General features: G+C 42.9%; 1 protein-coding gene across 3 annotated transcripts; it reads right to left on the reverse strand.

Annotated features, from left to right (window-relative positions):
* Window positions 1-11,813: 11,813 nt before the first annotated feature.
* Window positions 11,814-121,552, reverse strand: SCARB2 (scavenger receptor class B member 2). Of its 3 annotated transcripts, none has more exons than XM_040327839.1 (13): window positions 121,441-121,552; window positions 121,007-121,186; window positions 98,318-98,475; window positions 84,498-84,645; window positions 77,906-78,106; window positions 68,987-69,078; window positions 64,285-64,404; window positions 59,964-60,142; window positions 50,668-50,786; window positions 31,437-31,510; window positions 30,769-30,823; window positions 15,043-15,201; window positions 11,814-12,207 (listed from the first exon to the last, which is right to left on the reverse strand). In XM_040327839.1, the coding sequence occupies exons 2-13, from the start codon at window positions 121,121-121,123 to the stop codon at window positions 12,169-12,171; spliced, it is 1,461 nt and encodes a 486-aa protein (XP_040183773.1). In that variant the 5' UTR covers window positions 121,124-121,186; window positions 121,441-121,552; the 3' UTR covers window positions 11,814-12,168. The 3 variants fall into 3 exon arrangements, with proteins under 3 accessions (XP_040183773.1, XP_040183762.1, XP_040183778.1); XM_040327828.1 differs by having other exon boundaries at window positions 121,007-121,223; window positions 121,441-121,551; XM_040327844.1 differs by lacking the exon at window positions 121,441-121,552 and having other exon boundaries at window positions 30,769-30,820; window positions 121,007-121,416.
* Window positions 121,553-124,016: the final 2,464 nt, after the last annotated feature.

Consider the following 124,016-nt stretch of genomic DNA (forward strand, 5'->3'; position numbering starts at 1 on the left):
TTTGCCCCTGATGTAGGCCTTGTGCGCTTCCCATATTGTTGCAGTGCTAACGTCAGGTGTTTTGTTTGTCAGGAAGTATTGCTCCATCTCCTTTTCTACTACCCTACTCACTTTCATATCGTCTATTAGTTCTTCATTCAGTTTCCACGTCCCTTTTCTTTGTTCTATCTCGTTGAACCGTATTTTCACTATGACAATCGTGTGGTCAGATATTGATATTATTCCTATTGAGGTTTTAATTACATATTCCAATACCCCATAGTCTACCATCATATAGTCCAGTCTTGAGTACGTACCGTGCACTGATGAGTGATATGTATAATCTTTTTTATTTGGATGTGTAATTCTCAATGGGTCTATTAATTGCTGGTTAAACTTTTTTTTTTTTTTTTTAATAATCAAAGTTGTTTGGAATCTCGCATCTGTGCACCGGACGTACTGTCAAGATGATGTTCCATTGAAAAAGTAAAATCTCCTGCTAGGATTACATATCCTTGTTTAAAGTCCATTAGGGCATTTAGGATCCCCTAAGATATTTTTGGGGGTTTCTGTTGGGGCAATATATGTTTGCAAGCGTGTATTTTTTCCCCTTGAAGGGCCCCTCTTAAAAACAGATAGCGACCCTCTGGGTCTACTTTCCTTTCTTCTACCTTAAAGCAGATGTTTTTTCCTATCCCTATGGCGACCCCCTTTGCTCTTTTCTGTGGGGAGTCTCCATAATACCAGGTTGGGACTGCCCGAGAATGGAGTCTAACATTAGAGTCCAGTGTTATATGTGTCTCCTGTAGGAAGACTATTTCTGCAGAATACCTTTCAATCTCTTTTAAAACCATGTGTCTTTTTTCTGGGGAACTGAGGCCTCTCACATTATATGTAATAAAATTTATGTTCGACATATCTTTCTCTCTCTTTTTTTTTTTTAACAGGCATTTGCCTTTTGTTATGCAATATACAGATCCTGATACCTTACCCACCCCTCCCTCCTCCCTCGTGACCTCCCCACCCCCCCTTCCATGGTTAAACCTTAATCCTATGCTCTTAATATAGGGCATTTTTTCTTGCGCCTCTCTTGGCGCCCTTATGTTCTAAGGTGGAATTCTAAATGACACTCTCCCTTCTCCCCTATTACTAGGGCGTTAGCGACAGAACACTCCCCGGGTCCCCTGTCTCCATATCCCACTCCTCCGTTTTGATCCCCCATAAACCCTCCCAACCTCCCCCCTCCATCCCCTCCCCCACCGGACCAAAATCTCTTGACTATTTGGTATTGAAATGTCAAATTTTTGGCAGAATTCTGGTATTTCCTCCATAAATCTTAATCTTGCCGTGACCCCATTTTTCCTCCCAATCAAACACGCTGGGAAACCCCAGTTGTACTGGATTTCTTGCTCCTGCAAAACTCTTAATAATGGTTTTAAATGTCTTCTTCTCAACGTCTCTTGAGACAGATCTTGGTATATTTGAATATTATGCTCTTCGAATTTTATTGGCGACTTTCCTCTCAGATTTTGCATAATTGATTTTTCTCCTCCCAACATTTAAATCGCACAATAATGTCTCTGGGGTTATCTTGTGATATTTCTCTTGGTCTTCTTATCCTGTGTGCCTGTTCTATTCTTAGTGGGGAGGTTATCTCTCTATCTAGTAATGGGTTGCAGATTTTCCTTATTATTTCTGGTAGATTTTCAGATTGCGATGAATCTGGCACTCCGCGTATTCTGATATTTTTCCTTCTGTCTCCGTTTTCTTGATCTTCTAATTTATACGCTTGTTCCTGTTGGTCCCTTTTTAGAGATTTAATCTCTGCCTCTAATTTTCTGATGGTGATTGCATTGCAGTCTGTTTTTTTTTTCTACTTCTTCCAGTATATGCCCCATGTTTCTCTCCATTTGTGATTTAAGTGATTTTTCTAGCACGGCAAACATGCCTTGTATTTCAATTTTTGTTGGTAGTAGCGTCATGTCTTGCTGTTCCTTCTCCATTATTGGTTCAGGATCTATTTCAACCTCCTGGTCTAATCTAGACTCAGAGGGCCAGATTCATGAACAATGGTGCAGATTTGCACCGGCGTGGCGCATCATTTTTAGACTACACCGGTCCAGCGTGGAGAGGCAGTTAGGTGATTCAAGAAACTTTTTTTGTCTACGATGCCCCAGCGGGGCGGATTTTAGACGGCGTAAGTCGGGGTAAGGCCAACTGGGAGTCACCCTATGCTAATGAAGTGCCGACCGTGGCGCATCTTAGATCGCACATGCTCAGTGACATCCAGGGGTAAATGCCCCAATCTGCACATGCTCAGAACTGCGCCCCGGCGTGATCCCTGAGCTACGCAGACCCACTACCAAAGCCCAGTCCATGAATCAGCCCAGACTTCTGCCCTGCAGGTGCAAATGTACTGAAGCTTTTTTTTTTCCAAGCTAGGTCGTTTGCATTGTGGTGGGGCAGTTATGGCTGATGAGGAATCCTCAGGTGGGCGGATGACCAATTTCAGCCCAGAGGAGAGGGCTGTAATTATTGAGGGCCTCTCCCAACATGGGGACCGCCTCTATGTGTTGTCGTTCAGTTCGTTTGTAACGCTGCTGCTTTAGCTGCTCTCCAGCTGACCTCTGCAAGTTTGGTGCAGTTACCCCTGCTTTTATGAGGTGTAACTTTGCACCGGAAATTTCAGCTCCGCTCACCGGGAGTAGCCTGCGCCGGTCAAGCTTAAGTTGATGAATCGGCCCAAAAACCTCATTTGCATATTTAAAACACAAAAACCATGGCCGCGCCAGATCCGACCAGCGTAAATCTGCGCCAACGCCGCGCCGGCGTGGAAAGGTTACACCGAGGCGATGAAGTCTATTTGGAGGCGTAATCTGGTTCTCTGGGTACGGCGCAGCGATCCGCCGGCGCAAATCTGCACTTACGCCGCGCATCTCCCAAAAAAACGGTGTAAGTGCTACATGAATCTGCCCCAGAGAGTGTATCCTGTTCTGCAGGGTTTTTAGGAGCAGTTTTTTTTTCTTTTTCTTATTCTTTTTCTGTCTAAATGCCTTTAACCCCTTGCAGTTTTACTGCTGCCAGTTTGTCCCCGTTTCCCTTATAGATCACAAATTTATTCAGCGGGCCTGGGCTTAATTATTATTATTTTTTTTTTTGCAATTGAACCCCCCCCATTTCTCTTGTAGTCATTTTTGGGGCTTATAACTCACTCGCCTTTACACTGCTAAATTACTCTATAGTCAGGGTATCGGGAAACTCCTGCTTCTAAGGACCTTGAGTGAGGGGGTATAGATACGGATATCAAAGATAGCTGTACTGGAGGGGCTGATCTTGCAAAACCCCCCCCCCCCCCCTTAAGCATCACGTTTGCCGTATTTTACTTTCAATCTACATTTCTCCTGCTGGATAAAGAAATGCTGGGTCTCTGAGGGGAAAAAGGAAAAGAGCACCCCGGTAACTTCAATAAGAACAACCAGGATCCATAGGAGGGCACAGTCACCAGAAAACTATTTATGCTGTTCATGAAGACCTAATTTCCCGTGTTGTCTCCCCTGCTCTGGCGGAACCATTTATCTAGTCTGTAATGTTTTATATTATATTATAAGATCACAACCAGTTCGCAATTCATGACTCATCATCATACCCTTTTATTTCTATTAATCACATAGGCCATAACATATCCTGGAAACATCTCTTTCTTCAAGTTTAACCTTTAGTTTGTTGTCCATTGGCACATTATCCCCTCCCCATATAGTATTGAAATTGCTTTACAGGAAAAAGAAAGACTGCTATTTAAACTGCTTTAGTAGTAGGCTCACACACTAATATCCTTCTCTAATGCCAAGTTCAGTACTAAATTCCTGTTTGCAAAAGCTCCCAGAGAAAAAAAAGGGCAGTCGAAAAAAAAAAAAAAAAGGCTAAGTTCCACATTTCAGTTCAATTTGTTTTTGCTGTATTAAAGAAGCAAAAAGAGAGCGTCCCTGATAGTTTAAGCTAAGATGTTTGTGATCATCCAGACAGTTTTCCGTTCAACTAGTATGGTACAACCGCTTTGTTGACTCTACGGAGGGAAATTCATTCTGACAAGCTGGAAAAAGGACTGAAATTGTATGTGCTTGTGAGAGGGGGGGGTGCGAGGAGTGAGGGATACTACCAGTTACAGACAGCTACCACTCACACATCCCTTGCAGGTCTCACCGCTGCTGTACCGTCTTCCCAGCGGGCGCTCCGTACACAGAGCTACGGTCTCTATTCTGAGACTCCCCGCTCTCGTCGCCCGCGCCTCCACTAACACCTCACCTCCAACGCCAGCTGCGCTGATGTGCGTCATATTCTCGGGTTGCCCGGGACCCCCCACTCGCCTTCCGTGTGAAATAAATCATCCGTTTGTAGCACTGTGAAACCTGAGAGCCGGGGAGCCGCTCGTTTCTCCCATCCAGGTATGCTGCTTCTCCGGGACTTGAATCTGCAGGATCCGCGGGTTCAGACCGGAGGAAGAAAAGAGGACAGCGGGGGATGAGGGAGGGGGCTCAGGTGCAGGGCAGGCAGGCCGAGGAGATCATTCCCTGGAGCTAGGGTGGAGACCAAGAGCTCCCATCTAGCTGTTCCGGCGCACAGACCGCGCCATTACCAGACTCCTCCCTCCCCTGTAGTGGTGTACACCTTTGCATCTAATCCCCTTGGGGAGGCTTTTCTATGTGTGGATGGATATTTTATGGTTACACAACCTGGTCACATTGCTATAATATTTTTATATAGACTATCAACCGAAGGACCTATGAATAAATGGTTGCGGAACAAATCATTTGAGTTTCCATTATTTATTATGGGGAAATTCGCTTTGATATACAAAGTGCTTCGGATTACAAGCATGTTTCTGGAACAAATTATGCTCGCAATCCAAGGTTTTACTGTAAATGTTTTATTATCTGATTTTTTTTTTTTCAATAACCATAAACCACAAATCCTTTATTCAAATTAAACATGGCGTATTCACATTTATTTTTGTTATGATTTTGTATTAACATTATCAAGAAAAATAGTAAACTTAGCAATGTTAAAGCTGTCACATAAAGAGGATATTTAAAAAAATATATGCTTATGCTGAAAGCAGACAGTTTGTGTACACAGATTATACTTTTTTGAAGGGCAATGAAACCTCATGAAATGTGAATTTACTATGCACTACTGTACAGTGTCAATATTTTGGTAAAAATTTCGAATTTTATTTTTCAGTCAAGTTTAAAAAAAAATGTCCCTCACACTCTATAATGTAATATGAACATCGATTTGTAGTATTAAAACATGTAGCAGCAATGTAATTTGGACCCATTAATATATAGTACCACACTTTGGAACAAAAGTCAGCCAGTACCAAGGCATTGGTAATCTGCATGAATTAAAAAGGTTGGGAAAGGCTGTGTGAACATGAAGGAACCCTTGCAGTAACTTTCCGGTCTCAAGGGACCCCTGCTAATAATTATCTACAGTTTATTGTAAAATTATTGTCATGGTCACTCAGAAACCTGCCCATTACCCTTGTGGTCATTGGGAAGAATCCCCCTCAGTGGTGTCAATGGGAACTTATATGAGAGGTAGAAATTGCTCAGGGAAACCCTAGGGTTCCACAAAACCCTGAACTTGAAAGGGATTCTACACCTCAGCGAGACATAAGCCCATGTCCACCCTAACCTAGAACCCTCGTCCCTGCTGAATAATAGCAATACCAAGACCCCGCAAAAAGAAGTTACCGCTCCAGGTGGGTATGCTGGACAATTAGTAGCTTCTCAGGAGACCAGGAGTCCCGGCAATGCACAAGGCAAATAGTAAAGGCTAGAAGAATGGACAGCCGCACTTCCACTTACTACTCGTTTCACACTGGTCAGTGCTTAATCATGATTAAGCACTGACCGCAGTGTGAAACGCGTAGGATGCTATCTCCACTGTTTTTCTGTACTTTGTAGTGCATTTGCCATTTTTTTAAAATAAAGACAACCCAAGGGTTTTTTGGAAGTGTGGCTGTCCATTCTTCTAGCCTTTACTAATACCAAGACCCTATTTGCTTTGCTTAGTGTACAGAGATGTCCACATTGCTTTAAAAATTTGTATGGTGGCTGTCAACTTTGACTGATGCTCTTGGGTGAAATTTCTAATCAAATAATCTGTACCTGGTAAAGCCAAACTGCTGATGACTCATGTCAATTGTAAAATAGATGAGCCACAAGCAAGAAAAGACATTTCCATTTTTAACTAGAAATCGAATTTAAAGTACACCTGTCAGAGATTTACAGGAGCTAATCAGCTGTCTTTCTGATCCACTGGCGGCAACACTTTCAGTGTCGCTGTCATACTGTTGTTCACTGACCCAGAACAATGTGGCAGAAGTCAAAGTCTTGAAATATTTAAACTGGGGGGGGTAAATATGTCAGCTGGCAATTATCGTTTTTAGGCGCTCAGCTCTTGCAACAGACAAGTTTCCTTTAAACGTAAGGCCTTTTAGTATGTTAGTTCTAGCTAATCAGGACCATGACTAACATTTTTATTACGATTACAGATTTTCAGTCCTCTATGTGTATCTGAAAAAGGGTCATATTATTATGTACAAGTATTTAACCACTTCCGTCCCAGAAGGATTTACCCACTTCCTGATCAGGCCATTTTTTGCGATACGGCACTGCTTTGCTTTAACCGACAATTGCGCAGTTGTGCGACACTGTACCCAAACAAAATTGATGTCGTCCCCCCCGAGCTGTCTTTTGGGGGTATTTGATCACCTCTGCTTTTTTTATTTTTTGTGCTTTAAACAAAACAAAAAAAGACCGACAATTTTGAAAAAAAATAAAATAAAACACACCCAAAAAAAAAAAAAAAAGGATCAAATTTCTTCATCAATTTAGGCCAATTTGTATTCTGCTACATATTTTTGGTACAAAAAAAAAAAAGAGAAACAATAAGCGTATATTGATTGCTTTGCACAAAAGTTATAGCGTCTACAAAATAGGGGATATATTTATGGCATTTTTATTATTATTTTTTTATTAGTAATGGCGGGACTGTGACATTAGCGGGACTGTGACATTGCGGCAGGCAGATCGGACACCTGACATTTTTTTTACCCCTTTTTGGGAACCGGTGACATTATTACAGTGATCACTGCTAAAGATATGCACTGACATTATACCAATGGCACTGGCAGGGAAGCTGTTATCAGGGGCAATCAAGGGGTTAAATGTGTTTCCTCTGTGTGTTCCCACAGATCGGCGTGTACGAGCGCGACATACACCTACAGCGATTTGCGCAGCCGAGCCAACCTGCCACAGTATAACTGCGGCGGCTGGTCATCAAGTGGTTAATGTACCATTTTCATTCACTATGAAAGTAACTGTTTGGGAGTCATTTATTGAAATCGCAAGGGGCAAATTACAAATCTATGTGTACCAAATAGGTGAACCAACAGTTATACAGTTACAGAGAATTTCATACTCTGTTGTATTAACAGGATGTGTACTACGAAACTCATTTATAAAAAGGAAGATAAAGTGCAAAGTAAACTAAACGTTCTACACCCAGTCATGTATTTTTTTTATCATGCAATATAAAAATGACAGTCAACATATGATTGGCTTTTAAGGTAGGGTGACCAGACAGCCCTGGTTTCCAGGGATAGTCCCCGGATTGAGGACACTGGACCAAGTCTGTCCCTGGTTTTGTCCCCGGATTGGATCTGAACAGGGGCTGGGGAAATGTCAGACAGTGCAGAATAATAATAATAAAAAAAAAAAAAAAATCAGAATTGCACACCCCCTGCTCCGCCACTTTTACTAGCTTGGGTACATAAATATGTCCCCGGATTTCATTTTAAAAATACGGTCACCTTATTCTAAGGGTGAAACCTCTGTTGTAATCTATTGATTTGTAAGTGAGTCTTTATGCAGGCATTGGCCATTTAGCCGTTCTATACAGTACATAGGGCAACAGTCACAAGGTAAGCATCATAAATGGAAATCCTCCATGTGGCTGTAGCCTGGTGTCTGAGCCCCTGAATTTTTTTACCTAGCGATTCAATTACAGCCTTTACCCACAGTGCCACCTGTTGTAGAAATCCGATATTGCAAAGCAACAATGCAAAGGAGATGCTGATAAATGAGCCTCAATCTACATACTAAAACCAGTTCAACCAGTCATGCCTTCCCTGGGGGACTGGGCTGTGGAAGTGGACCGCATAAGGGACCTTGAGCGTCTGTTGGCGGAGGAGGGTGGTAGGAGTGAGCAGTTTTCTCTCACCTGGACTTCGTGGTCCATGTTCCGATACTCTTCTGAGTTTATATCTTGGGCCGAGCGTGGCATGGACGATGTGACCCTGAAGCCATGATGGAGTGACCCTTATCTCTTGATTCCTGTCCCCGATTTCTTTGCCACCCCTTTTTATCTGCCCCTGCCTCTTGTCCTTTTCTTGATCTCCAAATACTTCCCTAAGACCTCATAGAGCTAACGTATCGTGGCCCCGACCCGCCCATGGCTATCTACCCGTTGTAAGATCCCATGGGTCTTATTTTACTTCCAGATCCGTGTATAATCTCTCCCAATATACCGCGTGAGATGCAACGTTGAACCCCTCACTAAAGTGAGGTTGGTAGACACAACTACTTATTACTCCATATACCGGGAGAATGCTTAATCATGCGGTCATATAATAGTCTACACACACATGCTCCTATTCCCTTTTTTTTTTTTTCTCTTTCCCCTTTTATCACATAACTTAGACATGTTTTCACTACGTCAAACACGATGCTTACGGTTGATGTATTTGTTTTTACTGTATGTAACGTTTGAGACGATATTTGTCTTTCTTTTTTTCTTTTTTCTGAATAAAATAAGATTGAATTAAAACCAGTTCAACCAGCAATAAAAATAAATGGTAGAATAGTTGTACTGGTGTTGCATAATGGTAGGTCTGGGGGAACGATAGCCCCTTAGTATTGTTATGGTAAAGACAAGGAACTTAGGAAGTTGAAAAATTACATTAAAAAGTAGATCTGAACCCATTTTGGATAACCTTTAATATATCAACATGCTTTGTGTCAAACAATTGCTATTTAACTTTTTTCATTAAACATATTATCTTGCGTCAGCATCTGCTGAAGGCCACTGCTCTACAATGGTTTACTATGTGACAACAGTAGATCATGCCTGTATAATGTGTGTTGCCAGGGATGCTTGTAATCTTTGGGAGGATCGAATGTGACAATATGGACAATGCCTAGAGCACAAGTGAGAGACAGTTGTCACTCAATTCCATACGCCTTGACACGGACCTTCGTAGGATTACAGAGTATGGCTTTAAAGGGGTTGTAAAGGTTCATTTTTTATTTTATAAATAGGTTCCTTTAAGCTAGTGCATTGTTGGTTCACTTACCTTTTCCTTCGATTTCCCTTCAAATTTTTTTTTTTCTTTGTCTGAATTTCTCACTTCATGTTCCTCCTCAGTAAGCTGTTCTGGCTGACTAACCCCCAGCCAGAACGGCTCGGGTGATGGTGGAAAGCTTACTGAGGAGGAACAGGAAGTGAGAAATTCAGACAAAGAAAAAAAACATTTAGAAGGGAAATGGAAGGAAAAGGTAAGTGAACCAACAATGCACTAGTGACTAGCTTAAAGGGTCACTAAAGGAAAAAAAATTTTTTGCTGAAATGACTGTTTATTGGGTATAGAGACATACAAGTTAACTGATTCCTTTTAAAAAGGATTACAAATTGAATTTAATCTATCATATAATGTGCTTCTAGTTTCACTTTCGGTTTTAAAGGTACATACATGAAGTTCCGGGTGAGAGGTGAGTCGGGAAGACACACAGAACAAAAACAAACAAATCCAGGGCAGTGTTTTGTTTTTAAAATGAATCTGATTGGTTCTGAGGAGTTTTAGACACACAGTAATGACAGCTTAGACCCCCGTGAGAAAGCTCCCAGTACGATGATTATAAGGAAACAGGCAACCAGGAAGTGTGGAGATCACAGCAGAATTACAGCTACTTCAAAGCAAAAACGAACAATGAGGACATGAAACCAGGACTGCAGTAAGGTAAAGGAAGCTATTTAGCTAAAAAAAAAAATTCCTTTAGCGACCCTTTAAAGGAACCTATTTAGAAAATAAACGAACCTTTACAACCCCTTTAATAAACGCTGCCCATTTACCACAATTGAAAAAAGATTTTAACTTGCATAAACAAGTTGTTAGTGTTTAGATCTGAGAACCCCATTTAAAATGTCATTACTGCACCGAGGTATCCTAACATTTCTACCTACAGATGGCCTTTTATGTAAGAAACTGCTACGATGCTGCAACCCTTCAAGAGCTCATTAGTACCACCTGCAAATTAAAAAAAAAAAGTTGCTATGGTAATTTTTCCAGAACACATAGCTGACAGTTGAAACGTGCCAAGGGGAGCAGCATCAGCTCAAGTGAAAAGCTACATCACCTGCTTACATATATAAAACTCTCCTATGTATCCCACAATCTACCCGGTGCACCAAAAGATCAAAAACAATGGGCTGGATTCAAGTAGATTTGCGCTTTTTTTACGGAGGCGCAGGGCAAAGTTTTTGCCCTGCGCCCCCGCAAATTTACTGCGCTGCCCTTGATTCACGGAGCAGTAGCTCCGTAAATTGCGTGGGCGCGCCGGCAAAATGCCCGGCGTAAGCGCGCGCAATTTAAATGATCCCGTAGGGGGCGGGAATCATTTAAGTTAGGCGTGTTCCCACGCCGATCGTAGAGCGCATGCTCCGTTGGGAAACTTTCCCGACGTGCATTGCGGCAAATGACATCGCAAGGACGTCATTTGCTTTAAAGTGAACATGAATGGCGTCCAGCGCCATTCACGAATCACTTACGCAAACTACGTAAAATTCAAATTTCGCGACGCGGGAACGACGTGTATACGTAACATTGGCTGCCCCTGCTAATAGCAGGGGCAGCCTTACGCAAAAACCGCCGTACGGAAACGACGAAAATTGCGTACGCAGGGCTCGCACAATGTTGTGAATCGGTGTTGGCATGCAATTTGCATACTATACGCTGAGCACAACGGGAACGCCACCTAGCGGCCATCGCAAGAATGCAGTCTAAGATATGCGGGCATAAGAGCCTTATGCCACGCATATCTTAGGCTGCAGTCGGCGTAACGAGGTTCCTGAATCAGGAGCATTCGTTACGCCGGGGCAAGTAAGCAATTGCGCTGTGTAACTATGGTTACACAGGCGCAATTTGCTTCTTGAATCCAGCCCAATGTGCTTATGGGAGTAACAAGTGCTAACTGACAAGTGTTAAAGGTCTTGCCTTATACATCTGAAGACCAAAGATCAATATCATTTCACAATTTACCAGAAAAGATGAATAGAACATAATTAGACTATTTTGATAAGGCAATGCAAAGTGCAGAGAAGTTATATAAAGGACACTAACCCACAAAAACACAAGATTTCATTTTACTGTAGTTCTAATAAAAAAATTTTTTTTTTTTTTGATTGGCTATAATGAATTAAATTAGACACACTCATCGCTCATATCGTATTAGTCTCTTGGAAATACCACTACAGCAAAACCTTGGTTTGAGAGCGTTTTGCAAGACTAGCAAAATGTTCTAATAAATGTTGCCTTGATATACAAGCGATGTCTTGATATAAGAGTAGCGTCATGTCACAACCAAGTATAAAAAAAGAAGAGAGGAGCCTCTAAGTGTACAATATGGTTACATTTAATGAAGGTACAACATTTAGCAACGTATTGCTACACTTAGAGGTTCCTCTCTTCTCTTTTATACCCTGTAAAAAATGCTTTGATATACAAGTGCTTTGGATTACAAGCATGTTTCTGGAACGAATTATGTTCACAAACCAAGGTTTTACTGTATTAACTGCATCAGTAATGTCATTACACTAATTGGACATAAACATTAGCAAATTAAATAGTCCATAATGGCAAACCACAGAGCTGAATTAAGTAAAATGTGCTTGTTATTTCACCTTAATGGTAAAACAATATCATCGTAACGGTGCTGGTTCATGTCTACCGCACAGCATATTCTGGCTCGTCTTTGCTCTGCTCCTTTCAAAATGTCTCCAATTCACAATCTGAGCAATCCGTAACCATTTTGCATAGTTTCTTTTTTGTATATGAAAAACCTTCTTGAATTAGGTTCTGATAAGATTTGCCGTTTCCTCTTCTGTCCCCTAAGCAAACAAAGGCAGATATGTTAAAACAAATCCATTACATTACAGCAATTTGGGGATATATGGTGATCAAATGTGTGTGTGTTAGAAAATGTTTATAATCAGATGTTATCTTTACAGAAACGATAGATAGGGAGAATGACATTATAAAGAATTTAAAAAGAGACCCCCCCCCAAATAATTTAGCTGCTGCCTTTTAATATAAGGACGCTTATCTGTCCAGGGATCCAGCAATGTCCTCACCCGAGCCAATTCTTCAATCGGCTTTGGGTGCAGATGCTAGCATTTTAGGCAAGAAAACCTGGCCGTGAAGGCTTCCAGCTTCACATCCGATCTCCTACTTCGCATGCTCAAGCCCCGCTGCACTTTGTGAATGGGGGTGGGGGTGCGCATAAGCAGAACTTCCCCTATTGGGGAAAGTTCCGCTTTAAAGCTGAACTCCAGTAGAAGCAAGCATCGTATAAATACAAAAGGCATGTGTATTACTTTAATCCTGGTGTGGTTCATGTATTTCTTCCAGATATGTGCACTAATACAATGTGAAACTTTACCTCTGTGCAGGAGCTTTCAACTGTATTAAAAGGAGTACTGCCAAAGCTATTTTTTGTTCATACTGCTCATGTGGGTCACAGACGTGCACTTATTTCTGCAATCCTGTGACCCAGATTTAACAACAGCTCACTGTTGGCTGACGTCACAGAGCCATACTGACCACGTTTTCAGGATTTATCCAGATGCCTGACCGGCATCTAGCTCAGCCTCTCAGCACGCCACTGAGAGCGTGATCCAGCCACTTCCATTCTCTCCACAGTCCGGTGATCTCTGCTCAGTGATGAACAAGAATTAGAGCTGGTGGGGGACAGCTACAGCATCGGACCAATGTTGCAGCCATATAGGTGAGGATGTAGGTTTTTTATTTTTTTTATCCCTGCACTTCTCAAGGAGAGAGCAGCTGTAACTTTAAAGAGAAGGATAACTAGTCTTGTATCCACCCTCCTGGAGTTGGTTGACCTGATGTGCCCCTCCCACATCGCAAACAAAGTGCATTAACGTTTTGGTTATTAAAGTGTTACTAAACCCACAACAGTAAAATCAGTCTGTATATGCAGTAAAACATGTGGTTATATTCACTGTGGAACCTAAGGGGTTAATCCCCTGATTTGTGTATAAAGGCTGTGTGATCCTGTCTCTGATCCTCCTCTTCCTCCACTGTTCCCTAATTATTTCCTGATAATACAGAGCCCAGGCACATGCTCAGTTTGGTGTGTATTGCTAGAGAGTTTTCTTTTTTTTTTTTTTTTCTTGGGAGAGTTCATGTGATCAGCACAGGGCCAATGAGCACTGCCCACTGACAGAGGGCCAGAGGAAAATGAAAACTCCTCCTACAAGCTTTACTAGGAACTGATACAAGACTGCTATATACTGCTGATGAGAAAAGGTATTTAGCAGTTTATTTTTAATAAAACAATTGCATTTCCATGTTCTGTGTACTGTGGGAGACCAGATATAGTGAATGCAGGGTCCTGGGTTTAGTAACACTATTTTTCACAACCTTGTTTTTGACAATTGTTTTGACATGTTTTAAATAAAACAACTGCAACGGGAAAATTTCAATCAGCATTATGTAGAAAAGTGATATGACAAACTGGGCATTTATAATGCAATAAGCCAAGCCAGGATGGCAAATCAATCAATCAATTTTTTTTGTAGTGGCTCAGGCTTTAGATTTTCATTGATTTCCTATCTGGTAAATCTGTTATCACTGTTACAGTAACTTGACAGGCACTTTTCCCTCCTTCCTGCCCAGGACAATTTTTAGCTTTCAGCGCTGTAGCATTTTGAAAGACAATTGCGCGGTCATGCAACACTGTACCCAAACTACTGACAGGCGTTACTGAGTGGCACTTTGATAGGGCACTGACAGGTATTACTGATGGGGCGCTGATTGGCATTTTTTTGGGCACTGATATCCATTATGGGGACAGGCTGGCAGGTGTTGCTCACAGATTGGCAGCTGATGGGCACCTTTTGATGGGGGCTGTGCCGATTATCAGCACAGACCCCCCCCCCGATTGTCTCCCGAGGAGATACGTTTACCGGCACTTCCTGGTTCACGCAATGATCAGCTGCGATTGGTCACAGCTGATCACGTAGTAAAAAGCCTCTGTCAGAGGCTCCATACCACGATCGGAGTTGCGGTGTGTGTCAGGCTGACACACAGCACCTCCGATCGCTGCGCTGCGGCACTGTTATCCCGATCATGCAATATGATGTCCGATCAGGGATAACACAACCACTTTGCCGCCGTCATTCTGCTATATGGCGGGTGGCAAGTGGTTAAAGTGTTTGTTACCCCAACATTTTATATTCCTGTTATGTGCCTGCTGTACCATGTACTTGTATTGTGTCCTCTTTATATTGCTTCCCTTGTGTGAAATCCCTGGTGTTTGTCAGTCCCTCTGCTTTCCTATTAAAAACTGACCACACTAGGCAGAAGAGCACATCTATGGTCAGTCCAATGAGGAGACTCGTCCTGACCCGCCCCTCCTGCACAGCCTTTTACTGGGAAGCTCAGTGTTCTGTTGCTTCCCCTCCCCCAGCCCTTATGCAGCGAAGAACAGAGGAAACAGAGAGAAGGTTATCACTTTTTTTTTTTTATATATCTAAACACAAATGTTTTGGCTTTCATTTCTATTTTAAACTGAATAGGTATGTTGTACAAGGTGATCTTTACCATTTTTAATTCCATAACATTTGTATTAAAAAATGGGTAATAAAATGGAATTCATAAGAATGAAATGTAAAAATACACAGTATACTTCCCACTTTACATACCTGTTCCCTTGTTCTATGTGGACGGCATACCAGAATAACGAATATTATACCAAAAAAAATGCCTAGACCCATAATGATGAAGGGAACATTGGCTACCACTCTGGCCTTCCACAGTATGGTCTTCAGTTTTGCAGAAGAGTCGTCATCAATGATAACCGCCTGTAACAGAATTACACACAGATGTAATTACAGCAAAAATAAATTAAAATGTAATTTTTGAAGGCCAACACCGAATTGCAAAAGACGGGAACTATAGAAATATATGTACACCAATGGGGGTTCATGTAAAGGAGTAAAAAAAAAAATTGTGCAAATCTACATGGCCTTTGATATTATTAGTGAACAGCCTGTTGGAAAAAGCTTCTTTGTTACAGCTACATGGGAGATTTTCAATCATACTACCAAATTGAATAGCATGTAATTTATAAGAGTAGCATAACTTGTTACTTTTTCCATCTAGCTAATAAGCAATTATTGGTGAAAAACATAATTTGAACACACAGTGCATCAATTGTGTGTGCCACTATAGAATACACGTGAAGCTTACACCATTGGCTGCAATCTGTTCCATTAATGATGGCTGCTGGTGGCAACTACCGTATTTATCGGCGTATAACGTGCGCCGGCGTATAACGCGTGCCCCAATTTCAGAGGGAAGTTTCAGGAATTTTTTTTTAATTTTGTGGTCAGTGTCCATCTGCAGCCTCAATGCAGCCTATGTGCCCCATCTCCAGCCTAAATGCAGCCTATGTGCCCCATCTCCAGCCTAAATGCAGCCTATGTGCCCCATCTCCAGCCTAAATGCAGCCTATGTGCCCCATCTCCAGCTTAAATGCAGCCTATGTGCCCCATCTCCAGCCTAAATGCAGCCTATGTGCCCCATCTCCAGCCTAAATGCAGCCTATGTGCCCCATCTCCAGCTTAAATGCCTCTCCATTCCTGTCACACAATTCAGCTCCCCTGTGTCATCCAGTGGCGACTGCAGGGGAAAGGAGGGAGAGGCGACAACAGGCCATAGGAGCCTATGGGTTATGTGACTGCTCAGGCATTGTCGGCCATTGTCGAGTACTCTCGACATCCTATGCCCTAGTACGGAACTTCCTTCATATGTATGTAAATGAGAACCTTGATGTGATAATTGGGGTATCAAAAAACTGCGCCCGACTGATAACCCACTACTGCGCCAGATGGAAAGAAGTTGAAGCGCCTAGCTGCTGCTTAAATAAATAGTATGTGAAATAAGGGAATATATTTTGTACATAAAGTGTCAATATAAAACCACAGCGCTATGAGAATAAATTAATATTCAAATCTAAATATGCAAACACAAGTGTACAATGTGATATCACAATGTTAAGTAAATAACTTATAAACTTGTAAACATGCAAAGTAAGTGAAAAAAAGTGAGAAAAAGTTCGTGACGCTACAGAATACGTAACGTATTCAAAAAAGAAGAAAATTCATGTGACTTCAAGAGTAGTTGATCCACTTTCCAGGACTTCCACCACACCTCAGTGTTCAGTGCTCCAATCCCCCTCACAGTGGACACTCACCACAATCATATGCCTCCCACTCTCGTGTTTGGCTAACGAGCTTGTAATAAGAGTATCTCCAGGGTATCACCAATATACATCCAAATGTTAATTCCGAGAAGTTTCCAAAGTGATAATGCAAAACAAGAGAAAAAATGCACAATAGTGTAAAAACGTAAGACCAGTTTATTAAAACACTCAAATGAACCTTCAAAAGTTGCACTCACAAATCAGAATCACAAAAACAGCTTTGTGTGATAGCAGATCACTGCACACTTCAAACTCCTTAACTGTAGATAATAGTGGTCACGGCGGACCCTCGATTAACCGAATGATCTCACCGCAATCCTTGGCACAGCACACCACCTCAAATGATAACTCCTTCACTCGATAACACAAAAACAGCTGAAAGATGGCTGCAAACACTCCTAGATGTAACTTGGAACTTCTTTTCTCTCTTTCCTTTCAAACATGGATTAGGCCACGCCCCGACATGTTTCGACTTCCTGTCTTATTCATGGGTATGGCCAAATCCCCACTTCCCTCTTTTATATATACCTGGGGTTATATAGCAGCGAATCAGAGCAGAGAGTGACGGAACGCCATCCTCTGCTTGTGTGTATCGCTCTATCTGGCAGCGAATACATCACCGGATCACGTGCAATGGCGCGTCCAATAGGGTGAAAGCATCGCCGTATCTATGGGCGGGAGCTGTGTATGACGTCTCACTCGTCAGTCCAGCAGCACTGAGCGCAGCCAATCATGCTGCGTATCTCTTGTGACACGTTGCCTTGCCGGAAATGACGAGTGAGTGTTGTCTATCGTCAAGGTGCCGCGTTGTCCTAGCAACGGGGGACGCGACCAACTGGTCACATGCACGTCGCAGCCAATAAACAATTGATCGCAGCAAAAACCCAGACGGAAGTGCAATGTACATATGGCACATTGACATATCACACAGCGGTTTACTAATTGTTAAAGAAGGACCATACTAGCAGATCAGTATTAGAATTATTAATTAATTTTTTGTGTGAGTGTAACAGTAATTTTTCAAAAACTGGGGGAATTTGATCATAAATCAGGGGACGGTCTCTCGAGAGTCCCCATGACCACCAATCCCCAGTTATTACACACTAAATAAAAAATATAAAATACAATCAATATTTAAAATCAAATATAAAATTAGCACTATAACTTCGATCTGATATACAAATACTACTACTAGCATTATCTTTAATGAACTAATCTAGACTAAATCAATTCATCAAACACAATGTATACATATACTCACTATTATAAGAGTATTGGGCATCATGCATATGCATAAGTACACAAACTAACTGCATACAAATTAAAAATACTACTTAATTTGATCAAGGAATGAATGGTTAATGGTGACTATTGATCACAAATGATCCAATAATTTATGGGTGGAACATTTCTGACATCACAATAGTAAGACCAATTAAATAAACATTTGAATAAACGTACAAAATGTATGAAAATATAAACTAGATGTCTGACCACATACTGACAATTGCAGAGACAAGGGTTTAACTGGTATCACCCATGCTACTTAGCTGATAGTCCTGCATACCAGTAATCTGGTACAGTCCAGATACGAACTATACGACACATTGTATATTGAGGTCAGTGTTCACCTATAGCATATATCAATAACACAGTTATACAATAAGAACAAAAAAGGAAAAGAAAAAATTGGAGAAATTAAATCTGTCAAGAGTTGTTAATAAAACAATTGAGGTCAACCTCTATGTTTAAACCCCTAGGCTGAAGACATCTAAGCAGGTATATCCACTGGGTTTCGCGTTGTGAGAGGTCCCTAATCCTATTTGAACCCCTCCACCCGAAATATACCACATCAATACCACAGAATTGAATCAGAGATGGATCCTGCTTGTGTCTTCTCTTAAAATGCATTGAGACGCTATGATATTCAAAGCCCTTTTTAATGTTCGCCAAGTGTTCCGCGATTCGCACCCTAAGCAATCTCTTTGTCCTCCCCACATAAAGTAGACCACATGGACACCATAATAGATACACCACGTAAGAGGAGTTACATGTGCTAAATTCTTTGATCTCAAACGGACTACCATCGCTTCCTCTTACTTGACATATCCCCCTGTTGTGTATTTTGACTGTTCGACAACATATACATCTTTCACAGGGAAAAAAACCTTTCAAGTCAATTTTAATGGAGGGAGTTGGGGGGTCCAGAATTTTCCGGACAACTTTATCTCCGAAATTTGGTGCCTTTCGGTAGATAAACCGAGGATGATCCGGTATTATAGTACCCAAATGTGTGTCTCTGGCTAGGATGTGCCAATGTTTACGAAAAATCGTTTCAACATCCTTGTATTGGGAATGAAAGCCTGTTAAAAAACCCCATTGATGCTGGCTGTTAGACTCAACAGATGCCCTCTTCCTCAAACATTGTTCCCTCGGTACTTCTGCTACATCTCTTATGATGTTATTCAATTTCGCTTCATTGTACCCCTTCTGTACAAATCTCTGTTTCAACATAGTTGCTTGTTCTAAATAGTCTGATTCCTCAGTACAGTTTCTCCTTACTCTTAGGAACTGTCCTTTCGGGATATTGCTTATCCACGCCGGATGATGTCCACTCCGGATCGACAAGTAGCTGTTACGATCGGTTGTTTTGAAATGTACTTTCGTCTTCAATTTCCCATTTAGATGTTCAATGTTGACATCAAGAAAATCTACTGAATTCATACTAATATTATATTCAAGCTTGATGTTGTTCTTGTTGTTGTTGAGATCTGTCAGGAACAATCTGAGATCCACCTCCGATCCCTCCCAGATTAGTAAGAGATCGTCGATGAATCTGCGATAGAAGATGAGCTGTTGTCTCTGATTGCAGAAGATGTATCTATCCTCCCACTCCGCCATAAACAGGTTGGCGAGGCTGGGGGCAAACTTAGCCCCCATAGCCACGCCAACCTGTTGCGAGAAGAAAAAGCCATTGAACCAAAAATAGTTGTGCGCCATGCAGAACTCCAGAGCTTGGCCCAAAAATTTCTTTTGGACATGAGGGATGTCATCCCTCCTACTCAGTGCCCAGTTTAATGCCAGCGCAGCGTCCTCATGCTGGATTATAGTATAGAGGGACGCTACGTCCGCTGTTACCAATATGATGTTGGACCCAGGGTTGATATTTAATAACTCTAAAGATGTTAATAAATCCGTGGTATCTTTCAGGAACGCCCTAGTATTACGAACACTCGGCTGGAGAAACTTATCTAAGTACTCTCCCAACCTAGCAGTCACAGATCCAATCCCATTTACAATGGGTCGGGCTGGTGGGACTGTTGGGTGTTTATGAATCTTAGGTAACGTGTATATCACTGGAGTCCTGCATACAGAGGGGGCTAAATAAGCCTTTTCTTTGGCATTAAGAGCCTGCGTGCGGAATCCCCAACAAACTAGAGCATCCAATTGCGATTTGTAGTCCTCAGTAGGGTCTGAACCCAATCTTCTGTAGGTCACAGGGTCGCTTAACAGTGTAGTCAATTGATTCAGATAAAACTCTTTATCCATAACGACCACTCCGCCTCCCTTATCTGCAGGGCGGATGATAATCTCCTTGTTGCTTTCAAGGCTTTTTATTCCTTCTTTTATAAATTCAGGGTTCACCTTCTTCTTTTGCGGTAGTTCATCAATATCCTTCAACACCAAATGCTTGAAGACCTCGATGTAATGATTATTCGGGTTCTGGGGATTAAATAGGGATCTATTTTTTAGGCCGCTATCTATATGTGCTGGGGCGGCAGTACTCTTAAAAGATGATTCTGCCGGATGACTCAAGAAGTATTTTTTCATATTAAGAGTCCTTATAAATTTATGAGTGTCAATGTACAAATTGAACTTGTTCATGACTCTCCTTGGTGCACATTTTAGACCAGTATTAAGTATGTTCAATTCTTTCAAATTCAACTCTACTTTGCTTAAATTAAAGATCCCTGTACTTAGGTTTTCCTCGGTCTTTTCTTTGGATTGCTTTCTCCGTCCGGCCCTACAGCCCCTTCTTCTCTTTGGGGGTAGTCTCCATTCTTGGGGTGAGGATATGGATGACCATTCCTGTCCCCCCCCTTGTTGTGACCATTGTGAGGGGGTCTCTTCGGGGTTGCTCCTCTCCCCCTCCCCCTCTGCCCTAAAAAAGGCTGCGGTGGATGATGATAATAATTGGGTGCTGGGTGTGCATACCATTGTTGATATTCTTGTTGAGGATAATACTGACAATGGTTCTGTTCACCCTGTGTGTAATAAGGGCGAGGTGATTGATGACCATGACCATATTGATAATCATCTCTCTCTCGTCTAGGTGCTGCAGGTGATTCGAATTGTGGGCCATACTGTCCACTCCCAGAAGCCTGTGAGTCAGAATTCCGTCTCTGATTAGGCAGTAGATGTTCATTTTTCCTCAGTATGGCTTTACTGGTAGTATGTTTAATCGATTCCTTTTTCTGGCTAACGGTATTTAGTTTTTGTGTAGGCTTCACTTCCTCATTACCGTTTTCAGCTCTGGCAGCAATTTGCCAAGCATAAATCTTGTCATTTTTAAAATCCTCGGAGTCTCGGTTATATTTCTTAACCTTTCTCTTCTGTGTCTCCCTATCAGTCTTCTCCAATTTTTTCTTCATGTTCGTATTGAATTCTTTAATCATAGCAGAGTCATTAATTGGTGCTAATTTATCTTGTATGATTTTAATTTTTTCATTGATCAAACTTAATTTTATCTGTTTCCTTTTCAGGACCAGCACCTGTAATTCCATCCCCACTTTGTTAAAGAATTTCTTCCATTCATCCATATATTTAGTCTCATAGAGACCATCCTGGGGAGTCACCTCCCACCTTAAACTCCTAAAAATAAGTCCCTCCTTATTATAGTGCTCGAATGTAAACACATCCCACCAGGCTTTAATTTGTTTTTCTAATAAAATTTCCAGGGTATATATAAAAGAGGGAAGTGGGGATTTGGCCATACCCATGAATAAGACAGGAAGTCGAAACATGTCGGGGCGTGGCCTAATCCATGTTTGAAAGGAAAGAGAGAAAAGAAGTTCCAAGTTACATCTAGGAGTGTTTGCAGCCATCTTTCAGCTGTTTTTGTGTTATCGAGTGAAGGAGTTATCATTTGAGGTGGTGTGCTGTGCCAAGGATTGCGGTGAGATCATTCGGTTAATCGAGGGTCCGCCGTGACCACTATTATCTACAGTTAAGGAGTTTGAAGTGTGCAGTGATCTGCTATCACACAAAGCTGTTTTTGTGATTCTGATTTGTGAGTGCAACTTTTGAAGGTTCATTTGAGTGTTTTAATAAACTGGTCTTACGTTTTTACACTATTGTGCATTTTTTCTCTTGTTTTGCATTATCACTTTGGAAACTTCTCGGAATTAACATTTGGATGTATATTGGTGATACCCTGGAGATACTCTTATTACAAGCTCGTTAGCCAAACACGAGAGTGGGAGGCATATGATTGTGGTGAGTGTCCACTGTGAGGGGGATTGGAGCACTGAACACTGAGGTGTGGTGGAAGTCCTGGAAAGTGGATCAACTACTCTTGAAGTCACATGAATTTTCTTCTTTTTTGAATACGTTACGTATTCTGTAGCGTCACGAACTTTTTCTCACTTTTTTTCACTTACTTTGCATGTTTACAAGTTTATAAGTTATTTACTTAACATTGTGATATCACATTGTACACTTGTGTTTGCATATTTAGATTTGAATATTAATTTATTCTCATAGCGCTGTGGTTTTATATTGACACTTTATGTACAAAATATATTCCCTTATTTCACATACTATTTATTTAAGCAGCAGCTAGGCGCTTCAACTTCTTTCCATCTGGCGCAGTAGTGGGTTATCAGTCGGGCGCAGTTTTTTGATACCCCAATTATCACATTTCTATACTTTTTAACTATTAGCAGCCATGGAATCTATCAATTTTTTGATGAATAGGCAATTGAGTGCTGACACGATCTTCTCCACCAGTCAGGAAATGACAGACTGTGAGGAGGATTATCCAGGGATTTTAAAAACCCTGGAAATTTTATTAGAAAAACAAATTAAAGCCTGGTGGGATGTGTTTACATTCGAGCACTATAATAAGGAGGGACTTATTTTTAGGAGTTTAAGGTGGGAGGTGACTCCCCAGGATGGTCTCTATGAGACTAAATATATGGATGAATGGAAGAAATTCTTTAACAAAGTGGGGATGGAATTACAGGTGCTGGTCCTGAAAAGGAAACAGATAAAATTAAGTTTGATCAATGAAAAAATTAAAATCATACAAGATAAATTAGCACCAATTAATGACTCTGCTATGATTAAAGAATTCAATACGAACATGAAGAAAAAATTGGAGAAGACTGATAGGGAGACACAGAAGAGAAAGGTTAAGAAATATAACCGAGACTCCGAGGATTTTAAAAATGACAAGATTTATGCTTGGCAAATTGCTGCCAGAGCTGAAAACGGTAATGAGGAAGTGAAGCCTACACAAAAACTAAATACCGTTAGCCAGAAAAAGGAATCGATTAAACATACTACCAGTAAAGCCATACTGAGGAAAAATGAACATCTACTGCCTAATCAGAGACGGAATTCTGACTCACAGGCTTCTGGGAGTGGACAGTATGGCCCACAATTCGAATCACCTGCAGCACCTAGACGAGAGAGAGATGATTATCAATATGGTCATGGTCATCAATCACCTCGCCCTTATTACACACAGGGTGAACAGAACCATTGTCAGTATTATCCTCAACAAGAATATCAACAATGGTATGCACACCCAGCACCCAATTATTATCATCATCCACCGCAGCCTTTTTTAGGGCAGAGGGGGAGGGGGAGAGGAGCAACCCCGAAGAGACCCCCTCACAATGGTCACAACAAGGGGGGGGACAGGAATGGTCATCCATATCCTCACCCCAAGAATGGAGACTACCCCCAAAGAGAAGAAGGGGCTGTAGGGCCGGACGGAGAAAGCAATCCAAAGAAAAGACCGAGGAAAACCTAAGTACAGGGATCTTTAATTTAAGCAAAGTAGAGTTGAATTTGAAAGAATTGAACATACTTAATACTGGTCTAAAATGTGCACCAAGGAGAGTCATGAACAAGTTCAATTTGTACATTGACACTCATAAATTTATAAGGACTCTTAATATGAAAAAATACTTCTTGAGTCATCCGGCAGAATCATCTTTTAAGAGTACTGCCGCCCCAGCACATATAGATAGCGGCCTAAAAAATAGATCCCTATTTAATCCCCAGAACCCGAATAATCATTACATCGAGGTCTTCAAGCATTTGGTGTTGAAGGATATTGATGAACTACCGCAAAAGAAGAAGGTGAACCCTGAATTTATAAAAGAAGGAATAAAAAGCCTTGAAAGCAACAAGGAGATTATCATCCGCCCTGCAGATAAGGGAGGCGGAGTGGTCGTTATGGATAAAGAGTTTTATCTGAATCAATTGACTACACTGTTAAGCGACCCTGTGACCTACAGAAGATTGGGTTCAGACCCTACTGAGGACTACAAATCGCAATTGGATGCTCTAGTTTGTTGGGGATTCCGCACGCAGGCTCTTAATGCCAAAGAAAAGGCTTATTTAGCCCCCTCTGTATGCAGGACTCCAGTGATATACACGTTACCTAAGATTCATAAACACCCAACAGTCCCACCAGCCCGACCCATTGTAAATGGGATTGGATCTGTGACTGCTAGGTTGGGAGAGTACTTAGATAAGTTTCTCCAGCCGAGTGTTCGTAATACTAGGGCGTTCCTGAAAGATACCACGGATTTATTAACATCTTTAGAGTTATTAAATATCAACCCTGGGTCCAACATCATATTGGTAACAGCGGACGTAGCGTCCCTCTATACTATAATCCAGCATGAGGACGCTGCGCTGGCATTAAACTGGGCACTGAGTAGGAGGGATGACATCCCTCATGTCCAAAAGAAATTTTTGGGCCAAGCTCTGGAGTTCTGCATGGCGCACAACTATTTTTGGTTCAATGGCTTTTTCTTCTCGCAACAGGTTGGCGTGGCTATGGGGGCTAAGTTTGCCCCCAGCCTCGCCAACCTGTTTATGGCGGAGTGGGAGGATAGATACATCTTCTGCAATCAGAGACAACAGCTCATCTTCTATCGCAGATTCATCGACGATCTCTTACTAATCTGGGAGGGATCGGAGGTGGATCTCAGATTGTTCCTGACAGATCTCAACAACAACAAGAACAACATCAAGCTTGAATATAATATTAGTATGAATTCAGTAGATTTTCTTGATGTCAACATTGAACATCTAAATGGGAAATTGAAGACGAAAGTACATTTCAAAACAACCGATCGTAACAGCTACTTGTCGATCCGGAGTGGACATCATCCGGCGTGGATAAGCAATATCCCGAAAGGACAGTTCCTAAGAGTAAGGAGAAACTGTACTGAGGAATCAGACTATTTAGAACAAGCAACTATGTTGAAACAGAGATTTGTACAGAAGGGGTACAATGAAGCGAAATTGAATAACATCATAAGAGATGTAGCAGAAGTACCGAGGGAACAATGTTTGAGGAAGAGGGCATCTGTTGAGTCTAACAGCCAGCATCAATGGGGTTTTTTAACAGGCTTTCATTCCCAATACAAGGATGTTGAAACGATTTTTCGTAAACATTGGCACATCCTAGCCAGAGACACACATTTGGGTACTATAATACCGGATCATCCTCGGTTTATCTACCGAAAGGCACCAAATTTCGGAGATAAAGTTGTCCGGAAAATTCTGGACCCCCCAACTCCCTCCATTAAAATTGACTTGAAAGGTTTTTTTCCCTGTGGAAGATGTATATGTTGTCGAACAGTCAAAATACACAACAGGGGGATATGTCAAGTAAGAGGAAGCGATGGTAGTCCGTTTGAGATCAAAGAATTTAGCACATGTAACTCCTCTTACGTGGTGTATCTATTATGGTGTCCATGTGGTCTACTTTATGTGGGGAGGACAAAGAGATTGCTTAGGGTGCGAATCGCGGAACACTTGGCGAACATTAAAAAGGGCTTTGAATATCATAGCGTCTCAATGCATTTTAAGAGAAGACACAAGCAGGATCCATCTCTGATTCAATTCTGTGGTATTGATGTGGTATATTTCGGGTGGAGGGGTTCAAATAGGATTAGGGACCTCTCACAACGCGAAACCCAGTGGATATACCTGCTTAGATGTCTTCAGCCTAGGGGTTTAAACATAGAGGTTGACCTCAATTGTTTTATTAACAACTCTTGACAGATTTAATTTCTCCAATTTTTTCTTTTCCTTTTTTGTTCTTATTGTATAACTGTGTTATTGATATATGCTATAGGTGAACACTGACCTCAATATACAATGTGTCGTATAGTTCGTATCTGGACTGTACCAGATTACTGGTATGCAGGACTATCAGCTAAGTAGCATGGGTGATACCAGTTAAACCCTTGTCTCTGCAATTGTCAGTATGTGGTCAGACATCTAGTTTATATTTTCATACATTTTGTACGTTTATTCAAATGTTTATTTAATTGGTCTTACTATTGTGATGTCAGAAATGTTCCACCCATAAATTATTGGATCATTTGTGATCAATAGTCACCATTAACCATTCATTCCTTGATCAAATTAAGTAGTATTTTTAATTTGTATGCAGTTAGTTTGTGTACTTATGCATATGCATGATGCCCAATACTCTTATAATAGTGAGTATATGTATACATTGTGTTTGATGAATTGATTTAGTCTAGATTAGTTCATTAAAGATAATGCTAGTAGTAGTATTTGTATATCAGATCGAAGTTATAGTGCTAATTTTATATTTGATTTTAAATATTGATTGTATTTTATATTTTTTATTTAGTGTGTAATAACTGGGGATTGGTGGTCATGGGGACTCTCGAGAGACCGTCCCCTGATTTATGATCAAATTCCCCCAGTTTTTGAAAAATTACTGTTACACTCACACAAAAAATTAATTAATAATTCTAATACTGATCTGCTAGTATGGTCCTTCTTTAACAATTAGTAAACCGCTGTGTGATATGTCAATGTGCCATATGTACATTGCACTTCCGTCTGGGTTTTTGCTGCGATCAATTGTTTATTGGCTGCGACGTGCATGTGACCAGTTGGTCGCGTCCCCCGTTGCTAGGACAACGCGGCACCTTGACGATAGACAACACTCACTCGTCATTTCCGGCAAGGCAACGTGTCACAAGAGATACGCAGCATGATTGGCTGCGCTCAGTGCTGCTGGACTGACGAGTGAGACGTCATACACAGCTCCCGCCCATAGATACGGCGATGCTTTCACCCTATTGGACGCGCCATTGCACGTGATCCGGTGATGTATTCGCTGCCAGATAGAGCGATACACACAAGCAGAGGATGGCGTTCCGTCACTCTCTGCTCTGATTCGCTGCTATATAACCCCAGGTATATATAAAAGAGGGAAGTGGGGATTTGGCCATACCCATGAATAAGACAGGAAGTCGAAACATGTCGGGGCGTGGCCTAATCCATGTTTGAAAGGAAAGAGAGAAAAGAAGTTCCAAGTTACATCTAGGAGTGTTTGCAGCCATCTTTCAGCTGTTTTTGTGTTATCGAGTGAAGGAGTTATCATTTGAGGTGGTGTGCTGTGCCAAGGAGTGCGGTGAGATCATTCGGTTAATCGAGGGTCCGCCGTGACCACTATTATCTACAGTTAAGGAGTTTGAAGTGTGCAGTGATCTGCTATCACACAAAGCTGTTTTTGTGATTCTGATTTGTGAGTGCAACTTTTGAAGGTTCATTTGAGTGTTTTAATAAACTGGTCTTACGTTTTTACACTATTGTGCATTTTTTCTCTTGTTTTGCATTATCACTTTGGAAACTTCTCGGAATTAACATTTGGATGTATATTGGTGATACCCTGGAGATACTCTTATTACAAGCTCGTTAGCCAAACACGAGAGTGGGAGGCATATGATTGTGGTGAGTGTCCACTGTGAGGGGGATTGGAGCACTGAACACTGAGGTGTGGTGGAAGTCCTGGAAAGTGGATCAACTACTCTTGAAGTCACATGAATTTTCTTCTTTTTTGAATACGTTACGTATTCTGTAGCGTCACGAACTTTTTCTCACTTTTTTTCACTTACTTTGCATGTTTACAAGTTTATAAGTTATTTACTTAACATTGTGATATCACATTGTACACTTGTGTTTGCATATTTAGATTTGAATATTAATTTATTCTCATAGCGCTGTGGTTTTATATTGACACTTTATGTACAAAATATATTCCCTTATTTCACAAATGAGAACCTTGTCAAGAAGAATGTACAAAATACAGCAAAGGGAAACACCGAGTCGTCGGGAATCACCGAGCCGTCGTCTCCTGTCCATTCGGCGGCAGTCACATACACAGTCCCGCCTCCGCCATCAGCATTGGACCAGCACCTGTGATTGATAGAACTCTGGTCCAATGCCGATGGCGGAAGCGGGACTGTGTGTGTGACGTTAGAGCTGAGTAAACAGGAGAGACGGCTCGTGAATTCTGGCGGCGCTCGGCAGCGCTCGTCCCCCTCCTTCCACTCCGAGCTCAAGGTACACGATCAGCATATAGCGCGCACCCGTGATTTTCCCCCTATTTTCAGGGGAAAAAAGTGCGCAGTATACGCCGATAAATACGGTAATCATTGTAATTGTAAAGTGAAAATACCTGTTGATCTGTCCAGAATTGCAGTCAGTGTCTAACTTTCTGCAGTGGACCGACAGCTCTGTGCCTGCTACACTGAAATTTCAAGCAGTGTTGTCTGCTAGACTACATCACATTGCTTTCTCCTCCTCTCCACTTTGCCCAACATTTGCTCCCTTTCCGTACCACCTACATGCTTCTCCCCCCTCTTTCCACTTCAGTGCAGCGGAGCAGAATGATGTTAACTCAAACAGGAAGTTAGACGTAGACTACATTTCTGGTAGGGTCAATAGTTATTTTTTAGTACTTGCAGTTTTTTTAAAGTGACATGGGAAACTGTGCATATATTTGGAGAACATACACTTTTAGTTAGTGGTACAGCCTGCTGGAGTTCAGTGTACTACCTGCTGTGCTTGAAACACTGTACTCCCTTCAATGTCTGATATACTGTACTCCAAAGAATTTTGGTCTTGGGAGCCTGGCAGTGATATTAGTAAAGAGGTGTCGCTACCCTGGCATATAGGGTAGGTGTAATCACAGAAAACAATTACACCAAAAAAAAAAAAAAAAAAAAGTGTGTAAACACCCAAGAGCAACCTCCTCATAAGTTTATTATAAACAAATAAAAAATAACAGCATCCCAAAACCCAAGCACACACACACACACACACACACACACACACACCAAGCAACCCCTACCCACAAAAAAAAAACAAAAAAAAAACTCCCTCCCTCTAAAAAAATGCTGCGGTCCTCCTAAAGGGTCTGGGCATGAGTACCCCTAAAAAAAAAAAAAAAAATACCCCTGTCACATTGCACCTTCTGTATTCCAATGAGGATCAGATAAATAACCTAATATTATTACTAATTAATACTATTAACCTGATATACTCTACTTTTACTGTGCTAAATTATCTTTCTTCCTGACGTGGCTTGGTGGATTCGGCCCAGGGACTTTAGCACAGGGCCTACCCATGCACGTAGTGAGTGGAAGATATGGGGGGGGGAAACAAAACACGAGCAGGAGGTGAAGGCAAGATTGTTTCAGTAACTAAAAAAGAAGAATCAACCAGTGCAGATAAACCTAAAGATCAGCAGCTAGAACACTGAAGGTCAAATGATCAAATCCCCAATAACAAAATCTAAAAACAGCAGTGCAGCTCAATAACATATAAAAACAAATATAAAATTAATATAAAATATAAAAATGTAAAATAATGAGGATAAGAAATAAAAAAAAAAAATTTTTCAGAAAAATTGATGAGAAAACACCAGCGAGTGTCCAAAGTGCAGTAGAAATCTTTCAAGTGACTACATGACAACCTCCACCAGTGGTAGCAATGGCAGCTCACCTCAATAGACAGACCCCTGAGTGAATCAGTCAGGTCAACCAGGCAGTTCCCTCTATGGGATAATCAAAAACTAGGCGCTTCTGGATCAGAAAGGTAATTGGCCAATGACTTGCTCGATCAGATGGGGTTTCGTCAATCAACTGTCACAACTGGTGATATTCAAATCCTTCACATTGGCTACTTCCAGATTGCTTCCCAAGAGCTGATTGTTTACAATAGTTTATGCAATTGCCTTTCCAGACTCGTTCCTGATCATGTCCGTCTGTGTCACTCTCTGCTTGTCATTGCTCTTTCCAGGATGAGGATCACACTTTAGACAGCTTACCATTCACTGTCATTGCTGCTTCCCAGTCCGCCGTGCACAGAGATCTGGTTCAAGGGCTCCACCCTTGAGGTGAGCTGCCATTGCTACCACTGGTGGAGGTATTCACTTGAAAGATTTCTACTGCACTTTGGACACTCGCTGGCGTTTGCTCGTCATTTTTTTCTGAAGATTATTTTGATATATATGCACTGTCTTCTTATCCTCATGATTTTATATTTTATATACATTTTATATTTGTTTTATATGTAATTGCGCTGCACTGCTGTTTTTAGACGATTGTTTCAGTGGATGTGTGCTCGGCTCTGTTACTCTGGAGGGCACACTGCTCAGTTCAGTTTCAGGTTGGGAGTGAGCCACAATCCATCAGGCGAAGAACAGTTTAGGGCTGCCTCAAAGAGAAGTGGTTAAAGTCCTGGATGGGGAGCTGACAGAGGACACATTATCCCCCTGCTGGCAGACACCTATCCACCTCAATTCCTCACCCTCACATCGACCGGCGTTCCCAACTAGCCACCTCAACCCCTCTAGTTGGTTTACCAACACAACCCCCCTCAGCTGACAAATATTCCTCACTGGCCACCTCACCCTCAAGCCACCTTATTCCATGTATTGATATCCCTATCAAGATACATCATCCCCTGCTGATAGACATTTCTCTCTGCCTGCTTCATAATTAAGTTGGGGCGTATTGGTTATCATTATCAATGTTGGCAGAAATAACACCAAAAAAAAAGGGATATTTTTTTTTAAATATCTTACCTCACTTAGGTGCATCACTGGAAAGTAGAGAGTCTGTATATTTTTTGTGGCACTACTGTAACAATTAAGAAAAAAAAAATCTATTAGTGTGATTCATGCCTATGATATATCAACACACATTAATGGCTAGAGAGAGAGAAGCACCTAGGCTAATGACCAGACAAGAAACAGTAAGTGGACTGTGTAAGGTATTTTTTGGCAGGAAAAAAATGTTTTACTATCCAAAGTTAAAACAACAAGGGCAGAAGATTTAATAGATGGAAAGTTGAAAAAATGACCAAAAGGTCCACTTTAAAGCTGGAGTGTTGGTAGGCGTTATTTTGCATAGTTACATTGATCCAGCTTGGCAATGCAAGTATGCCAATCTCATACTGAGCCGAACCCGGTGTCACCTGCAAGTCACTGTAGTAGTTGCCCATACGACCATGATTGCAGCAGCCTTCTGAGTCCAATACCAAGCTGCTGCAATAACCAACAGGGGGGTCGTTCACTCGCCACTACCGCCATTCAGAAGGTGTTCTTTCATTAGATGAGGTAGAGAGGAAATGTCACGATCTACAAGGCATTTTCTGAATGGTGGCGGTGTCTGTATTTGGGGCCACTAACCTGCTTTGGTACACCTGTCAAGTTTTGTGACTGTGATCATGTCACCGTCTTCAGAAACTTACCTAAATTTAGGATTTTGTCTTATGTAGACGTTCACTTGCATTCTCTTGGCAGCCCTCAGTAATATTCCAGTAAGCTGAAAGATAAGGGGGCACATCATTAGGTACGATGTTAAAAAATACTATCTCTGCAATGCATACATTTCCCCTTAAACATGCTGCACATAGAACTGTTCACACACACGCAAAGCAGCAGTAAAAAGTCGGTTGATCCACATTTTTATCATCTCCCCAATTGTCCTCCTACAAAAAAACATGGTGGTCACTGAGGTCTGTTCACATTGTCCATGATGCTTCACGGTGCAACAAATTAACTCAGCGTGCCATGTTTGGCAGCTGGTGAAGCTTCCCAAAAGCTCCCATTGAAGTGTTTTTGACTGCGCGCCAAACTGTGGCAGGGTCTTGCAATGCAAAATCCCCCTTGGGATCTGAAAAAAGCAAAACAAACAGGCATTCAGGAGCTGGCAGTATCTCCTGAAAACCTGCTGATGGATGGTAAACTTGCCACCAGTGTGACCGCAGCCATAGTGTGCTTCTACCTTCTTCTTTGACGCAACGCAGCGTATATTTGGCTCTAAATTTCAAAGAACGTTGTCAGCGGCTCTTACTCCATTGCTGATGCAATACAAAGAACACAGAGCTATCTTTATCTTTATAACCACTCCATGTACCCAGGCAGAGCACAGAATGTTAGCAGCTCAAAAGATTCTTAAGAGAACCAACAGGTTTTGCACCTTTTGAACAGAAAGCAAGCAAAGCAGAAAGCAAAATACTTTCAATGGTATATTTTTACATGACCAAAATAGATCATATAAAAGAAGTCCATTGTTAGGTTTCACATACACTTTAAAAACGTTGCTTGCTATGTGCATAGTTCATCGTTATCAAAGTTATTAAGCCGACCACATTCATGGATTGAAATTCGGTAGGTTTAGCAGCGACCAATCTATCTATGGGCAGGCATATTGTACTCAAGTTGATTGATGGATCAGCTTGGGTACAACCAGCCTGTTCGACTTTATTACATGTAGTTACTGCAGGTGGCTATGGCCGCTAGCAGTAATTGTTGTGGTCTGCCGGCCAAGAAGGCTCTGCGCTCGCCTGCTGGCAGAACGCAATAGCACTGTAGGAGGCATTCCCCCATCAACACTGACCATATTGATGGGGGAAAGCAAGCAATTTTATTTCCTTCCACCCATGGTAAAAGGGGAAAAAAACTATTTTTCTATGGGCTGCTTTAGCCTTACCAAGCACACATGTCCTCAGAATAGACAATGGGTGTCTCATTACTCAGTGTCAAATCGTCTAGCATGGATATGCTACGAGTAAAGATACACTAAGTGGTAAAATTAGTAACAGCAAGAAGAAAAATGCTTTTGCATGTTGACCAGTAGAAAAAAAAAATTATTAGGCAAATTACTGATTACATTATGAAACTCACTTTTTTGTAGAGTAAGCCATTTGTATAAACCATTTTGTTCCCTGTGTCCCTTGTGATGAGATTCCTTCTCACTTCCTGTTCTCTCTCATAATAGGAATAGGAAAACATCAGGGAGGACAGACCCCCTCCCAATGAGGCACAGACAAAGATTAAACCTAGTATAGATGTTCTAAAAACTTTCTGTACATTTAAAAAAAAAAAAATCTTTGGACTCCTCACCTGGTTGCCACCACACACTCTTGACACCATCTGAACCAAATATGTTTATCTTTGTCCCATCAGACCACAGAACATCGTTCCAGTAATCCATTTTATATAGATATACAGTGATGAAAATAAGTATTTGAACACCCTGCTATTTTGCAAGTTCTCCCACTTGGAAATCATGGAGGGGTCTGAAATTGTTATCGTAGGTGCATGTCCACTGTGAGAGACATAATCAAAAAAAGAAATCCAGAAATCACAATGTATGATTTTTTTAACTATTTATTTGTATGATACAGCTGCAAATAAGTATTTGAACACCTGAGAAAATCAATGTTAATATTTGGTATAGTAGCCTTTGTTTGCAATTACAGAGGTCAAACGTTTCTTGTAGTTTTTCGCCAGCTTTGCACACACTGGAGGAGGGATTTTGGCCCACTCCTCCACACAGATCTTCTCTAGATCAGTCAGGTTTCTGGGCTGTCGCTGAGAAACACGGAGTTTGAGCTCCCTCCAAAGATTCTCTATTGGGTTTAGGTCTGGAGACTGGCTAGGCCACGCCAGAACCTTGATATGCTTCTTACAGAGCCACTCCTTGGTTATCCTGGCTGTGTGCTTCGGGTCATTGTCATGTTGGAAGACCCAGCCTCCACCCATCTTCAAAGCTCTAACTGAGGGAAGGAGGTTGTTGCCCAAAATCTCGCAATACATGGCCCCGGTCATCCTCTCCTTAATACAGTGCAGTCGCCCTGTCCCATGTGCAGAAAAAGACCCCCAAAGCATGATGCTACCACCCCCATGCTTCACAGTAGGGATGGTGTTCTTGGGATGGTACTCATCATTCTTCTTCCTCCAAACACGGTTAGTGGAATTATGACCAAAAAGTTCTATTTTGGTCTCATCTGACCACATGACTTTCTCCCATGACTCCTCTGGATCATCCAAATGGTCATTGGCAAACTTAAGACGGGCCTTGATATGTGCTGGTTTAAGCAGGGGAACCTTCCGTGCCATGCATGATTTCAAACCATGACGTCTTAGTGTATTACCAACAGTAACCTTGGAAACGGTGGTCCCAGCTCTTTTCAGGTCATTGACCAGCTCCTCCCGTGTAGTCCTGGGCTGATTTCTCACCTTTCTTAGGATCATTGAGATCCCACGAGGTGAGATTTTGCATGGAGCCCCAGTCCGAGGGAGATTGACAGTCATGTTTAGCTTCTTCCATTTTCTAATGATTGCTCCAACAGTGGACCTTTTTTCACCAAGCTGCTTGGCAATTTCCCCGTAGCCCTTTCCAGCCTTGTGAAGGTGTACAATTTTGTCTCTAGTGTCTTTGGACAGCTCTTTGGTCTTGGCCATGTTAGTAGTTGGATTCTTACTGATTGTATGGGGTGGACAGGTGTCTTTATGCAGCTAATTACCTCAAACAGGTGCATCTAATTTAGGATAATAAATGGAGTGGAGGTGGACATTTTAAAGGCAGACTAACAGGTCTTTGAGGGTCAGAATTCTAGCTGATAGACAGGTGTTCAAATACTTATTTGCAGCTGTATCATACAAATAAATAGTTAAAAAATCATAAATTGTGATTTCTGGAAAAAAAATTTTTGATTATGTCTCTCACAGTGGACATGCACCTACGATGACAATTTCAGACCCCTCCATGATTTCCAAGTGGGAGAACTTGCAAAATAGTAGGGTGTTCAAATACTTATTTTCCTCACTGTATATATATATATATATATATATATATATATATATATATATATATATATATATATATATATATATATATATATATATATATATATATATATATATACACACACATACATACACATACATACACACACACACACACACACACACACATACATACATACACACACACACACACACACACACACAGTTGTACTCATAAGTTTACATACCCTGGCAGAATTTATGATTTCTTGGTCATTTTTCAGAGAATGAATGATGACAAAAACTTTTCTTTCACTCACGGTTATTGTTTGGCTGAAGCCATTTATTATCAATCAACTGTGTTTACTCTTTTTTTAAAATCACAATGACAACAGAAACGACTGTATTTTCCGGCGTATTAGACGACTTTTTACACCGGAATTATACAGCCAAAATCCGGGGGTCGTCTTATACGCCGGGTATAGCAGCTGTTCGATCGATATCAGCTGCCGGGTGCTCTGTACGGCTGCATGTATTCTGTATATGCGCCGCTTAGCCAATCCGGATGCACTCTGTTGATGACAGAGCATGCTGGAGTAATAACCTCTGCCAATGGCAGAGGTGGTTATCCAATCCGAGCAGGCTTAGCATGCTCTGTCATCAACACAGTGCATCGGGATTGGCTGAGCGGCGCATATACAAACTATATACAGCCGTACAGAGCACCCTGCGGGCTGCGGCTTCTTCATTTAATTACTGGGGGGTCGTCTAAAGTTTACATACCCTGGTGATTTTGGCCTGATAACATGCACACAAGTTAACACAAAGGGGTTTGAATGGCTAATAAAAGGTAACCATCCTCACTTGTAATCTGTTTGACCTTTTATATACACAAACGCACACTAATTGCAAGCAATGAGTTTCTGGACTCCTGACAGAACCTTGCATCGTAAATCCAGTGCTGCACTGACGTTTTTGGATTCCGAGTCATGGGGAAAGCAAAAGAATAAAAGTATAAAACAGGAAAGGGATATCCAAAGAATTGAGAATGCCAATCAGCAGTGTTAAAACGCTAATCAAGAAGTGGAAAATGAGGGGTTCTGTTGAAACCAAACTACAGTCTGGTAGACCAATTAAAATTTCAGCCACAACTGCCAGGAAAATTGTTTGGGATGCAAAGAAAAACCCACAAATAACTTCAGGTGAAATACAGGACTCTCTGACAATATGTGGTGTGGCTGTTTCAAGATGCACAACAAGGGGGCACTTGAAGAAAGATGGGCTGCATGGTCGAGTCGCCAGAAGAAAGCCATTACTATGCAAATGTCACAAAGTATCCCACTTACGATACACCAAACAGCACAGAGACAAGCCTCAAACCTTCTGGCACAAAGTCATTTGGAGTGATCAGACCAAAATTTAGCTTTTTGGCCATAACCATTAATACTACATTTGAAGAGGTGTCAGCAAGGCCTATGATGAAAGGTACACCATTTCTACTGTGAAACATGGAGGTGGATCACTGATGTTTTGGGGATGTGTGAGCTAATAAAAGGCATAAGAAATTTGCTCAAAATTGATGGCAAGATGAATGCAGTATGTTATCAAAAAATACCGGAGGAACTTTTGCATTTATCTGCCAGGAAGCTGCACATGGGACGTACTTGGACATTCCAACATGACAAGGATCCAAAACACGAGGCCAAGTCAACCGTTCATTGGCTACAGAAGAATAAAGTGAAGGTTCTGGAGTGGCCATCTCCTGACCTCAATATCATTGAGCCACTCTGGGAAGATCTCACACGTGCAGTTCATGCAAGACAGCCCAAGAATTTACAGGAACTGGAGGCTTTTTGCCAAGAGCAATGGGCAGCTTTACCATCTGAGAAGATAAAGAGCATCATCCACAAATACCACAAAAGACTTCAAGCTGTCATTGATGTTAAAGGGGGCAATACATGTTATTATGAACTGGGGTATGTAAACTTTTGATCAGGGTCATTTGGGTAGTTTCTGTTATTATGATTTAAAGAGAGTAAAAACAGTTGATTGATAATAAATGGCTTCAGCCAAATACCAACCATGAGTAAAAGAAAAGTTTTTGTTTTATCATTCATATTCTCTGAAAAATGGTTAAGAAATCAAATTCTGCCAGGGTATGTAAACTTATGAGCACAACTGTACAGTGAGGGAAGAACGTATTTGATCCCCTGCTGATTTTGTACCGATTTTGCCTCATGGGGTAAGGATAATCATGAGAAAAGTGAGGGATCAGTCCAGAACTACACGGGAGGCGCTTGTGAATGATCTCAAGGCAGTTGGGACCACAGTCACCAAACTTACTGTCCTTATCATATGCCTAAATAGGAAACAATATTTCACATGTTTAATACTCATTATATTTAGCCATAATTAGAAAATAAATTGTGGGGAGAGAGGTTGTCATGCTTTTTGTTTTTTTTTTATTAAAAAACAGAGAACAATGTTAACTCTGCTGAATCACAAACTTCATGTGATCATCAGTGATATGTGGTGACAAACTGATTCATGATTGTGAAAAGGAAAAATTATTACTGTAATCTAGGAAAAAGGTCACAGTTGTGGAAGCACTTGCCTTGCAGATTTGGATTAACCCTTACAGCAACTGTATAGAGAGAATAAAGGAAGTCCTGACATAAGCTGAATAAAGAGCACAGTTTAGGTGCCCTCTGTCCCAGTGTGCGCTCTTTATGATTAGAGCAAGATGGCAATTACTGGACAAAAGCTAGAGAAAAGGAAGTGGTTATTGCTAAAGTCATCCCAAAGTGATTCAAGCACATTACTGCACACTGTGTCACAAGGAGACAATGTAAAATAAAGCAATCTGCTATGCCCTTTACACACACACACACACAGAGGCAGAGATTTTTTTCCGTTTGCTCTACTGGGTGCATGAAACGCCTTCTGTCGTGTTTTGCTATGTAAGGGATTTAGGGCGTTTGACCCATAGAAAAGGGAAGGCGTACCTCCCCAGCATGCAGAAGTAAGCTCACCAGAATGCTGTGCTTGACAGTAGTGTCAAAAATGTATACCACAGGTTGTGTTTGGTGGGCAACTATAAAACGCAAGCAAAAGAGGGCACACCAGCCTACTGCATCATCACATTTATTATAAATTCACATTAATATATACCCACAAGTGATGTGAATAAAACAGCATAGCAAGTTACACATAGTAGCACCATTTTATACAAGACTCAGTGTACTCCAAAGCTCAGGAGAATTTCACCGGGGTCCTTGCTAGCTTACACATTTTGAGGGCTATACCCCAAAGCTGGCTCTGACGAAAAGAGTATAGCCCTCGAAACATATGTTTTATATGCTTATGTTTTATAGTTGGTTTTAGGCAGGGCTTTTTTTCAGGGGGAACTTGGGGGAACTCAGTTCCACCACCTCTGGCTCAGACCCTTTGGTGCCTGCTCACCACAATCACTTGTAAAACACAGAAGTCGGATTTCTGTGTTTACAAGTGACAGCTCTGCACTCTGTGTGTAAGCCCCTGAACTCTGCAGTCTGTATGTAATGCAATCCTGGTATTTATTGCCCCTTTAAGACCCTTGTACGGTTTTTGAAATCTGAACGGGGTCGTGGTTGAGTTCCTGCACCTATTTTCTAAGAAAAAAAGCTCTGGTTTTAGGACTCCCCCAGTCCTCAGAGGGCAGCAAGGCTTGAAGGAGTTGTCCTGTGTTAAGAAGCCATTACTGTTGAAGAACGGTTATCCGCTCTCACACTCATGCGCAGAAGGTGGTTTGTTTGGTATATGTGTTTGGTGGGTAGTAATGCTGCAAAACATGACCTATTCAAGTGAGCGGGACTGTGCCGTATCATATGCTAGTGTAAACAGGCCAATACAGTAAAAGGTTTCTTCCTGGGTGTCAGCAGTTTTTCTTTCCAAGTGTACACTAAGCCATGCATGTACAGTCTTGGCATGATTCTGCCAGGGTAAAGTATGGTAATTCCCAAGCTCATGTGCAGGAGTTACGTCATCTTGGCCCAGCCAACCAAGATAGCTGAACACCCTGAATTTGGGAGACGACTAGGTGAGGATGAAAGTACCAACAATGGTGGAGAGTGTGTACATTGCAGCGTTGGAAGAGATAACTTTGTTCGGTAAGTGAGCCATAATATGCAAATAATGCTGTGCATGCTTGCACATTATGGCAAACAGCACCTTAGGGGTCCAACATTATGGAATTTGTTGAGGCGGTTTTCTTCTAATTTAGGTTTGCTCTCTCAAGTTACATACTTTTTATTGCACTCATAACTCAGAGTATATGTCTTTCCACCCACCGCTGAAGAAGTCCATATTGGACGTAACGGGCGTATGGGGGAGGAGTTACCTTACGTGACGTCCCCCGCCTCCCATCTGCTGTTACTCGCGGTCACCATACCGCTAATACACTGTTGTTTTATGCCATTTTTTTTTTTATCAGGCCGTTGTACCTACTTTGGATTGTTAACCCCCCCCCCCTGGAATAAAACCAGTCTACACTTATATTGCGTTTCGATTTTTTCATTCCATTCTTGATTGATGCCTGTTTGCCACCTCGTTGGACTCAATTCCTCAACATCATCTCCCCTGTTGTGGGAACAAGCGCATTTGACCATTTGTTTACTCAATGGTCCACCTCATCCGGTAAGGGTGTTCATTTCTAATGGTGGAGGATTTGTCACTTTGAACAACCATTTTCGCGTGAAGATTTCTACTACACAGGGTGTTTCTTCATTGTTTCACTATTTACTTGTAGTATATGGACTTTATGTATCACATATTTTGCGCTGCACTATTTTTTCATATTTCCACACATATTATTTGTAAATGTTTGGAACCAAGAATTCTGTCCTGTGAGCACAGGCTGTCACGTATACACTTTGATAGTTTTTGACGTCCCTGACCATGGCTCATAGAACTTGTGCACAGAATGGTACCAACACTTCATTACATGCATTTCTGTACAGGAGTAAAGCCATTCCTGAAGGAGAAGAAAAACAGCTGGATTTAAGAGGACATTTAAAAAAATGAATGTGTGTGGAGGGCACAAAGGAATGGAAAATGTGGAGCTGGGCATTCAACTAGAAACAGATTGATAGCCTCAGCTCTGTTCCTGTGTGAAGGGGCGGGTCCCTTCCCTCCCCTCCAATCATCTCTCAGAGCTCTCCTCACTGAGCTCTGCAGAGTGCAACTTCAGCTCTACGCCCTCTGCTTTCTGATAGCTCAGTCAAGCTTTATAAAATTCTGGACTTTGAATGGATGTGAAGAGAAGACTGATAGGATCCTGACAACTACAGCGTCCTCCATCAGTTGGCTTCCCCAGAGCTCTCCCTGGGACAAGTTGGCTGTTTCTTCAGTCAGTGAGTGGCTCACTTGCGGCCTGTCGGCAGCTGCTTGATGTGCCTGTGTCTGTGGAGCCAGCCCATCCAGCAATCTTCTCATCCACTCTGAAGCATGGACGTGTCCCTTGCTAGGGCTCTCTATTGGGAGGAACTGTTTGATGCGGTTTATTCACCTTCTTGTGAGTGTATTGATTTTATTATTTTATATCCAATAAAAGACGTTACTGCACCATGAGCCTGTGCCCTCGTATTCCCTTTTGTTTTCACAGCTATCAATTTCCCGTTGATCACTGAGCTGCAAGGAGTATGGTGCTGGCCAGATTGTTTCACATTAATCACTTAAGCCCCGGACCATTTTGTTGCTAAATGCCCAGGCCAGGTTTTGCGATTCGGCACTGCGTCGCTTTAACAGACAATTGCGCGGTCGTGCGACGTGGCTCCCAAACAAAATTGGCGTCCTTTTTTCCCCACAAATAGAGCTTTCTTTTGGTGGTATTTGATCACCTCTGCGGTTTTTATTTTTTGCAACAAAAATAGAGCGACAATTTTGAAAAAAATGCAATATTTTTTACTTTTTGCTATAATAAATATCCCCCAAAAACATAAATCAAATTTTTTTTTCCTCAGTTTAGGCCGATACGTATTCTTCTACCTATTTTTGGTAAAAAAAAAAATCGCAATAAGTGTTTATCGATTGGTTTGCGCAAAATTTATAGCGTTTACAAAATAGGGGATAGTTTTATTGCATTTTTATTATTTTTTTTTTTTTTACTACTATTGGCGGCAATCAGCGATTTTTTTCGTGACTGCAACATTATGACGGACACTTCGGACAATTTTGACAAATTTTTGGGACCATTGTCATTTTCACAGCAAAAAATGCATTTAAATTGCATTGTTTATTGTGAAAATGACAGTTGCAGTTTGGGAGTTAACCACAGGGGGCGCTGTAGAAGTTAGAGTTCACCAAGTGTGTGTTTACAACTGTAGGGGGGTGTGGCTGTAGGACTGACGTCATCGATCGAGTCTTCCTATAAAAGGGATCACTCGATCGATGCAGCCGCCACAGTGAAGCACGGGGAAGCCGTGTTTACATACGGCTCTCCCAGTTCTTCAGCTCCGGGGCGGCTATAAACAAATAGCCACGCCGTCGTCCCGGATCGTTTCCCGCGGCAATCCGCACGCAGCGGAGGGGGTCCCGATCGGACCCCCGACCCGCTAGAAGGCGGGGACGTATATTTACGCCCATCTGCCTGTACGTGCCATTCTGTGGACGTAAATAGGCGTGCAGCGGGCGTTAAGTGGTTAAGCATTCTCATTAAAGGATTCCTTGGTCAGTGTGTTATCACTTTGGATTGGACATTTCTAGCGCAAAGACTATTTTTGTTGTATTTTTTGTTCCTTTTATAGACTGTACTTTTGCAAAGTAAAAGCTCACCTAATCTAACCAATAAGGTTACATTGTGTTCAGCTGAATACCCAGTCATATGTATGGGGAAATGAAAGAAATTGGATTTTTTATTTGCAGTTAATTTGTCCACCACATGACCAGTCACATTATATATAGCTTACAATTCCTCTGCTTCTCGAAGTTAGAACAAATGTCAAGGTTTAAGGAAGATGAGCATGTGATAACACAAGAAAGGTGACATATCTGCCTTGTGCCCTTGTGGTTAGCCCTATTGCTCAAACTAGGACAAAGTACAACCTCGTAGTTGTCAAGATAACTCCTGCATGAAGTACCATGCAAAAAGCCAGTTTTACAGTGTGTGTGCGTGCATGTTTACACACACACACACACACACACACACACACACACAATGTGCCCATTTTATACCCCATGATCACCAAATCCACAGCCTGTAAGTGTCGATATCAATTCACTTGATTGCAATAAATCATTGGCATTTTATTACAAAAAATTCTTCTCAAGCACAACAAAGGAAAAAGATACAAACACACAGCTAGAAGCCATCAGGCTGCCAGCTGGTGCGTGGTAACGTCACAAGATTCTCTCCAACCGACGCGTTTCCCTGTAACAAACATCAACTGTGAACGTTCCTCTTCTTTATTTTTAAAAACATCTTAATATCTGCTGGTGCAATATTTGAGCGGAACATTTGGAAGGTGTGGTTTCCATTCGGCTAACTTTCACAGAGGTGACTGACCAGTGGCTAGGAAGCGGACCGTGTGGAAGTCCCCAGCTGATTACTATCGACACAAGGGAGTTTGACTCCTATAATTTGGAGTCCATCTTATTCAGTAAGAGGCCATCCGCCTGTTGTATTTGTAGCGCTGGGCTCCCAATGACAGGGGCACTACTTTAAATTTAGGGGGCGTCTGAGCCATATTTGGGCTCAGACTCTTTTAATTCTTTTTAAATTCGCCTCTGTTCTGGCTGTGGTTGTGCTCGGTAGAAGTTTTCCCTTGTTACCTGTAGGTGGCGTTACCACTTCAGGTCCATGTTGGAACTCGGGCAAACCATAATGTGTTAAGTGACCCTTCTCGGCAGCTGCCCAGTGGGAGTGGTGCCCCGCTGTGCATGCTGGGAAGGGATACTTAAGGGGCTGACGCCATTTTTCAGGGTCCTTCGCCTCGTGGCCCTCCTGGCGTGAGGTTGGTACGTGAGATTTCAGTCTTGTTACCACGTTGGTCTGAGGCTGTGTTCCTATCAAGTAGGCCCAGCTATGCTGGCTGGGGCCTATGGTTCTACAAGGGATCCCAAGTTGTCCATCCAAGTGGAGGAAGCTTCATAGTGAAGGACCTGCCCTGGAGGAGACAAGCAAGGCAAGCTGATGTCTCAGGATAGGCCTGGTAACCTCGTTAAGGAAAGGGATCCACTACGCCATGGGTGCTCAACCTGTGGCTCTCCAGCTGTTGCAAAACTACAATTCCCATAATGCCTCAGCCTTTGGGAGACATGCTTGTACCTGTCAGCGGCTTGCAATGCCTCATGGGAATTGTAGTTCCGCAACAGCTGGAGAGCCACAGGTTGAGCACCCATGCACTACGCAAATTGTCTTACAGTCCGCCGGATTGGCTTAAAGGCTCTTTTGCTGTAAGGCAGGAAGTTCGGGACTTTAAATCCTGTGCAGAGGATTCCTGACTATCCATTCTGTGTTCTCAGACGGTCTGTGGCAGAGACTGTTTCTATACTGTCCGCGCATCATTCCGGCTGCTAGGCCATGTGAGAGGGGTCTATACGGGTGAGCAATACCCACTCAAGAGTGAGTGGTGAATACTGGAATTTAATACTGTTTGTGCATTCTGTACCGCGTACCTGAACCTTCCCCTTCTCTCTATACTCTCTACTTCCTTCACAAGTTTTATGCAGCAAAAATAAAACCGGTTGAAGGTTTTACATCTTGTGTGGACATTCCAATTCCTACAGACTTTCTTCCCTAGACAACGAACTTAGAGGTAACGTGCAAAACCCAAAATCTAAACCAGCAGCTCCTACGGGGGTAGTGCTACATATTTATTTCCTTGCCTGGATTTTAAAAAGCTGAATTCGCCACCATCGCAGAGTGTTGTAAACTACAATAATGCCCCATACAGACGGTCGTTTTTTGTGATGAAAAAAAAATGACGTTTGAAGTGATGAAAAAAAACGACATTTTTGAAACTTCATTTTCAAAAACGATGGAGCATACACACCATCATTTTGAAAAATGATGAACAAAGTGACGGCACTCTAAAGGGGAAGTTCTATTCGCCTTGAGGCTGCTTTTAGCTGGTTACTTGTTAGTAAAAGATGATTCGTGCTTTTTTGTCTGTTAAAGCGTGATGAATGTGCTTAATCCATTATGAATGGTAGTTTTACCTCCCGTCTCAAAACTTGCTTCTGGGCATGTGCGGGTTCAAAAACGTCGTTTTGCCCACACACTATCATTTTCATTGACACAAAAAATGACATTTTGAAAAACGACACAAAAAATTCGAGCATGTTCGAATTTTTTTTTGGTCGTTTTTCTGAAGACATAAAATGACATTTTCCCCACACACTATCATTTTAAATGACGTTTTCAAAAACGTCATTTTTTTTCATCACAAAAAACGACCGTCTGTATGGGGCATAAGAAGCGGCTTTTGGAAATACCTGTTTTTTCAAACTCAGTTTTGTTCCTTTAGGACTTTATTTCATCCATTTGCCCAAGTCACCCCTTTTTTTACCTTTTGGTTTTATGCTGTTGGGGAGTTTATCTTAATAACACGATTAATTGGTTTAACCAGATATCCAGTTGGTGTATTTAATTTGCACGTTTAATAATTTAGCTTTTTTTGATTATTTATTCACTTATTATTCATGTTTGTACGATCATTTTTTCATGTTAAGGTAATTCTGGGGGGTTTTACGCAATGTCTTTTTTTTATATATTATACATGCATAGTATAACATTTTGTCTGTGCATTTTTAAAGTGTAAGCTAGAAAGTCTGTTTGTTTTGAGAAGGAGTCACTGTGCTAAAATCAAACACCAGTTGTTTACATAAGTCTGTGAAGCCACAGAAAGCTATTCACTAAAAGTTACCAAGTCTAAATTTAACACATTATCATTCAAGTATTGAATATGGTATTTTGTAATAAAAGCTTGCGTAGAAATGTGATTATCGTCATCTGTATCTTAATTCTTTGATATTTAAAAGTATATATTTTTTGTATCATCACAAAATATACCCGATATTATTTTACACTGTATTTTTTCTAGTTAATAATTATATATTTTTTTGAGCATATCATTTGTGTCACTTTACTTCAAAAAAGCACGGATAAACAAACGTGAATTACTTGGTTGTAATTGTGGAACAATTTTAAATCTCCCAAAACAAAGATTTGCATAATTCAATAAATATTATACTGTTTTATTATTTCAGTATACACATTTTAACAATATATTTACCAGCAAGCTTCAGCTGCAGTAAATGTTTAGGTCATATCACATTCATACTTTTCCCACATGAGATGCTGGGGATTCTGTACAAAGTAGGAAGAGCGCTACACATCAAGTCGTTGCACATCTTGCTCGTTCCATCCAAAACTAAAATTCAATTTTTTTGTAAGAAGCAGCAGGTTGAATCATCTGCTGCGTTATCTTAAAGCAGATTTCCACCAAAAAAAAATATATATTAAAAGTCAGCAGCTACAAATACTGCAGCTGCTGACTTAATATATGGACACGTACCTGTCCAGGGCGCCTGCGATGTCGGGTCCCGAAATCGATTTGTCCCTCGGCTCTCAGGTGCTGCTGCCACCATCTTTGGTAAGGGAATCAGGGAGTCAAGCCTTGCGGCTTCACTTCCTGGTTCTCTACTGCGCAATCCCACTGGTCCCTGCTGTCTTCTGGGACCTGTGTGTCTCCCAGAAGACAGCGGGGGCGGGAACAGAGTAGGCGGCGGACGTGGCCGCACGCACGCGACCCCCTGTGCAAGTTGAAGGACTTCCCTTACCCGCGCAAATGGCCATTTATATTAGGAGCTGCTCATTATAAAGGCAAAAAACCTTAAATGTGTGAAAAATAATTAAATAGTTAAACTACGCTCTCTAGTGCATGTGTCACACTCTTAGGCTGTAGTGGAGATTTGAGGATAGCTGTGAGAGTTACTGTGAGGCCCCGTACACACGACAGAGTTTCTCGGCAGAATTCAGCCAGAAACTCGGTCGGAGCTGGATTCTGCCGAGAAACCCGGTCGTGTGTACACTTTTCAGCGAGGAACTCGTCGAGGAACTCGTCGGGCCAAAAAGAGAACATGTTCTCTATTTTCTCGTTAGTCAATGGGAAAAGTCGGCCCGCCGAGTTCCTCGGCGGCTTCCACACTGAACTCGACGAGGAACTCGATGTGTTTGGCACGTCGAGTTCCTCGGTCGTGTGTACGGGGCCTCAGAGGGGGGATGTGAAGCTGGGTTTGATCGTGCATGAGATGTCGCTCACAGCACAGAGAAGAAACTGGCACACATTTATCTGTGTGTAGTTTTTTTTTCTTACTGAAAAAAGACAAGAGGATTGCTCAGAGCTGGATGAACACTTCGTGGCAAGACTGGCCACGAATGACATGACATCCTCTTTTGTACCAGCTAGAAGTCTTCATTAAAAAAAGAATTTTGGGTTTAAATCCACTTTAAGTAATTTTTCAGCGTATTTCTACTGTTTACAGACCATAGTTTCTGCTTATTTGCTAGGCATTTTGCTTGTTATAGGTATGTCTGTCAGTCTTGTATTGGATTCCTATAATTGTAATAGTTTAGTATGTACAGAACTTTTAACCTCCCTGGCGGTATGATTCTGTCTGGAATTACGTACCAAAAGCGGTACAATTATTTTGCATGGAAATTCTGCGTTTTATATTGTAGGCCTGCAATTCTTAGGAATAACTCACTTAAATCTGTCCAAACCAGAGTCTAATGGGCATCCCGGGTATGATAAAGTTTGAAACACAAAATCATAAAATTATAATATAATAAACTATAAATAAATATAACAAATGATAATGTAATTATAATAAAAATGATTCAATAATGTAATCAAAGCAAAATCACTGAAATTTGCTCAGTTGCAGAATTGTCGCTGTCATTACTTTTATTTATGACGGATTTCCCCACAAATCGCTATCGCTCAATTCTGCAAGTGATTATAATTTATTATCGCTGTTTTCTAGTTGCTCTAAAATCACTTTTGACATAAAGGGACACTTTTGGTTGCTATGGACAATCTCCAGTTTGCAGGCACAAAAAAAATGTTTTTATTATATAAAAGTACATGCAGGACACAGGGCAGACCACTAGGGTCAAGGGGGTGTGTGTATTTTTTACATACAGTACTGTAATCTATAAGATTACAGTATACTGTATGTAATGTGTTTGTTTACTTTTTTTTATTTGGCGCCGGTCTCCGCCCCCGTGCGTCGTAACGTCGCAGGGAACGGAGATCGGCGGCAAGCAGGCACTGTGTGAATCGAATGGAAGACGCCGCTCGCTCACACAACGGGGATGCATCGCTGGATCCAGGGACAAGGTAAGTACAGTTACCTGCCTGGAAAAGGTAAGCCAGCGTGCGCTGCAGGCTCTGCACAGCTACTCCGAGCGTGACTCGGGGTTACCGATAATTGCATAGAAAATCCACCCCGAGTCACGCTCGGGAATACCGCTAAGGGGGTTAATTTAGTAAAAGCACATTAATACACTGCAGAGTTCTAAGTTTCCTTGCTTATAATTTAAAGTAACCTCAATAGATGAAAGCAAAACACCAGCTTAATGCACACGATCGGAAAAACCATTCAACTTTTTTCAGACGGAATTCCTCTCAAGCCTGCCTTGCATACACACGGTCACACAAAAGTTCGGTGAACTTTTGACTGCCATGAAGGTGACGTAAAAGACAACAACGAGCCAAGAAAATTAAGTTCAATGCTTCTGAGCATATGTCGAATTGTTTCTGAGCATGCGTAGGAATTTTGTGCGTTGGGATTTGTACACATGATCGGAAATTCTGAACAGTTTTTTTCCTGACAGGAAAAAAGGAGATCCCACTCTCTATTATTTTCCAGCAGTTTTCCAGTTGGAAAAAGTCTGATCGAGCATAAACATGGTCAGGATTCCCGTCCAAAAAGCTTTGAGGCCCCGTACACACGTCCGAGGAACTCGACGTGCCAAACACATCGAGTTCCTCGTCGAGTTCAGTGTTGAAGCCGCCGAGGATCTCGGCGGGCCGACTTTCCTCATTGAACAACAAGGAAATAAGAGAACATGTTCTCTATTTGGCCCGACGAGTTCCTCGTCGGCTTCCTCGCTGAAAAGTGTACACACGACCGAGTTTCTCGGCAGAATCCAGCTCCGATCGAGTTACTGGCTGAATTCTGCCGAGAAACTCGGTCGTGTGTACGGGGCCTCAGACTTTTTCCAACAGGAAAACCGATCGTGTGTACAGGGCATTAAAGTGCGTGTGGTTGATGGCAGCTTCCATTTTATGAAGTGCTACTGCCAAAAATAAGTTTGGAAAATCCAAAGCTTAAAACCTATTTAACTCAGTAGTAACTAGTTGCTCACATAAACTATCCAAAACGTACACAGAATTATTTTATATCTGTATATTAAGCAGGCCCGTCGGAAACCCGACAGGCAAAGCAAGCAATTGCCTGGGGCCCCCGAGCTGGCCAGGGGCCCCAGCAGGGAGGGCCCTTGCCGCACCGCTGCGTCCTTCTGCAGTCCGGTCGGCCGTGTACCATAACCGCGCAGTACAGGAGATTCAGGTTCCTGTTCCCGGCCGGACTGACAGGAAGTGCACACACTGAGTGTTCACTTCCTTTCAGTCCGGCCCCGGGAACAGCAAACTGAATCCCCTGTACCCCGCGGTTATGGTACACGGCCGACCGGACTGCAGGAGGACGCAGCGATGCGGCAAGGGCCCTCCCTGCTGGGGCCCCTGTGCAGACACCAACATATGCCGACGTGTGCGTGTGAGGTGGAGGATAGAGGTAAGCCTCCACTCCAACCCCCCCCCCCCGCTTCTCAACTACTTGAAAAGTAACTTTTTTTTTTGCTTGGGGCCCCCAAATGTCTTCAAACGGCCCTGATATTAAGCCATACTAAGAGGAAAACGTAAACTTCATATTACTTCCTGTATTTGTTTTTCACAATAAACTATAGGAATCAGGCTGTACAAGCAAGAAAATACAGGGATTAAAAGGGCAATATATCATAGCAGCCCAGGGCCGCTGATAGGGGGGGACCACCAGTCCTCCTGTAGGGGGCCCAGGCTCACAGGGGGGCCCATACAGCAGAGGGAATCAGTGTGGTCGGGGGCAAATACAGGATGCCCAATGTGAACCCGGTTTCTCTCCCTCCCACAACTTTCAGCTGCTGCAAGGGAGAGACACGGACACAGCTGCCAGCTTCCCTGTCTCATTAAAAAAATAAAATTGTTACCCTGTATTGTTTTAAACCCTTGTAAAATGTAATAAAATTCTTGGGAAAAAAATGTTTTTTTTTTATAAAAATTGTCAAATATTTTTTTTCAAAACATTTAAATGTTTTTGTTAAAAGAAAAAAAAACTATTTAAAAAAGGGCTAATTCACACAGCTTCTCTGTTATCTTTGTGTCCGCTAAGAATAATTTTAGTATATTTTAATTGAAAATCTTGGTTTGATATATTTGAGGGGGGCCCTGCCAGGTAGGCTGTACGGGGCCCCATGATTTCTAACAGCAGCCCTGTAGCAGCCTATAAGATTTTAGTTTACTAGAGTAAATCACATGAATGATTAATACTGATTGGCTGTTGTGGGTTACTGAACTCTGCACTTCAGGTATGCTGTGCTCCGATTTCACAATAAAGCCTAACAAATAGGTCAGTTTATCTCTTATAACCAGCATGCTTTGCAATTTATTACAGGTACTTACTGGGACTGGGGGCTGCAAGCTTCTTATAGTGTATGCATTAATTAACAATGGGCATGAACGAACTCACTCACCCTTAGTGAGTAACTCTTTTTTGGCCCTTCTCACACTCCCCAGGAGAGAGTTTGTGACCCTTCTCTGTACTCTTGCTCATTTCTTCCTTCCTCACCTCACTATACTTTTTCTCCATCTCACCCCTTTCCTTCCCCTCCATCTTTCACCCCTTGGCATTTTAGAATTCCACGATAGAATAAAAAGACCCTCAAGATGCTACCTTTAGTAGTATTGCAAAAAATATATATACATCCCTTTGAGAACTGCTTAGGGTAAACCTAAATGAGATGGGAGCTATGAAGTAACACAACACAATAACTGAGAATAAAAGCCTGAGATTCCCTTAAAGTGGAGTTCCACCCATTTTTTTATGTTTGTCTGTGCTGCATGCTCTAATCTCATAGTGTTCAGAATGGACAATTTTTATTTAATTTGTTGCTTGTAAATACCTTTATTTTGTAGTCCTTCATTACTTCCTCCTCCTTATTTGCCTAGGCTATTTGCAAGGGTTTCTGGGATAGGCATCATGTTTCCCAGTAGTCCTTGCAAACCTGACTGAAACCTATTACATTGCTTGTGCACTGAGCATGTGCGAGATATGCAAAGCTGAAATCCAGAAAGTCATACAGTCTGGCTTCATGATGCCCACACTTAAGATGGCCACGGTCTATTTCTAGATTATAAACTATCTAAATGCTGTAACAACCTAACAAAACGGACCTTAGTTTACAGACTAACTTTACTAGAATACATTAAGCTTGTGTATTACAGGGGTATTTATATTTAAAAAGTGAAATTGTGGGTGGAACTCCCCTTTAAGCCTCTGAAGCAGCCAGCTGAGACTGGCGAAACCGGTCAGGCATATGCCACTGTCCACCTTACCATGACAATGGCAATGGATGTCTTTTCTACTGGCCATAGGAGATCTATCAATACAGGATTTGGTAAGTATACTTTATCATTTAGGGCACTTTCACTCTAGGGCATTGGAGGTGTCCAGTAAAAGAAATAAAGGAATTACAAAACACAAAAAGAACAAAGAAACGCACAAATGGGCCTTTTTTCATACTTATTTGATACACATTTCTCTTACCGGATTGATATCCAGGAAGGTTTCATGGTCATTCTGGTTAGGACTCAGTCCCTCTATGCTATTAATTACCGATTTATCCGCTTGGTAAAAATGGGGAGATGAGAGAATGATGGGAGCACCTGTAAATAGGATTAAAAAAATAAAATATAAAAAAAAAATAATAATAATAAGAAGAAGAATAAAAAAACATTATGCATTAATATACAAGAGTGCAACAACTCATAGGTGCTTTTTATTTTTTATTTTTTAAAGTGAACTTGTAAAATGTTCCCCGAAGGCAAGTCCTTGCATTAGAAAAGCTATTCTACTTGCCTCTCCAGCAGCCTAAAGCCTCAGTAATCCTATTTGGCATTTGATATTTCCATGGTGTCCCCTGCTGCACAGCATGGTTCCGCTCTCCGACTGCCAGGTCCTTTAGTGACATAAAATAGAAAGTAGAGCCACAGCATGCAGCAGGGGTCATAGGCAGAGCTTTTTTTCTCAGAAAATAGGTGCAGGAACTCAACCACGACCCCGTTCAGATTTCACAAACAGTAGAAGGGTCTTAAAGGGGCACTAAATACCAGGATTGCATTACATACAGAGTGCAGAGTTCAGGGGGGGTTACATACAGAGTTCAGAGCTGTCACTTGTAAACACAGAAACCAGAATTCTGCGTTTACAAGTGATTGTGGTGAGCAGGCACCAAAGGGTCTGAGCCAGAGGTGGTGGAACTGAGTTCCCCCAAGTTCCCCCTGAAAAAAAGCCCTGGATAGGCATCCAACAATTTTGTCCAAGAGCTTTTTGGAGGTTGCAGGGCTGCAACGGAGAGAGAAGGAAGGAGACACGGACTGTCAGAAACCAGGTCCAGCCCTTGGGATTTAAAAAAAACAAACACACACACACAAAAGGTTACTTTAATTGCTTCAATACAGGGCACTTTTACCCCCTTTTCCTGCCCAAGACAATTTTCAGCTTTCAGTGCTCTTACACTTTGAATGACAATTGCGCGGCCATTCAATGCTGTACCAAAATTACATTTTTATTATTTTCTTCCTACAAATAGATTCTTTTGGTGGCATTTACCGTATTTATCGGCGTAGAACGTGCACTTTTTTCCCCTTAAAATCAGGGGGAAGTTGTGGGTGCGCGTTATACGCCGATCCCCGCTTTCTGAGTGCCGCCGCCGACATATACCGAGTGCAGTACACTCGGGTACACTCGGCTGGGCTCGGCCACGCTCGGCTCCTCTCGCGGTCACGCCCTGTGCCGCCTCCTAGCCTTTATGCGAGAGGAGCTGAGCGTGGCCGAGCCTAGCCGAGTGTACCCGAGTGTACTGCGCTCGTTATATGTCGGCGGCGACATTCAAAAACAGTGCGGGAGAAGCGGGGAGGACACCACGAATGCCACAGACGGACACCGGACCGGACAAGGCCACCGATGGACGCCGGGCAACTGTAAGCAACTGTAAACTGTCAGTATTTCTTTTTTTTTCCTTAGGATTCCCTTCTAGGTTTGGGATGCGCGCTATAGGGTGATAAATACGGTAATCACCGCTGTTTTTTTTTTTGTTTTTAAGCAAAAAAAAAAAACACAAGACCAAAAGGTTTAAAAACAAATAATTTGTCTTAGTTCCTGTCAGTAAATTTTGTAAATAAGTATTTTTTCTCCTTCACTGATATGCGCTGACGGGCACTGATGAGGCAGAACTTATGGACACTGATAAGGAGGCACCAATATACCGAACTGAAAAGCACTGATATACGGCACCGATAGGTGGCACTGATGGACACCACTGAAGGGGACTGATTGGCATCACCGATTGGCACTGCTAGGGCTGCACTCATGATCAGTGCCCGATTACCTGTACAGGCTCCCCTGCAAGGAGATGCTGCTGATCGGTTCTCCAAGCCTCACACTCTGTCAGTGATTGGACACAGCCAATCACATGGGTAAAAAGCACAACCACGATCGCTGCGCTGTGAGCAGTGACACTAGGGCAACGTCATATGAAGGGGCCTCAGAATGAGAGGGGATCCCACCTGCCGTCATTTTATATGGTGGGCGGGGGGGGGGGGTAGTTAACCATTTTCCGACCAGCCACTGTACTTATACTGGGGCAGGTCGGCTCTTCTGCATGAACCAACGTACATGTATGTCAGTCTGTGCATGTGAAATTGCACGCAAGCGACAAGGGAGCGTGCCCGCGGGTCCAGTGGACTCTGTGTCCGCCGGCTGCCCGCGATCGATGTATAGAGAGGCAGAACAGGGATCTGCCATTGTAAACCAGGCGGATCTCTGTTCTGACAGGGGACAGCTCAGAGATCTGCTGTTCCCAATGATCGGGAACAGCCATTGCTGTCATGTCCCAGGCAGCCCATCCCCCTTACAGTTAAAACATGTAGAGGGAACACATTTAACCCCTTATTGCCTAGTGTTAACCCCTTCCCTGCCAGTGTCATTTATACATTAATCAGTGTATTTTTATAGCACTGATCAACGTAATGATGTCACCGGTTCCCAAAAAGTGTAATTTGGGGTCAGATTTGTCCTCCGCAATGTCGCAGTCCCGCTAAAAATTGCAGATCACCACCATTACCAGTAAAAACAATAAAAGTCCTTAAATCTATCCCATAGTTTGTAGATGTGATAACTTTTGCGCAAACCAATCAATATACGCCCATTGCAATTTTTGCTTACCAAAAATATGTAGAAGAATATATATTGGCCTAAACTGATGAATAAATTTGTTTTTTTATATATATTTTTTGAGTGATATGTATTATAGTAGAAAGTTTTTTTTTTTTTTTCCAAAATGTACACTCTTTTTTGTTTATAGCGAATAAAAACGGCAGAGGTGATCCAATACCACAAAAAAAGCTCCATTTGTGAAAAAAATAAATAAAAACACAACAGCAATTATGTTTGAGTACAATGTCGCACAACCGCGTAATTGTCAGTTAAAGCGACGCAGTCGGGCAAATGCTTCCTGGGCCGAAGTGGTTAAATGAAATGGTCATGGAGGGAAATATAGAGGTTGTCATTTTTGACATCTCATTCTGGGAATGCTAGCTTCCTGGCTGTCATCCTGAACCTCTTGCCTAAATACTTTCAGTCACTGACTTAAAACAAGTATGAACATAAGTGATGTGTCACGCAGGGCTTGAGTCCTGGAATGGCGTTCCTGTACTTTCACAGCAGGGACGACTTTCCTGTTAGCAGCCGTGTCCTGCAGGACTGCAAGCTGTGGCAGGCAGTGTGGGTGTGCGGGAGATACACAGAATCTCACAAAAAAGTGAGTACACCCCTCACATTTTTGTAAAGATTTTATTATATTTTTTCATGTGACAACACTGAAGAAATTACTCTTTGCTACAATTTAAAGTAGTGAGTGTACAGCTTGTATAACAGTGTAACCAAGCAACTAGCATTTATTTTACAGACATCAGCAAAGGAAGTTGCTCTATCTTTGTCATGATAGGTTTACTTGAAGTTAGGCGAAAGTGGGTGCCAAGCAGGTGTGTTTCCCTATGTGGTTGTGTCCACAAATTCCTATTGAAATCCCAACATAGAGCAGCTGACAGCAGTTGCCCTGTCGCCCATATACTTGTTTACATTGTTATCTGTTTCCTGGCAGATAGCAGAATTCATTCTTCCTGTGACTAGGAATTTCCCTCTTTTCGCAATGTTACATTAATGTAGACCTCTTTACTGTACTGCATTATCTTTATTGATCTGGTTTAATAACAGTCTGTAAAAATGGAATGCACAATGCATTATTGTTTATACATGTTAGTCGAGCTGACTGCATTCACACTAACTGGAGGCAGAAGTTTTGAATATCATGAGCTGGTAACTCACTTGGTGGGCGGGCATGAAGACCCAGCATTCTGCACCTGAGTATTAGGTGTTGTATTCTAAACAGTTGAGCTTGTATATGACTCAGACATTCCGGCTAAATTTTTCTTTTAGTTTTGGATAGAGTTTGTAGGAGTTCCAACTCCTGTTATTGCTGTCTGTGCCCCCATTTGGGAGATTTCTCAGGTTACTGTCAGAACAGGAGAAAAATATCCCCACTTCTTGCCCTTTTAATTGGTGTTAGGAAAAAAAACAGGTGGGGAGGAATCCTTCCAGCTGAGGAAACAGACAGCAAAAAAAAACACATACAAAAACATTTAGAACCTCTGTCAGGATTACCAGACTTGCAGGTGCCAAAATAAGAACCAAGGGTAAAATCTCCCCAACAGGGTTACATGTTGCATGCAAGTCCTGTTTCACACAGGCTTTGGCTTGTATAAAAGAAGTGTGAACAGCAAGTTTTTTTACAAAGCATTTGCAGTTTTTTAGCAAGTTTTGTTGAAGCTCCAGCTCCAGCTCCAGTTTGTAAATGTTGAACACAGATCCTAAATGGAGTGCGGATTGCCATTTTAACTACTTGCCTACCGCCTGCCGTCATATGATGGCGGGACGATGAGGCTTTTGTTCTGGGAAGATGTCATATGACTTCTTCTCCTTCCCAGGCCACTAGGAGGCTCACGCGCCCGCCGCGTCACTGGGGACCCGATGCACATGCCCGGCTGCCGCGATGTCCGTGGGGCACCCGTGATTGCCCAGTAACTAAGCAGGACAGTGGATCTGTGTGTGTAAACACACAGATCCACGTCCTGTCAGGGAGAGGAGACTGATGGTGTGTCCCTTGTACATAGGGACACCAATCAGTCAGTCCCCTCCCTCTACAGTAAGAATCACTCCCAGGGAACACATTAACCCCTTGATCGCCCCCTAGTGTTAACCCCTTCCCTGACAGTCATATTTATACAGTAATCAATGCATTTTTATAGCATAAATATGAATGGTCTGAAAAATGTGTCAAAAAAGTTTACGATGTGTCTGCCGCAATATCGCAGTCACAATAAATCGCAGATTGCCACCATTACTAGTAAAAAAAAAAAAAAAATGCTATAAATCTATCCCATATTTTGTAGACGCTATAACTTTTGCCCAAACAAATCAATATACGCTTATTGCGATTTTTTTTTACCAAAAATATGTAGAATACGTATCGGCCTAAACTGAGGAAAAACCTTTTTTTTTTATATATTTTTTGGGGGATATTTATTATAGCAAAAAGTAAAAAGTATTGAATTGTTTTAAAAACTGTCATTTTATTTTTGTTTATAGCGCAAAAAATAAATACCGCAGAGGTGATCAAATACCACCAAAGGAAAGCTCTATTTGTGGGAAAAAAATTATAAAAATTTAATATGGGTACAGTGTTGCATGACAGCGCAATTGTCATTCGAAATCTGACAGCACTAAAAGCTGAAAAATGGCTTGGGCAGGAAGGGGGTGAAAGTGCCCTGTATTGAGGTGGTTAAACAAGCTGCTAGCAGGCTTTAGCACTTCTAGAAGCTTGTTGAAGGGGCAAACACGCATTAGGATCGGTGTTCAACATTTACAAACTGGAGTTGAATAGTACTTCAAACAAAGCTTGCTGAAAGCTCTGCAAATACTTTGTCAAAGTTTGCTGTTCACACTGCTCTTTTATAAGCTGATGCCTATGTGAAACAGGCCTAAAGCCTGACTAAAAAAATCTCAGAGAGACACAAAATGGCATTTAAGACTTACCTAAAGGTTCTAATTTTTCCCAATTTTATAGAAAACTGGAGACAAAAAGATTTGACTGGAGCTGGTCTTTACCCATGCCATGCCATGCCATGCCATGCCATAGGGACCAAGAGAGACTCTAGTGTCACGATCAGTTGATTACATACAATTCATCTGTGTTCCTCTGACAGCTGCTATACCAGCTCTGTCCTATTCATCCCAATGATACTGGAACGTTTTTTTTAAATCATATCAGTCATATTGATAATGATCAAATGGGCATCTGTAATATATTGCTGGGCATTCATTCCATTTTTACAAATTATTAAACAGATTTAATGTGCAAGTTAAAACAAATCAGGACACATATACCGTACTCTAAGGAATAATAATAAACTTTATTTTATATAGTGCCTTCAGTTTCTCAAAGTGTTTTACAAAAAAAAACACAAGAAATACACAAGGTAAAATAAAGGAAAAAAGGACAATTACCTGAAAGCTTGTATAAAGAACAAAGTTTTAAGATTTGATTTTGAATGAGTTTAGACAAGATGATCTTTGGAAGTGAATTTCAGAGTTTTGGAGTATAACAGGAGAAGGCTCTGTCTCCCATTGAGTGTAGGTGAGTAGGGGGGACACACACAAGACCAGAATTTAAGGGAGCATAGGTTACGGTGGGGGGGAGGGGGAGTAAATTAATAAAAGTTGAGAGATAATGTGGTGCAAAGTCATTAAAGAGACTTATAGGTGAGCAAGATTATCTTAAAGTCTATGTGAAACCCGACAGGCAGAGCCAATCCACCCTATACGCCGCAAATTACTCGAGGCCCCCGATTTTTTGCTGCCGCTAGAGGACCGTGACCGGGCAGAGACAATGTTTCCGCTGGCCGCCATTTTCTTGAAGACCGCCACCGCTAGAGGTCCGCGGCCGAGCGGAGACAATATCTCTGCCGACCGCCATTTTCTTGAAGACCAAACAAGAAGAGGCCGGGTGGCTGCCAATAGCAATTGAGCTGCGGCACCACCCCCTCCCGCTGCTGTCTGTCTGTGGAATGATGTGGGAAGGGGCAGGGTGGGCGGTGCCGCAGCTCAATACCTATTGGCAGCCACCCGGCGGGCTCCTCCACTGTCCACTCTGTACTGGAATGCCTGGTGTAAGGGGGGACGCCTCTGGGAAAGCCTGGTGTACGGAGGGGCTCCACTGGGGACACCTGATGTACATCCATATTTTCATATCACAAATACAGTTCGATAGGATAGAAGCAACCAAGATAGAATCCGGTTTAGTGTTGATGTATATCTGAGTGTCATCAGCATAGAAGTGATAATTGAGCCCATGTGATCTAAACAGTTGGCCAAGTGGAAACATGTAAATGCTAAAAAGTAAGGGTCCCAAGCTTGATCCGGGAGAAACACCGTACTTGACTGAACCAACATCAAACTGGAATCCGCCAAGAGAAACAAAAAAGGGACAGCGTTCAGTAAGATATGAACAAGTACAGACATTTGGAAAAGGTCATAATAGGTAGCGTGTAAAAAATTAATCGGCGGAATCTTCTTTAGTAAATCAAAAATTGGTGCTCAGTGAATTGCTAGCCAACACCTAGAAGCTATTCAAAACTTATTATATAAACGAATATCCAAAATGGTGCAACGCAACTCTCCTTAAAAAATCTAGAGTTGCCAACATATGTGCCAACATATGTGCCAATTGACAGTATTAAGAAAAACAATGTGCATATATGACATCATATTAAATGTGCATAACAAGAATATGGTATTTGTTCTCTGTATCATACACTTCCAAACTTATAATACAGTCCATCAAAATGTCCAAATGTGCAGCCAAAATTGTGATAAGTCGATGAATATAGTTGAACTTCAAATCAACAAAAATCACCACGGTGCCAAAACTGAAGTGAATCCACCACCCATGCAAAATGGCCTCTCACCTCACCGACATGACCCTGCATTAACAGTAGGTCACACCTCACAGTTTTCCCTCTCTAGGGATAGAGTAAATTACTACTTCCAAATCTTCACTGCTTCCTACTCAGATGAGTGGATGCAGGAGTACCGAGGAAGTCCCAACTATTGGACGTAATGTATGTATAGGACGAGGAACCTAGTACATGACGTCACCCCACGGCTATCTGGGATATATGGGATATATGGTCAGCACTGCTTATAGTGCCATTTCTTATAAGTGCAGTATTTTATCCTATACATTAAATGAGAGTTTTAAACTGAGAACAGTAGGGTTGTGTGCTTTGTTTCCCTGCATGTATATTGCTCTTATCCAAGATCCAGCCATACATGTATCTGAGTAGAAGGCAGTAAAGATTCAGAAGTGGTGAAACTGTTTAACTGTATAATAGGAAGTACCGTATACTCGAGTGAGTATAAGCCAACCAGAGTATAATGCGAGGACCAAATTTTACCACAAAAAAAAAAAATGGGAAAACTTAGGCCTTGTACACACGATCAGTCTAAACCGATGAGAACGGACTGAAGTTCAGTTTCATCAGTCCAAACCGACCGTGTGTGGGCCCCATCAGTCAGTTATCCTTCGGTCCAATAGAACTTGCTTTAAAATTGAACTGATGGACTGATAACCGATAGGTCAAAACCGATGGTTAGTACGTAAAAGCATCGGTTCAAAACCCGCGCATGCTCAGAATCAAGTCGACGCATGCTTGGAAGCATCGAACTTCTTTTTTTTCAGCACGTTGTTTTTTTTTTTACGTCACCGCGTTGGACTCGATCGGTTTTTGAACTGATGGTGTGTAGGCACATCAGATCATCAGTCAGCTTCATCGGTTAACTGATGAAACTGAACTTCAGTCCGTTCTCATCGGTTTAGACTGATCGTGTGTACAAGGCCTCATTGACTAAAGTATAAGCCGAGGGTGAGAATGCAGCAGCCACTGTAAGCAGAAAAGAGGGTCAACAACGTCCATTTGCACGCCTCACTGTGCCCATTGAAAACTCACTGTGCCATACCTCACTGTGCCCATTACAGTCTCACTATGCCCGAGTACCTGCATTCTTGACAGGCGTCCATTTTTTTAAAGTCGCGGCTTCCTCCTGGTGTTCCATTCCTCGATAAGCATTTGACACTGTGTTCCGCCTATCACGGAGGTCTGCTTATCCTCGGACTCAGTTTCCCAGCAGACACTGTGTTCAGTGTTCCGCCAATCACAGACATTCTTTCATCCTCGAACAAGAGGACGTCCACGATTGGCGGAACACTGAACACAGTGTCTGCTGGGAAACTGTCCGAGTATGAGAGGCCCTCTGTGATAGGCGGAACACAGTGTCAAATGCCTATCGCAAAACACCAGGAGGAAACCGCTACTTTAAAAAAAATGGACGCCTGTCAAGAATTCAGGTACTGACTCGAATATAAGCCGAGGGGGGTTATTTCAGCCCTAAAAAAAGGGCCGAAAACCTTGGCTTATACGCGAGTATATACAGTGTTTGTAGATAAAATATTCAAACATCCTGTGAAACATTTGAATGATCTGGTCACAAAGTCGCACTCATTTAGGTTGTGAGCTGTTAGAATATCAATTTGAATGTACATTTTCTAACCATAGTATGAATGTGTAACTTCCAGATCTTTTGTGGCAGATGGCCATTTAGTTGCCAGAACATGATCAGTGTTTCTGTGGAATACATACGGCATTGCATGCAATGGAAGAACATACCTTGTTTGCATTCGCTGACATTCAGCAGTCCAGATGGCAGGCAGTTTCCAGCGGGAACACAGAAACCAGCATTGTCAGGATTGATAGTTACATTAGCAAAAATCTTTGCAGGTGGGACAAAACGGAAGGCTAAAATATCGTTTACACTTTTTGTGGAGTCATAAAGTGCGTACAAAGATCTGGGGGGAAAAAATCATCATAGAATATCAAACATAACTAAAGAACAGTCTGTGTTTAAAGCTGTACTTCATATAGATAGATATCAGAAACAAAATTCTAATCAAAGCTATGCATTAAAAATGACAAAATTACTTTAATTCCACTAATAATAGTAACTGGAACCTGACAGAGAGGGCTGGTAGTATGAGGGTTCATGTCAATGACCTAAAATGCCATGTGGCCATTCCCAAAAACACAGCATGTCTTCTTCACTTTTTGAGTCAAGTTCCATTTTAAAGTACTACTGTCATAAAGATTCCTGTATGGTAGTCCAAGTACCAAATCTAGTTACTACATGATGCACAAGTCTCATACTTAACAAAAAAAAAATTCCTTTACCTTCCCTGGCCAAACCAAATCCTCCTACATTTAGGTCTCTTAGGCCTCGTACACACGACCGAACAGGTCTGCTGAAACTGGTCCGCGGACCAGTTTCAGCAGACATGTTCGGTCGTGTGTACAGCCGACCGGACAAATGTCCGGCGGATCGGACAGGTTTCCAGCGGACAAATGTTTCTTAGCATGCTAAGAAACATGTCCGCTGGAAGCCAGTCCGTCAGACATGTTCGGTCGTCTGTCTGACTTACCGGACATGTCTGCTCGGCCGAAAGCCCTTGCATGCGAAGTGATTCGACGCATGCGTGGAAGCATTGACCTTCCAGGGTCGCGCACGTCGCCACGTCATCGTCGCGGCCACGTCACCGCGTATCCTGTCCACGCGGATTTCGGTTTGATGGTGTGTACAACCATCAGACCGAAATCTCCGAGCGGACATGTCCAATGAAAACGGACCGTTTTCATCGGACATGTCCCCTCGTGTGTACGAGGCCGTACACTTCCACTCCCAGACACTGCAGATCACAGTGGGAGTCTTTCAGCAACATATGCTGTGCTAGTAATGAGACATGTGCACACTGAAATATTTCATTTCGAAATTTTGGTTTAGTCTGAAAAAATAAATTTATTTAATTACTCCCGAAATTCGTTTTTATTTATTTTGTTTCGTTAAAAAAAGCATTTGTATGAAAATCCGAATTAAGGTCGATTATGTCAATTGAAGGCTTATGGTGTCTGTCGGATGTACTAAGAAGATTCCACAAAGCAGCTAAACTGTACGATGCTGCGATCGTACATTTCCGACCGAATGCTCCGCCCACAAGCTATAGTAGAATTCTAATGTTGTATGACTAGCAATAATATTTATTATTATTACTAGTCAACCAACATTAGAATTCTTCTATAGCTTATGGGTTGAGCATTTGACCGTAAAAGTCCGCTCGCAACGATCGTATGTTTCATCGAATCTTCATGTCTCTATAATGTCGAATCTTTTCTCTCTATGTCGAGTTAAGGTTAGGCACATTCAACCGCAGGTTTGATAGACACAGATCGCTATTGTCACTGTCATGTCGAATCTTCTATCTATATCGAACGGTTGTCACAACCAAATAAAAATAAAGCATTTTTTTCTATTTTGGATCTTTAGGATCCTGCACGTTCGTTATCGTTTGTTAAAACGAACACAAAAATTCCGAAATTCGAACAAAAGCAAATGCAAATGTCTACTAGTAATACAGAAATCAGTGGGCAGGACTAGGTGTGTCAACGTGCTGATTGACAAGCTACAGGCTTGTGAAGCAACAGTTAAGCCCTGTACACACGGCCAGGAATCCCGTCAGGAAAAAAAACTTTGGTTTTCCTGACGGGATTCCTGGCAAGCTTGCCGTGCATACAGATGGCCATTCAAAAGAACAGCGAGAACGCAGTGACGTCATCGACTACGACGAGCCGGCGCTCGACACATTAAATGCCGTCGCCGCCATATTGCTACACCCTACACTACCCTTGTATGCTACCGCTAATGCGTCGAAATCTCATTGAGCATCCGCGGGTTTACCTGGGGACAGGTAAGCATACTGATGAATGGTTTTCTTGGCAGGAAACACTCTGCCAAGAATCCCGACGAGAAAATAGAAAGCAGGTTCTCCATTTTTCTCGTCGGGATTCCCGGCAGTTTTCTCGACGAGAAAGCATACACATGCAGTTTTCACGGCAAAAAGCTCTCCCAGCAGCGTTCTTGCCGAGAAAACCGGTCGTGTGTACGAGGCTTGACAATGATACTAGTCATGCCCTCACAACATTTAAATGACTGTAGTACAAGTAAGCAAAGCTTACATGAAAGTGGCAACTATACTCTAAATTCAGGAGCAGTGCAGCATCATTGCATTACATTAAACTGCATTAGGTGGATTTCCCTGGCAGGATTAACAGGTATTTGTGAACCTTGCCTGGGGAACCAAGAAAAAAAAAAAAAAAACAGACATTACAGATTCACCCATAATTCAGCAATTACGGCCATTGGCTATAATAGCCACTAGCAATAACTGTATGTAAAATCCGACAGGCCGATTCAATCAACTTGGGTACAATCAACCTGCCCATATATGGTTTGAATCTCATTCCCCACTGAACCAGCTAAGATTCGAATCGTTTATGTTCGTGGTTAGAATGGCTGCTATTGTTGGGCTTTGTGATCAACTAGTTTATCAACAATTTATGACTTAAAGCAGAACAAAACCCACCTAACCTTTAGCTAAAGAATCTGCCACCTTAGTCTCTTTGATCTGGAGTTTCCATTGTGCTGCACATGTTATCAGTTTTGGGAAACCGTTAAAGCAATATGTTTAGTTCCATTTTAAGTATCACACTATTTTGCACTAGAGTCAATGGGGGAAATGAACAATGATTGGTGCAAGCATAATTCTTACACCACTCTCCTAAACAGAAAATAGAGCAGATGCTGCTCCTAACAAAAAGGCAAGCCCATTTGTTAGTTAGGAGCACTCTGTACCCTGTTCTATGCAGTCACAGATACAGTACAGAACAGTACAGCTGGAGCTGCATGCTCTGGATTCCTCTGCTCTCCCAGAGAAATACCTGTACCATCCCTTTAGAGCTCCGTGCTACGGTACGGACCGCCCGCGCAGGAGTGATGTCATCGCGGCGTGGCCAATCAGATGGCCGGAGCACACGAACTCTGAAGGAAGGCCAGATGAAAATGGAAACCCTGCTAGCGGTGACAGTGCGGCGCTGGAGGGCTTCGTTCTAAGGCAAGTATTTCAGAATGTGCCCATTGTGAATAGCACATTATGCCATTGTCTGGCAGGGTTTTTATTTTCTGTTCTTTTTAAAAAGGTGCAGTTTTTCTATGGCTTTAAGGTGTGATCACGATCTTTGTACTTTCAGGGCTAGATCCACAGCCAGCGGGCTTAACTTAAATGTTCCTATTTAAGTTACACCGCCGCAAAATTTCTACCTAAGTGCCCGATCCACAAAGCACTTACCTAGAAATTTGCAGCGGTGTAACTCAAATCTGTCCGGCGCAAGGCGTGCCCAATCTAATGGGGCGAGTCCCATTTAAATTAGGCGCGCTCCCGCGCCGGACGTACTGCGCATGCTCCCGACGCGATTTTCCCGAAGTGCTTTGCGCGAAGTTACGTTGCGCCAAGTTTTGATAATCGCGACGGGTGTAAAAGAAAAAAAAAAAGTTGCGGCGGGAAAAAAAAATGTTAAAAAAAATTTGACAGCGACGCGGGAAAGAAGGGTACACTTTTACATGGTGTACTAAGTTTACACTTTGTAAAAGCAGCCCTAATTTTGCGACGGCAAACTAACACTTACGGGAAAAAAACGAAGGGAAAAAGCTTTGTGGATCTCCGTAAGTGATAATTTGCATACCCGACGTGGAATTTCGACGAGAAATGCCCCCAGCGGCGGCCGACGTACTGCATCCTAAGAGCCGACAGTGTAAAACTATTACACCTGCCGGATCTTAGGAAAATCTATGCGTAACTGATTCTATGAATCAGCCGCATAGATAGAAACAGGGATACGACGGCGTATCAGCAGATACGCCTGCGTATCCCTTTTGTGGATCTGGCCCTCAGTTCATAACATCCTCTCAACTGTTATGTTAGGTTCTTCAAGGTAGAGCCAGAAGTGTTGTGGTAAAGTAGCTCATAGGACAACAGGGAACACAACAGGTTAAATAATAGATTACAGCATCTTGCAAGATTAATTTTAACAAAGGTTTCCTTCTTACCTGCACAGGTCTGATGAAAACATGTAAAGAATGTCCTTTTTATCTATCAATGGGTGAAAAGAGGTCCCATCTGTGCCATTAATCATATTGCATGTATCTGAAGACCACCATGATAGATTTCTGAGAGGGAGGAAAAGAAAAAAAAAAATGTTCAATTAAATTGTTCTAGTGTTTTGTAAGCAAAGATTGTCAAACCAATGTGTGGGATCAGGGCTGGTGCCAGCATAAGGCTTAGGATGCCAGGATGGGGGGGGGGGGGGGGGGGGTGAGTAGTACAATTCAAATCCCCAGCCACTTGCTGGGGATTTAGATTTTGAAAAAAAACATCTTCCTTCCCAAAAGTGGCGCCCTTTCTCCTAACCAGGCATGGCGTGGAAGTTTTACATAGTTAGTCAGGTTTAAATTAAAAACCAAAAAAAAAACACAAGTCCATCCAGTTCAACCCTTAAAATAGATAAATAGTAATATCATACAGTCCCATATACACAATCCCATATACCAGGGATATGCAATTAGCGGACCTCCAGCTGTTGCAAAACTACAAGTCCCATCATGCTCTACCTCTAGGTGTCATGCTTGTGGCTGTCAGAGTCTTGCTATGCCTCATGGAACTTGAAGTTCTGCAACAGCTGGAGGTCCGCTAATTGCATATCCCTGCCATATACCCACAGTTGAGCCAGAGGAAGGTGAAAAACCCCAGCAAAGCATTATCCAATTTGCTACAGCAGGAGAAAATATATTACTTTTTGATCCCCCGAGAGGCAATGTGATTTTCCTTGGATCAACTTTACCTAGAAATGTCAGTATCCAATTATATTATGTACATTTAGGAAAGTATCCAGGCCTTTCTTAAAACAATCTACTGAGCTGGCCAGAACCACCTCTGGAGGGAGTCTATTTCACATTTTCACAGCTCTTACTGTGAAGAAACCTTTCTGTATTTGGAGATAAAAAAATATTTTCTTCTAGGCGTAAAGAGTTCCCCCTTGTCCTTTGTGATGACCGTAAAATTAATAACTCAACACCAAGTTCACTATATGGACCCCTTATATATTTGTACTGGTTGATCATATCCCCCCTTAATCTCCCCTCAAGAGAGAATAAATTCAGTTCCTCTAATCTTTCCTCATAGCTGAGCTCCTCCATGCCTCTTATTTTGGTTAGCCTTCTCTGCACTTTCTCCAGTTCCCCAATATTCTTTTTGAGAACTGGTGCCCAAAACTGAACTGCATATTCCAGAAGAGGTCTTACTAATGATTTGAACAGGGGCACAATTATATCTCTGTCTCTGGAGTCCATACCTCTCTTAATACAAGAATTGCATGCTATTGTAGAGCTTGTGATCCCCCAGATCCTTCTCCACTATGAATTCCCCCAGTTGTACTCCCACCTAGAAGGTATGATGCATGCATATTCTTAGCCCCCAAGTGCATAACTTTACATTTATCTACATTAAACCTTAAACCCCATCTGCCAGATAGTCGCCCAATTTAACAGAGCATTGAGGTCGGCTTGTAAATTGGCGACATCCTGTAAGGACGTTATTCCACTGCATAGCTTGGTGTCATCTGCAAAGACTGAAATGTTACTTTTAATCCCAGACCCAATATCATTTATAAAGATATTTAAAAAAGTAAGGGTCCCAGCACTGAACCTTGGGGTATACCACTGATAACCTTAGACCATTCAGAGTAAGAATCATTAACCACTACTCTCTGAATTTGGTCTTTTAGCCAGTTATCCATTTACAAACTCATCTTTCCAAGCCTGTAGACTTTACCTTACACATTAACCATGCGCAGGGAACTGTATCGAATGCTTTTTCAAAAGCCAAGTATACCACGTATACAGCCACGCCTCTGTCCAAGGTTTTACTTACCTCTTCATACAAAGAAATCAGGTTTCTCTGACAACTTCTGTCTTTTATGAATCCATGCTGTCTGTTGCTCAAAATATTTTTTCTGGCAAGAACTTATCTATGTGGTCTTTTATTAAACTCTCCAGTATCTTCCCAACTATAGAAGTTAAACTAACAGGCCTATAGTTACTCATTAAAGACTTTGCTCCCTTTTTAATTAGATGCACCACATTGGCCCTGCACCAATCCATTGGCCCTAGTTTGCCTTACCTGCCACATGCCCGAAAACAGTAAGGGAATGCATAACTCTGCCCCCTCACTACACACTCCTGTCAGTGAGCGGGGGGGGGGGGGGGGAGGGTTTCAGGAGGATGGATATTCACCCGAGTAGACAAAAATCTTGCTCTGGCTCTGTATGGCAGGCCTCGACAAAATCCGGGTGCCAGGTCGCAATTGCGACAAGAAAGCTTAGGGCTGCAGAAGGCCGCAAAGCTGTGGCCTCATTTACCGGCCGGCGCAGGGCGCGATCATGGCGGGCCCGCGTCCGCCGGTAATTGAGGCCGCGGCTTTGCGGCCTTCACAGAAGGAAGCCGAGGCCTGCAGAAGGAATCTAGGAGTGGCCATCTTGTGGTGGCCATTGGCATTACATGTAGCAAAAAACAGCAGTTCTAATGTGTTTTTTTTTACTGCCATCTCCTTCCCTCTAATAATAACCCCCAAACATTATATATATTTTTTATTCTAACACACTAGAGAATAAAATGGCAGTCGTTGCAATACTTTCTGTCACACCGTATTCGCACTTTTTTTGGGAAAAAATACACTTTTTTAAATGAAAAAATAAGACAACAGTAAAGTTAGCCCAATTTTTTTATTGTGAAAGATAATGTTACGCCAAGTAAATTGATACCCAACATGTCACGCTTCAAAATTACGTCCGCTCGTGGAATGGCGACAAACTTTTACCCTTTAAAATCTCCATAGGTGACGTTAAAAAAACCTCTCTCTATTCTCTCTACCAATCATAACTCACATGTGTGGTTTGAATACTGTTTACATATGCGAGCGCTACTCATGTATAAAAAAAACGGTCAATAAATAAAAAGGGGGTCATACTGTGCCAGCCAAACTCAACTCTTTCTGATGTCTCTGGGTACCTTTACAGTGCCGCTTGTCAGGTCCAGTTACTAATTATCAATTTAATGTATAGAGATATAGAGATTCGGACAGGTTACCCGTTATTTTGTGTGATATTTTAATGATTTAAAAGTGTATTGTTACAGTAACAGAAGTTTATTAGTACAGTGATTAACACCACATTCACACTTGTGGCCCACGTTTTCTAATGATACCCATTCATATGTGCAACTTAAAGTCGCAGTGACTTCAAAAGTTCATGCAAAACGTTTCTCCAACTTACATGCAACTTGAGGGCCATAGAGTTCAATGAAATATGTGGGTCTGACTTTGCAGAGGGACGAGACACATCCAAGTCGCACTCAAAGTTCCATTTCAAATTCACAGGACTTTGAAGTCCTATAAGTGTGATTATTCGAGAATGAGTCTGCCCACTGCTGATAAGGTCAAGAAGGATTATTTATTGTGTAAACTGGCAGCTGCCTCACTTGTATTTTGAGTTTTTTGTTAGCTTTGGAACAGACTGAACTTTGACCTTTTTTGATTAATCAGTGATTTAATCAATGGAGACTAGTTATTCTAGCCAAGTGCAATAGATAGTTCTATTTTTAAACGCATAAATTCATTTTATGGTGTTAGTCATCCCTGTAAAATGTATTTTATCTTTATTTACAACTATATGACAGTGTGACAAATAAGTACAAGTGAGGCCCGGAAGTAAAAAGGAGAGAAAAAACATGGAAGGAGGGCCGGCATGACAGGGGTTAAAGGGGTTTGGGTCTAAGAGGGGGTTGAGCCTAGTCCGATAGGAAATATAAAGTTGTGGGACTTGAGGCTTGGTTCACACTGGATGGCGATGCGGCTCCCAGCAGGGGTCCTGTGCGTCCTGGTTCACCGTTTCAGGTCCGATTTCAGCCCAAAAGACACACAGGGCTCCTGTGCAAATTCACACCGGAGCCACATCAAAGATATGTGAAGCGGCTCCATAGAGAGCAGGTCACATTCTCCTGCTATTGCAAATTGGATGCAGGGATCCAATTCACAATAGTGTGAACCAGGCCTTAAGTGGATATAAATCCTTTCCCATACTCAGTGAAATGAACAGCCTCAAATGATACACAGAGTTGAAACAAATCTCCCCACATAAGTTTTACATGTATATCTGCTGTCTTTCCCTTTCTACACACTTTGGAAAGTGCAACTCATGTTAGAAATCTTTGTATTCCAATTCAGCAATGGGTGTAGGCTTACACTGTGTGAGAGCTGATTGGAGGAAACAAAGGAACATGCAGAGCTTTAGTCTAAATAGACAAGCTCTCTGCTCATCTACCCCTTAGCTCCCTCCCAAACACAACATTTTCAGCCGCTGTTATGTCCTGTGTCAGAGAACTTGTCAGAAGTACCTGTTTTTAACAGTCGCCGCGGTGATCCGAGTGGAAGTCCGGCTCCCCCTCCTTCTCCCGCAGCCTTCTGAGACAGATCACATATGACTGCTGCACTATTGACAAAGTGCAGCGCGGCTTCACTGCTGGTTTCCCTTAGCTAACCAGTTCCCACCCAGCCTATAGTCAAATAATGGCCAGGCAGGAGTGCTCTCATTCTGGGTGGACATGATGAGTGCCCCATGGGCCATACGGCGGTGCAATCTGACAGATCAGTGTGCCAGCCCACTGCCGGTACCATGTGATCACTGTGACCAATCATTACCTTTTATCTTTCCATTCCACGATCCGAGTAAAATCCATGTATCCCTTTGATCCACTGAGAACTACATATGTCCCATCATTTGTTGCATTCATCTGCAAAGAAACATAAAAATGCAATAATGTTAACAGCTGGCGATCTCACAGAGCATACACAATGGGGGTTATTTACGAAAGGCAAATCCACTTTGCACTTCAAGTGCACTAAAAGAGCAGGTGCTGTAGATCTAAGGGGGACATGCAAGGAAAATAAAAAACAGCATTTTAGCTTGCACATGATTAGATGATAAAATCTGCAGAGCTTCCCCTCATTTCAGAGCTTCCCCTCAGATCTACAGGGGTTTACAGATACTGCACTTTCAAGTGCACTTGTAGTGCAAAGTGGATTTGCCTTTCGTAAATAACCCCCAATGTGTTAAAATAAAATACTCCTAAAATTCCCAACAAGTGATACAGGTTCGCCCTCCTATTTTTAGCTCAATGAATGCAAAATAACACACTATTAAATAAGATGCCAATTTTTAACTCATACGCATTCACCACTTCCAATAAATATGGATGTTGACTACAATTTAAATGTATTAACTAAATACCTATAACAATGCAAGTCAAGTCGATTCAATTGAAGGGCCCTGTGAAATTCTCTAAAAAGCCACACCTTCTGGAAGACACCTGAACCGCCTAGGATTTTTACATGGACAACAATGGCGAATGCTACTCTTCCACTGTATAAGCTCACATATATGGGCCACAACTGCCCCAAAAAGTTTCAGAAAATATGGTCGGCATGGGTAGAGGCCAGACACCTTTACGGTATAGTCTGTATAGAGGCCCCTGCTTCTCCCCCCTCCTTTTATCCCTCCTCGGATCCTCTTTAGTGCACTGAAATTAACCTCACTGTATGCACCCTGTGCCCATGACATGTTACAACCCTGGCCAAAAGTTTTGCGCAATTGCACAAATATTAATTTTAACACAAAGTCTGTTTAGGATGGCAATTTGCATATACTCCAGACAGGGGCGTAACTAGAAATCACAGGGCCCCATAGCAAAATGTTGTATGGGGCCCCCCAGAGCCGCCCTAGTGTCAATGCAGCGTGACCTGTGCCCCATACAGCGTGACCTGTGCCCTATACAGCGTGACCTGTGCCCCATACAGCGTGACCTGTGCCCCATACAGCGTGACCTGTGCCCCATATAGCGTGACCTGTGCCCCATATAGCCTGGCCTGCCTGTGCCCAATACAGTCTGAACTGCCTGTGCCCCATATAGCGTGACCTGTGCCCAATACAGCATTGCCTGTGCCCAATACAGCCTCACCTGTGCAGAGGAAGAGGCAAGCCGGCCGGATCAGCAGAGAGCGGGATTGCCCGCTGTAATAGCTTTCATTTGAATTTCCCGACTTCACGGGGCTCATCGTCACATAGCCCCACCTCTTAGCCCAACGCCTTTGATGACGTCACATGTCCGACACTGGACCGGCGTTCTGTCGATCAAAGGTGCCGGACCAAGAGGTGGAGCTATGTGACATGAGCCCCAGGAACACTGGAAGTTCTAATGAAAGCTATTACAGCGGGCAATTCCGCTCTCTGCTGATACGGACAGCCAGGGGCGGACTGACAACTCATGGGGCCCCCGGGCAATAGGAGATTATGGGGCCCCCAGGCTTAGAGATGGCCACCATCTTTTTTTTTTATGCAACATGAATGTGGGCAAACCCATGCGGAGAGGCACCAAGCTCCGTGACATGCTGAGTGGCTTAGAGTTGGTGACCCACTAAATTCACCAGAAGCCTCTCATGGGCAAACAATTGCAGCCTCACTGTGCCCCATTAAATGCAGCCACTGTGCCCCATCAAATGCAGCCACAGTGCCCCATCAAATGCAGCCAACTGTGCCCCATCAAATGCAGCCAACTGTGCCCCATCAAATGCAGCCAACTGTGCCCCATCAAATGCAGCCAACTGTGCCCCATCAAATGCAGCCAACTGTGCCCCATCAAATGCAGCCAACTGTGCCCCATCAAATGCAGCCAACTGTGCTCCATCAAATGCAGCCAACTGTGTTCCATCAAATGCAGCCAACTGTGCCCCATCAAATGCAGCCAACTGTGCTCCATCAAATGCAGCCAACTGTGCCCCATCAAATGCAGCCAACTGTGCCCCATCAAATGCAGCCAACTGTGTTCCATCAAATGCAGCCAACTGTGCCCCATCAAATGCAGCCAACTGTGCTCCATCAAATGCAGCCAACTGTGTTCCATCAAATGCAGCCAACTGTGCCCCATCAAATGCAGCCAACTGTGCCCCATCAAATGCAGCCAACTGTGCTCCATCAAATGCAGCCAACTGTGCTCCATCAAATGCAGCCAACTGTGCCCCATCAAATGCAGCCAACTGTGCTCCATCAAATGCAGCCAACTGTGTCCCATCAAAATGCCGCCAACTGTGCCCCATCAAATGCCGCCAACTGTGCCCCATCAAATGCCGCCAACTGTGCCCCATCAAATGCCGCCAACTGTGCCCCATCAAATGCAGCCATTGTGACCCTCAGCCCCCCACATGGGGCACAGTTGGCTGCATTTGATGGGGCACAGATGCAGCCACCGTGCCATTAAATGCAGCCAACTGTGACCCTCAGCACCCCCCACCCCTGTTGTCTGACCAACACTTGCCCCATCTTGGTGGCAGGTCAGGCAGTGGGTGACGGCGGTGAGATGTGGGACGGGCAGCGGCGAGCTGCTTACTCCCTGCACCTCTTCTTTTCTCCTGCTAGGCGTCCAATAGGAGCGCCTGTCCTTTCAGCCAATCACATGATGGGTATCAGACCCGCACTTCCTGATTGGCGGAGAGCCGGTTCATTGTTAGAAAAGCAAACATCAATTTGCTTTTCTAAACCCACCTGGATGGGCTCTGAGTGCTCTGCGCTCCAAGCCCACCCTAATGTGAAGCCTATTAGAGCCTAGGGCTCTAATCAGATGCTTCAAACCCCCCCCCCCCCCCCCCCGCAATTTAGGCACCCAGCGTCCTAAAAGGGGATGGACACCTGAATTGGGGGTGGCCATGGATAGATTCATGCAATGCATGAATCTATACATTCTACATAGAGGGGGTGGTGCCCTTAATGGATGGACCGCATATATATATATAGTGAGAAGTGCCATGCTTCTGGGAGAAGGATGTGCTGAACTTCTCCAATCTCTGCTACATCTCCCTACTCATCACCTGCCCACCAATACACAGGCACAGCCTCCTCTCCTGTATTACCACACGTGAGCTGCTGGGGCACTACAAGTACCAGCATGGCAGAAGGGGCAGGAGCAGTGTGTTCTATCAGGATGATTTTTGGAAAAAAAGTGCTGGTGTGTGTATATATAGATATATATTTATCGATATATACACACATCAGCACTTTTTTTCCACAAATCATCCTGATAGAACACACTGCTCCTGCCCCTTCTGCCATGCTGGTACTTGTAGTGCCCCAGCAGCTCACATGTGGTAATACAGGAGAGGAGGAGGCTGTGCCTGTGTACTGGTGGGCAGGTGATGAGTAGGGAGATGTAGCAGAGATTGGAGAAGTTCAGCACATCCTTCTCCCAGAAGCATGACACTTCTCACACACAGAAAAACGATCTAACAGCAAGTGGAGCCCTGCTGCTACACAGCCTCCCCCCTCCCCCCCAGGATAGGTAAGCACTGATAATACAGCTCAGCCAGCTTACCTTTTTCAGGCAGCAATCCACCCCACACTGCAGGCTGTCCCCTCCTCCCTCTCATCTCTCCAGCAGTCGGCATCTCCTGCTCGTATGTCAAAAAAGCCGCGCTGGAGAAGGGGGAGTGTACACTGTGCTCCCATTGGCTGAGAAGGCAGTGAAGAGGCGGGGCAGCTACAATCTCGAGATTTGTACATCAAAATGATGTCGGTAGTGGCCAATTCAGTGATAGAGGTCATAAAAACACTGATACCAACAAACTGTCCCTGCTTTTACCAAGGCTGGCAACCCTGATGGGGCCCCCTAGTGGCCATGGGGCCCTCAGCTCGCCTCTTCTTCTCCTCTCTCTTCACTTCACCGGGCCCCCCTGATCCTCACTCGGCTGCGGGCCCCATAGCGCCCGCATGGGTTGCTATGGCGGTAGTTCCGCCACTGACTCCAGAATGTTATGAAGAGTGATCAGATCAATTGCAACTAATTGCAAAGTCCATCTTTGCCATGAAAATTTACTTAAACAGGATCGCCACCCAAAAGGGGAAGCTCTGCTTGTTTTCTTTCTCAACCCCCCTCCGCTGACACCTTTCTGGGGGGAGTGGGTATCTGTTTTTGACAGGTACCCATCCCCACTTCTGGGAGACTCCAGAAGTTTGGCTCCCCTCTTCCTTCCCCCGCAGCCAGGCCATTCACAAAGCACAGCGTGCTTTGCACAGTAAGGAACTGGCTCTGAAGCTGCAAGGCTTCATTGCCTGTTTCCCTTACAAGGAATGGTGGCGGCAGCACCCGAGAGCCAATTGAAACATCGGCTGGAGTGCAAAGATCGCAGGATCCCTGGACAGGTAAGTGTTCTAATTTTAAAAATCAGCAGCTACAGTATTTGTAGCTGCCAACATCATTTTTTTGGTGGGGGGGGGGGGGACTAAAGCGCCGCTTTAATCCCCCCCCCCCAAAAAAAAAAACAATTTCCACTGCATATCAGCCCTGCCACAAAAGGACCAGCTGACATCATGTCAGGGATTCTCTTGTTAACACAGGTGTCAGTGTTGAGGAGCACATGGCTGGAAATCACTTTGTAATGCTAATCAAGTTAGAATAACAGACTGGAAGCTTTAAATGGAGGGTGGTGCTCAAAATCATTGTTCTTCCATGGTTACCTGCAACACATGCAGTCATCATTGCTTTGCACAAAACAGGATTCACAGGCAAAGATATTGCTGCTACTAAGATTGCACCTAAATCAACAATTTATAGGAGCATCAAGAACTTCATAGAGAGAAGAAGTTCAAATTGTTGTATAGAAGGCTTCAGGGCACCCAAGAAAGTCCAGCAAGCACCAGGACAGTTTCCTACAGTTGATTCAGCTGCGGGATCGGGGCACCACCAGTGCAGAGCGTGTTCAGGAATGGCAGCATGCAGATGTGAGTACATCTGCATGCACAGTGAGGCGAAGAATTGGAGGCCTGGTGTCAAGAAGGGCAGCAAAGAAGCCACTTCTCTCCAGGAAAAACATCAGGGGCAGACTGATATTCAGCAAAAGGTACAGACATTGGACTGCTGAAAACTTGGGGAAAGTAATTTTCCCTGAAGAAACCCCTTTCCAATTGTTTGGGGGCATTCAGAAAAAATCTCAGAAGAAAAGGCGAGCGCTACCATCAGTCCTGTGTCATGACAACAGTAAAGCATCCTGAGACCATTCAAGTGTGGGGTTGCTTCTCAGCCATGGGAGGGGGCTCACTTAAAATTTTGCCTAAGAACACAGCCATGAATAAAGAGCAGCTTCTCCCAACCATCCAAGAACAGTTTGGTGACAAAAAATGCCTTTTCCAGCATGATGGAGCACCTTGCCATATAGCAAAAGTAATAACTATAGCTTGGGTAAAACATCGAAACTTTGCGTCTATAGTCAGGAAACTTCCCAAACCTTAATCCCATTGAGAATCCTCAAGAGGCGGGTAAAAAAAAAAAAACCCAGCAGACTTTGTGAAAACTTATATTTGTGTCATTCTCAAAACTTGTGGCCAGGGCTGTAGGACTATATGTGATTTTACTGCCATACTTTAGCCCCGGTTCACACTGATGCAATGCGGAAAACACAGGGATTCCTGTGTCTCCTGCACCACAAAGCAATTGCATGGTGTTCAATTAAAAGTTAACGACACACCAAAAAGAAGCACTCAAAACCCAGTGTGTTTGCCTGAACCAGATCACATGGGTATGAACACCCATGCGATCTGGTTTTAGTACAAAGAAAAGAAGAAAAAAAAAAGCTGCCTGCCCCCTTTTAATGCAGATGCAATGCGATTTGAGCCATTTAAAATGAATGGGCTCAAATCATACTGCACAGAATCGCATGCGATTTGTACAGGAATGCGGTGTGATTCCTGTGTGAATCACATGCGATGCAACAGTGTGAACTGGGGCTTAGGTAATAGATTTGTCGTTTCATGTGTGAACTGGGCCAATATTGGATGCTGTTGATCCTTATTGATCAATTTGATGTATTTTTGTGTATTAAGGAACAATATGATGGCACATTAACAAAAAATACAGTATTTTTATGAAAAACGCAAACTAGTCATGTCCAGAGAATTTTGTATGATGATGTACACTGGTTACATAAACGTTTCATGATTTTATTTGACCAAGGATGACCATGCTAAAGAAAGTCTATTTAAAGTGTTACTAAACCCACAACAGTAAAATCATTCTGCATATGCAGTAAAGCATGCTTGTTATACTCACTATGGAACCTATGGGGTTAATCCTCTGCATTGTGTAAAAAAGCTGTTTGATCCTGTCTCCTCTGATCCTCCCCTTCTTCCAGAGCCCCCAAACCATCTCCTGATAGTACAGAGGCTAGAGGAAATTTCTCGAGAAGAACCCATAACAACTGTGAAGCATGTTGGTAAAATGTTTATGGTTTAGGGTTGTTTTGCTGCTTCAAGGCTTGGCAACTTGCAGTCAACTATACATTTTGCATCATATCAAAGTATGCTTGATAAGAGTGTAAAGCCTATTCTCTAAAAGCTAAAAGTTCTACTGGATGAGTCTTGCTATATTATAAATGATCGTCATATTGAACAATGGCACTTTTTCAAATATATAATTCAACTACCAAATGGTAAGATTGGACAGTTGAGCTTCAGATACAAGCAGGCTATAATAAATCCCATTGATCTTCCATAGCAGAAGATTGTAAAAATCCTAGCAGCATCATAAATTACATTGAGACAGCTAGAACCAGACCAGGGGACCATCTAAATCCAGTTACCAGGTTTGTACATAGTTTAGAAGCCCTGTCAAAAATGGCAAATGACTATAAATCAGCCACCCTTAACAGAAGTCTGGCAAAGCCAGAGCACTGATAAGCAAAGTATTTATTTTAAAGGGTCACTAAAGGAAAAAAAATGTTTGCCTAAAATTAATGTCTGCAAGGTAGACAGACAGAATAGTGTAATGATTCTGTTAAAAAACGAGTAAATACCCATCATATTCCTTCATCTATATCACCTCCGGCATTCTAGTTTCTGTTCTCTCATTCACTTCCTGGTTTGCATCGTTTGTTCATGTAAGAACTACATTTCCCAGTATGAATTGCGGCACGCCCAGTAATTCACACCTACTTGAAGTCTCTAACACGTAGAGAGCGTCCTGCCGCACAGATGTAGTTCCCAGGAGGGGGCGAGCACGTTACTCACCACCGCAGTAAAGCCTCCCTTCACGGTGGTGAGTAACAATCAGACAAGCAGGAAGTGAACAGAACAGAGAAGAAATAGAGCAACTTCTGAGCTAAAACGAACAATGAGGAAGTGAAAAGGGGAATGTCTGCAGGTAAAGGATGCTTATTATGAAAAAAAAAAAAAAATCCTTTACAACCCCTTTAACCGCTTCCCGACCGCCGCATGTAGATATACGTCGGCAGAATGGCACGTACAGGCACATTGGCGTACCTGTACGTCCCTGCCTTTCCGCGGGTCGGGGGTCCGATCGGGACCCCCCCCCGCTACATGCGGCGGTCGGATTCCCTCGGGGAGCGATCCGGGACGACGGCGCGGCTATTTGTTTATAGCCGCTCCGTCGCGATTGCTCCCCCGGAGCTGAAGAACGGGGAGAGCCGTATGTAAAACACGGCTTCCCCGTGCTTCACTATGGCGCTGCATCGATCGAGTGATCCCTTATATAGGGAGACTCGATCGATGACGTCATTCCTACAGCCACACCCCCCTACAGTTGTAAACACACACTAGGTGAACACTAAATCCTACAGCGCCCCCTGTGGTTAACTCCCAAACTGCAACTGTCATTTTCACAATAAACAATGCAATTTAAATGCATTTTTTGCTGTGAAAATGACAATGGTCCCAAAAATGTGTCAAAATTGTCCGAAGTGTCCGCCATAATGTCGCAGTCACGGAAAAAAAATCGCTGATCACCGCCATTAGTAGTAAAACATTTTTTTTTTATAAAAATGCAATAAAACTATCCCCTATTTTGTAAACGCTATAAATTTTGCGCAAACCAATCGATAAACTCTTATTGCGATTTTTTTTTACCAAAAATAGGTAGAAGAATACGTATCGCACTATACTGAGGAAAATTGTTTTTTTTTTATATATATATATATATATATGTTTTTGGGGGATATTTATTATAGCAAAAAGTAAAAAATATTGTATTTTTTTCAAAATTGTCGCTCTATTTTTGTTTATAGCGCAAAAAATAAAAACCACACAGGTGATCAAATACCACCAAAAGAAAGCTCTATTTGTGGGGAAAAAAGGACGCCAATTTTGTTTGGGAGCCACGTCGCATGACCGCGCAATTGTCTGTTAAAGCGACGCAGTGCCGAATTGTAAAAACCCCTTGGGTCATGTAGCAGCATATTGGTCCGGTCCTTAAGTGGTTAAGCTTGTTGTAAAATTGCTGGGTCATAATAGAGCCTTAAGAGGTCCCAACATGGGTTTTAAAGTGATATTAAAAACTGAAACTCTCAGCGTGTAAACTCTTACTGACTATGCAAATGGAGCCAGTGATTCTTAGTCCCATAGTCTGAAGAAATAATAAATAAAAATATATTGCTGTGCATGGTGACGCTAGGGATGCAATCTAGAATGTACATTGTTTTCTTACTGTCAAATACATAAAATGTTTTTCAATACTAAAAAAAATTAAGATAAATACAAAAAAAAAAATACAAAAAAAATAAACTTACATTGTTGAACAACCCAAACGTCTCACTGATGTTGGTATCCACTTTATGAGCCAAGGAAAGAAGTGGGTCATTGTAGCCCCATAGCATTTCATGAACAGATCGAGTGGTGAATATTCCTTCCTTGTAAGTCTTCAGTGCTCCTTCAATTATAGGTCTTAATAAGTCAACGTATTTGTTCTTTAAGATCATCTCCAGCAGTGTCTGAAGTAATAATGATCAATGCAATTAGAAAATGTTTGCACAGTTATCTTTTTTATACATTGAAAACCTCTAAAAAAAAAAAAAGAAGAAGAAGAGGGAAGTCTTTTGATATACAGATATATTGTTTTAATCTAGAATTCATAAATACTGTTATTCAAACTTTTTCTCAAGTTGTTCTGTTAAAGCATCCCCCCCTCTTATCCATGCTGATCAATAACTGCCCACGCATAGGTGAGGCTGGCCAAATCTGATAGATATGGGCATTCAGAATTCATGCAGAATGCTATAGCTTGCAGTGAGCAACAGTCCATGTTCAAGTTGCTGTGAAAAAACATGTTACGTGCTCCAATTCAGGCTTCATACCACTGCATTTTCACACTGGCCGTTTGATAAATCAAATGAATATCTGTCAGCCTCAAAAAGACCATACACAAATGGATTATTTGCATATAATCGTTTTATAACCTTACATGTCTAAAGCAAACATTTCAGCAAAATAGGAGGATTCGCACAAAGCTGGGAAGGGTTAGACCAGTGTTTTTCAAACTGTGTGCCACAGGAGAATTGCAGGTGTGCCGTGGGATGTTTCATGTTGTTCGCATGGCCTGGCGGTGGCCATGCACCGGCGCCACACTGCGAGACTCCACAGTTCTGCCAGCATAGTGCTGACTGTCTGTCACTAACTGAGCAAGTGTGCAGGCCTCACGCGGTCATCTGTGCTGCCTGGCCTGTGCGCAAATTGGATTGGTTGATGTTCGTCGCCACCAGACGCCGCCAATCCGGATTGCAAATATGATTAGGCTGCGGCCTGGCTGTCAGCAGTCTGCCAGGACAAGTGTCATGCCAAGCACTTCTAGCCAATGAGGTGCTGAGCACCGCTCTCCTCAACGTGACGTCATTCCCTCCTCCAGTCCCACCCACAACAGAGCAGAGAAGCCCGCAGTTCCTGGCTGTCCCACACGGTGTGGAGCTGAGAAGGTAAGATGAGAGAAAAGATGGGGACGGATGGACCAGTGTGTGATTATATCAGCATTAAATATAAGTAGCAGTCTTTTGTGATCTCCATTCCCCAATATTATATCAGCAGGAAAATATAATATATACAAAAGCAGCATTCTTGTGTGATCCCAAATATTATATTTCAGTGATGTATAACATTGGGGAATCACACAAGACTGCTGCTTTTGTATATATTAGATGTACTGCTGACCACAAAAATTGTTAAATCTTTTCAGGTGTGCCACAAATTTTTTTAAGATCTTTTTGGTGCGCCGCAAGACAAAAGAGTCTGAGAAGCACTGGGTTTTATGGGTTTCTCTTGAGTTTTATTGCTCTGCTTCCATTTAGGAGGTAATTAAAAAAAGGGACAGAATCACTAACATGACATGGACCCAAAGAAAATCTAAAAAAAATCCAAAAAAATCTAACAGGTTCAAACCTTTTCACCCAACACTATCTAAAGCAGGCATGTCCAAAGTCAGGCCCGCGGCCCGGTTTTAAATGGCTCGCTGATTATCTAAACATATATATATATATATATATCTTTTGTGGCTCCTGACAATCTCCCAGCGCGGGGGCCACAAAAGATGTATAGGCAGTCAGCCTACAGTGCCTTGCGAAAGTATTCGGCCCCCTTGAACTTTGCGACCTTTTGCCACATTTCAGGCTTCAAACATAAATATATAAAACTGTATTTTTTTTTGAAGAATCAACAACAAGTGGGACACAATCATGAAGTGGAATGAAATTTATTGGATATTTCAAACTTTTTTAACAAATAAAAAACTGAAATTATTCAGTCCCTTTACTTTCAGTGCAGCAAACTCTCTCCAGATGTTCAGTGAGGATCTCTGAATGATCCAATGTTGACCTAAATGACTAATGATGATAAATAGAATCCACCTGTGTGTAATCAAGTCTTCGTATAAATGCACCTGCACTGTGATAGTCTCAGAGGTCTGTTTAAAGCGCAGAGAGCATCATGAAGAACAAGGAACACACCAGGCAGGTCAGAGATACTGTTGTGGAGAAGTTTAAAGCCGGAATTGGATACAAAAAGATTTCCTAAGCTTTAAACATCCCAAGGAGCACTGTGCAAGCGATATTATTGAAATGGAAGGAGTATCAGACCACTGCAAATCTACGAAGACCTGGCCGTCCCTCTAAACTTTCAGCTCATACAAGGAGAAGACTGATCAGAGATGCAGCCAAGAGGCCCATGATCACTCTGGATGAACTGCAGAGATCTACAGCTGAGGTGGGAGACTCTGTCCATAGGACAACAATCAGTCGTATATTGCACAAATCTGGCCTTTATGGAAGAGCGGCAAGAAGAAAGCCATTTCTTAAAGATATCTATAAAAAGTGTTGTTTAAAGTTTGCCACAATCCACCTGGGAGACACACCAAACATGTGGAAGAATGAAACCAAAAATCGAACTTTTTGGCAACAATGCAAAACGTTATGTTTGGCGTAAAAGCAACACAGCTCATCACCCTGAACACACCATCCCCACTGTCAAACATGGTGGTGGCAGCATCATGGTTTGGGCCTGCTTTTCTTCTGCAGGGACAGGGAAGATGGTTAAAATTGATGGGAAGATGGATGGAGCCAAATACAGGACCATTCTGGAAGAAAACCTGATGGAGTCTGCCAAAGACCTGAGACTGGGACGGAGATTTGTCTTCCAACAAGACAATGATCCCAAACATAAAGCAAAATCTATAATGGAATGGTTCACAAATAAACATATCCAGGTGTTAGAATGGCCAAGTCAAAGTCCAGACCTGAATCCAATCGAGAATCTGTGGAAAGAACTGAAACCTGCTGTTCACAAATGCTCTCCATTCAACCTCACTGAGCTTGAGCTGTTTTGCAAGGAGGAATGGGCAAAAATTTCAGTCTCTCGATGTGCAAAACTGATAGAGACATATCCCAAGCGACTTACAGCTGTAATCGCAGCAAAAGGTGGCGCTACAAAGTATTAACTTAAGGGGGTTGAATAATTTTGCACGCCCAATTTTTCAGTTTTTTATTTGTTAAAAAAGTTTGAAATATCCAATAAATTTCGTTCCACTTCATGATTGTGTCCCACTTGTTGTTAAGTCTTCGAAAAAAATTACAGTTTTATATCTTTATGTTTAAAGCCTGAAATGTGGCAAAAGGTCGCAAAGTTCAAGGGGGCCGAATACTTTCGCAAGGCACTGTATATAGGGAGGAGGCGAGACGAGTGCAGTGCATACAGGAGGAGAATTTCCTGGTGGCCTCTGTAATAGGAAGTCCCGTCTCCAGCGCTGCCATTGGACGACTGTTCTGTCCATCAAAGGAGGCTGCTGTGTAAACAGGAGATTCTCCTGTAGGTAATCTTTGGCGCTTGTCATGCCCCCTCCCTATCCCTTCCAATGCTGCACTGATGGCAATGGTCAGTGCTGCATTCCCGGCAATGGTGGGGGGTGCTGCATTCCCGGCAATGGTGGGTCTGCAGATGGGCACTGACCCTTATTTTGCTTCACGGTTCTTCATTTAACGTTTTTTCCTGAAACTTCCCTCTTAAAGTGAAGGTGCGTGTTATACGCCAATAAATATGGTATATCTAAATAACGCGCCTGAGCTCATCTCTTTACTCACCCACAGGGGCAAGAGAATTCTTGTTGGGCAGTGCATTAGTGCTCGAACGAACACACTTAGACCGAATTTTAATGATTCAAAGAATGTCAGGCAAAATGGTCGGCCCTCACGCATGTTCACTTCATCAAATCTGGCCCTCTTTGAAAAAAAAGTTTGGACACCCCTGATCTAGAGTGTTTATATTGCTCTTTGTTTTAGTGTTGAAAACAACCTTGTCAGAATTATTGGGGTTAAAAGAATATAGGAGGCCTTTATATGATATATTTTTCATATATGTTGTTATCAGCAAACCCAAAGCCATCTTGTAAAAAGGAGATTTTTTTTTATTTTTATTTAAAAGGTCAACTTCAGTTCAATGTCTTCTAAATTTAGGAACTCTCAATATAAGGTTTTAATTGTATTATGTTATGTTCTCTTAAGATCGTAATTTTTCTTTCTGGCGGCCTTTAAGATAAGAAAATGGTAGGAGACTCATATTTCACATGAGCTCACATAACTACTGTATTTATCGGCGTATAACACGCACAGGCATATAACACGCACCCTAACTTTAAGAGGGAAGTTTCAGAAAAAAAACCATTCCACAGCCCTCTGCGTATAACACGCAGGCACAGTTTACCCTCTATTTTCAGGGTTAAAAAGTGAGTGTTATACGCCAATAAATACAGTAAATTGTCTTTGCATGAAGGAGGTATATATATATATATATATATATTTTAATAATAATATTATTATTATTATTATTATTATTATTATTAATAGTTACAAATAGGAGATCCTATGAAAAGTTTGAAAGTATTAGAAGTTGTATTGGTGAAATAATACACAGGGTTAAATTCCAATGATCTGAGTTTCAAGGAATTTAACTGCCCCAGTTAATTGTGTGGGGTATATTTTCTCACACATATATTTTAAGAAGAGACGAGATAGCTAGAGTGGTTTGGCAGACTTTGACAGTTTGAGAGTTTCTAGTGTTTTACTAAACTAAAGTCAAGGGTCAGTCATAAATTGGCTTCAACATAAACGAAAACAACATTAAAGGTCAATTCTTATACAACATTGTCCCCTGGTAGTGAAAATATTAAGAATTCAAGATGGCCGCACATACTTGGTTGTCATGGTAACATAGGAAAAGTCATTTTACACTATCAATTATGTAGTAGTGGCACACACCCACTTTTTGGGTGGGATAAAAGTAGGCACACATCACAGAAAAAGGATATCTAGAAGGGAAGGAAAGGGGCATTGAAAGAATTCTAAAATGCGAGGATGTGAGGCTAAAGGAAGCCAATCGGCGAAATCTGGAGAGAGACTGGGAGATCGTGAAAAGACATAGGAGATGTAGGAGGTTGATAGAAGTCCTGTGGGACTCATAACCCGATACTTCTCAAAACCAAAGTTTCATAGACCATCGGTAAAGTATTAATCTTCTATATTAATCTTTTCATGTGTACCTTTTTGGTAATTGAATTGTTTTTGCATATACATTACTAAAACCATTTAAATATACGGCAGAGCAAATTGGAGTTGTATTATTTTTAACTGCAGTATGAAATAATTATATTCCAAATGTTAAGAGACATACACAGATTTTTCTGTCTCTAAAAAGCTAAGTCCAACATCTGTACAATGGTTTTATTATCATAAGTGTTTAAGAATAGATTCATTCTAAAATTTAAAATACGTCTTGATTAAATTATCAAGCTACATGCAAAATATAAAATTTTGTCTGTGCATTTTTAAAGTGTAAGTTAGAAGGTCTGTTTGTTTTGAGAAGTAATCACTGTGCTAAAATCAACACCAGTTGTGTACACAAGCTATTCACAAAGTTACCAAGTTATCATTCAAGTATTGAAATATGGTATTTTGTAATAAGAGCTTGCGTAGAAATATGAATATCATCTGTATCATCATTTATCTTTGAGATTTAAAAGTGTCTCAATTTTTTTTGTATTATCACAAAATGTACTTGATTATTTTACACTGTATTCTTATTAATAAATATATATATTTTAAGTATATCATTTGTGTCACTTGTCCTCAAACTAGCACGGATAAACTGGGAGAACACAATGGCTCTGTGGGAGGGATTCCCCATCCAACCAGACTGTGTTGATGGGGAAATCTGCAATTTTCTTTCCTGCAACCCGTGGTTGCAGGAATGAAAATCACTCAATCTATGGCTGGCTTAAGCCACATTCAAGCTTTTGAAGTCTGAATTTTGGGTTGGCAGCATCTACACACTATAGAGCATGGGTGCTCAACCTGTGGCTCTCCAGCTGTTGCGGAACTACAATTCCCATGAGGCATTGCAAGCCGCTGACAGGTACAAGCATGTCTCCCAAAGGCTGAGGCATTATGGGAATTGTAGTTTTGCAACAGCTGGAGAGCCACAGGTTGAGCACCCATGCTATAGAGCTTTCACAATTACCTTGGGTTGTGGCAAGGATGAGTAATTAAGAGTGGCAGAGTCGCATTGTAATATTCAAGTCCAAGCACAAGTCCATTCCAGTTTTATTAATGGAATAAACTTGTGTCTGGACGTGAATATTACAGTGCTTTGATTCTTAATAACTCATCCGCTGACTTGTGTATGACTGTTAAGAGCCATAAACATGAAGTGCTTTTTGACAGAAATTGCCGGTGTGCTTAAATTGTTGTTGATTTAATTTCGTCTATTATAATGCTGGCCCTTTGTTTCAAAAATTTGGAGACCCCTTATTTATACGATAATATATTACTTCATTTTAGATTGAGATCTTACCACAACAGGAATATTGACAGTTCGGATTAAGTCAGTACTTGGGTTCCCCTTAGACAGAATAGAATCAAAAACATATGTTTTTGGGTTGACAGCTGACACCTCTGTTCCATTTTCAAGAAACACAATATTCTCTTTAGGTCTATACTCACTAAAATAAAAAGAGATGGAAGAAAACACATTTCTTTATTACAAAGTCAAACTGTGCAAATCTATACATATTTTCAAGGGACAGCAAGTGAATATACAGCCTCGTCTATAAATGCCTTTAGACACATGCTTCTGAAAAAGATAGTCTTGCGGTAAAATGAGTGTTCCAATTACAGTTGGAAGCCCTTCTCTGCCATGATGGATTTTAGGGCCAGATTCTGAAGGAATTACGTTGATCCACGGCAGCGTAACGTATCTGATTTACGTTACACCACCACAGGTTTACAGTGTAAGTGCCTGATTCACAAAGCTCTTACCTGTAAACTTGCGGCGGTGTAACGTAAATCCGCTCGGCGCAAACCCGTCTAATTTAAATGGGGCAGGCACCATTTAAATTAGGCGCGTTCCCGCGCCGAACGTACTGCACATGCTCCGTCGGGAAAATTACCAGACGTGCATTGCGCTAAATGACGTCGCACGGACGTCATTTGTTTAGACGTTAACGTAAATGGCGTCCAGCGCCATTCACGGACGACTTACGCAAACGACGTGATTTTTTAAATTTCGACACAGGAACGACGCCCATATACTTAACATGGCTTAGAACAACTAGGGCTCAGCCCTAATTTTACGACGCGTATCTCGACGGAAACGACATAAAGTTAGAGCGACGGGTAACGCGGACGTTCGTGGATCGCCGTAACTAGTCATTTGCATATTCTACGCCGACCGCAATGGCCTCGCCACCTAGCGGCCGGCATAGAATTGCATCCTTAAGATCCGACAGTGTAAGTCAATTACACCTGTCGGATCTTAGGGCTAGCTATGCGTAACTGATTCTATGAATCAGCCGCATAGTTAGGACGGGCGGATCACAGAGATACGACGGCATATCAGGAGATACGCCGTCGTATCTCTTTTGTGAATCTGGCCCTTAATGCCTAGTCAGTTGACTTATAGACTTTAGACGGTAAGACCATTAGGGGAGTCTATTGACTTGCACTCAGTGCTTTGTATATGGATGTGCAATTCAGGTTAATGACTGTAGTTGTCATGGCTTTTTTCCCCCCAAACTGCTTCAGGAGAGTGAGCACATAGCATTTAGGCTCTGCAAAGTCTGTTTGTACTTTATTTGGGAAAGACCACCCTAGCTTGCATATGAATGAACCACTGCATTGAACACAAAATTGGTATATTCATCATATTATGCAAGCTGTTTAAGGAGGCATTTAAACCTATGTACAGCAAAGGGCACTCTGGGATAAGTGTGCCAATCCACATATATCGTATACTGTATGTAAGTATTTTGATGTCGTACATCTCTTCCAATTTGACCGTGTGGGAAAAGCAACAAATCCTGTGCGTTTTCTCGCACCGTTTTGAAATGGCACAGTGTACAGAGGGACCGCATCGGGTATCAAGATTAAGTTAGCGACACCCCAAAATGATTAACAAATTGCAGTGCGATTGAGAGAATTGGATCGCATAGGTGTAAACACCCATGCGATCCGATTCCAGTGTGGGGAAAAAAAAAGGGTCCTGCACCCTTTTTTGTGGATGCGGTGCATTTTGAGCCATACAAATGGATGGCTCAAATCGCACCTCAGACATTGCATGTGAGTTGCACAGGAATGCAGTGCAATTCCTGTGCGAATCACATGCGATGTGCCACAACACACATATGTAAACTCTGCTTTAATATTTATTAGTCATGTGATTCCTCTGAAAAAGAAAGTTCTGGGGAAATCTTAAATTTTCTGTAAGGCTCCATTCAAACTTGTGTGATTTTGGACACAGTATTTAATCCCAAATGTCATCTGTTGGAGGACCAAGATGCATTTCCCTTTTTTATTTGCAGTGTAGAGTATTGGAAATGTAAGCAGAAATTTAGCAAGCAGCTGAGCAAAGGATAGAGAATTGAGACCTTTGGAGTTGTTTGCTTGGACAAGAGACTATCAAAAGAGTTGCAGCAATGATTAAATGATGTAACCCTGGAATGCGTGACGAAGCAGTAAATATTGATAGCTGAGTTTCCGGTCTCAAATCTGACTGCAGCTGTTGAAAAGACTTAAAATACTGTTCTGTATTTTGCTGGAAGATAGTAAGGACAGTGTTCCACCTCAAAAGTCCCTGGAATTTGAAAATTTAAGGGTATAAATCTGACCATACACCGTTATTTATTTTTTTTGACTGATGGCTGATTGAAAAAAGAAAAAAAAAATTACTTGAGGAATCACCCACTGGACCATATAGGGTTATACTCAGTAAAAAAAAAACACTAGGATACCCAGTTGTACTAATGTCTCTCACATTTTCCCCCATCAGAATGTGAGTGGGCATCTTTGAGCATTTTTAAATATTTGGCAGTACAGCGTCTAGAGCAGGGCTTCTCAACCATGGTTCCATAGAGTCCTAGGGTTCCTCTACAGGTTTCCAGGAGTCCCTTAAGCAATGATCTACCTTTTAGATAGGTTCCCATCATTAATCGTTTTAGCCATTTGTAGGGTGATAATTCTTTCCAATGTCGACAAATATAAGGAGCATTTTTTCCCATTGACCATCACACTAATGTATTATAAATAGACATCATCATTTTTAGCAGGGGTTCTCTGAGAGCGGAAAGTTATTTAAAAGGGTTCCTCTGTATTGAAAAGGTTGAGAAAGGCTGGTCTAGAGAGAGTGCAATGGATTATTCCCCTGAAACACATACTGTGCAAAGGGGATCTTGAAGGAAGACACGTGCGGAATGTTCAATTACCAGCATGTTATGTGCTGGAGATGCGAGTCAAAAAAATAAGCAATTGTAGGCAGAACTTCCCTCTCTCCTGTTCCTTGGGGTACTGTAGCACAAAAGGATTCTGGGTTACTTTTTTCCTCCAAAGATGATCTTTAACTACACCATTTTGTAAAGTATCTAAGCAGGATCCAGCATGGTGAGCTGTAAAAAGGTGCAACTGTGGAATACAAATAATTTTAAAAAGAGGAGATTGATGTGATCTACAACTGAGATAGCTAATCTGCACCAGGAATTACATTTAGCTTTAAATATAGATAGTAGAGGGACAATGTTAAGTGTTATATTGTTATTAATATTAGTGGAGATACAATTTGATGTACCACCTCAATATAGGATATCTGCCAGAGGGTTCAGAAGCAGAGCCAGCAGCAAAGCATAGCATTGTCTATGTTCATTTTCAATCCAGCAAATTTATAAGGGTCATTAGTTGACGTCAGAGAGGTGCGTGTCTGTGTGAAATTTTCGAGGCCACGCAGGATATCACCTGCCTGGTTCTGGAATCCTATGTGGTTTCAAAATGTGGCACGTTTACTGCTGTGATGTGGTCGCTTTAATAAAGGTTTGGTAATACATACTCCCGAGTGGTGGGGTTACATTTCTTCTTCGAATAAAGACATTTTGTCACTTCACATATTGCTCAGTAGCCATTTTTCAGCAAATTCTGGGAGTCTTGTACCCTCAAGCTCATTCTTGTATGCCTCCAAGCCTAATTTTGTTGTACATGTAGCACCCTCCTAGTTATGCAGCTAGGCAAATTTAGCTTTTGGCTTCAGCTGTAAATCACAGGAACAATTATGGTTTGATTTGGTCTGCTAAGAGCTTCACAGACTTAAGCCGCATACACACAACTGTTTTTCATGACGAGAAAATACAATTTGTTTAATTGGTCGTGAAAAACAGTCGTGTAGTCTCCAGAGCATTTTTCTCTACGTGAAAAATGGGCGTTAAAAAATTTAGAACCTGCTCTATTTTTTCTCGTTGTTTTTCACGTCGTAAAAAACGGTTGTGTGTACGCGTTAACGAGGGGGGAAAAAAAACGTGCATGCTCAGAAGTTATGAGACGGGGAAATTAGCATAAGCAGCCCAAAGGGTGGTGCCATTCGAATGGAACTTCCCCTTTATAGTGCCGTCGTACGTGGTGTACATCAACGAGCTTTGCTCAAGCATTTTTTTTCCACGAACGTGTGTATGCAAGGCAGGCTTGAGAGGAATCACGTTGAGAAAAATTTTGTTTTTTTCCCATGACATGAATAAAGGTCGAGTTTTACCTCCCCTCTGCCTCTAGAAGAAGTTTCTAGAGCTTAGGGCAGGCGGATTCAAATGCCCAGTTTGAATATTCAGAAAGGCCTAGCCAACCCCTGAGGAATTGTACCCAAATGGAGCTATGATACTGTTAAATAGTCTGGAGCCCTGAGGAGTTTCCTGTTTGGATGGATTTGTGAGCTGAACGGAGAGGGTCAGCCCATATATATGGAGCCCTATATATAAGAGGTCGCATCTATAGACTGTCTATGTACCAGGATCCAGTGCAGACATGGGTGAATTGTGGCCCCAGAGCCACATCTGGCCCGATGGCTGTCTGTGTCTGGCCTGCAATGTCTCCAATGTCAGCATGCCTCTCTAAGCTCGTCAGCTTCCCCACAGAAAAAGCTGACAGGCCCAGAGAAGCATGCTGACAGATGTCTGTGTGGAGAGCTGCAAGAAATGGAAGCAGAAAGCCTAAGCAGTTGATCAGTGCAGCAGGGAGAGTCAGTTCTGGCAAGAGAGCATTGCTAGGAGATGTCCCAATGCTCTTTTGCTACTCTGCTTCCTGGCCATTTTTTCCTGTGTACGCATCTTCACGATGCAAACTCAAGGAGCCGTGCATCTATTTTTCACTCCAGGATAGAATTAGCAAAAATGCTTAGTGTCCTTCTCGGGCTCTTTACTTCCGGTATAAGTGCTTTTCAGTGTGTATTTGGCTCCTCACTACCTGTTTTAACCCTATAATACCACACCACCGTGCTGCAATCCTGGCCACGGTAAACAGTCCAGCTGTTATTTTACAGTTTGGGTGGACAGCCAGGGAGTGCTCGGCTACTCGTTTTTTCCCCCTCCAACCACTTATCTCAAAGAGACATATTTCATGAGCAGTTGTACCTATTATTCCTAGCGAAAGGTGTTTGTTTTCTATATGTTTATATACTGACAGACCTTCCCAGGTTTAAAATTGAGATTGAGCAGAATTAAGTTTGGCCCGCCACAACAGTCCCAGATTTTCATATGGCCCTTGGGAAAAATGTATTTGGCCATCCCTGATCCAGTGAGTAAAGCCTTCATTTGTTCTCATACTACTTCATGGTCCCCAGTTGTGAACAGTGGACTGTTCCAGTCTGCCTATAATAGTGCCATTGCTACTGTGAGGGAAGTGTTCTCTGCCAATAACACATGAGGTTTAGGAGAATCATGCATCACCACACTCCCCTCCCAAGTACCATTATCAAATACATTTTAAAATGACAACCCCCTACACTTATCAATGAGCCAGAGTGAATGGACTGTTGTTGTTGTGTGCCTGGTGGCCTCTGCACTGCTTCGGGAACAAACCTGTCTAAAATAAGCGGCTCCTACGTACCTCAGTCTACTCGAAATGGCCTAAGACTTAAAGGAAAGAAAGTAAGACCTAGAGTTTAAGGCACCAGCTTAATACAATAAAAAATAATATCTGCAATCAGCGCAAAGTTAAAAAAATTGTTGATGTCCATACAACAGGCCATTCCCAGTAAAACTGAGCTGACTTAGTAGGTCTGCTGCCATGAATTGGCACCAGGAAGAGAAAATTACAAGGCAAGTATGATACAACATGGAAGCATACATGTGATAGACCAATAACTAGCTACCATGGTAGGAAGCTTAGGCAAATACTATTTTATAAAATAATTGAGGAAGCTACAGCCTTCCGGTCACAATTAGGTTTAGTGAGGTTTGCTGAGCCTATTACCAGTGTTGAAGGAATGTGCCATAAGAGTCGGTTGTCCTGCTTATTGTCTTTGTTGATACCCTTGTGCAAGGTTCCTGCAATGCCGAGATACTTCTGGTCAAATGTGCAATTACTCATGGTGGCTCCAGCCTGCCATATAGTAGGCTTTATGAATCAACATTAGTATCCACAAGGTGATTGTGCACCAATGCCTTCTACCATGTTGGCTAGGTATAGCTGTTCTGGCTACCTAAATGATTCTGTTTGCAAGTTTGCTCCCCTAGGTATAGGCACATTAAAGCTGAATTCCAGGAATTCAGCCACTTTAAAACTGTGCATACTATGATTTAAGTCCAATGACGAGCAAACCACCTTCTGGACTTATAACCATCATTTACATCTCACAGGCTTATGGCGCTCCCAGAGAAATGTTGTGGCCGTTGTGGAAATTTTATGAAGATATATTTTAATATGTATTGTCATAGTGTCTCCCAGTGTTCGTTCTCCCGCAACCCGTTCTAAAGAGCTGACTGGGGGAGACTGACGCTGGTTGAGATCCGTTAGGTAGTGTAAAACTTCCTGAAGTTGGAGAGAGGATATGTCTGCCGGTGAAAGGGCCCCTGTATGATGCACAGGTTCGTCTGGAGGGATGGGTCCGCTCCGCAAACACATTATCGGTTTAGCGGATGTTCGCTCGTGTCACCCCTATATGCCTGATCAAGAGGATATTTGTGGTGCCATGGGCATACACATGCAGATAAGCTCTCATCGACAAGAACTGTGTTCATTGGTTGTTGTTTGTATTAACTAATGTTGGAAGGATTTCCTGTGTTGGCACATCCTTATTTGGTATGAATGAAAAAAATGTAAATGTAAAACAGAAGGAAAATAGATGTAAATAGAACAGAACTAAACTTAAGATGGAAGTTAACTGATGTAAACTGAACCCGTGTGAAAGGGACCCAAGGGTGTTGTCCCGGCCTCTCTCCCAGCAGTAAACACTTGGTAAGCATGGCCTAAGTGCCCATTCACACAGAATGCGGCTTTAAAATAGTGCAATTTCAAATGTCAGTGCAACTTTAGGCGAGACTTGCCTGACATCTGTGCGACTTCATTCACAGATGTCTATGCAAGTCACAAAAGAATTGTGCAGGAATCTTTTTTCCCCCCAAATCGGTGCAGCACCACAAAGTCGTCTGAACTGATTTGAACAGTTCCATTGCCGACAATAGGGTGTGACTTGTCATGCAATTTGGATCTGTCAAATCACATGACAAGTCACACCAGTGTGAATGGGGGCTAAAAGATCAGGTCTGGAATCAAAAGGTGTAAAGAGGTTGGCGATTTGTTTGGCATAGAGACACACATCCATGTTGGTAAGGAAGATGGGGCAATAACTACTGCACAGAGGGATCTTTGCTTGGTTTAGGTAGCACTCGATGTCCGCCGGTGTCCTGCAATCGGGTCACAGAGCTGCAGAACGGGGAGAGGCAAGTGTAAACAAGCATCTCCCATTTCTGCCTAGTGACACTGTCAGTGACGTGTCACTCATATCCACGCCCCCTAACAGTTAGAATCACTCCCTAGGACACACTTAACCTCTTCCTATCCCCCTAGTGGTTAACCCCTTCACTGCAGGTCACATTTATACAGTAATCAGTGCATTTTTATAGCACTGATCATGGTAAATGGTCCCAAAATAGCGTCAAAGTGTCCGATATGTCTGCCATAATGTCACAATCACGATAAAAAATAAAAATAAGCTGATCGCCGCCATTACTAGTAAAAAAAAAAAATATTAATAAAAATGCCATACAACTATCCCCTATTTTGTAGACGCTATACCTTTTGCCCAAACCAATAAACGCTTATTGCGATTTTTTTACGGCCTAAACTGAGGAAAAAATTTTTTTTAGATATTTTTGGGGGATATTTAATATACAAAATAGTCTTTTTTTCCGAAATGTTTAACTTTTTGTTAATAGCGCAAAAAATAAAAACCGCAGAGGTGATCAAATACCACCAAAAGAAAGCTCCATTTGTGAAAAAAAACAAAACGTAAATTTTGTCCTGCAATTGTCAGTTTAAGCGACGCAGTGCCGAATCGCAAAAAGTGGCCCGGTCATTTGGCAGACAAATGGTCTGGGGCTGAAGTGGTTAATATCTACCTAGGTATACATTACATATACAGACCTGCCTAGAGCAACGAACATGTAAAAACCTGCATTTTATTTTACAAACCCCCATACATTTTTATTATTTTTTTATTTTAGCAGAGGATGTTTAAAAGAAGACATGCGCTATGAGCAATTTCAATAACCAGACTAAATAATAACTATTATATAATTTTTAATTATATATCATATATTTTAATTTTCTGTATGTATAGTTTAAAATTGTTTGCTTTGCGCTGCACTATTATTATTTTATGTCAATGTGAGGTGTTTTATTTGAATTTACCTTAGTGCTGGCTCGCATTTTTTAGTTTATATTTACATTCCAGCGCTGAATAGTTTTTCTTTATTAAATAATAACATGCACAAGAAGAATTATTAATTGAAAGTCTTAATATGCCCCAAGCTAGTCTCAGAAACCTTTGGGATTTGGTGTCCAGAGATGCCGTTTCACCAGAGGAAGCTTTTATACATCTAAAATGTCATCTACTATACTTACTGTAATGTTACACAATACCTCAGGACTAGGCTCAGAGTTTAAAATTAGTAACAAGCTACGCCTAATGCAAAGGCATCAATCTATTATTGATCTAACCAACACAAAATGTTATCCAACATGTTAAACTGGCCCATTCATTAAAATCCTGAAACAATGCATATCCTTGTTTCCCAAAAACATTATTGCTAGAAAAAACGGCAGCAGTGAAGAAAGCACTTGGGGTAATTTTTTGCACATTCCTTTTTCATAGGCCACGCAACTGGGAGCGTTTCCCTTGCCTACATAGTTGGGATGTAGGACACGGTCTTTGGCTACCATGGGCACTAGAGAGTCTGCAAGAAATCAGACTTGAAATAACAGTTCCAGCAGGTACAAACAGGAAGCAGGATCTGTATACAGAAAATAAAGATGCCTCTATGAACATATAAAAGTGGGAGTAAACTCCCCTGGTTGATTTTGACCTATAGATAAGCCTATAATATGGCTTACCTATAGTTACAGTAAATAGCTCCTAAACATGCACTGTTTAGGAGCCATTTACGTGCAAAGCCGCCAGTGATGGCATAACCATGCCGAGTCCTGTGCCGTGAACAGCATAGTGACGTCGTCACGGCTCATCCAAGCAAAAGGACCGGAGCCCAATAAGGAGGAAGACCAGGTGTAGAGGGAAGCCCTGTCAGCACACCGCTGGAGGGCTTTATTTCAGGTACGTTTCACATAATGTGCTAGTATGCAATGCATACTAGCACAGTACAACTTTGCCTTGCATGTTTTTTTTTTTTTTAAACTACCACTTTAAAGGACTTTACCTAGAAATAAAGCTACCAAAAACATTAAGGCTGAGCTTCAGGCGCCTTCAGAAAAAAATATAAGTCAGCAGCAACAAATACTGTAGCTGCTGATTTTTAACCACTTCCATACAGGGCACTTACGCACCTTCCCGCCCAAGCCAATTTTCAGCTTTCAGCACTGTCGCACTTTGAATGGCAATTGCGCGGTCATGCTACACTGTACCCAAACAAAATTGGCGTCCTTTTTTCCCCACAAATAGAGCTTTCTTTTGGTGGTATTTGATCACCTCTGCGATTTTTTTTTTTTTGCGCAACAACTAAAAAAAGACTGAAAATTTGGAAAAAAAATTACGTTTTTATTTTTTTCTGTTAATTTTTTTGTAAATAAGTAAGTTTTCTCTTTCAATTACGGGCACTGATATGGCGGCACTGATGGACATCGATGAGGTAGTACTGACGGGCACAGATAAGGTGGCACTGATTGGCGGCGCTGGTATGCGGCACTGATGGGCACACATGGGCGGCACTGATGGGCACACATGGGCGGCACTGATGGGCACACATGGGCGGCACTCATGGGCAGCACTGATGGATACTTATGGGTGGCACAGATGGGCACTGATAGATGGGCACTGGGCATGGATGGGCACTGTGGGGTGGCACTGATGGACACTGTGGGGTGGCACTGATGGACACTGTGGGGTGGCACTTATTTTTCCTATGTTGCCAGTCAGTGCCCATTTGTGGGCACTGATTGGCATCTTTTTTTTATTTTTTAATGGTTGGGTTTTTTTTTACTTTTTTTTTTTACTTTTTTTGTTGTTGTTGCCCTTCCCTGGTGGTCCAGGGTGGGCTTCCCTGGTGGTCCAGTGTGGCGATCCGAGGAGGGGCTGCGCTGATAAACAATCAGCGCGAACCCCCCCCTGTGAGGAGCCGCCGTTCGGCTCTCCTCTACTCGCGTCTGTCAGACGCGAGAGTGAGGAAGAGTCGTCAATGGCTCTTCCTGTTTACATCGTGATCAGCCGTAGTTGGACACGGCTGATCACGTGGTAAAGAGTCTCCGTGAGAGACTGTTTACCGAGATCGGTGTTGCGGGGTGTCAGACTGACACCCTGCAACAACGATCGCAGCGGCTCAGAATCCTGAGGACGTCATATGACGTCCGGTCAGGATTCTACAACCACTTTGCCGACGTCAATTTGTCATTGGCGGGCGGCAAGTGGTTAATATTAGGACACTTACCTGTCCTGGAATCCAGTGGTGTCATTACCCTAGCCGAATATTAAAAAAACGTAGTCCCAAACAAAAAATGTTTTGCAAAAATAAATGTCCAGTGACAGAATATTGATTGCAAGGTGTTGTGATTCAAACAAATGGTGAGATTAGTCCTTCACCAGATATATGACACCCAAAGTGAACGATGATAAGATCTGCTTACCAGATGTATTTGACTTCTTTGGTTAGAAAGAAAGTCAAATGTCACCTTGACAGGATAGTGCCTGCTCACATAAATGTATGGCTTGGAGATATGTACCGTACCCTCCTCCTCAGAGTTGCAGATGGGAAATATGCAAAAAATATAGGACATCCATAGCATTATACTGTTTATTAACTACTTCCCACCTGGTCACTGCACATATACGGCCAGGTGGGTGCTCTCTCCTTCTGAGTGGATGTTCAGGAACGTCCCTCAGAAAGAGGGGGATCGCGCACAGGTTCCAGTGCAGCAGCGCGATTCCGATGCACTTGTGTCACCCGGACACGGCGCATCATAGATCGGCAGGAGGGCTCTGTGATTGGCCCTCCTGATCACATGATGGCCGTGTCCAATCACAGCCGTCATGTGATGTAAACAAAGAGCCAGTTGCTAGGTGATCGTCTCTCCTCTAGCAATTGGAGGAGAGTAGGGTGAGGAGGGTAGGGTGGGTCGCTGCAGCTGGCTGGTGATCAGTGAGTATGAGCTGTTTTTATCAGCTTTTTACTTACTGATTACCAGTCTAGTGTCACACACAGTGTAAAACACAGAAAGTAAAAACATGTCCCCAAAACACATGTCACCACACATGTATTGATGTGGTTAAAATACGTGTTTGAAAAGATTTAGCCAAATGGCTCCTTACATTTGTGGGTGCCTACCCGGCACTGGGGCTGCTGGCTTGTCACAATGGATCAGGTTTACGTCCACCTCGGTGGATGGCGTGCGCTCCACCGTCCACAGGGGACAACCAGAGGGCCGGATATGGCATAAGACAGCGTGACCAGGTACCGAATTTTGCATTCCACATTGAATTTAAAATATTTTTTAGCCTACTCCAATTAAATCTTATCGATATTGAAGGTTTGTAAGATTACTTTGTGAAGAATCCCACACTTTTACTTCCTTGAATTCTGTGACACAATTCACCATGCCTTGTGAGTAAGCATTGCTGTGTCACACATTTCACAGAGCCTGCCTTCTGAACTACAGAGGAGGAGTTTCAGGAGGCAGAGTCGATATAGGAATAAAACCATTCAGGCAGCAAGGTGCCATGGGACATGTAGTCCTTAAATTCAAAGTAAACAGCAGAGGAGAAGCTGCAAAGCATGCAGGGAATCCAGGAAGGTGTGTAAAGAGATGACCAGCAGACAGACAGCACTCAACATGAAAGGACATTTTTAATGTAAGCTTAAAGCGGAGTTCCAACCACAATTAGCATTTTTTAAATGTATGTCCTTTCATCCTGCGTTTTTATAATATAAATCTGGTCACTTACTATTTTACAATCCGCCGCCGATCCGCATAGATATTCAAAAAAGATAGTTTATAAAACTATATCTACACCGTTGTCATTTTGCTTGTGGGCATTGTGAAGCCTACAGGCACTTACTTCCTGGAAGTCTTGGATGGGGAGTGATAATTGGACAGCGCACTGCATCCTGGGAAATGTGTGTCATCATTTCCCAGGATGCAGTGCGCTGTCCAATTATCACTCCCCATCCAAGACTTCCAGGAAGTAAGTGCCTGTAGGCTTCACAATGCATTAGAGGGAGATGATGTCAGAATCCTAGGTGGTTTCAAAGGCAGATTTCGTGGGACTGCATAGCAACAGGCATTTCCAGATGAGTAAAAAAAAAAAATTCTCATTTTTTTTCTTTTTTAGTCGTAAGCTACAGTTTAAAGCAAAATTTAAACTGGATCATGTAATATAAGATAACCCCGACATTTGTAATACTGTATGACATTTTGCCTGAAATGCACTGGCTGTATCTAATATTCCTAACTAACAAATTTCAAGCAAAATGGAAATTTGCACTAGGCACTTCTAGCCACACATTCAGAAAAGAAAAAAGGCATGTCTTTGGGCAATCTAAGGTGAAGCATAGCAGCTTCACCTCAGCACTCAACACAAGGGAATATTAGGTCATAGGTGGACCAGTGGCACAACGGTGTTCCATTTCCTCTGCTGGATACTTCATAGTAATAAAAAGGGAAAATCCCACTAGCATCTGTATACATTTTGTTTTGACCAGCTTTTTGGTCCATTTTGATTTCAGTGGCACTTGTTTGCAGATAATGCTCCGATGCATCTCTTGGCTCCTAATCTTCGTTTATGCTATGTGAATGGGGACATGTAGCATATAAAGTAGGTGTTGTCCCAATCTGGCTGCAAAAGTGGAAATACGCGGTAATGTAAGCAGTAAATATAAATATAAATAAAAATAAAATTTGCTCAGTGTGTGTTCAGGTTAAAGAGGAACTCCAGGCTCCATCAGAAAATATTCAACCACACACTAGTCCACAAATCCAGCGATGTCTTCACCCGAGCTGTTTTTTTTTTTTCAAATCGGGTCTTGGGTGCTACTACCGCCATTTCGGGTAAGGGAAATCAGCGGTAAAGCCTTGCAGCTTCACAGCTGGTTACCCACTGCCCATGCGCGAACCGCACTACGCTTTGTGAACGGCCTAGCCCCGGGGGGCTGAAATTCCGGATGACTTCGCTATTGCAAAGTCATCCGGAAGTGGGAGCAAGTACCTGTCAAAGCCAGGTACCTGCTTCCCCCTCCCCCCAAAAAGGTGCCAAATGTGGCAGTGGAGGGGGGGGGGGGGGTTTGAGGAGGCAAATAAGCAGGGCTTCCCCTTTTGGGTGGAGCTCCGCTTTAACTCCAGATCCCTTAAGCACAACATTTGATTTGCATCTCTGAAGTAAACCAAATAATCACACGTTAACCATCTAATAAGTCAATATAAATTTTGTGTAAGTGTGTTGCATCATGCTTACACTTTAATTTGCAGGACCTTACATTCAAAATGTTCAGGTCAGCAATGTGTGTGCAAGATACAACACTATTGACAAAGTTGCCTAAAAAAACAATCTGCTTTAAGACAGTATTTTTATGTATAATATAAACTAAAACACAATGCATTCCATTTTTGTAGACAAAAACATTAGGAGTATATATCTGAATTTCATACCGGTAAACATAAGGTCCAATTTCATCAACAACAGGCTTCTCCCCATCCAAGACCTCCAGTGGGTTAGTAACATTAAAAAAGTAGAACTTCATGTAGATGGGAGGAGGAGGATCAGCCCACGCACTATAGGCTTCTGTTCCATTTTTCAGTACTGTGGCCTGAAAGAAGAGATGGACATAAAAACTGGTGAATGTAGTACTTTGGATTGGATAAATATAAACACTATTGATAACTGTCAGCATTTCCTTTGACTGACATATTTTGTTAAAGAATTTAGCTCAAGATCATTTAACTTTTACCAAATTGCAAAGAAAACCAGAGGTGTCAGAGGGTAGGAGGGAGGAGAGGACAGGGAGCTGAATTCTAGAGAGCAGGGGTCTCCAAACTCTCCAAACAAAAGGGTAGAAAATGTACTGGTGTCAGTGGGAGGAAAAGCTTCCCGTCATTGGTGTCGGTGGAAGGAAAAGTTTCCCGTCATTGGTGTCAGTGGGAGGAAAAGGTTCCCGTCATTGGTGTCAGTGGGAGGAAAAGGTTCCCGTCATTGGTGTCAGTGGGAGGAAAAGGTTCCCGTCATTGGTGTCAGTGGGAGGAAAAGGTTCCCGTCATTGGTGTCAGTGGGAGGAAAAGGTTCCCGTCATTGGTGTCAGTGGGAGGAAAAGGTTCCCGTCATTGGGGTCAGTGGGAGGAAAAGGTTCCCGTCATTGGTGTCGGTGGAAGGAAAAGTTTCCCGTCATTGGTGTCGGTGGAAGGAAAAGTTTCCCGTCATTGGTGTTGGTGGGAGGAAAAGTTTCCCGTCATTGGTGTCAGTGGGAGGAAAAGTTTCCCGTCATTGGTGTCAGTGGGAGGAAAAGCTTCCCGTCATTGGTGTCAGTGGGAGGAAAAGCTTCCCGTCATTGGGGTCAGTGGGAGGAAAAGCTTCCCGTCATTGGGGTCAGTGGGAGGAAAAGCTTCCCGTCATTGGGGTCAGTGGGAGGAAAAGCTTCCCGTCATTGGGGTCAGTGGGAGGAAAAGCTTCCCGTCATTGGGGTCAGTGGGAGGAAAAGCTTCCCGTCATTGGTGTCAGTGGGAGGAAAAGCTTCCCGTCATTGGTGTCAGTGGGAGGAAAAGCTTCCCGTCATTGGTGTCAGTGGGAGGAAAAGCTTCCCGTCATTGGTGTCAGTGGGAGGAAAAGCTTCCCGTCATTGGTGTCAGTGGGAGGAAAAGCTTCCCGTCATTGGTGTCAGTGGGAGGAAAAGCTTCCCGTCATTGGTGTCAGTGGGAGGAAAAGCTTCCCGTCATTGGGGTCAGTGGGAGGAAAAGGTTCCCGTCATTGGGGTCAGTGGGAGGAAAAGGTTCCCGTCATTGGGGTCAGTGGGAGGAAAAGGTTCCCGTCATTGGTGTCAGTGGGAGGAAAAGGTTCCCGTCATTGGTGTCAGTGGGAGGAAAAGGTTCCCGTCATTGGTGTCAGTGGGAGGAAAAGGTTCCCGTCATTGGTGTCAGTGGGAGGAAAAGGTTCCCGTCATTGGTGTCAGTGGGAGGAAAAGGTTCCCGTCATTGGTGTCAGTGGGAGGAAAAGGTTCCCGTCATTGGTGTCAGTGGGAGGAAAAGGTTCCCGTCATTGGTGTCAGTGGGAGGAAAAGGTTCCCGTCATTGGTGTCAGTGGGAGGAAAAGGTTCCCGTCATTGGTGTCAGTGGGAGGAAAAGGTTCCCGTCATTGGTGTCAGTGGGAGGAAAAGGTTCCCGTCATTGGTGTCAGTGGGAGGAAAAGGTTCCCGTCATTGGTGTCAGTGGGAGGAAAAGGTTCCCGTCATTGGTGTCAGTGGGAGGAAAAGCTTCCCGTCATTGGTGTCAGTGAGAGGAAAAGTTTCCCGTCATTGGTGTCAGCGAGAGGAAAAGCTTCCCGTCATTGGGGTCAGTGGGAGGAAAAGGTTCCCGTCATTGGGGTCAGTGGGAGGAAAAGGTTCCCGTCATTGGTGTCAGTGGAAGGAAAAGGTTCCCGTCATTGGTGTCGGTGGAAGGAAAAGTTTCCCGTCATTGGTGTCGGTGGGAGGAAAAGTTTCCCGTCATTGGTGTCGGTGGGAGGAAAAGTTTCCCGTCATTGGTGTCGGTGGGAGGAAAAGTTTCCCGTCATTGGTGTCAGTGGGAGGAAAAGTTTCCCGTCATTGGTGTCAGTGGGAGGAAAAGTTTCCCGTCATTGGTGTCAGTGGGAGGAAAAGTTTCCCGTCATTGGTGTCAGTGGGAGGAAAAGTTTCCCGTCATTGGTGTCAGTGGGAGGAAAAGTTTCCCGTCATTGGTGTCAGTGGGAGGAAAAGTTTCCCGTCATTGGTGTCAGTGGGAGGAATAGTGTCCCATCACTGGTGTCAGTGGGAGGAATAGTGCCCCATCACTGGTGTCAGTGGGAGGAATAGTGTCCCAATGCAGGAACTATGCTCCACTGTTGCTGACAGTAGAGAGAATAATGCTCCAGGGCCAGATAAAAGCAGAGGGCCACATCCGGCCCCGGGCCACAGTTTGGAGACCACTGCTATACAGCATTATTTGAGCGATAGCTTTATATTTACTGGGGCTGCTGATGTCAAAATTCAAGATGGTGGCACCTAGATTTTGGCATTTTGAATGTATACCCAAGGCAGGTCTCAACACGTGGGGGGGGGGGGGTACCATGTAATAGAAGGCAAGTGAAGTTTGTGGCTTAACTGAATGGTGTGAGGATGGGCTCTCTTTAGCAAGCAAGACTCTAATGTGACAATTAAAAGCAGGAAGAATTAGTGAATGGATGGAATAAGTGAGTAAGTAGAACCTCAATATGTTTCCTGGAAATAAAAAGAGCACATATTATAAATGTACAGTAAATATACAAATAGAGAAAGAAAGGGAAATTTTTGAGAGGTTTCACATTTTATTTCATCTGTATTCTCTTGCAGATTTGTATATACACACCAAATAACAGCTATTCCTGTTCAATGTCTGCTGAGCAAAATTCAATTAAATGAGTGTCATCAGTGCATCACTGAGATCTAAGCTAATCAAATTCAAATAAAAAACATGACTCACAGAATTCAATGATAAGTAGTATAAAAAAAAAGTAGTTCTTAGTTTTGAATAGAGTGGGAAAAGATCAGAACCTCTGTTGTGTTTTACAGGATTCTGTTAAACTCATTAAAGCCCAACTCTAGGGAAACTAAAAAGTCTTCCTCAGCTGTCCTGACACTGGGGTAGATTCAGGTAGATTTGCGCAGTTTTTACGTAGGCGCAGGGCACCATTTTTGCCCTGCGCCCCCGCAAATTATCTGCGCTACCCTTGATTCACGGAGCAGTAGCTCCGTAAATTGCGTGGGCGCTCCGGCAAAATGCCCGGCGTAAGCACGCGCAATTTAAAATGATCCCGTAGGGGGCGTGGATCATTTAAATTAGGCGCGTTCCCGCGCCGAGCGTAGTGCGCATGCTCCGTCGGGAAACTTTCCCGACGCGCATTGCGGTAAATGACGTCGCAAGGACGTCATTTGCTTCAAAGTGAACGTGAATGGCGTCCAGCGCCATTCACGATTCACTTACGCAAACAACGTAAATTTTTAATTTCGCGACGCGGGAACGACGGGTATACGTAGCAAAAAATCGACGTACGCAAACGACGTAAACTGCGTACGCAGGGCTCGCGTAGGGTTGTGAATCGGCGTTAGTATGCAATTTGCATACTATACGCTGACCACAACGGGAACGCCAGCTAGCGGCCTGCGTAAGAATGCAGCCCAAGATATGACGGCATAAGGAGCCTTATGCCAGTAATTTCTTAGGCTACAGTCGGTGTAACGAGGTTCCTGAATAAGGAACATTCGTAACGCCGGCGCAGGTAAGCAATTGCGCTGCGTAACTATGGTTACGCAGACGCAATTGCTCTTTGAATCTACCCCACTGTTTTTCCAGCCCAGAAAAGATGGAATCTCTACACAGCAGTAAAACTATGCTTTTCCTAACCACTTGTGTCCTGAGCGCCATTTTAAAACTGCACCTAGCGCTGGTGCTGAGCTGAGGAAGGGAATGGCTCTTGCTACACAACAATAGGAATAATTACAGCAGATTATTGAAACACAATGCTTCCACATTATGTTTGCATTAGAAGGCTAATGATGTCATGAGTGACGTCACAGCAATCCTTCCTTGTATGAAGGCTGGGACAGAGCTGTACCAGCCTCTCTGCAGCAGTAAATCACTGCTATAGTAGTATAGTACAAGAATACAGCTTTCTTAAAAGTAAAGTGAACACTTTTATTTTCAGCTTTACCATTTCACTACCGTATAATACATTAAAGTCGCACTAATGCGATATCATTTTAAGCAGCACACTTGGTTGATCATATTTTGTAGTAAATATAGGGGGTGCAAAAATGACATATAGGTTGCACTGGGAAAAAATTACAGGTTGCATGGTTTTCCAATTTTATGCCCAATAAAAACCATGGATATAAAAAGATTTTTCCAAATTTACAACCAAATTTAAAGCTCTATCTAGCCATTAATGCTGGTGCCAAATAGCCTATAAAAAGACAGCAGTTGCACTAGTGCAGTTCTGTAGCTTTATCTCCTTTATCTGAATCAGATTACTTGCGTTTGACCCGGCTTCCTTGACTACGCTTGCTTATTGCCAGACCTGACAACGGCTTGCCTTAAAGGGGTTGTAAAGCTTTGTGTCTTTTCACCATGCATCATAAAAAACACATTGCGGTCACCGCCCCCCCCCCCCAAGCACCCGTTTTACTTACATGAGCCACGAATCTCCATGGGCGCGATCCGCATTGCTTTCCCCCCCAGCTCTTGTTGGCTCTTCATTGGACAGCGGCGCGATCCGCATTGCTTTCCCCCCCAGCTCTTGTTGGCTCTTCATTGGACAGCAGCGCAGCCATTGGCTCCCACTGCTGTCAATCAAAGAGGCGTGTCGGGGGGCAAAGCCGAGTGTGACACACGGGAGCGAGCTCACGCGCAAGGTAACACTCGAGAGCGAGAGCTTCCCAGAGGGGGATAGCTCTTGCAAGGAAGAGCCGCCGTGGGACCCCAGAAGAGGACGTTCGGGGCCACTCTGTGCAAAATGAACTGCACAGTGGAGGCAAGTATGACATGTTTGTATTTTTTATTTTATTTAAAGCCTAAACCTCTAGTGTCCCTTTAACCTTGCTATACCTGCTATTCTGCCTGACATTCTGCTGCCAACCTTTGCCTGTCTACTGACCAATCTCTGCTTACCGCTTATGCCATATTGGATTATCTGTGATTGACTCGGCTTGTCAGACCCTGCTCCATCCAATACCTGGTGATGCTGTCCTGCATCTGCTGTGCATCCGCAACCTGCTGCTCATCATCCAGTCTGGTGACTCATCAGCTGCACATCTCTACCGTCAACAAGGAATTCCGCAGGCACTCCCACCTCACTGTCACAACTCCAGTAGCCCCTGAGCCGGGACTCCTTCTACACGTCAGGCTCTGTTAATAGGTACAGGACACTTACATTTTAGGCCCTTTACACACTGGGGCGGGAGCCGCGGTGGCGGTATAGCGCCGCTAAAAATAGTGGAGCTATACCGTCGGATTTGCCGCAGGATTCGGCCGCTAGCGGGGCGGTATTAACCACCGCTAGCGGCCGATAAAGGGTTAATACCGCCTGTAATGTGCCTCTGCAGAGGCGCATTGCGGGCGGTATTGCCGCGGTTTACCATTGTTTTAAATGGGAAGGAGCGGTAAAGGGTCAGTATACATACCGCTCCTCTCACCGCTCCAAAGATGCTGCTGACAGGAGATTTTTTTCTCTCCCGCCAGCGCATCGCCTCAGTGTGAAAGCCCTCCGGCTTTCACATTGAGGTTGCTGGGCAGGAGTTGTTCAGGCGGTATAGCAGCGCTATTTTTAGAGCTGTACCGCCGGAAAAACTCCTCAGTGTGAAAGGGGTCTTAGCCTAATGCACACTGCTTCTGAATTTTGACGTCTTGGGTATTTTAAAATGTTTTGCCTAAGCCCCTGAATACACCTACATAAAAGCCTGTGTCCATTCACACAGATTTTTAGAGAAGTTTCGGGGCAACAGAATTTAGAGCATTTACAATAAACCAGTGTGCATGAGGTCTTAGGCTGCATTCACACCTCGGCGTACAAAATCGCGGCGTTTTTTCCCGCGAATTGCGGCGACAAATATCGGCGTTTTGTACCGCGATTTGCGGCGACAAAACACCGTGATTTACCGCGACAAAACGCCGCGATTGTGAATGCAGCCTTCACCCCCTCTATGGAGATGGTTCACATCTCCTATGCCGAACGCCGAAAGCCGCCTGAAAAAAAGGTCCGGGACTTTTTTTCAGGCGGCAGGCGATGTGAACCATCTCCATAGAGGTGCATGTTAAATCATCCCTCTGGCGTCTCGGGGCTGCAGCGGCGTCGCACTACAGGCGTATATACGCCTAGGTGTGAACGGGGGCTTAGTGTAGTGTTTCCTCATTTTAGCTTTCCTGTCCTTGCTCAACCCTTGGTGGTGTAATCCTGAGGGACGAGATCTGGTACCAGGACACAGTGAAATCCATCTCCAGCATCAAGAAAACAGCTAGTTCTTAGACTCAGCGCCTCAGGGGAGCCTGTATAACCTGTTAGGGGCCCCCCTAATGCATATCTCCCAACTGTCCCGAATTCGCCGGGATTGTCCCTGGACCTGATGCAAGTCACAGTAAATTAAGGTTTTGTCCTGAAGTGGAGCCAAGTGCTGGAACAAGCTCCAGTGGCTTGTCCACGGGCACGCATCAGCTTGGGCACTAGTAACACCCACCCTGTGGCTTGTGCCCCGCAAGCATAGCTGTGTAAATGTGACAGGCAACCAGTGATGAAAGATGCCGGCTGCCTCACATACACAGCGGCTTGTGGCTGAACCCGCCTCCTCCTTGGCTGGTATGCTTGCCTGCACACAGACAGGAGGGGTAAGCAGGGAGAAGTCATGACAGGGGCAGACTGGGTGGCAATTGCCCCCCGGCTGCTCTGATGCCTGGAAGAGCCCGTAGGTGGTAATGCAGAGTTGATAGCGCACCTTCTCCTTCTCATGCTGGATGCCAGCTGGAGGTATATGGAATTGTGGATTGAAACTGGTACAGGGGGTGGGTTCAGAGGGTAGTGATAAATGGGGAGTACTTGTGTAGCGCTCACCCCCGAGGAAGCCGCTGATTAGTTTGGGATCGGCTTACTGAGTTACCTTCTTGACTTGGTCTAGGGGTGATTTCTGTGAGTGTGAATAAAGGGCAAGTGTCCAGACATCAATTCAGTTTTCAATGCTTTATTCCAAGGCCCAACACGGCCAACATCAACATGGCACACGACAGAGAAAGGTTGATGAGCGTAGAGAAAACTTTAGTATCAGGCCTTGAATATGAAGAGAGAGCAAGCCTGCTCTCAACAATGATATAGCTCAATACGTCGCCACTCCAATCAGGGTGGGTAAAGTGCCCCCGGACAGGCGGTTATCTCAGGCCTGGCAGCCGGAGCGTCACTTGCGGATCACTGGGAGGAAACAGACCTCTGCCACAGGCCTGACTCAGGGCCTCTGCCACAGGCCGGACAACTTGGGATTTGTGAGATCAATTTGAGCAAATCCTCCCAGTTAGTTCAATCAGTGTCACCCACTGACAGCTTGAGCATACCGTCATATGGTGTGGTGACCGGATCCCCGATGGTTCGTCTAGGCCTCCTGGACAACCTCTAGTTCTAGGTTCCCCCGAGCCGATCTCCCATCGCACAGCCTCCAGCTTAGGATCCTCTCAGCAGACGGTTGTGACCCCGCAAGTCGCTGGGGCCCCTCTCAATGGCCCATGGATGCGCGTACCCTGAAGGTGGGTAACGCACCTGGAATTTGGGCCCGCATAGAACAACCCGCCAAAAACGGCTGCCCCAGATATACCCCCCTCCCAGCATGCCCAACGAGGGAAGAACTCCTCTGATTGGCTGCTGGGAGAAGGTGGATCCGTCAGAACCCCTCTAGCGCCAACTGCCGCCCAGGGGTGATAACATACCCCTGGAATGCAGACTGACCTACAGGACCGATTCTGAAGTGGGCAGCAGCCTGAGTTTCCATAAATCACGAATGGGAGTAAAACTAACCCTTCCATTCCCCACTAAATTTAGTGTAGCACCCGCACTGAAAGTAAGGGGGGCGCTACACTTGGAATGGTCAGGGGTGGAACGTGGGGTCCCCGAGGGTTCTGTCCTTGGTCCAATCCTATTTAATTTATTCATAAACGGGCTGGAGGATAGGATAAACAGTTCAATCTCTGTATTTGCAGACGATACTAAGCTAAGCCGGTCAATAACTTCTCCGCAGGATGTGGAAACCTTGCAAGAAGATCTGAACAAATGAATGGGGTGGGCAACTACATGGCAAATGAGGTTTAATGTGGACATTTTTTAAATAATGCATTTGGGTGGCAAAAATGCAATCTACTTGCTGTGTGTGTGTGTGTGTGGGGGGGGGGGTGATTGGGTAGGGGATTGGGAACCTCTGGGGAAAATCTAGGATGGAAAAGGACCTGGGGGTCCTAGTAGATGACAGGCCCAGCAACGGCATGCAATGCCAAGCAAAGCAAACAGAATATTGGCATGCATTAAAAAGGGGGTTAACTCCAGAGATATAACAATTATCCCACTCTACAAGACTCTGGTCTGACCGCACCTGGAGCATGCTGTCCAGTTCTGGGCACCAGTCCTCAGGAAGGACGTGCTGGAACTGGAGTGAGTCCAGAGGACAACAAACGAATAAAGGTTACGAGCACTGAACTTGTTCTCTTTGGAGAAGAGACGCTTGAGAGGGGATATGATTTCAATGTACAAATACCGTACTGGTGACCCCACAATACTGATAAAACTTTTCCACGTAAGGGAATTTAAGAGACGCGACCATTCACGAAAATTAGAAGAAAAGCGGTTTAACCTTAAACAGCGTAGAGAGTTCTTTACTGTAAGAGCGGTTAGGATGTGGAAATCCCTTCCACAAGCAGTGGTTTCAGTGGGGAGCATCAGTAATTAAAAAAAAAAAAATATTAGATAAGCAGACCACAATATACAGGGATATACAATGTAATAGTGACATAAAATCACACACATAGGTTAGACCTGATGGACTTGTTTCTTTTTTCAACCTTGCCTACTATGTAACCATGCATGTATGTGATGAGGGGGACACTGATGGCAAAAGGACAAATAAGGGGACTCTAATGGTGGGGGACACTGATGGTGGAGGACAAATGAGGGGGACACTGATGACAGGAGACAGGTGAGGGGGGACACTGATGAATACGTCCCAACTGTCCCCTGCTCTACTGACCCCCATCTTCATTCCTGCTGACCCATGTACCCTGCCCTACTGACTCCTGTCCTCTGTCATGCTGACACCAATACCCTGCCCTACTGACCCCCTATCTTTCATCCTGCTGACTCCTTTACATTGCCATATTGACCCCCTATCCTCTGTCCTGCCGATACCTGTCCTCTGCCCTTTGTGACCCCTCTTCTCTTCTTTGGTGACCCTCGAACACTGCCCTGCAGACCCTTCTCTGCCATGCTGATTCCTGTCCTCCACTCTATTGACCCCTGTCTTCTGCCCTGATAACCCCTGCTCTCCACCCAGCTGACCCTTGTCTGAGTTTTGGTTAACCACACTCCTTAAGCCCCTCCCACTGTAAGAGTTTAGCCACATCAACGTTTTCCCACGTGCGCTGCTAATTCCTCCCTCCCTCAAGTGTCCCTCATTCTCAAGTTCAAAATTTGGGAGGTATGCTTAACCACTTAAGCCCCGGACCAAAATGTAGCTAAAGGCCCAGGCCAGGTTTTGCGATTTGGCACTGCGTCGCTTTAACAGACAATTGCGCGGTCGTGCTACGTGGCTCCCAAACAAAATTTACATCATTTTTTCCCCACAAATAGAGCTTTCTTTTTGTGGTATTTGATCACCTCTGCGGTTTTTATTTTTTGCGCTATAAACAAAAATAGAGCGTCAGTTTTGAAAAAAATGCAATATTTTTTACTTTTTTCTATAATAAATATCCCCCAAAAATATATAAAAAAACATTTTTTTTCCTCAGTTTAGGCCGATACGTATTCTTCTACATATTTTTGGTAAAAAAAAAATCAAAAGTGCTAATTTTAAAGGCTCATATGCATGGTATGGTCATAAAAAGTGTTTGGGGGCCTGGGTTCTGCCCCAGGGGACATGTATCAATGCAAAAAAAAAAAGTTTTAAAAACTGCAGTTTTTTCAGGGAGAAGTGATTTTAATAATGCTTAAAAGTGAAACAATAAAAGTGAAACATTCCTTTAAATTTCATACCTGGGGGGCGTCTACAGTATGCATGTAGAAGTAGCGAATTTTCCCAGTGTTTAGAACAGTCCCTGCACAAAATGACATTTCTAAAAGGAAAAAAAAGTAATTTAAAACTACTCGTGGCTATAATGAATTGTCAGGTCCTGGCAAACGGCATGGGTCGTTCTCCCCCCCCAGTCCATTACCAGACCATTCAAGTCTGGTATGGATATTAAGGGGAACCCTGCGCCAAAAAATAAAATAAAAATGCGTGGGGTTTCCCCCAAAAATCCATACCAGACCCTTATCCGAGCACGCAACCTGGTAGGCCGGAGGAAAAGAGGGGGGACGAGAGCGCGCCCCCCTCCTGAACCATACCAGGCCACATGCCTACAACATGGGGAGGATGTCCCCATGTTGATGGGGACAAGAGCCTCATCCCCACAACCCTTGCCCGGTGGATGTGGAGGTCTGCGGGCTTATCGGAATCTGGAAGCCCCCTTTAACAAAGGGGATCCCAGCCCTCCCTTATGTGAATTGGTAACACCATTTTATTTTATTTTTTTAAAAAGAGGGCGCAGGGTTCGCCTTAATATCCATACCAGACCTGAAGGGCCTGTCATTTTGTGCAGGGACTGTTCTAAACACGGGGAAAATGCGCTACTTTACAGGCATACAAAATGCACCCCCCCAGGTACAAAATTTAAAGGAATATTTTAATTATTGTTTCACTTTAAACATTATTAAAAACACGGCTCCTGAAAAAAATGTCAGTTTTTAAAACTTTATTTTGCATTGATACATGACAATCCCATGCGTGTGCCTTTAAAATGAGCACTTTTGATTTTTCATGTTAGTTTCCCATAGAATTTAACAGGGTTCGGCGGCTTTCGAATTTTCCCCAAACTCAGCATATTGTTCGGTGTTCGCCAGAACACCCGAACAACCAAAGTTCGGCCCAAACTTATGGTCAGGCCGAACCGTTTGCCCATCCCTACTCAATGATTTTTAGGCGTTAAGTGGCTTCAAAGTGGAACACCAGCTAAAACGTATAAAGCTTTTAAAGTCATTGTAAAGTCTTGGTGTTTGTTTATATATATATATATATATATATATATATATATATATATATATATATACACTTTGTGCAGTTGGTTTTGCACAGAGCAGCCCAGATCCTCCTCTTCCTGTGTCCTTCTTCAGCTCTCCTGGCGCCTCCCTCTTGGTTAGTGCCCCCACAACAAGCAGCTTGCTGTGGGGTTACCCAAGCCGAGCCACAGTCCCCTGTGTCCATTCAGACAGGATGCTGTGACCAGGCCCGTCCCCTTTCTTTCTTTCCTCTTTGGCTGACTGACTCTGACAGCAACGGGAGCCAATGGCAGTGCTGTTGTGTCACAGCCAATCAGGAGGGAGAGTTCCGGGACGGCCGAGGCACTCGTGGACAGCGCTGGATAAAGATGGGGCTCAGGTAAGTATTAGGAGGGCTGCTCCACACAGAAGGCTTTTTATCTTAAAGCCAATCTCCCGCGCCCACGCCCCCTTTTTTTTTTTGCCATTATATTTTTGAAAGCATATCAAATGAGTTACTCACTTCTCACGTTTCTAATCATCCGCACAGTGATTCCTTCTGGAATAATAACTTTTATTTTGTCAGGAAAGCCGTTTCCATTTTGCTTGTGGGCATGAAGCCGACAAACACTTCCTTGTTTTGGTGAATGTTGAACTCCCAGCATTCACTGCCTCTCGTTCCTGCACATGCTCAGTTCCGTGGCTGCCATCTTGCTACACCCCATACTCCTGCACAGTAATGATAGTGAGAAGGGGGCAAGCGGACATATTGTTACACCTGTGATAGACGTGAAACTAAAATGAAAATTTTATGTTATGATTAGAAATATTAAAGTGTATTTCGGTAATATTTCTTTAGTATATTGCTTATTTTCCTTGATAAGTTCTATCAGAGATTGTTTTAAAGGGATTTGATGTTTTGTGAAAAGCAGAACTGTTTTCCAAATTAAGAAGCAGAGGACTTTTCAAATGAAGCTTCCCCATCCCCCATTGTAATTCACTCTTCCCTGCATTCCTGATCATTTCAAGAGGAAATTGTGACTTTGCTACATCCTGCCTTTTGGAGATGGAAAAGGAATTTGTAGCCTGGACTGTTTTTCCCTTAAAAGGCAACGTGCTGGTTTCCTGTGTATGGATTTCTAAAATGGGCGATTTGCTGGAACTATTTCCCAACGAATATCCTTCCTCCTGTCCTGGACATGCCCCTTTCCAGCCCACCTCACTACATCCTTGCAGTTCTGATCGAGAGACCCCTATCACTTATGATAAAACAAAGACTTTGCCATGTGGATTAACAGAATGGGAGGGTAACTGGGTGGAGTAAAGGGTTATTGGGAGGGATTGATGGGTGTGTATTCTGTGACGACATAAGGAGAATAAAGCTAAGAATGAGAAGATTGCCATCAGCATTCTGCTCACATTTTACCCCCTGCATCTCTGTGTGTGTGTGTGTGTGTGTGTGTGTGTTCGTTTGTCTTTGCTTATTTCCACAGATTATAGCAGTGAATCATGACACATCCAAATCAATTGGGCCCAACGTGCTTCTTTTGGACTTCAAGGACAGACTTTGTGGACGCACAAGAAACTGGCTGAGAATTGAGGGACCGTCTACCATTGAAAGGGGCGTCATGAACCCCTAAACACGGTAAGTGCGAGTTTTTTTTGGCTCCCTTACACCGTGTTACAGGCTGGACGGCCTCTATTCCCATCTAGTTTGTCTACAAATTCCGAGCCTTTGAAACAGACGGTATAATTCTGGTCCAGAAGTGAACCCCGGCTTGTGCTGATTCACTGCTATTAATTTTTTTTGGTGTCTTGCTGCCTGTGAGTAGAAGGGTGCGCTGTAAGGGTGTGAGTAGAAGGGTGCGAGTAGCTTGAGTAGAAGGGTGCGAGTTTGTGGGTTGTTTGGTGCGTAGCTTGTGAGCTGTGTGTGAAATCGGCCTACTAAGTGAGGTACTGGTCGTGCATCGTCTCGGATTAAGCCGATGTGATAAAGGTGGTGTGCACGGGGAGTGCATGCTGGCTCGGAATAGCCTGGGTTCAGCCCTAAGGAAGCTGGCTGCGAAGATGTATATATGGGCTTTTGTTATATTTAGGCTTGTGATAAATATTTCAAAACCCCTTTTAGATAAATTGGGGTACATTGGGATACTGGGGATTATTTGTGTATGAATGTAGTGAGATATATGTGTGGAGTCAGATATCTCCCATCTGCCTTGCTTTGAATTTCGCGGGGTTTTTTGCTTACTAAGTTTTCCTCTGTAAGGAAAGGTGGGGGTCGAAAGCTGGAGGAGGTTGTTGCATGTGTCCTCTGCTAAGCTGTAAAGCTGTTTCTATTCTCGTATCTAAATTGTTTCTTTTCTTGCACTTCTGCCTTTTGTCACAGTTGGCTAAGCAATTAACTCTTGGTCTTTCTAAACTAGCATTCTTAACTCTTTCGTCTGTGGCTTCTTGCTCTGCTAACTGTGCTGATTTGTGACCTGAAACCCTATGCCTTTCATCACAGCTGGATACCAATTAAGGGTTTTCTGCCTAGCAGTCTTAACTCTTTGCAGTCTGAACAGGAAACTTTTTCATTTCTGTGCCTTTCCTAGTTAATTTTTTTTGCTGGGATGATCCTTTTGTCTTTCTCAGTATGTATGTGTTTTTATTATGCTGGATAACTGTGTTTGACTGAATAGAATACCTGGCTTTCTTGTTGTATGTATTGACTGCTGTTGGCACTGACTTTTGTTTTTCATCTACAGAAGTCTGAAGTTTTTCTTTATAACTTCTGACTCCCCTTCTTCTTCGTCTTCCATTTTGCTTTTCTTTGGCTTTAGATTTTTCCCGCCTTTTCTGAAAAGCTCCTCCCCCCTCTGCCATCTTTTTCTTAGCTCCTCCCTTTCTTCTCCCTTTTTCATAGCCACCCCCCCCCTCCGCAATCTTCTTCTTAGATCCTCCCGTCTTCTCCAAATCTTTGCCGCTCTTTTTTCATAGCTCCTCCCCTCTCCACCATTTTCTTCTTAGATCCTCCCGTCCAACCCTTTCTTTGCTGCCTACTACACAGCCCCCTATCTTCCCCTCCCTCTATGTAGCATGCTGATTGTACTGACTGTGCTAGAAGTGATTTGATTGCGTCTAATGGTACATTGTGTCTGTAACATATAACTTATGGTGTCTTTCTTTGCATGCACTTTTCGTTTGGGTTCTCAACTCTGTGCTGGAATCGAACTCTTTCTTTCTTATTTCTTTCTCCTTTCTTCAACCCTTTTTTTCTTCTTCCCATTGAAATTCATTGATCCCTTTTCCCAATTCCTTGTTGGCAAGTGGTGAATGAATTCTTCTTATTATTATTATTTTTGCTGTTTTTTTTTTTTTATATTTCTGGGATGCCTCCCTGATATAATATATACTCCTGCCCCCTCCCTGGTGGGGGGATAGAACTGGGTGTGTGAGGAATGTGGGAGGTCCAGACCCCTGCATCCTGCCCGCCCTGAGCTCTGCCACATTTGCAAGTTGGAGGATAGCCCCCCTCTTCCCCCCCAGGGACGACAACCTAGGAGACAGTTTTTTTTTGTAACACAGAGTTTTTTTAACAAAAGGTTGACTTGGGATATTGCAACTGTTTCTGTACAATTAAAATTGGTCTGAATATGCCTGTTACATTGTACGCTGATTTATCAGATAATTAGATTTAACTAGAAATAATGGGATATTTCTCCTGAGGTTTAAAAAATATGGAACAGACATTTGATGCACATAATAAGCAATTGTTAAGTCTTTATTTTACAGTTAAAATCTTCTACAGAGAATTAATTTAGGTGAATTATTTCGTCCCGTTTTTTTTTATCCTTTTAATCGGATAGATTGAATGCGTGTTCTGTGGGGACCTGTCCCATCTGGGTTGCCCACTTACACTTACACTGACGATGCCATGCACTGTATTTTGACTTGATACATAGAGGGCTTTTTGCCAGTTTTGAAATTTATAATGTGATACCCAGGGCCTGTTATTGTCTTTTCGTTTCCCTCATGTTCTGCCCACGATGCCTGCTGGAAGCATGGGCCCCGCCCGACTGCTTGAGGCCGTGCCCCTTCTTTCCCCTCACGTTCTGCCCAACTGTATGCCCCGCTGGAGGAAGCATGGGCCTGCCCGGATGCTCTTCCCTGCTGAAGGCTTTGCCTCGTTCTGAACGCATATGGTGTCGCCTCCTGCCCGCTGCCCTTACTGGATTCTGTGCCCTCCGGCCCACGGGCCTTCTTCTTCATTCTCTCCTTAGTCTGTCCAGGGGGGGGTAACTACAATGCCACTTCGCTGGACAGACGCGTTGGGATGAGAATGATGTAGATGGGAGTGGCAGACCTACCTGAAGGTAGAATCCGCTCATATGCTGTCCTGTGTGCCCCGACCTCAATTCCTTGACCTCATGGGGTGCCCAAAAGCGGTAGAGAGAGTGTGTAAATCCTGGCGTTCATGACTACAGAAGCTGCGTTCACAAGTCACAAATGAGGGATGAGGAGATTCTGGGTATCACATTGGAACAGTAGAACATTTTACATAGTACATTTAAATGGTTTTATTCCACATGCTGTGCCATGCCATCCTCAGGGTTAAGTGGGTAAGTGGCCCCAAGGGGGGAGCATTCAATACATTATCCCTTTCTGAAATCTTGTTTGAGACAGTCTCTAGATTAGATTGTTATGAGCTATGATTATGTGACCGCTTTTGAAAATAGGTAACTAATATTCGTGTACGAGTTTTTCTCACATTTCTGATGTAGGTACCGATAATTACCAATATCCCCTGGGTGATGATTAAAAGGTTCCTTCGAAAATATTCTCTGGAGATGAGTGATATGATGGACTGTGCCCAAATCTGAATGAAATTATATATCTTTTTTCAAATACATGGGATTGTGACAACTGGGGTTTGTGGGTTGGAATATCTCAAAGGGGGGTCCCGGTTACATGGGGTAATTAGTTAAATAATGTCAGAGTGTAAAGAAGTTCTCTAATGAGATAATTAAGTTTAATTCTGCCTGTAAATGTTTATGAATATGTTTACCCCAACAACTGAAAATGTATTATGACATGTCAAAACATGCATGGGATTAGAACAAAGGTTTAATGGGAAAATTGTTGATTGAGATTGTGTGAAGAATTGTATACAATTCAGTCTATGGTAAACAACATGGTATTTTATATTTAACTGAAATCCTACAGATCTGGTTGTAAGAATTAATAAGTTGAGGTTTGAGCAATGTTTACAACAGATTCTAAACTTGGGTTTGGTTTACTATAAGGTTCCCCAGAGAAAAATATTAAAATATGAAAGTTATGTTCAATCTAAAAAACTTTATAAAAAATATTATTATAAAAATTGTAAAAATAAAATTAAAAAATAAACAAGTGTTAAAAGTTATTATAAAATGACATTTCTGATAAAATATAGATTGTGAGTAATTATGAGTGACTTTATCAGTAGAAAACAATGGTCGGTTCATGCGCAGGGACTGGTCAGTGGATTTCATGAGATTTGTCCTCTAAGCGATCTTTTGTCGCTATTGGAAGTTAAGGAATGTCATGTTATAATGTGGTGTACATGATTTTTGGCAGATGTACAAACCAAATATGTTTTAAAATTTTTGAAAAAGAGTTAAAAATGAGAAAAACGATGCAATTCGATTGGATTGTATATGGTCTAAAACTTGTACAATCTGCTCCAAGCATGGGGGGGGACAGATGTTTTCCCTTAGAGGTCATTAACAGCAGATCAGGTTACAGGCTGTGGTGGTTTACAGGAGTGAGTGCTAGCTTGAAATCCGACTCCCAGTGTAAACATCCTCAACTTTGCCTAGTTTGAAGGGAAAAATAAATAAATATCAGAGTTTATGTTAAGTAAACTATGGAAGCGTATTATGAGGGTAAATCTTTCTTTAATAATAAAAGGTAATTTGTACACAATCATTAGAAGATCTGAAAGAAAGCCCTTATTAATAAAGTATTATTTTTCTCTTTCTTTTCCTTTCTTTCTTTTTCTCTCTCTCTCTTTCTTTTGCTCTTTCTTTCTTTCTTTCTCTCTCATTCTTTCTTTCTCTCATATGTTACTAAACTGTGGTTTTTTTGCACCATTTGGTTTGAAGAATACCTTACTTTGAGGGTGTCATTTTAAAGAGAATGATAATGGTGTTAATCTGCATAGCTTAAGAAAGTCAGTTAAAATAGTTTAAAAATAAAAATACAAATATGGATAGATGATGCGGTATGATACAGCCATATTTATGGATTAAAGGGTCATCTTCCAGGTTTTGGAGTGACAAAGGTGTTCAGTCAGAGAGGGAAGTTGTGTTTTGTAGAAGGATCCCTATGAGATACAGTGAATCTTTAAGACTGAACCAAAGGCTGCTATGTTTGTTTAAACAGACATGCGACAAGAATATTCATGCTGCATGATCAGTCCTGAAAACTAGTGTAATGTAATAAAGTTTCTTTAGGAAATAAAATATTTAGGACAGAGCCCAATATAAAATTAAAATGCTAATGAAGGGAAATATAGTAATTTGGTGGGAACGGATGCTTTTATGAAATTCAACTTAGTAATGGGAATGTAGATTGGATGGATACATTATGGTTGCTATGGTCAATAGAGGTTTGTTAACTATAAACAAGGATGCATTCCAGTATATTACTGAACACCTAGAGGCCACTTCACAAATGACTTTGTATAAAATTATGGCCTTATACAGGATATTAGGTGAACAAGGGGGGCATTTAGAATGTCACCTGCGGACAATATTTTGGGTGATAACACATTTGTACTCAAATAGGTATAGCAATTCTGTTTATATTGGTTATGATAATGTTTTGTTATATGGACCATGTCCTCCATTACCGTCCTTGTCTGTTAAGAAATAACAAAGAGAATGAACTGATAAAATATTCATTTCAAGGGGGGGCTGTGATAGACGTGAAACTAAAATGAAAATTTTATGTTATGATTAGAAATATTAAAGTGTATTTCGGTAATATTTCTTTAGTATATTGCTTATTTTCCTTGATAAGTTCTATCAGAGATTGTTTTAAAGGGATTTGATGTTTTGTGAAAAGCAGAACTGTTTTCCAAATTAAGAAGCAGAGGACTTTTCAAATGAAGCTTCCCCATCCCCCATTGTAATTCACTCTTCCCTGCATTCCTGATCATTTCAAGAGGAAATTGTGACTTTGCTACATCCTGCCTTTTGGAGATGGAAAAGGAATTTGTAGCCTGGACTGTTTTTCCCTTAAAAGGCAACGTGCTGGTTTCCTGTGTATGGATTTCTAAAATGGGCGATTTGCTGGAACTATTTCCCAACGAATATCCTTCCTCCTGTCCTGGACATGCCCCTTTCCAGCCCACCTCACTACATCCTTGCAGTTCTGATCGAGAGACCCCTATCACTTATGATAAAACAAAGACTTTGCCATGTGGATTAACAGAATGGGAGGGTAACTGGGTGGAGTAAAGGGTTATTGGGAGGGATTGATGGGTGTGTATTCTGTGACGACATAAGGAGAATAAAGCTAAGAATGAGAAGATTGCCATCAGCATTCTGCTCACATTTTACCCCCTGCATCTCTGTGTGTGTGTGTGTGTGTGTGTGTGTGTTCGTTTGTCTTTGCTTATTTCCACAGATTATAGCAGTGAATCATGACACATCCAAATCACACCCACTGGAGTTTTAGACTTTAGTTATTTTCAACACAAAACGGAGTATCCGTTCTGTGTTTAAAATAACTAAAGTCTAAAACTCCAGTGGGTGTAACAATATGTCCGCTTGCCCCCTTCTCACTATCATTACTGTGCAGGAGTATGGGGTGTAGCAAGATGGCAGCCACGGAACTGAGCATGTGCAGGAACGAGAGGCAACTCCGGTGGATGTAACAAGATGTCTGCTCGCCCCTTCTCACTCTATTATTACTGTGCAGGGGTGTAGAAAGATGGCGGCGAGGCTCCGCAATGACTCCTGGGAGCAATGAGAAAAGCTCCCAGGAAGGATATGACGCACAACCCGAAGAAAACCCGTAGAATACCCGCATACGAGGGGACAGGAAGCCAAGTGGCAGATGCTGTAATCAAAGGTACTGTCACAGAAAAAAAAAACGTCCGTTTTGTACTGCATTAGAGTATGCTATTTGATTAAACAAATGTTTAAAATAGGGTGGAGCTCCGCTTTAATGCAAGGAAAGCATTAGGATAAAAAAAAAAAAAAAAAACCTGACTTTACAATCACTTTAACCTCTTTCAGTTTCCTAGTGCTGTTTGTGTGTCCAATAGGGAAGATTTATTCTTGTTTCCCTTTGTATTACTGGGACAAAATAAAATTATAACAATAATAGATGTCAACGAGAGAAGATATGATTTGAAATCCAACCTTTCCCCACTCTGCTAACAAAGTGAAAGTAGTTAAAGCTAGAGCTGGGCGATTTTGGCCCCCAAAAAATAAAAATAAAATAAAAAACCTTGATTCACGATTCGAATCAAGTTTTTTTTTTTCCTGATGGACACCACACCAGTCATACATTTTTAGGCGAGGCCGCAGCTTCGGCCTAGTCTGCCGCGATCCAGGGAAATGGCCGCGGACTAGGCCAAAGCATCGCCTACAACATCCTGCCCGCGGCTCCCTGCGATCCTGGGAAAAGGCAGCGAGCGGCGTCCGGCCTCGCGTCCTTTTCCCAGGATCGTGGCAAGTTGGGGGCAGGATTTTTTAGGCGAGGCCTAGTCCGCGGAGCGCCGGTCCTATGGAGAAAAAAAAAAAAAAAATTCAAAAATCGATTCAAATCAATTTTTCCCCAGCCCTAGTTAAAGCGAAGTTCCACCCAAAAATGGAACTTCCGATTTAGGTTATGGTGACCCCCCTGACATGCCACATTTGGCATGTCATTTTTTGGGGGGGGGGGGGGAAACCCTTTTTTTTAGAGGCATTCAGCTCCCACTTCCTCCCAGGGCTCCACAGGGATGTTCCCCCCTCCCTCCCTGCATTCTTTTGGGACACATCACAGGCCCCAGAAGATTGCCCAGCTATGCGCATGCGCGGTGTGTGCCCGGATGTGAAGCCACAAACGGACGCCCACAGTTACAATGCCGGCGCCGCAGAGGAGCAGGGCTTTGTTCGCCCACATCGCTGGACCGTGGGACAGGTAAGTGTCTGATTATTAAAAGTCAGCAGCTACACTTTTTGTAGCTGCTGAATTTTAAATGGGTGGAATTCCGCTTTAGGGCCTGTCCAATTGTTATGGATTTTATCTACACCTAACAAACTGTGTCAACCATCTATAACAGGGGTGTCAAACTAAATTTCATTGCGGGCCGCATCAGCATTATGGTTGCCCAGTGGCGTACTAAGTGGTGGGCGGGCCACCCTGGGTGCCACACACTGGGAGGGTGTCAGGCCGCCCCCCCCCCTTCTACTGAAGCAGAGACAGCAGGTGGGTTTAGGCAGCGTAGCGGCAGGCGTCTGCCCCCCTCCGTGACTGAGGAGGAGACAGCAGGCAGATTTAGGCAGCTGCAGGCACCAATCCCCCCTGCGACTGAAACAGACACAGCGGGCGGGGTAAGGCAGTGGCGCGCGATGACAAAAGAGGGCCTGAGGTAGTGGCTTTGCAGGGGGTGCGAGCCGCACCTGAGTGACACTCGTCGGATCCCGCTCTTCTCTTCTTGGTCGCGGCTCTGATCAGTCTCGACACAGCCGAGCAGAGTGAAGCCGCATCCCCCTGTGGGGTGATGTGTAATGTAAAGGGGTCCAAAGGGACAGGGTGCTGTGTAATGTAAAGGGGTGCAGAGGTGCAGGGTGCTGTGTAATGTAAAGGGGTCCAGAGGTGCAGGGTGCTGTGTAATGTAAAGGGGTCCAAAGGTGCAGGGTGCTGTGTAATGTAAAGGGGTACAGGGTGCTGTGTAATGTAAAAAAAAAGGGTCCAGAGGTGCAGGGTGCTGTGTAATGTAAAAAAAAAGGGTCCGGAGGTGCAGGGTGCTGTGTAATGTAAAAAAAGGGTCCAGAGGTGTAGGGTGCTCTGTAATGTAAAAGGATCCAGAGGTGTAGGGTGCTGTGTAATGTAAAAGGGTCCAGAGGTGTAGGGTGCTGTGTAAGGATGAGCTCCAGCGTGTTCGCATAGTACACGTGCAGAGCCCGCCAGGAAGTCTGAACGGCGCTGTGCTAATCACAGCCAGGGAGACATTTCCCGATGCTCGGCTGCAGAGATTGGGAAATGTCTCCCTGGCTGTGATTAGCACAGCGCCGTGCAGACTTCCTGGCGGGCTCTGCACGTGTACTATGCGAACACGCTCATCCTTAGTGCTGTGTAATGTAAAAGGGTTCAGAGGTGCAGTTGTGGAGAGGGGGTAGACAATAGTGACAAAACTGATATTTAAGGATACAGAGGTATGCAGGGGGCACAGTGGGGCGTTTTTACATTTTAAGGTGGGGGTGCCGAGAGAGAAGGAGTGTGATATGTACAGAGTTCAGGGGTTCGCTACATACAGAGTGCATGGTTCAGAGGTGTGTTATGCACACTGTGCAGTGTTCAGCTCTCTTTCACAGGCTTTCCACATCTCACTTCCACCGCTGGTGACCACACACGCTTTGGTTTTATTATCTGATCAATGAGTGAGTAGTCATAATTTCCCTTCAGACTGCATTTGATAAAAACTGATTTAATCGGGCAGAGTGGAAAATTATTCATCGTTTTTCAGTGATCAGCAAAACCACGATATACCATTCCTGTATACAATCATATTTCAACTGATCAGATTATAAGATTGTATGGTGGAAACAGAGGTGCAATTGATCAAATTGTGATTGATAATTAAGATACAATTGTAATTAACAATCAAAATCTACTTCCCCAAGTGTGGCTTATTGATTGAATGGGTTTTCGACTACAGATCAGTGTTTCTCAACGCCAGTCCTCAAGGCACCTCAACAGGTCATGTTTTCAGGATTTCCTTTAAATGAAACGGCTGTGGTAATTACTAAGGCAGTGAAACCCGATCAAAATCATCTGCGTAAAAGAATGGAAACCCTGAAAACATGACCTGTTGGGGCACCTTGAGGACTGGAGTTGAGAAATCTGCTATAGATTAAAATGTATTGTTATTCAAAGAGATTGATCAGATAAGAAATTTATCAAAACGATGTAATAGGATTTCTCGGATGTTTCCAATCAGGCAGACCCTTGTGCTACATAGCTGTTTGTAGATCTACATGTACGTTCAGATTGTAATGTGTGTGCGTGTTAAACTTTGAGGATATTGTGTAAACATTGTTATGTCTTTGGTCAGCTTTACACAAACACACAATATACAAAGCACTCACCTTCTTGACCTTGGTTTCTACCATCTCCATGAAGGTGTGGGCCACCAGTAGCACAATGCTGACGAGGAGCAGAAATAAAGACAGGGTGCCACATGTGTACATCTGCCACTTCGCCATATTCCCCGATGACACTAGACTGCCAGATAATGAGGAATAACCAGTCACATACGAGACAGCAGCCTGTGGAAGGGAGATTCCTTCTTGTCAATCCTGTTTCCTGAGAACAACAATAATCTGTGACAACCTGATGTGTACTGGAGCTTCTTATATGCAGTATATATGTGTAAATCTTGGACTGGGACTAGGGGATGTAAGCAGATTGCAGTCTCTAGGATTACAAGCACTTCTGCATAGCTTGGTGTGGACAAGTGTTTACAAGCTGGGGGTTGGAAGCCTTTGGCTACGCCTATACATTACAAGTTCCCTGCCCCCACCTCAGTTTCGTTTCCTTAGTGCTTCTCTCCTTTCTCCAATTGCTTTCATTTTGTTCTCGCTCTGCCTGGCTGTCTCATCGCCCTCCCATCTCCACCATACATGTCGCAGGACAATGACGACATTATATACAAGTGCTGTAAACAGTACCCCAGCGTGCAGCTCACATCTGTTTAGACTGAATTTACACCACACCACATGCAATGTTTTAAGGCCTGGTTCACACTTCTGCAGTTTGCAAATTGCAGGTGCATTTTACATTTATCAATACACATCTTTAGGCTCAATTCACACTCAGGCCCGGTTCACACTGATGCGAGTTCATAACGAATATGATGCGTCAAAAACATTCTAAATTCGCATGTCATCCATAAAGTCATTGTTTTCAATGACAGTCGTTCACATACATGCGTTTGCGATTCCTCTACGAATGCGATGTGATAAATCCGAGTTTACAGCATTGCGTTGCGAATTTAGTCTCCATAGACATCAATGTAAATCGTTCTGGAATCGCATTGATGGTTCACATATGTGCGGATTCCACCACACTACTCCACAAAAAAAAGGAAATACACAGAAAGTTAACTTTTTTTTTTTTTTTTACATTATGATTCCATTTACTAGAACTTCAATCGCAATGTCCAACTCCTGAAATTTGCGGTAAAATCATGGAAATTTGCACCTCACACAGGACAAATTTGCAGCGATGCGTTTTTTGATGCAATTTTTTTTAACATATGTTCACATCAATGCATTTTTGTGCCTCTGCGTTTTTTGGAAAGGGTCGGGGACTTTTCTTTCTGCAAAATGCAGCATTTTGCTTGTAATAGACTTCAATGGACCCGCATCCAAAACGCAAGTACTGCGATTTTACCACAATTTTCCAGCGTTTTGCGATTTGTCTTTTCCTTACATTTACTGTATATAGCTGGTTGCTAAGGAGCGGGTCGGGAAGAATGTCACTGCATCCTTAGCAACCGATGAATGTAAAAAAAAATTCAAGAAAAAAACAGCACGTAGCCCCCCCCCCCCAGTCCATACCAGCCAAAATGCTGAATGTAAAAAAAAAAATTGCGACTAAAAAATTCAGGAAAAAAAACGCGTCCCTCCCCCCCCCCCAGTCTATACCAGGTCCTTTGGTATGGATTTGGAGAGGACACCCCCATGCCAAAATGTAAAAAAATGCCCCCCCCAAAATCCATACCAGACCCTTATCCGAGCATGCAGGTAAGGAATAGGAGGGGAAGAGCGCCCTCCCCCCTCCTGACCCATACCAAATCGCATGCCCTACCCCCCACCCCAAAGCACCTTGCCCCCATGTTGATGGGGACAGGGGCCTCTTCCTGACAACCCTGGCCGATAGTTGTTGGGGTCTGCGGGCGGGGGGCTTATCGAAATCTGGAAGCCCCCTTTAACAAGGGGGGCCCCCAGATCCAAGCCCCCTATGTGAATGGGTATTGGGTACATCATACCCATACCCATTCACCAAAAATGTAGTGAAAAAAAAACCAAGAGCCGGGGTTGTCAGGAAGAGGCACTTGTTCCCATTAACATGGGCTCTGCGCCCCCTGCACCACAAAGCACCTTGCCTTCATGTTGATGGGGACAAGGGCCCCTTCCCGACAACCCTGGCCAGTGGTTGTTGGTGTCTGTGGGCGGGGGATTGGAAAACGGTCGGGGAGAAGACTAGAGCTATTTTTTTAATAAAGGACTTGTAAAAAAAAAATTTTTTTTACATTTCACTGCATTTTTGGTGAATGGGTAGGGGTAGGATGTACCCGATACCCATTCACATGGGGGGGCTTGGATCTGGGGGCAATAAAATGCATGTACATTTTGGGAAAGAAAAGATGTGCATTGCCTTCCATTGTTGTGCATTCTTAAGTGCGTAACACATGTTTTTATGCATGTTAATTTGCTAAGGAACAAAATAATATGAAGATTTATTTTGCCACTCATGCCTGTTGTACAGGGTCCGAAGTCCTCAGTGTAGCAGGGGGGCAGCCTCACAGATGATGCAGTGGTGGGGGCAGTTACACGCACCAATCTACTTGTATAGCTTTCTCCTTACCGCGGCTGTCAGCTGCTTTATTGAAAGCTATACAGAGAGATTGGTGCTTATAACTGCCCCCACTGCTGCACTGATCATCCTTGACTGTCCCATATATCCGCCTCTGGCTCCCAGGGTCTTCTGTATGCTCCTCTGGCTTTGCAGGTCCTCCTCCAGTTTCTTGCCCTTGTCCCAGATCTGTCATGATGGAGAGCGGAGGAAGGAGCCGGTAAATATGTCATTTGCCAGCTCCTTCCTTTTCTGAATGCACTTCCTTTTCTGGAGTTAGTGATCACTGACTCTGTTCATTCATAACTGAGCATTGTAAATTGTGTTTACGATGCTTCAAATTATAAATGAACAGGAGCAGCTGTCTCCTGTCCATTCATTTTCAGTGCAGCTGAGGATGCAGAGAAAGGGACTGGGGAAGCTGTGTCCTCAGTCCCTTTTCCTGTCTCAAAAGGGAGATTTCGGGGATCTGTTTAGACCCCTGATATCTCACCAAAACCACCCCCCAACAGGGCTGAT

This window comes from Rana temporaria, chromosome 1 (assembly GCF_905171775.1).
Source record: "Rana temporaria chromosome 1, aRanTem1.1, whole genome shotgun sequence".
In the NCBI taxonomy this organism is placed as follows: Eukaryota; Metazoa; Chordata; class Amphibia; order Anura; family Ranidae; genus Rana; species Rana temporaria.

Coding starts and splice junctions, on each gene's coding strand:
- SCARB2 (XM_040327839.1), bottom strand. CDS start 121,123: ATGGCGAAGTGGCAGATGTACACATGTGGCACCCTGTCTTTATTTCTG. Junction 60,143..64,284: donor TTTTCATCAGACCTGTGCAG/GTAAGAAGGAAA, acceptor TTTTCCCCCCAG/ATCTTTGTACGCACTTTATG. Junction 30,824..31,436: donor AGACAAAATCCTAAATTTAG/GTAAGTTTCTGA, acceptor TAATTGTTACAG/TAGTGCCACAAAAAATATAC.